Source organism: Scomber scombrus, chromosome 3 (genome assembly GCF_963691925.1).
Source record: "Scomber scombrus chromosome 3, fScoSco1.1, whole genome shotgun sequence".
Classification (NCBI taxonomy): domain Eukaryota; kingdom Metazoa; phylum Chordata; class Actinopteri; order Scombriformes; family Scombridae; genus Scomber; species Scomber scombrus.
Genome location: NC_084972.1, coordinates 27910605 through 28022809, shown reverse-complemented (window position 1 = coordinate 28022809; position 112205 = coordinate 27910605). Strand labels below are relative to the sequence as shown.

The following is a 112205-nucleotide window of genomic DNA, read 5'->3' as shown; positions in this document are numbered from 1 at the left end:
TTTGGTAAGATGACCTTAAACTTACAATATGATACTTTGTGCTACAATACAGTTGGTTTGTTTTGTGACTCCTTTTTTAATTTGCAACAACTTTTTTTTTCTCTTATAGATCTGGGTGTCTTTGGTTAAATGTTGTTTGCAAGTGACACTGTGATTTAGGGAGAGCCTTGTTGTGACAGCACATTCAAATTATGTCAGACGCTTAACCATCAAAGGTGTTCATTTGAATCAATTTTGAACTAGTAAACAGTATAAATTACATAAAAGATCATGGTTATGCAGTGATAAATATACAGTGATCCTGGTATTGTTGATGTTAATGGTGTGGTTTCTTTTCTAAAGCTGCATCTTACAACTATTCATATTAGTTGATTGCTGTATGCGCTCTCAGTCTCGTCACGCGATGTTCAGGTGTCACAACTGTTTGTTCATTTTCCTCCCACACACAGATAATGTGTAGATGCATTTATATTTCTATAATTTAAAGTTTTTTAACTTTCAATGAGTTGATGCACAATCTTTCCAAGTACCTTTTAGCAACTGCTAAAGTACACCGTGTGGCACAAGTACCCCCCCTGGATGGTAATGACTGATTCAGTACAGCCAACTCCACCCATTAGCATTCTCAGTGGAGAAAACCTGGATTGCCAGCAGTTCCTTTGTACCTGAAAGTTTTGAACAAAGTTTGGATTCCAACATGTGTATCACTGACACCGACTCCCATTATGATCTTCAGGAAAGCTTTTTCAGCCTCACAGGAGTTAGCAGAAGCTACAGGGATCCCACTCAAATGCCTTCCTGTACTTTACAGCACTGCTGATATCATGCTCACAGACTTTAAGCATGAAGCAATATGAGGAAATCTCAACTTAAGATGGAAGCCAAAAAAAAAAGAACCCTCCCAAACTGTTTATATGTTTTTGAGTAGGAGGAATACTGAATGAATGGTCAACATGCAAACTAGACTCCTCATAAGTGTTTTATCTAGTTAACAGACAAAAGACACATACATAAACATGCATCAAATACATATAAACCCATAGTGTATGTTTTATATACATTAGAGTCAAAATTGGTCCCTTTACAAAGGAAGATATTTGAGCTCTCAGAACGTATTTTGAATTTCGGTCTGTTATCTTCCTTCAGCAGATTTAGCCCCACTGTGTTACTCTCACACTCCACTAAGTGGCTTGTCAGCATTGTTTGCATTCAAACTAAATAAGAATAAAGCATGTTCATCGGTTTCAATAATGCTAACAAGCTATTTTTCAGGCGGACAGACAAAACAAACTAAAATTCGAAATGTCAACCAATTCCCCCAAGTGATTTATACACAATCATTCTCCAAATATACAGCAGTAAATCTGTCTCCGCACAACAGGCTCACAGTGTAGATTTTGAATTAGTCTTGCTGGCACTCTGCAGTCAACTGACTGTGTAAGATCAAGGATGAACGGAGCATGAAAAATGCAGTTACAGGGATTCACAAAGGATATCCACCATATGAAAAACCAAACTCACTGTTAGTTAGTGAATGTGTTTCTTTGGCTAGATAAGAAGAAAATATAATTGAATGCAGGATCAATTCTTTGTTTTGCATACAATAAGCCACAAAAACCCTTTTACATTTATTATTTATCTTAAAGGGCAAATAATCGATTTAAAATTAGTTGAGGTGTAACATACACTACATGGACAAAAGTATGTGGACACCCATACAGTACACTCATTCCAAAATCATTTGATATAACAGCCTCTAGTCTTCTTTTATCCTTTTCCACCAGATGTTGGAAGCTGGCTGCAGGATTTGCTCCCATTAAGCCACGTGAGAGGTCCAACACTGATGTTGGGAAATAAGGCCAGGCTCGCAGTTGGTGTTCCACTTCTACATAGAGGTGTTGGATTCAGGGTCGTTTAGCTACCAATGAGGACACATATTTCTTAATTTTTGTGAAATGTTTGGTTTCAGCGACCTGGATTTTGTTCCTGATAATGTGAAGAAGGCTTTGAAATATAATTCGAACATTCATATTGTGAACAAAATCTTACAGAACGTAACATTGAGAATATTGAGGGAAAAAAAGAAAAAGAAAATACAAATCCAAGTAATTCAGTGAGTTTGATTTTTGTGGGTGGGTATGGTTCTGGGGGCACTTATGACCTCAGTACAGTGTTTCTAAAATCCTTCCTGAGTTGGATTGGGTTGAAGTCAGGGTGCTGTCCAGTTTAGGCAAAGCCATTTCTCACTTGATAAATTTGATGAAGCATTATAACATTGAAAAAGGAGAGGACCTTCCTCAAATTTTAGTCACACATACACTATTGTCTAAAATACAAGTGTGTACTGAAACCAACAAATACCTAAACCACAAGAGAAAGAGATTAAACCTACCTATAGTAAAAGTGTGTGTACTTTGGAGCCAATTAGGTAGAAATATATTTTAATTTCTATATTAAAATACTGTGGATGTCTGAGATGACATCATGAAGCTGTGAAAAAACATTATGATGGATCACTTATGTAAAATCTTTCTTATCCAGTCTGACTCTCATGGAAATGAGCGAATAAAGTGCCGATAGGAATGCCAATGCTCCTGTCAATACGTTCTCTCTCACTGTCCTTGTCTCACCTGCTGGGACAAGCCCCTTCGAGAGGCAACCAGGCAGCCAGGACTGTCATGGACGCGCACTCGGGAGCGCGCAGCCGGAGCCAGTGACTCTCCTCCTCTTAAGAAGGAGAAGACAGTTCGGATGCTCTGCACATCCCGGGGCGCACGGAGAGCGGACTACAGAGGTGCTGCTGCTGCTGCTGCTGCGCTGTGTTTGGCTCCTGTCCGCTGTCAGCCTGCAGCCATATGACTGAGCTGCTACTCAAACCTTAAACAACATCAGAGGAAAACAACAACCACAAACACAACGCGGGTATGGCTTTCTCTTTATCTAGTAACTGGATTATTCTCACTGTAAATGCTTGTGGCGTTTCATCTTAATCCATAACGGAAAATCTCTGGTTTCGTTTCTCTAAAGGGGTTTTCAGTGTTTCAGTGCTGCACAAATCACTTTACTGTGACTTTATCTTATTTTGCGGTATTAAATATCCCCCGAAGTGCCGTAGGTTATTTGATGCTACCCAGAGGCTAAAGCAGATTATTTGTAGTTCTCAGTTTTGTGGCTGTAATTGTCTAGAATCATTATTAAAAATATAGGTTTACTACAAATAATCTTTGTACTGTAGGCTATTATCTGATTTTCCACCTGTGCGTAAAAACGCACCGATGTTGCATCTTAATAATGTTCCAAAAGTTAATAACTTAATTAATGCAAATGTGTCCTTCCCTATTTCTCTGATAAAAAAAGAAGGCAATTTGACTTTGAGAGAGATACAGATGGATGATAGCAAGGAGGACTGTTTGCAAACAGCAAATTAGATTTGGTTTGATACGGAAAAACAGATTTAACCCGATAATCAATTGAACTTTTGTGGCGTCGTGTCGCCCGCTGTCATGCTCTGAAATCAGATCAACATCACAAAGGAATTTATTGGATGAATGGTGAGGAGAATCAAAAATGATTGCAGCGATTATCTCTTCTTGACAGCTCATTGTTGCTCACTGCACAACAAAGGGGGAGCAAAACTGTGTGTGCGTGTGTGTGTGTGTGTGTGTGAGGGGGAGAGGGAGAGAGAGAGAGAGTTAGAGGTAGGGAGGCAGAGGAGATTAAAGTTGGGATTCTCAGTGTGACACCATGCAATTAAGTGAAACACACTGCAACATAGCAATATTTGTGGACTCACATTAACGAGCTGATGTTAATTAATTGCAAGTCAATCAGCAGGGAAGCATCAGACTTGATCAGAAGGAGTGTGGAGAGACCCCACAGTGAGTTGACCTGGAGCCAAAACAAAACTCAGATTCACTAATAAGTGATTTAAATGAAAATAAAAAGATAGCCTGAGGACACAGGAACATCATTTGATGTTCATGGGTAAATACATTTGAAGTATTCTTGAATTTTCATCATTCATCTCCAAGTTACAGAGGATCCAGCCTAAAAATGCCCCCCCCCCAAAAGGATTTAAACAATCTTGTAAGTGCTGCAATTTGTTTTAATTTTGTCCTTTCAGTCATTACACAAGGAAGTCTCTTTATTTCTTTTATCCAGATTTTTGATTTTCAGCCAAAAGGCCACATTGCTCTTACATCCATCCAGTCTCCTCATCACGGTGTGAAACTCTCCTTGAACGTCACTGCCAAGCATGGCTGCATCTGTTTTTATCAAGTCTCTTTCAACATTGGCAGGCAATCAACGTTCATCCGCTTCCACCAAAGAGGGAGAAACTTTTGGGGTTCATATAATGCGTTTTGCATGCTTCACTTGATCATTTCTAAACAGGAGTGCTTCCCCCTGCTGATCGGTCAAACTGTTCCCAGGCAGAACGTCCACATAGACCCAGGTGTCCAGATTTCACGGGTTATAGCAAAGTACAAGTTTAATTGTTGGGTTTGGAAAGCCAAATGCTTTTCTTGTTTTCTGTGTTAGAGGGGATTCAGCTGCTGTCCTTATCTGCCATTAAATGAAAGATGCCACTGACACTTTGTTCTAATTAAGACAGGATAAATCCTCCCTCTATTTCTCTCTCACTCTCCTGCTTTGATTTCAGTTTCACTCCTCTCCTCTCCTCTCCCTCCCTCATGTCTCACTCCTCTCCTCTCTCACAGAATTACATCTTATTTTCTCCTTTCCTCTCAGTGTCTCCCTCCCTCCCTCCCTCCCTCCCTCCCTCCTCCTCCTCCTCCTCCTCCTCCTCCTCCTTATCCTCCCTTTTGTCTCTCCCATTCTCTCTTCTCTCTGTGGGATGCCTCTCGCTGTGCTTCTGGTGCTGTTTGTGTCTCACAGCATTTTTGGAACATGCCTCTATGTGGGTGTCTGGAGGAGGTTCCCCCTGCTGTGAGTGTGTATTTGTGTGCATGCAGTGATTGTTATAGAGAGAAAGTGTGTGGATGTGTGATTGGGGATGTGTGTTAGCGTGTGTGTGCACTCAAATGGGAGATAAGGGCCACATCGCAGGATGATGCTGATGTTTCTATGCACCAGTGACAGTGCTCTGGTCTCGCCCCACATCTGTTGTACCTGCGACCAAATTACCACTGAATCATTTTGTGTCTCCCTGCTCTCTGCTCCGGCTCACTTGCTGACAGATGGACCTTCCTTATGGCTCTTGTTTTTTTTTATCAAACCTGTGTTGCATCCAGGGGCCTTCACCATCCAATACACACCTAAAAGCTGCAAAAAACCTCCCAGTCAATGTGTGAATCTCACCTATATTGTCTGTGGCGGATTTTGGGAGACAAAGCTTCTTTTTTTTATATTGCTAAAGTCAGTGATATTGGCCCTCAAGGAAATGATGTTTTATGGTGTTAACTGCAGCTTGGCAGAGGTGTTTATTATGCAGAGACATTAACTGAAGCTGTAATTTGGATGCTTGTTATTGAGCTGATTTTTATGATAATTTGGTGGCGTAAATTAGAACTCTTTTGCAAGAGATGAGAGATATAAGTGTTTATGTGTCAAATATTCTGCTTTATCACTTGGCGGCAAAGAGGACTGGCTCTGTTTCAAGCAGAGCTGAATTATTGTATTTGTGCCAGACAAAACACTTTCTCTTTGTGATACATCATATTTAATGATGCATTTTTCTTATTATCTGCTATGCCTGTTTAAGGGAGATACTCTGCTGCTCAGTGAGTCATGACACTAAAAGGAGAGATTTAGCTTGTTCCTGTGTAGCCACACACTACTAAAGTGACCTGTAGGTCCTGTTTGACAGCTTATAATAAATGTACAAATTTAGCACATGCTCATAAGCCTGATTAATAGGTAGCTGATGACTCTCTGATCTGGTAGATAACATCTACAGAGTGATTTTGACAGTAGACTGGGAAGTATTCCTGATTGAATCCTCTGATCTCTGTATGTGGCCAGGAGGAGAAAGAAGTCTTAAAGGTGGCCTCTGCCTGACATGACAGTCCTGCATCAACAGCCTGTTTCTGGAGTCTTTGTTTGCTGGATCCTTATGGCCCCGCTGGTTGCTATGAAAGATAAAACAACAGGAGCAGATGGCTCCTGGAGGTTTGGTGTCACAGCAGGTGAAGCTTAAAGATGCAGCACTTTAATAACAGCGTTTTTCCCGCTCGCCTTCCTTATCTCAGCTACAGATCTGAATCCGCTGGATGTTAAGTATATTTTTATAACAAGTGTGTTGCAGAAGCTCTGCTTTGCTTAAGGGACAGACCAATTGATCACAGACTGGAGAGGTCTCTGATCTCATCAGAGCTTAATCATCCAGCCCTCCAATAGTGCCCCTTTTGTAATTTCTTGCAAGATTACCTATCACTTCATACTTATCTCAGTCTCGTTATGATTCATGTTTCCCTGGTGGCTGTCGCACACTGTACACTGAGGTTATAAAAGCTTCTGGCACACACATTTATTGTGTTTTCAACAAAATGTAAACCATTTCAGCTTCCCTGCTCTGGCTTCCTAAATATACAGAATTGATTAGAGGATTTTACGATATTTTATACTGCAGTACACACTTTCTCTGCTGAGTTTAGACATCCATCAACTTAACATTACAACCTCCAGATCTTCGGTTCAGATCGAAAAATCCAGACTCGGGTCAAAGTGAGATATAAAAGTGTCCAACGGTTTGTCACTCCCCTTTTAAAAAGTTTTCTTTGTTGCTTTTTACACAGTTATACTTTTACACTGTAAATTTCTCCTGACATCACGAGCATCTTCTCCACTTCATAGAGGCTGTCCTGATTCGAGACACATCTAAACAGCCAACTGTAAACCTCAGGGTGAATATGCTCATCTTGGTGGGTTTCAGAGCAGTGACACATACAGACCATGTGGCACACATTTTTATTTAATAGTTTTATTTTTAACTCTGCAAACAAAATGACCACCTTTTTTTGGCAGCTTACTTTCTGTTGTTGCTCTATTTGGCTGTGAATAGCTTTGATTGGCTGTGAAATTATATATTATAAATCATTAGTGTTATTGTAAAGAGTTAAATAATTACATTACATCAAAATATGAAGTGATGAAATCATTTTAAAAACTGAAAAATTAAGATTTGATCAAACAACAACATCTGTTGTTAAGATGGAAACCGTTTTTCATTTTTCAATTTAGCTGCAAGCGTCTAGTTTTTGGAATATTTTCAAACTTGTTTTCAGTATGTGGACTTTAAAGAACTAAAGAAAACGGCTAAATTGAAAATGATCCTCATGGTCTATCACACGAGCCAGTGCTCCAGTCTTTGCAGTTCTAGTAAATTCCTTTTCTTGAAGTCAAACATTTACATTTTAAAAAGGCTCTGTATGGATTTGGACAGGGAAAACGCTGTCTGAACTTTGCATGTCAGCATATTAAATGAAAAAGGATGTGTTGTTCAGTAGGTTGTTTAACATGCAGGGAGCGTTTCTATATGAATTCACCTCAGGTTTTGGAACTGTGACCATATTTTACATAGACATCTGATACCATAACAGTATATAAATGATGTAAAACCAGAAAAAGCATAATTTAAGTTTAAAATTTAAGAGTTTAACACACAAAAAAAGCTAATCTGCTTCTTTAGAACTGCGTGAGTGTGGTTTCATCACAATTGAATGGCAACATAAGTCAAATCACCAAATTTAGTTTCAAAATATTGATAAATCTAAAATCTGTTTGGTGTGTTTATCACATTTTACTAACAGAGCCTCGCCCCTTTTGAACCAATGAAAAAGATTTCAGATTTAAAAAAACAGCACAGACAGAAATATCTTCTTTGTTAGAAAATGCTGCGATCATGTAAGCCACCATCAAAATCTGTTTTCAGGGCCTTCAAACATGTTTTCCTTAAATTAAGAGCTATTCTGACACTTTTGAAGCTTAAGTCCGAACATATGTGTTTCAGCTCCACCGTACAGTTTCAGTCTGTTGAAACGTTGCTGTGCAGTGGTGGATTATCTCATTTGAGAATGAAACCCGTCAGTTTCATTTGGCCTCCCATCGCCTCAGTAGCAGATGCTCACCCTGCTGTGTCCTACCTACAACACACAGCCGTGTATAATACAGGCTCTGGCAGGAGGCTGTGTTGTTTGCTGAGATTGTTTATCACACACAAGAGACTGCGCTTAAAACCCGGAATGCCACCCAGAGTGCTCCATTATCATCCCCCATCCTATGTTCCTCAAAGGACCACCTGTTAGCGGCACATGAAAGTCTGAGAGGGGAAAACAGGGTACTGCTGTGAGGAGATACTCGCTCCCCCTCCGTCACTGCTTGCCTTTTCCTTTCAGATGACAGGTCTATTCAGGCCTGAGGTTTGATGGGGTTGACGCACAGTGCATTCTGTTTCTAAGGAGGCGTCACATCTTTCTTTCATGTCAGGAAAATTAATCTTTTGTAGGGTCATATCACTGTGGGGGGGTTTTTCCGCTTCTGCTATTATCTCCAATTCAGGTGATTCTTTGCTGGTTCTTTTTCTCTAAACGTTTTGAATATCAGTCCTAAATGATATACGCAGGTACAGACAAGGAATGAATACATCAACCTTTTGAATCCTGTCAGTGCAGAAAGAAATCTCCTCAATCTTGGTCTGCGTTTAAGGAGTTGGAAATCTATCTTTTTATCATCTAATATTTGAAAGAGATCCAGTTTATGATATTCAAACGATAGTTTAAAAAGATATGATGGAGTAGTCCTTTAATGGAACTGTTTGACTTTCTGGATACTATAAATATTGTCAAATTTACATATGTACATCAGGCAGTGATTATTTGATCGACCGAAACTTAATCTGCAACTATTTCTAATCAAATAATCTCTTAATTTTTCATTGTAGAAATGATAATCAAGCTGGTTTCAGTTTCTTAAATGTGATTATTATTATTATGTTCTTATTTACTGATTATGTTTTGGGTTTTGGACTGTTGGTCTAGAGTAAAATGTTCCAACTGTTAATGTCATGTTTGACATGTCCAGTCCAAAACTGGGAGATAATAAGAAATATAAAAGGCATTTTTCATTATTTTTGCAATTTCATAGATAAAAGGATCTGTCGAAAAATATCTGCTGATCAATCAACAATGAATCGTTACTTGCAGCTTGAGACAAACTGTAGTTTCAACAATATCCCAGGAAATGACTTTCACGTAACCCCTCTGTAAACTTGTCATTCTCACATTTCTTTTTTTTGTTCAGGGTAAATAAATGATTCATAATGTATTCATTAGTAAAGCTTCAGAGGTGCTGGTTGGCAGATTTGAATACATTTGGACAAATTTCTCCTTGTTTCCAGTCTTTGTGCTAAGCTGAGCTAACAAGCTGCTGTCTGTATTTTAAATTCCTCTGTGTTTTTCCGATTGTTCCATAAATTAGATGTTTGATCATCTTCACTCTGCAGAATGATGTATGTGCAGATTTTGAGACTACAAAGCTGTTTTCACATTCATCAGCTGAAAGTAGAAAGTTTCTGTGCTCACTGAAAATCCAGTTTTAACGTGTGAGCCTACGAGCATTCATTTGTGACATTACAAACAGTTTTGGAGTCGAGCCAAGTGTGATGTGTAAACTCCGTCAGTGCACAAACACTGAGAAAGGACTTAACAGTGAAGTAGGAGTCATCTTGTGTCCAGCAGTTAAACTTTTAAAATGAAATATATTTACATATTCATTGTTTTTTGATAAAGAAGAAGGAGTAGAATTGGCGTATTTCCCGACTTGTCAACTATTCCTGTAATAAATACTGTACAGTATATTGAGGACTCTGGAGACGTGATCTCGCAGACTCCTCCATCTGCCCCGTCACACAGTTATGTTTGAATGTTTTCTTTCTAAATCACCCTTTTGTCTGCACAGTGTCCAGGTCGCTTGACACCAGCAGCACCTCATGTGTCAAACAGACAAAGTGTAATCCTGGCTAAACACTTTGTGCGTGACACGGCCGATTGCCTCCATCACCCCCCCACACCCACCCCTCCCGACACCCTGAAGGCCTGTTTGGAGATAAAGGTCTCACCTCAGCAGCCAGCCTCACACTCTTGTTTGCAAACTGCACAGCTGGTCGAACTCCCAGAGGCCACCCGACGCAGTCTGCCTCTAAATTCTCCTGGGCGCTGCCTGCATTAGCACTGTAAATTTCCCCTGACATCACCAGCATCCTCTTCACTCCACACACACACACACACACACACACACACAGACACGCACACACACACGACCTGCCACCTCTGTCCCATTCTTAGAAACACCTAAATAACCAACTGTGTTCAGCTTGGTTTGTGTCAGTGTGATGAAAGAGCAGAGACCTTATCTACCCCCTCTAACTCCACCTCACAGACATGTACACACACGCACACACACACACACACACACACACACACACACACACACACACACACACACACACACACACACACACACACACACACACACACACACACACACACACCATCACCAGCAGCTCAATACTTCTCCCTCATTGATTTTCTGTACGCCCTGCACCACCGTTTGTCTTTTAACACAAAGGAGTCGCCTGCCACAGCACCATAATGGCTTTGTGTGTCTGTGGCAATGGATTGTCTTAGCCTATTAAAGTAGAGTACAAAACAAACCATATCATATTAAGAAACAACCTCCAACCTGACATCTCACATGACAAGACAGAGTTTTCTGGTGTTTTCAACAAAAAAGGGCAGACAATTGGGTGTGGCAGTAATTAAATAGCCTACTTTCTAACTTTGAGGATGCACACACACAGAGAGAATAGTGCAAACTGCAGTGTAAATCAAGAACATGTCACACAACTCTTCCTCAGTACACTCTGCTTTATTCTCCTCACCAAACATTTTGCAATATAACACCAGTGCCATGCAGCAGAAAAATGAGGCAGTCTATCTCAAACTAGAACACCCAATTCCCATCCCACCTGAACGGAAACAAGAAGGGTCAACCAATATATAAAGTGTTTCGAAATGAAAAGCCAGTAAAAAAAAAAGAGACAATATAACTCTGACAATAAATAAATAAATCCTTCCTCCACACTTTTTTCTAACCCCATCCTTAAAATGAGGCTCTAATATGGTATTTTATTTCAAAAGATGATGATAATACATTTGGTATCTATGGTGCTCTACAGGTCACAGCTGGTGTCTGAGGTGGTTTTTGCAGACTGTGGTCAATAAAGCATGGCGTACTGGAGATGCACTTTGCATTGTGATTACATGAGATAATTACAAATGATTACAAATAATTAATTCAAGCAAATTAGAATAAAAAAAACCCAAATTAGTTATTTAGATTTTTAACATGTGGGGTTTTGTTGATGTAATGCATAACAAGCTTGCTGCATTAACCATCAATTTTAAGCTTTTAAATGTAATATTGATACATATTACATATACATTTGATAAAAAAAGTGTCATACTGTAAATGCTGCAATATTTCAAATAACAGTTGTATCACCCCTGTAAGAAATACAACTTTTTGTGGCTTCCTCATGCCATCATAACTCAAAATAAAAGGAAATGTCACTATGAGAGTAAATAAACTACAATTTAAACAGGACCAGGGCTGCTGTGTGTGACTTGGTACATTGGTTTATTAAACTGAGAATGAAAAGGAATAAAATCCTTCCTATCCAGCACTTTGGTTTTTGGATTCACCGCTATCATTTTATTCACACTTGGAGAAGGCGCCTGGCTTTTAATGCAGATATACAGAACCTCATATTTCAATTCAGGCATACCTCGCAGATATGTTGACTTTTGTAATGAAAGGTACAGCTAGAGGACCCTTGAGACCACTGAATAGGCAGTGATGAAGGATGTGCACAGTGCAGTATCTCATTTTGAGTAAACCCCGAAGGTACGGGAATGACGGCTGGGAAGTCATTTCTAAAAAAGAGGCACAAGTGTTTGTCCATCTCTTATCGCCTCCTCAAACCTACCAAGTGCAGATAAATGGGGCTCGCTCAAGAGGCTGAGAGATGCAATCTGAGTTGGGAGGATGGTGTTGTGGGAGAATGAATAGAGTAAAGAAGAGAAGAGAAAACATCCACAGTACAATACCCGACACTAGTACAACATGTCTGTGGTTTCAGATAGAGCTGCTGCACAAGACAGCTGAGGTTTGAAGCCAACTGAGGGTTGTCTCTCTGAGGGAAATTACATTGATTTATGTGACTGTTATTTTTACATTTTTTTTTACTACTTCCATGTATTTAATACAGGAGAGAGCTAATTTGTAGTTCTAATTTGTTGTCATATACAAAAGCTGTAGTAGAAGAGCTAATGTTCCTAGACTCCTAAATAGCAGCATGAATGGCTCCACAGTCACCAATGCTGCCTTGAAGGAATACTCCTCTAAATAATATATTGTTTGAATATCAAACCTTTGAAAAGTTTGCAGCTTGCTTGGATTCAAGCTAGTAGGTACCATAAAAAGTTTCAAAACATATAAAAATGTCCATAAATTGTTCTCAATATAATCCAAATCTCTACTGTTGGTAAAGATGTTAATTATGTCCCAGAGAATTGCTTTCTTTCTTGTTTTCACCAAGAAATCACAAAACAGCTCATGTTATTCCTGCATGTTACTGCCTCAAGAAAGTAGTGAAAAATAGATTTTTGTATTGTATTCTTTCCTTTTAAGAGAGGAACTGAGGTTTTAAAACACAGATTTTTAATGAAAGTAAATTCCTCTTAAACATGGAAAATTCTTACTGTGGGATTCGTGTGTGTCCAGTGATATGTGAAGCTACTTATACAACACATATGTGCAGTATTAAGATGCATTTTCTCTTCCCAGCAGGTGGCATTGTGCTTTACAGACAATGGCTCTCTCCTGGAGTCTGCTCCTAGTGTTCCTGTGTGCTATCCTGGCACCATCACACAGCACTGAGCCTGGAGCTCCTCACGGCAAGAGGAGACAGGCGCAGACCTCAGCAGGTGGCAGCAATGCCCTACAGCACCCTCTGCAGGGCCTACAGGGCCACAGTTACAGCAGGGGCCGTGGAGGACACGGGAGCCAGGGTGCCCGTGGTGCCCAGGGTGGAGCTGGGCTGCTCTCCCACAGGCCCATGCATCCCCTGGCCAGGCCTGAGGATGATGGGACAGGCCTGGAGGGTCTGAGCCCAGTGAAACTGGAGATGGGCCCAGGAAGAGACAGAGACAGAGTTCGCATGGGTATGAAGACTTCATCACAGGCCCGGGATAACAACCTTCTGGGGACACGCAAGGGGAGGAGGCACGGACATGGGTCTGGGCATGGTCATCACTTTGAGCACAAGAGACAAGGGAGTCAACGTGACAAGGGGCGACATGGGAAAGGTGAGCTGCCAACAGACCCAGACATACAAAAAAGTAGATCCCCTTTCTAACTAATTATCCACAGCTGCTTGTTGGACAAACAAGACGAAGCTTTTTGTCTTTTTTTACTGAGGATGTTCTGACATGTCACAATAGGAAAACCACAGGTGTAAATAATCAGTTTCAGGGTCCAGGTTTTATGCATGCCAGTTTACTGTCACACTGTCATGGCTTACTGGGACACTTGAATGGAATGTTAATGTTATTAGTAACACCTACGCTTTTCCTACTATGACAAGTCTAAACGTCTGCTGTTAAAAAGGCCTATTTTGGTCTGGCTTGTTTATTGTGAGACAACAGGAATGGGCTCAGATTAGATTCAATGACGGGTCTGTTCACCTAAATTGAAAAAGGGGCCTTTTCTAACTCCAACTTAATACAATTGAGGTAAATTGAATTGTGTTTGTGGTGCTTAAACCAATGCAGTAATTACATTAAACAATTTAACAGCGACATCTCTTTCTCTATGGACATTGTTGTGGTTATTCTAGATAGTCCACAGACTCCATTGTGAACAGTTGTTTTGGATCTCCTCTCTACAGAATGTATAGTCCCAATGAAAACTGTAGACGGCAAGGCCATGGATTATCCAGAAAAACAGGGACACTGTTTCATTGCTGCTGATTGTTTTTAATGTAACTTTTCGATTCTGCGAGCACCACAAATGTAATTCTTTTGACCTCCGCTGAATTGTAGTGGTAGTAGAAAAGAGACCAATACCTTAAAACATGGCCAAATACAACCCAAACCTTCAGACTGAAAGTTCACTCTCACAGAAAACAGCAGCTTTAGCTTTTGTCAGCTCAGAAATTGTAAATGTTGAAACTTTCTACAAGCAAACTATACGGACTTTATTGAATCTACAATTCTGTGAAAACTGGGCAAACTCTTTCCGCTGTGGAAGATTGTCTCAAACAATTGAACTGTCCAGAGCAGTTACTAAATGGACCTTGTGTTAGGGAAAAATGAAAATGTGTTGTTAGTAATTTGTGTGAATTGACCCAATAAGACATTTAGGAATGACACATCTTCCATTATTTAGGCTGGACACACAATTTCCTTTATTAACTCTATAAACATTTGTTGACATCTGAGGTTCTAATGAATAAACAATCCAACACAACAAACAAAGAGCTTCAATGTTTCAAATTTTGGTTTAAAAAAAGGCAAATTTTGTGCTCATGAAACTTCATTTTAGATGCAATATTTTCTCTTTTCCTCCGTCCAGGATTTCTTCCGGAGCCTGCGCTCAGCTCCGCGTTGAAGGACAGAGATCTGTTCGACGAGCCTCCCTTCACCTCCTCTGCCGCCTCCCACTCACTCAGCATGACCCCGCCCAGTGATTCCCCCTCCCCCATCGCCGCCGTCTTTGGCTCCGGCTCCTCTATGGTTACCACGGTGATGAACGAGCATCCCCCAACGCTGCCCCCGGCCTCCACCAAACCCCAGGTAACCCCAGCGAAACCCAAGTGCTTATTAAAGGCTGCGTCTGTTGTACCTCAGTGTGGTTCCAGTGTGCAGGGGAAATAGACTGAAAATGGGCCCCATTACTGCCGTTATGCCGCCGCAAGCCTCATAGCTCATCTTGGAAATGACACTCTCTACAGTGAGAACCTGAGAGTGCTCCTTGTGAAAAATATCCTCCAGCAGGCCAAACTCACTGGCTCTTGGTCACAGTGATAGATATGACCGTGTTCTCTATAATAAAACACTGCCTTTAGGATCAAAATCACACAGTTGAGCCCAGCAGCACACTTCATATAACTACCTTCCTGTTCTGTGATGAGAAACCACGGCAGGACCAAATGTATGAGTTGAACACACACAGCTTCGCGTCCTTTTTGTGTCCGACTGTGGGCACATACACAGAAAAAATCTGCATGAGTGCGTGGGGCACCACTCGCCACCTGTCACATTCACCCAGCATGACGCTTCAACAGTGTGCATCAACAGCATTTATGAGGGGGACAAAAAGAAGAAAAAATCACATGTTTGCCTGTGCCTACTTCAATCATATGGCCGTTACAAATGAGACTTTTTAGACAAGAAGGTACCTCATGTCAATAGATATTGAACCAGGGCCCATGTCAGGAAAGCTTTTACATTTGTCACGGCTTCTGTGAAAACCACCCAACAGCTTGTTGGGCGTTCTTAGGGAAAATCTGCCATAGTTAATGAATTGCCAATACTGTTTGATTGACAGTTGTTTTATTTAGGAGTGGCCTTCAAGAAAAACACATTTCTAAAGATGTTTCTGTGAACTGAGATGTTCATCCAGTGGAAATGGCAGTGGAGAGTTTGAAGACAGCTGGACTTGAGATTTGATTGAAGATTGTTTGTTCCTTTTAAATAATTTTTAACTAGCTATTCATTCCCATAAAGTGACTTCAAGTACGATTAGTACAGGTCCACTCACCATTAAAACCAGTACTATATTTTGCAACAGCTAAAGAAACCTTAAAAAATGCAGAAATGTCCTCAACTCTGCCTTTACAGACATACTAGTCATACTTTTCAAGCTGGTGTTTTTCCGTTTAGATCAAACTTGACCCGTATTTATACTTGAGAGCAGCAAAAACCTTTTCCTAAAGTGACCCAGAATATACAAGAAAGGAAATGCACATTTATGTACATAGAAATAAATGTTGTTGCATTCTACACATTCAAAAACATTCATTTATACCACGATGGCTGCCGTGTTCTCCTTTTTTAGATAATAAAGGATAATAATATGGTGTAATTGAGAATGTTCTATTCTGCATAAACAAATAGCATAAAAAACTAAAGAATACACTCTCTTTGTTCTCTGCAAGCTTGATGAAAGATTAATCATCCATTTATTAATGACTGATGAGTTTTGTAGAGAATATTTATGAGAGGAGACTGTGAAGGGTCAGAAAATGAACCGTATGTAATTAATCCCATAGTGCTGTACAATGATGGTGCAGCATGAGTATAGATATGAATTATGATCCTTATGATTCCAGGAGCCCCTCCCACCCTACACTGAAAAACATGTTTAACAACCTTAAAGTCACCTTTATACGTTCTACTTAATGAAGTGTTGGATTTAATGATGTGTGCTAATAGGAGTTGCCTTAAGACTCACAACTACGTCCACCAGTTGTCCAATGAGGGGAACACTTTTTAAAATTTCTTATATTTACTTAATCCTCCTTGTAGGTTTGCTCTTTTGCTGATGTCATATAAAACTGTGTCTTAAACCAGAACTGCATTAAATTAAATGTTAACTAAGTCTGAATGTTGACCTTTAAACCGTGGAGAGTTTTTCATTAAGACAGAACAAACTCAGCTTGTGGCCCTCCATATGTACCCAGAATCACTGCTTTCCTACATTTCTTTCGGGGTTAGAAGCTCATATGTACTCCTACTTGCTGAGCATTACAATCCACCACAAAATAACTTAATATTTTAGCATTCATCAACAAAGTGAATGAGTGACATTTAACATTTAACATCTAAATTTGAAGCTCTTGGTTGAGACTTTACAAACTGAGTCTTAGTAACTCTGTGTGACTTCCCGGGTCAGTCAACATATTTGATGACTCAACTGTTTGGTATTTGGTTTACAAAATATCTGAGATCCCAGGAGACCGTTCACGTTTTAACAGTGAAATAATATTATCGAACTGGTGCAGAAGTCAAAAAGTGATTTCTTCAGCCTCTCCTGAACCCTGGTTCAGTGGCACGAGCTCGCAGCGAGGCTTCTTAATTAATGTTCGATCTTCTGTTGATGGTTTAATGAGCAGCCGAACACGAGCTGGTTGCCCGCTGCAATTAATCTAATTGATATCTCCATACAGGCCCATATCCTAAGGCAGGAAGGAAACAAGTATGGATCTCTTTCTAAGAAGAGATTTTTGATGGATGTCTTTCAGGCACCAAAAATCCCCCAAGAGACTGACTTAATTATACAGTCTAACCTTTCTATTTAGTTTCCTCTCTGTGAGGGAAATGACGGTGTAACTTTTTTATGGCTTGTACTGTCATAGAGTTATAGAGGAGCAATTCACAGAGGAGATTTGTTTTACAGCAGTGCCATCAAACGCTCATATGTATAACAATATTTTACTGAGGTCAAATATTTGAGACTCAGTCTTTATGTGGATTTATGTCTGAGTCCAAACGTGTCCAACTACTGACTTCAGCTTCAGGGAGCAAGCAGAAAAGACAAAATTCAGTATCTTTTTTCCATCCGTGTTGTATTTGAAAACTACACATAGTAAAACTACATCTTGAAACATAAAACACATGTAAATATGTAAAAAGTGTGAGTGATTACACATCAGTGCTAATTATTGAGCTAAGTGTTTGAGTTAGATTATTGTAAAACCTTCTGAAATTTGTTATCAATTTTAATTAATTAAGTTTGTTTTATACATATTTATTTGTGACGTGTTAAAGTCTATAACCTGGACCCTGGATTGGAATTTTTATTATATGAAACAGGATGAAAGTGTTGGAGAGAAATGACGTTGCTGATGGCAGAAAGATATTTGAAGAACACCATCTAGGGAAATCATTACTGTAGGGATTTTGAAAGTAAGTAGGTTAGATTATAATTTGCTATTAATTAAACAGAGCAACTTTCTTACATTAAATTGTAAAGCTATGATCACTGAAACACCTCAAGCATCAGCACGCATGGTATTTTTGGCATGGTATTCTCTGATGCTGGGCTCATTTCAATGAAGCCTCTGACTACTTTCATGACCACAGAGATCAAGTTCAAACTCAAAGAATAGTCCGATGAGATGACCGAAAGACCAAAACCATCTTTTAAAAGAGACTAAAGTAACAAATTAAAGTAAAATCCACTAAAAACACTACAAATACAGAAGCAGGTGCTAGCCAAATGTTAGTGGGAGACTTCATATAAAAGAAATTCAGGAATAAAAAGCTTAATGTCAATGTTTACCTCAGCATTGATCAGCTGCAGGCTCCATTAATTGCCAACTGCCCTCATATACTATGTATATAAATACGAATGCTGTAATGTATTTGATTCATTCCTGCATGTGGGTCACATATCCCATATATTGTCTTATTCTCTGTTACCAATCGATTGGTTTTTAACGCTCTGCAATCTCTGTCGCCTTAGTGAGGGCGTTTTATGAATCGATGAAGCATCACAATAAGATTTGATGTGTTTCACGTGTTTCACACTGAACATGTTTACCTGCAATACAGACAGAAAACACAGTCAGCAAATCAAATCATAGCCACCCACTGCTGCTGTGGTTTAATTGAAGTAAGTGAAGATTCAACTGAGGAGACAGAATTGATCTCTCCAATGAATTCTCTACAGCGGCTCATATGCTGGATCAAATTTAGGATTAATGCATGTTTTTAATGCACATCTTCATATTCTGCTCACAATTGTCTTCATGCAGCATGCTAAAACTAATTGAAGATGGGATTAGGTGTTTACAGGTATGCATATGAGCATGTTTGAGCTGTCCTTTGTGGATTTACTATACAGAACAAGAGCCTCAATGCAAATGTTCTTGAAATGTGGTTGAATAGGAGTTATGAAGTGTATTGTGTTTCCTTTTTTTAGAGGTCTGGACGAGGAAAAGGTCAAGGAGAGGTGATGCCAACGTTGGACATGGCGCTCTTTGATTGGACAGACTATGAGGACATGAAACCTGTGGATGCCTGGCCGTCTTCCAAGAAGAAAGGTCAGTATTTGGCCTGAATTGTGAATTGTGGTTGGTGGAAATAATCCAACTCAAATTATCCTTATTATAACAGATTATTGTATTATATGGAAATAAAATATTAGCCTGCATTGGCAATTAGTTCAATCAAACCCAGATGTCAAGGTTTTGTAATTGCACTTTAAAATCACTTTATGGCATCCAAGGTAGCCAGTAAGCATTAGTGACTACCACTTTCCACTTTCAGATTTTCATTTCACCAATTTCTCAATGCAAATGAAACACTTAATTTTGATCTTGTCCATTATTTCCATGAAGCCAAGCTCATAACTCTCTTATCCTTTAAACCCATATTCAGTGCTCCCCCCTCCCTGGTGCTTGGCGCTTTCAAAATGTTGTAATGCAGGATTAAAAGCTATTTATCCAACTTGCTACACTAGTTTAGTAGACTTATTCTTGCCAGATTTTGAAAGTGTTGTTATTTTGTTTTCTAAACAATGAATACAGAGATAAACTTTCAACACTGAGACATGTATCAAAAGAAAGTTTTCTCACCCCCCTTAAAAAAAAGCCTTGCAACACTTTGGTGATGCCAAATGTGGGTTGGGACCCCCGGGTTGGGAACCAGTGCTGTAGACTAAACTGTGTGACTAGTATCAGTAATGTGAAATTAATTTCTGGCCCCGAAATGTTTAATCCGTACTGTTTTATATGTGAAACATTAATTAAAGATATAAACAAAGATATATGTGATGTGAACTGTGATAAACATGCGATTTCCATAATTATGCAAAAGAAAAAAGCATAAGACCATGACCTAAAAAACTTAACAAGTCCTCCAAATGATGTTATCCACTTAAAACTTTATTTCAGTTTATACCAAAAATAGCAGAATTTTGTCTTTAAGTGACAAGTTAACCAATCTGTATGAAGGAGAAGCCTTTACTATTTAACTTTTTAAAAATGCATTTCTCTTTGTTGCTGCAGACAAGAGGCGGAGTAAGAATCTCAGCAGTGGAAATGTGACTGTAGACCCTGATGCGATCGAGCCATGTGACCACCATCTCGACTGCCTCCCAGGTCAGTCTGCATCACACATGTCGCTCCCAATACCAGAAAAATCTGGTAAAAGAAAACTGTACTTGACACTTGACATGCCGGAGTTTGCCGTCCTCTTTATGTTTTTAAATTATAGGCAGAATTGTTTTTCTGTGTATCATATGAAGTATTTACATGTGAATTTCACGTGTGTTTGGCTGTAACAATTTTATTTGTTGATCTATTGAAGGCTCTTGTTGTGACCTGAGACAACACGAGTGCAAACCTCACAACAGAGGCCTCAACAACAAGTGCTATGATGACTGCATGTGTGAGGAAGGTGAGTGAGGGGAACACAGTCATACTCATGTGATGTTTAAACATCATGCAATACATGCCACTGCTAGTTCCCATTTTGGTAGAAGTTTCAACATTTCTCTTTTAGCAAGAAAAATAATTTATTTCATGTGCAGTGGTGCATTTTAGTCATTCTCTCAAATCTCATCATTAAGATATTAAATAGTAAAAAAGTGATGAGCAGAGATGCCCACAGTGACCAAAATTAGTAGCTGAGTGATGCAGTGGTAAACAGAAAACTTCCCAGTGTAGATGATGTTACTCTGGGGTCAGATTTCATAAATATTTAAAGGTGGTGAAATAGATTTTGCGGTTTATGTGAAATAAAGCAGGAAATATTTTTACTCAAAGAAAGTTTTTGCTCTTCTACATTTAAACAATAATAATGTGTTAAATGACAGTGTGTAATATCAGAGGAGTCATATGTAATGATGAACCTACAGAGAATTATCAGCAACTCTGCAGCTCCCCTTGGCTTTACAGAGCTCTATAATGATATTCACCCCATTGTTTAGCTGTCCAGCTGCAATTTAACTGTTTTTTTCACTCTTAGCACTCTCATAATGTTGGTTTTGGCTTCAGCGGGCAGCTGATTTTAGAGAAAAAGCTCTAAAAACCCACTGTTTACTACCTGCTCATCAACAAACAGTAAACAGACACAATTAGCAACTAACTGGTGAACACAGAGGGGCATTAAGCAGCTAAAGAGCCAGATATTTCCTTTAGGAGTTGGTAGAGAGCAAAAACAGAGATGGTAATGTTGCTCCATAACTGTTGGATGTGTAAATAAGCAGCTGTCTGCTAGCAAGTTGATAATATGTCAGTGGTGCATTTACAGCCCGTATTCACTGCCCCCAAGTGTCCAAAAACTCAGTTAATGCAGGTTTGAAAATGAGCAGTTCATCCACTGTACAGACATGTTAACTTCCACATCTATGCACATCTATGTGTTTAATCTATTCAGGTAACATGTTACTTACGATCTTTCAGGGTTTCGTTGTTACGCTAAATTCCACCGGAAGCGGCGTGTGACCAGGAGGAGGGGTCGCTGTGTGGTGCCAGAGTCAGTCAGCAGTGACCAAGGAGGCTTCATCACTATCTGAGGAGGAAGAGGTGGAGGACAAGAAGGGGAAGCTTCAAGGAGGAGGAACGGGAAAGACGACCCTATGACCACTCTGACACAGAAGACAGAACATGACACTGCTAAAGGACCAAGTACTTAAAGGTGACGGCTTGCTGGTTGTTCAAATCGATCCCACAACGTAAAGCCTCTAAATGCCATAAAATAGAAATGCTGTCTACGTGTTGCATTGTGGGACACGTAGACTCTTCTCAATCCAACAAATCGCCATCTTTAAGCACTTATTTTTTAAATTTAGAATCAGTCTGAATTTGGGTTTGTTCACCCCAGTATCACTAAAAAAGTATTGTTTACATGTGTTGAAGTAAAACAGAAAGAGGGGCTTTTCAAAACTCACTCAATCCATATTAACCATTTAATTTAGTAATTTTGTTTTTTACTTCAAAGTTGGTAGAAAAGATTCACCTGGCTGGCAACAGATCACTTAGTACAATTTGTAAACATCTCCTTGTTAATACTTGTATTAATACTCACCACAATTATGGTTAGTATGGATTTATTTTCATATTGAGCACTCGGTGTGAGGTTTGGAAAGCTTTTCTTTAAATGTTTCTCACAGTCTCTCCTGCATTTAAATGTCTCTGTCTTGCTGATTTGAGTAAAACAATGTTTGCAAATAGTTTTTAGTATTTGTTCAATGTGCTTTGAGTCCAGACAGGCGACTTTTACTGCTTCAGGATCATTTAGATTGAGTGAAGTAAGATGTCACTTACAGAAATTACTCAGAAATACTTTCTGTGATTGTATGAACTTTTCCGCTGCGTTTTGTTTCCTGGCACCTTGTCCATCCAAACAAATGCTAAAAATCATCTGTAAATGCAGTTTGAACCAGACTCTCCTGACTTGTAAATATAAATGTGTTTAAAATTGCCAACAGCTTTTTTTTTTTTTTTAAATTGGTACCACTACTCTTCAAATGTACTTAACTGTAGTATGATAAACAAAGATGCTTGTCTAACCATCCTTTTACATGTCTTAATATATGTTTTATTTATACTGTACTTAAACACATGTTTGTCTATATATGGTGTTTTTCTGCCTTTTTTTGTTTTCATGATTAAACTCTTACTAGGATAATCATTTTGTTGTGTAAACCTGCCTTTATTTTGAAACACTGATCTTCATCTTTGTTAGGCATTAGCATGAATTACTCTTTTTTTGTCCTACGATCTGAATTACAGTCCTTAAAAAGTCGACATTCACAGATGCCATTGTGTCGCAAGACTATATTATATGCCAATATAGTATATTGACAAATGATCACACTATTGTAATGTATAATCATAATGGGGGCATGACCTGATGACTTTATTTTGTCCTGCCATCACTGTGCTGTCTGTGCAGTCATCACAGTGTAGATGCAGTCATGCAGCAGGTCACATTGGACAGATCTTGCCCTGTCTTTATGTTTTATTTGAGCCGTCTGATGGGATTGCAGCCAAACTCAAGACCAAGACCATTTGAGGTTGTGTTGGAAGAGGTATTACGATCCTTTACTTAAGTCAAAATATACCAGTATAACCATGAAAAAATACTCCGTTACATCCAGTGCAGCATTTCAAAGCCTGATTAAGCCTACTTAGGTAAAAGTACTGAAGTATTATCAGCAAAATGAACCAACAGTATTAAAATTCAAAGAAAATTATTGATTGCTTCTGTAGTGAAATATTTATTTGGGTGTAACCAGCTCTTGAAATAAAACTAAGAAGTTTAGAGGGGGAAACACTTTTGATGCAACTACTATCAACTCATAGACATCTAAAACTTTACAAAGGGACCCTGCTAGATCCTGATTTTTTGGTAATGAGTGTGTGGCTGGAGAAGGTAAATGAGCTGCTGTTTTGACGAAGCATAGGAACTTTAATGGCTTATTTCACACATCTGAAATCATGAAACTGGTATTACAAGGATCTACACAACCTTTTCTCAGAATTGATTTTGTCCATGAAACATTTCCAAAAACAGGATCCTTTCTTGAAAAATTCGAATATTTGAGTCAGTAGTATAAGGCGTCATCTATCTCCATGAACTGGACGCTGCAAATTTGAAGCTCATTATATCCCAACCACTCTGAACTGTGCGAGAACCTTTTAATGCAACGCTTACGACACATTAGAGTAAGTGCAAGCAATAACATTCAGCGCGTCTATGAACGAACACACAAGCCTCTGAAAATCTATCCATATCAATATTTGATTAGCTGGAGAAAGTAACACTCATTTTTCTTTCCTAACCAGCAGCTCAGTTGGACTGTGATTGTGCCATCCTGATTTACGGCTGCAGAATAAAAGCAGCAGTGATGTATTTTTAATACTTACCTCTGACAGAGCGCTCTAGTGGAGTACTCTGTTGGCCAACAGCCAGCAGAGTGATAGATTACACACAGCTACATCCCGGCAGAGCTGCAGCTTCACATCAACAGCACCATAAAGGCACTTCTACCTTTCTTGTGGCTTTCTTTAAGTCATTAATTACCAAAGTTGCTATCCTAATCTAACTTTTCAAGATTAGGGCACTCTCTTAAGGATGCAGGTACAACAGTGAGAGCAATTTACATATGAGTAAACAAAGCTGGGAGAAATGCTGCAGTCTCTCTACAGCTTCAGAGACAATAAAAAATAAACACATAAACAATTTGATGAGAAGGAAATTGGGCATTGAAAAAAGATATAATGTTTACAAATGACATGTGGAAGATGGATATTGAAAATAATCTGCGTAGCATTACATTTATGAGTCTGTCAGTCATTTGTGAAGTCTGTCACTGCAGGTTAGGACATAAAAGGGATTGTTTATTTGTAATTACATTAGTTGCTCCTTGAATTGCTTTTCCTCAGATGGTTAAAGACATTACGACTCAAATTAAATAACATGTCCATCTGTCATACCACAATCTAATTTTGACACCCATACATACAAACACAGAATATTACGGCTGCTAAATTAGTCTCTGATGTATTTGAAAGGATAAATACTTCAATCAGGGAGAAAAGTCTTGAATCATGTGCTGCCACGGGGGTCAGAGGCCACCTGGAGGTCAGGGTTCACATCGGCTTTTGAGTGCAGGAGCCATCTGCCATGCTTGAGTCATATACCATGGATCATCTCCTTTAAGAAATAAGTGGACAGAAAGTGAAAAGGGATGTGTCAGAGTGTGTCTGATTGTAGAAAGGGGGGAAAAAATCACCAAGAGTGCATTTCACATTAGCATTTTAAAGACTTGGTTGTTGCCCATTTCCACGGTGACTTACAGTGAGTTCAAGAATTAAATGTGCTTAAATCTCAAGACTGACACCATTTTGAATAAGCAATTGTGAGCCGGGCTGTCACAGTAACCAGAAGTGACTAATATTTCATGATTTTATCCATGTAGAACAGTGAACAGTGGCCCAAAACAAAAGGAAAGTAGAAAAAAGTCGGGTACTTTATATGTTTAGATTCCTATCCATTATTCAGTACCATTATGGAGGCATCTGATTGATATGAAAAGAAATTGTAATGCTGCAGCACGACAAAGACCCCAAAATAAAAGAGTCCTGCAACAGTTGGTATGGCCCCCAAAGACCATGGAGTCAGTCTGTGTTACATGAAGACACAGAAGCAACTGAGAGAGCCTCAATCTACAGAAAAACTGTGGCAACTTCTCCAAAATGCTTAAAACAACCAATTTGCCAAGTAAAAGTACCTTGAAAAACTGTGTGCAAGTGTACTGAGGAGAACTGGTGTTTTAAAGGCAAAGCGTGGTCACAGCAAATATTGATTTTCATTTTTGTTTATTCCAATTTGCATAAACTTAATTGATTAATAAAAACTCTACTTAGGCTACTTTTACTACATTACTTTTGGAAGCATCCTCACTTTACCTTCAGTCCCCAAAACCTTTGCACTGTATTGTATAGGTATATAGATATAGGTATTGTAATGTAGACATATTTGTATCCTATATGTTGATATAAACAGGAGTATGAATGTTAGTTCTACACATTGGAAATAGAAAAATACAATGATTCAAGATCAGCTTACTGCATTTTTCCAGAGCTCTCAAACACATCTCATTGTCCTCATTAGCACATGGAGTTTGTAAAGTTGTCACGGAGACGGCTCAGTTGCCAAAATGTGGCCTAAGGAATAACTTAAATTCTTATTCATTTCATTATATCTTTAATGAAGTGAAGTATTTACTCTCTCCGTACTATTTGACTGGAGTGTATAAATGTGTTAATCTGATGAATGAATTAATGAAATCTGAAAAGTTGCAGATTCCATATGCACCAGTCCTGAGCCTTTTCACACAGAAAAATGGATTACAAGTCTGTGTACACTTTCCATACAGTTCTGATTGAATTAAAACTTGGGTCGTATTTTTACAGTTTTCACCATCATTCCTCTCGATAATGAGGTGCTGAGCTCTGTTTGATTGTCTAGCTGAGTTGTTGCAATGTTGCTGTGTTTCCATTTGACTTGATTGTGGATCAAGACAAAAGGTGAATGGGTCTCTAGAAATCAATAGCAGTCATCCTCTGGGGACCATGAATCCATACCGAATTTCATGGTAATCTGAGCTGTAGTTGTTGAAATACAGTAATTTGCTTGGAACCAACAACGCATTGAAAGTGTAGGAGTCTTTTAGAAACGTTATCTGCCAAAGCCAACAAAATGCACCATCACTGCAGAACATCAGTCTGAAAAGGATTTAGATTTGGTTTGATCTACTGTGATTGAAGTCTAAGTCAATGAATGTCAATCTGTATGTGTAACCAACCAATACGTTTGCTAACCTTAATATAACTACCCTTAATGCTACAATCCGTGTCTGTTGAGGCTGTCATTGGTGGAAAGATTTTTATCTATTTGGTATCTGTTGGTCTTTTGATTGGTGCACCACTTTGGTCCAGACTGAAATATCTCAACAGATTTATTGCCATGAAGTTTTAAAGAATAAAGACATTCATGATCCTCAAAGAATGAATCCTACATACTGTGGTGATCCCGAGTTTCTTTCTAGCATCACCATGAGGTTGACATATCTGGATTTGAGCAAAATGTCAAAATGATAGTTATTGGATACAATGAAATTTAGAAGCAGAGTAGGGGTTTCTGGTACAACTTCACCTACTTCCAAACTGCACAGAGAAGGGAAAATAGTCTAAAGAGGTCAAAACACCAGCAACATTTAGGTATATAGAACAACTTTATTGTTAGACCAACGCGTTTTGGGTCTCTGATGAAGGCCACAACCCACACCCAGGTCTAACAATAATGTTGTTCTATATAGATTACGTTATTAATCCCCAGGGGGATATTAAAAATGTCAAAGTTCATGTTTGTCCAATACTTTCATAATTTATGGTATGACATTCTCAGCCTCAGCTCTACTTTGTCTTAAGAGCTAATTGTTGCAACTGTTAGCATGCTAATATGCTAAACTAGATGGTGAAAATGGCAAATATTATACCTGTTAACATGTTAATGTGAGCATGTTGCGTGCTGAGATTAGGATTTAGTTGAAAGCAACGTTGTGCCTGAGTACAACCTCACAGTGCTGCTAGTCTGTAGTTTTAGGGTTAAAGTTTTCTTTTATGAAGCTGGTTACCAACAGATATTTTGATTAGCAATGGAGATGTAGTGCTGCATGGTCTACATATTATTTTATAAATTTTTCTGACTGAAATTGTTCACAAACTACAGTCTACATCATTAATTTAAACTTGTTGGTGCTTGCATCGCACTTCAAAAGTCCCCGCTGGATAAATTCTTGTCTTCAGTCACATTTTAAATCATCAGACTGCTGATGGCACACATCTGCAGCCTTTACAACCGTCACAAATTGTGTTGCATGCCATGTTATTTTGTTTGAGTGACAAGTAAAACATTTAATGGTAAAATACTAAATTTAAATTACATAAATATATTTTTTACATTTTATATATATATATATTATTTTTTTTCATTATTTTATCTGTAAGCTGAACCGAGCAGAGTTTTTATTATTTTATAATGTTCAAACGGACATGCTACATTCCTGATCATTCATAGCAAACCACTGGAGGGACACTGCACTCACTGAAAGCTGCAAATTAAAAAAAAAAAAAAACACACACACACACACACAACTGTGACCAATGCTGATGCTCATGTGGTTTCCTTTTTTCTGAGGGTTTGAAAGCAGGAGGTGGAGGAGGAGGAGGAGGGGGAGGAGGGGGAAGAGGGTGTGTGGTGAGGGTATGAGTCACATGGGAAACAGTCAGGCTGCTGTCACATGGTTTGTGTTTGCAGGCTGAGCTGAGGGGAGGAGGAGTTTTGCACAGAAGTTTGTGTAAGAGAAAAACCTTCAGTTTTTTTCATGTAGCCCTCAACAAGTTGAAGCACTGAATCGGATCAAGGTAGAGCTGCTTTGTCCCAACAGCCTTATTATGGAAATCCCTGCCATAAATCTAAAGGTGAGGTTTGCTGTTTACTTCATTGTGATATTAGAAGTGTTAATGATAGCCTGCCTTTGTAAAGTGTTCAACAAAGACTGGTGTTAAAGTTTGATGTTGATGTAAACTTTGTTACTCATTGGAAGTTCCTCTGTGAGTAATGCCTACCTCTGCTTGAGACACACATGACATTTGAGCTTGTGATTTTTGTTAAGTGGTAAAAAGATAAAGTTATTTAGCCCTCTAAAAGTTTGTGAAAGTGCACAGTCTGGTTTTCAGTGATGCTCAACAGAACTGTTGACATTACAACATTATGAGAAATATCAGCATATTAATGAATCTGCAATCAAAAATCAAACAAAAGCTGATATAGAGTCTACTTGGAACTAGATGTGGAAAGAAAATGGCTCCATTATTCATCACATTAACCAATACCTTGTTAGTTGTTGATAATTGCGTCACTTGTTATGTACAGGAACTGTGGCAGTAAATGCTCTTAGAGATAGTGGCTTTGCTGTGAGGAACATGAACGGATGTCTTTTGATAAATGATTCTCACTCATGTCATATTATAACCATCAATCAAAGGAAACACCATTTAATTAGGAAATGTCATTTCCCCCTCTATTTCTAAAGATTACAATTGTTCAAAATCACTCACTTTCAAAACTCAGAAACTTAAACTTTTAAAAGCAGAAAATGAAGAAATGTGAATGTACCTCAGACTGTGATTATCTGTGGAAAATTGTGCAATTTCTTGTGCATAATTTGGGTACAAAAATATTCAAACCAGAAATCTGCGGAGCAATGAAATCAGCCATCCTGACGCAACTTTGTATTTTATACCCGATGAAAACTGATTGAACACTTCATGTTTAGTTCTTAGGTGTCTTAGGTGATTTGTCGTTTTGTGATCTCGCACAGATTGACTGAGGCTGCAAATATCAATTATTGTCATTATTTCACAGAATGAGTGACAGCTTCGAATGTCTTGTTTTATCCAACCAACTTAAAACTCAGCAGAGATTCAATTATCAATGGTATAAACAGAGAAATATAACAGAGAAAAGCAGGAAATCTGCACAATGAAGAAGAAGCTGGAAGCAGATAATGTTTGGAGTTTTTGGTCTGCAGATGATTGATCAAATTATTGGTGATTCATTTTCTTTCAATTGAATAATCATCCCATTTTAAGAAGTCTTTAACAATTTCTAAATGTCTTTTGAACACTTGTCTTTTGTTTTCTATCCTAGGCAATAGTACTGGTGCACTGGCTGCTTACAGTATGGTGAGTGAGAGTGCAAGAGTTTTTTTTCTTTTCTTCACAAACCTGAGGAATTTCTCTCCTCTTCTGGCACCTTACACACACACACACACACACACACACACACACACACACACACACACACACACACACACACACATGCTCACAGAGATTGACTCACAGTTTTGATTCAGGCCTTAGGTACTTATAAACATCTATTTCCACATACTTTATGTAATCAAACATTATTAAAATATGTGTTTGCTGCAGGGGATGCATGGCGTGGTTGCCCCCCTCCTTTGCTTGGGGGAACTTCACTGTTTTAGCCATCGGGGTCTGGGCCATTGCACAGAGGGACTCGATCGATGCCGTGCTCTTGGTGAGTCCTCGCCTTGATTCCTTCACGCTTGCTGTAATCGTACCATCATGTGACACGTACAGGAGTCTAAGGCACAGCACTGCGTATCCGTGCTAACCTATTTGTCTGTGGAATCTAGGACAGTCTGTGAGCGTCTCTTTCATAAAGATAGGCTTGTCTTAATTCAGCACGGAGTACAGTAGCTGTGCCTTTCAGAGTGTGTCAGTTTGAAGCAGCAGATCACCACCCTGGCTGTGAAGATGTGTCACATGCCAGACAAATACACGACAGCTGAGGGTTTGGAGTGAGAAGGTAGCCACAGTTTCTTGCTCAATGACACTTTTGACAGTAATAGATTCTGTGAGTGTTGGATTGAAGCTGTGACATCTACTGTCATCAGGAAGCCTTTTGTGCTTTAAAGTCCACTGTTACTTTTTTCTTATAACCACAGTCCCTAAGTGAAGATCCTGGTGGACTGAGCTGGAAACAGAGAGAAAAAAAAAGTTGAAAAAAACCTCAGAATATACATGATTCTTTGTGGTTCATAAAGCATCTATCTTCAAAGTCAAATCAACCACTCTCTCATTCAATCAGTTGTACAGGATCTGGGAGATAGTCCTGCTTGCTCATGTGCTGTGAAGTCTACTGCATGCCTTTTTTTATTTTAACCATTAACGCCAATATCTGTAACGTGTTCAGTGTATCTAGTGTCAACTAGTCACATATTTAAGTCACATTTCTGGCTTTTGAAGAATTATTTCTGATACCAATGACTGTCCTAGATAATCTGATAATGATACACATACAGTACACTTCAAAGAGTTGATCAAGAAGTCAAAGTTGTTTTATATTCCTTCGTTCTTCTTCACTGCCTGCAATTGTCAGTATGACATTCTGGCATCAGTTTTGTACCCAGTGTGTGTACAGTAAGATTTTTCTCTCATTCCCCCTCAGAAAGCTGTGTTCTTCAGCACTTGGTTTACTTTATTTTACACACACAATACCGTATGTTGCAAGGAATGTTTTCCATGCAGCATCATTTTCCATTGCTTATGTTAAAAAGCCTAACATACCATGTGTGTTCATTAAGACAAGCCATCTGTCTCTTTTTTGTCTTTTCTCTTCAGTATCTGATGGGAATGACCGTGACGATATTGACAGACATCATTCATTTTGGGATCTATTACCCGTTGAATGACTATGCAGAGAGGGGACGTGATGTGTTTCGCTTCAGTGCAGGGATGGCCATCCTCAGTCTTCTGCTCAAACCTGCCTCCTGCTTCTTTGTCTACCAAATGTATCGGGAACGAGGAGGAGATTACAACGTCAACTTTGGTAAGTGGCCCCAGATGTTTTTCACTCATTCAAGTACAGTAATATAAGGTGTGTGCCTCTGAAGATGTTGTCATGTGCCACTGAGGATGGTTGTAACGAAGAGTTCACACAGATTTTAGCTTGAGATGCTTCCAAAAATAAGATTTGAACAGTGGAAAATGAGGCTATCTTCCAATAAATTGGAATTAATTCTCAGAAAATTAACTGAGCGTGATCTAATTCCATTTTGAGAAGCAGATGACACAAAAAAATGTACTCAGGGTTTCATCTCGCAAGATCACAGTCTGATTTAATTATGAAGCAGTGAGAGATTTTCTTAAATATCTCAGGTTTCCCACTCCCCACAAAAAATGCATGAGTATGACCAAAGCTAAAGGTACAGTGTGATGCGTGTGTCCAGGGGCGCTTTGAGGTTCCCCTCTGTGTTGTTTTATGCTGTTTGCCATGAAAGGCCTGCCAAGTGCAGCACAAACTGGGAAGACTCTGTGCTAAACCACTGGCAGATGATTCCACAGTCAAACTAATTAGTTACAGTCACAAGACTTTAAATGCAGTGAAATATCTGAGCTGCAGATCGGCTGGGCAGGAAAATCATTTATCCACGAGTTGTTTATAACGTTTGTGTCTCATCTCGGCCACCAATTTGTCTCAGGCTTATTCTGCATGAAGGAACATTATTGATCCATGTGAGCTGAGGAACGTATGTCCTGGCATGATAGAAAAATAGGTCAGGACTGATGTGATAATACACATAGATAGAGTTTGTACTAGAGCAGCATGTTTGTCACCAGAAATAGAGTTTTTTTTATTTATTGACCGTTGTGTGTATAGTTCTCGCCTTGTGGGCAAACAAGTGATAAGTACACTACTTCCATTGACTAGTCAGGAGATACTGAAGATGTGTTATTTGATTAGCGGTGTGTGGTCATTGATTTGTGGGCTTGGACTCGCTCTGCTGAGAGCGGCTCCATCAGAAATCCCACCGAGCTTTGACGTCTGTTGGACTCTTAAATCCCTCAAAATGTTGCTGATCTATCTGGATTAAGTAGAAATGGTCGTATGCATCATTTGTTATGTGTGGTTCGATGGAAACAGTGAGGAGAATGGCTCCACATGGGGAGAGTGAGCTTTTCTTGTCCTCTTGTCCAAACACACCCAGTGGTTGCCTTTGTAAAAAGAACACCAAATACAATGACACAAATAAATATGGCGGTGGGGGTATAATGCTAAAAAAAATGTTCTTTTACCATTAACTGTGATACAGCTTAAATAGTAATGTATACACTGGGAAAAGTAGTACAATCTCTCCTGCACTGTCATGAAGCACTGCAGTTGACAAAATACACGTCCTGATTTGCATGTTTGAGAATAATTGAATATTGATGAATCACCACATACACACAGCAGGTGTGTCCATTAGACTGTGATTGACTGTGTAGCGACTGATGAATGTAGCTAATGCTGGTTTCACACAATGCACATTTTAATTGCTGTCTGATTGCGTAGCTGCATTAACATGGTTCCCTGCTGCACTCAGCACTCTGGGAACCAGAGGCAATCAGGTGCATCTGAGTGAATTGTTGATTCAGGTATCCACGGCTCCCTGTGCTTATAATTGCCGGCCCTCGTCTGTCATTTAAATCATTTCGTGTTTGTGTATTTATTTTAACTCGTACGTTTGCTTTTATACAGTTAAGGCTGCAAGACTGAGAAATCACACATCATATTTTAGCAGTCGGAACTGGGCATGGCAGATACTGTCAGGCATTTGATTTCGCAGCATGCTGAAGCATTAAGCGTGGGGCTGTTGTAAGAGCGATAGTACATAGGCTATATTTTAAAGTCACTTTATCTTTTTTAGGCTTTTAGTGAAAACCACAACAGCAGAACTGTGAGGAATGGATTAAAAACTTCTAAAGCTAAGAGTTAGTTTATCTAGGGCTGCAACTAAATGATTATTTTTATTATCAATTAATCCGTCAATTATTTTCTCGAGTTATCGGTTAATCATTAGGTCTATAAAATGTTAATAGTGGTGATATCTGCTTCCCAATGCCCAAGATGAAACCTCTTGTCTTCAACAACCCAAAGATATTCAGTTTATCATAGAAGACTAAAGAAAACAGAAAGTATTCAGATTTATGAAGCTGAAATCAGATTTTGTTTTTGTATATCTTTCTTTAAAAATTACTCGAAACAAATCAATTATCAAAATAGTAACAAATTAATTTTCTGTCATTTGAATAATCGACTATTTTTTGCAACTCTTAGCTCATCAGTAGCAAACTACCCACAAATGACATTAGAAAAGCTCTGTTCATGACTGTCACATCCACTGTGAGCTGTTAAAATCTGCCAGCGACAGCTCTTTAAAAATGAAAGTCTGATTTGGTCTCTTTCTGTCAGAAATCCTGCACCTCATTGTTTCAAAAATGACCAATCATTTTGAGAAAAATCTTCTATCGTTATCATTATAAACATGACCATGACTTGTGCTACAACAGAAAGCTCGACGTGCATAGCAACAGTAACTAAGAGGGGCATGGTTTAGCAATTGAGCATTCTCAGTCATTGTGAAACCTAAATTTCCCTGTACTTTTTTCTTGCACTTCATTATTTGTAACCTCCCAGTTTTTCCTGCTTTTCATCACACTGCACTGTCATGTTTTTTGTCACATTATTCCTGTCATGATTTCACCATTTGTCTTTTGTCCCTTTTTCCTCTTCTCTTCTCTTCTCTTCTCTTCTCTTCTCTTCTCTTCTCTTCTCTTCTCTTCTCTTCTCTTCTCTTCTCTTCTCTTCTCTTCTCTTCTCTTCTCTTCTCTTCTCTTCTCTTCTCTTCTCTTCTCTTCTCTCCTCTCCTCTCCTCTCCTCTCCTCTCCTCTCCTCTCCTCACATCTCCTCTCCTCTCCTCTCCTCTCCTCTCCTCTCCTCTCCTCTCCTCACATCTCCTCTCCTCTCCTCTCCTCTCCTCTCCTCTTCTCTTTTTCTTCTCCACTGCTGACCTCTCAGACTTTGAGACCTCTGTGGACAGTCGATGCACCACGGATAGTGCTGACAGTGCCTTTATTGGCCGCCGCTATTGATTCCTGCCCTCTTCCTTTTTCACTGTTTCCCTCCTCCAATCATCCTCTTCCATCTCCTTCCATGCAGGAAGTAAGATTACAAATCAGGCTGCAGGACAAAAAAAAGAAAGAGACTTTTTTTCTTGACTTTTCTTTCCTAATTATTAATTTGTTAATGTTTTTTGTCCATCTTCCTCTTTGTGTTTGTGTATGTGCATCTCTCTTCTCATCTCATCAGCTCCATCACTTCTCATGACCTTTCCTATAGCTCTGTTTGCCAGCACAGTATGTTTGTATTCATGTCTGTTGTATTATATGAGTTTATATGTTTCTGCAAGTTTGCATCCATGTATTATTCATAATTTTATCCTCCAGACACCTCATTTGTGTGTGTGTGCCTCCTTTTTTTGCATATATTTAAGGCAGCTCTGCCTGATGGTGCACATCCTCAAATGAGCCTAATTAAATGTTGACTCATAATAGACAATGACTGTGACATGTTTGTATGCTTACGCAGCATTTTATACTTAGAAAAAGGCATGTTTTAAAGTTTGCTGACGTCAACATATCTCAGTCCTTTAGAGTTATTTGTATATTTTTATGCTCTTAAATAAAATGTAATAAATACCACAATTGCATGAGTAAAACTTTTTTTTTTCTTCAAATAATCCAAATTCTCTGCAATGAGAATAACTTATAACTTATAAGTTATATAACTTATAACATATTAATTAACATTAGATGTTTATCACAGTAAAGGGACCCTGGGCCATGCAGAGGTAAGACTGAGGAGGTTTTTGAAATTTCAAAAACGTGTTATTTGTTTTCTAGTCATGATGAGTCGAGGTTGTTTGTTATACGGCATCTTTGAGAGCCCCTTCCGACATTTCAGATGTATTATGTCAGTATACTGCCTTTAAAGAATTAATTATAAAGTATATGTGAGGAATAGTGCATCCAGGAGCTTGTGTGAGCAGGTTGTCAGTGTAAACCGATCTAAAGATTATGGATTACTTGTTTGTTTAGACTCACACTCCAGTCTCAGATTGTGGGTAATGGTTTGTTCCTGTGGCCAAACTGTCCTTAAACTAAAGTTGTGGATGTAAAGTTCACTGTCAGAGTGATGAAATGAGAGGAATTTAAGCACCACTCCGATAGCTGGTTTGCATGTAATTTTCTTTTTTCTCAATCCAGTGTTCATCAGAGGCAGCGTGTGCTTTACTTTATGTTGACAGTTTCCAACAGTATAATCATTATTTATCCAAAGGGGGCCAGATGCTCCAGTCAAGATAACACATCTACCCAATTGTATCATAAATCTTTGTAAGAGAAATCAGTGTGAAAAACCATTTGAGGAAGTTTTTTCTTCTTTGCATGAATATATCAACAATAGGTGGTGCTCCAGAAACAGGGGCCTTGATTAGATATGATCATGAATCATACATTTGCATGACATGGGTAGTGTTTGTTGAAGACTTCTGGCTTGTCTCTGCAGGTTTCCCCTCTATGGCACGAAACAGAGAGGCCTACCAGTCCATTGACCAGCAGGATGAGTCTTCCAGTCCAGCAAACCCCTTCAACCAGGCCCAGGACAGCAAACCAGCCCGCACTTACTGAGAGAGCCAGCCGGTGAACAATGCAGTGTTTTCCTCTGACTTTTTATGGAGCAGTACAGTGCTTAGGGGCAATTTTAAAATCAATTCCACATCGCTCCTTATGTTTTGTACAGTTAGTCTGCTGCAGATTGCAGCACTGAAAACAAATTGAACAATATTATGATGGTAAATCACAAACTCTGTTTGGCTTTTTAGAGTGAAATGTGGTGTAATCAAATCCATTTTAATGCCATATTTGCTCCAAAGGTGGCAACATTTTTTGCTGAGCTGGCACATCACTGCTGAATAAATACAGAGGAAATGCTGTTCTACCACTCCATGCTGTGTTACTGTTGTTGCCACCTACTATTTTTAGTAGAGAGGTGTTGAATGGAACTGTTGTTTCTACGGCAGTTTTGTCAGTTTATGTTTTTCCAAGTTAGTCATTTTACAAATGTGTCACCTACAGACATTAAGAGTTTTGTCCCTTTCTCTTTGTGTTCTGTAAAGCTACTTGCTCCTTGTATGTAATTATTAGTTTCCAATTAGTTTTTGCTTTATGGCACTGTAATGCTTAAAGCACAGGTCAGTTTTTTACACAAGAGAACTGAATGGAATGTCAGTGTCCTGCTGTAGACGCTACTTTGTGTCTTTGTACGTTTTCATCTTATTAGAGCTGTGAAATCTTTTGACGGGGTGAAAACATTATGACCAAAATCAAGCAAGAACTTCATGGTACCTTATAGCTTGATGTTGATCTATGCAAAGTAATTATTAAGATGACTGTTACATCTGGGACTCTTGCATTAAAAATACAAACATAAACATTTCTGGGGAAAAAACAAGATGTTTGTACTGATCCAGTAAAGAGCAATTCATTGTGTAGATAAAATTATTTTCTCTCAATTAAAACCATTTTAAATTTGTCATTTTTATACTTATTGTCAATTTAAGTGAAGGGCCTGTAGGTTGTCATAAATACATAACTTTCCTACTGTAAAACCTGTTTAAATAAACGACAGACCACATGCTGTAGCTGTCGAACTGCTCCTACTGTCTAAAGACAGGAGACATAAAGCATGGCAGTTTTTCACATTAAAAATGTTAAATGAAGGGTTTTAAACCCTGAAATGTTCACTTTTGATATTTGCAGCAGCACATTGTTCATTCAGCACAGAATGAAGTATGAACTCTCAGTTTTAATGTGCAAATTACATAACCGTGATAGTGGTTAGAGTGCAAGGTAAGAGGGCGTTGTGCCTGCAGACTAAAAATTGCATCATTTGGATCTTTTACAGTCAGTTCTCTTTTGAAAATGTTACAAGTTTGAAGTTCCTGTTTTGAAATGACAGATCTGAGATGTGCCAACTATGATGTTCACATGGTGATTATGTAAAATGATCACCAGTGTAGTGCCTTGGTCCTTCGTCATATATATCATATGAGGCAACTTATTTGCTGATATACCTCCTGTAATTGTATCTTCATTCAGTAAATGCACATGAGACACAGTAGCCAGGAAGACGTTACCCTGCTCCCTCCACACCAGGTCAACCTCCAAGAACCCCCCGCTAAATCACTACATTACTATATAATGTCCATTTAATATTTTGTCCATTTAAAGGATAGAAGATCAGAATCCTCAACTGCAGTTTGTTGCACTTTTTATGACATAAAACAATCACCAAGAAAGTGCTGCTTGATGATTGTGGATTGAAAAAATATTTACAAAAAGGTAACACATTGGTTTTTGTCTTTTTTTTTTCTTTTTTTTTGTTAATAGAGAACAATGCTAACACTTTGTTTTACATGTCCTTCAATTTTCTTTTAATTTCCTGGTAATTAATGGTTAAGTTTGACAACATTTTACTGAAAAGGGTGATGCAATTTGGTACAAACTATAAAATGGGGAAAGGTTACTTTGGTTGAGCTGTAGTTTCATGTGTCTTTTTTTTCCCCCCCACAATTTCCTAAAAGTAGTTTTTGTTTTACTGTTCATTTTCATGGGAAATGTGTTCATTAAACCGTTTTTAAGAAAGAATCTAACATAACTGTACTAAAACAAACTTAAGTATTTTTAGACATTTGTCAAGGATGTTTGCAAATTAACAACATGTTTTTTTCTACCAATCTAATGTTTTTTTCTTATAATTTGTACCAAATTGCATCACTATGTTAGTAAAATATTCTACAAATTCTTACCATTAAATATCTGGAAATTACATTTAAAAAATTCAGGAATTTGTTGAAAAATGAATGGACCTTTAAAATAAAGTGTTAACAATATAATTTTAAATAACTAAAATGTTGCACTAAGCATGTTAATAGAAATATGCAATTTGCAGGGGTTTTTAATTAAGCTAACTTACGTCCTGTAAGAGACTACTACAATATATTGTACTGTGAAAAATCATCACATAGAGTTTAAACAAGTCTTATTATCTTGAATTCTGCATTACATATTATGTTTCTTGGAAACTGTTAAAAGAAATCTACTAACACGACAAGAAACTGCATGTTTTTCTCATGCTGTTTGATTTCCTTCAACAATCCTCTTCATAAACTGAGTATATCCTAAAATAACGCAGACATTGTCGCTGTAGTAGCTTTTTTATGCTCTGAGAAAAATAAGATTGAAAGGCACAAGGCTAAATGATTTTTCATGATATTAACAGTTACAACTGCTACTGAAATCCAATCTTCACTGAGTCAAGACTGTAAAAGAAAAAATGACTGAGTGTGGGCTGCATGTTTTTATGCTCTGCCTTTTTGGCCCTGATTTTAAAAATGTTCCCTTTTCAGACTGATCATATTTGACACAATTTGTTTTGGTTGTTATGAGCCTTTTTCTTTTCAAGGTTGCTTCTGATTTGGACATTTGGAGGCAAGTTTTATCAAAATAAAGAAAAATGAAATGAAAGAAAATTAATTGAATGAAACTTTATAATCATGTAAACCACATGCATATCTTTACATAAAAAACTGCATCTGAATGCACAATAATGTGAAGTATTTCGAGACATGACAAGTCTCACTCTTGCTGTCATTCATTATTCATCTCTCTCCATTCTTTGATGTATTTTTCTTCTTTTCTGTCACATATGTTGTTTACTCTCACCCTTCTCATCTTGCTCTGCTTTTATTTGTATAACCAGACACTCTCCTTATTTCCACAGACATACCATCTTCACTTTTAAACCACATTCAATGACTCAAAACTCAGTCTAACCAACAGCACCTGTGCACTTGATTTAAAATAATAATAATATGAAGTCTCATGAAAGTGAAAGATTTATATTCTGTCTGCAGCCTCCCGCATAGCAAATATAACAAGAGTAATTACAGTGATAATAATGTATGCACCTGGAATAAAACACACCTGATTTTCATATTTCATCCATACCCCAGGTGAAAACAAGTGTACTCCAATAAATTATATAAAATATCAAAGTAGTACACACAGCTTCTGAACTTGCATTCAAGGTTTCTGTCCCTGATGGCTTTCAGTATATTTCAAGGCGGTAACTCTAGTTGGTTTGAATGGTTTATTGTCCTCAAGTGTGTTGAGCTGTGGAGCTTTGTCATCTGTTTGTTCAGTATATTGTGCCCCATGGGCCTCTTAAAAAGCATGAATGAAAATTCTATTACTGCAGTAGCAAGAGCGATCTTGTACACATTCGTACATTCCCCTGTACCACAAAGACTGTATATTTAACTATGCAGCAGAAATCCAATCATTTTTACTTATCTAAATTTTAGCAGATTTTGAATTTTAGTTTTGATGTCAGTCCCTTTGGATAAAAGAAAACACAAGTCCACCTTTTCTGTAAGCAACAAGTGTATGCTCATTATCTGGCAAGTTGCAACAAATGTTTAGTATGTAAACTGCTGAGACGTTGAGATAAACTATTTAATTACAAAACTGGAATGCATTTTTTTTTATGGGTCTGTGATTACAGACTAATATCCCGGCTTTACTAGGAAGTTTAAAAGAATAAAGTACTTAGTGGCTAATTATAGGAAAAAACAGAGAGTGTTCCAGTAGTGCACTTGAATTAATTCTGATGGATTGCTAAACTCAGCGGGTCAGCTGAACATGCATAAAATGTGTAAAACATATGAAAGCACACAGTTATGGAGAAAAGGTTTAGTAGCACCAAAACATACATCACAAACACAATTTAAAATAAACTAACTTTTCTTCATTATCCACTTGAGTCCTCTCTTTAAAAGAAACAATTCCAGTAAGGAACAATAGGAAAGATACAGTGACTCTTACATCCATTAACAACTTCACACAACCAAACTTCAGGCCATAAAAAAGAAGAATTCAGAGCATCTAGAGCCAGTTTCCATTGATGTTTGCACATGGACAGTACATTGGTTGCCATACTGTGGGTCAGCCAATAGAAATGTCAGCCAATAAACCTGCAAAGCATTGCACAGATCTGCACAAAAACAAGATGTACAAGGAGAAACATGTGGTTGCAGTAATTTGCCAAGAATCTTAAAGAGGGCCTATTATGCTCATTTCTAGCTCTAGGTTTTTATTTTTGGACTCCACTAGAGTAACTTTGCATGATTCACAGTTACAAGAATCATTATTTATCTTATTCTGACCCTTTATGCAGCAAATTAACTGTCTCTTCATCGCTCCCCTCTCAATGAGCCCACTCTGCTCTGATTATCCAGTTTTTTGGAAACTGGATAATCAGAGCAGCACATATGAGTCGTGTTAGTTACTGATGATGGAAACCCAACATCGCCTGCATTACTGCTCCAAATTAAAAACTTTTAAATGACTAAATGGAGAGAAAAGTGTTCTTTGCTGAATAAGTGGAGCAAAATTGAAACAACATAGTTCCCCTTTCTCATAACTGGAATTTAAATTAATTTGGGTACTCTGGCCAAGCAAGATGTTTCAGGCATTTTCCACATTGCCCCAAAAGCAGTAACAGAATATGTGTTAAAAATGTTCACAATAATCAATGTGTAGTCTTATTTTCTTTTTAAATCCTGCTGTGTTTTGTGTCTTTCTTTATACTTGAAAAAGCATCTCAGAGAGGTCTTAATTAACTAAGAAGGTAACCTGTTAATGATTCATTTGTGCTGAGCTCCTGACCAGCATGGGATACTGTGGCTGTAAAAAAAGTAAAATAAAATAAAGGGAAGAGGATGAGGAGGAGGAGGAGGAGGAGGAGGAGGAGGAGGGGAGTAGAGATGAAGGAAGAGGGTGGTGAGGGTGAAAGTGGATTGGGAAAAGAAAGAAGGAGGTGGGGGAGGAGAGGAACATAAGTGCATGGCCAGCAGCCCAACAAGCTGTTGATTAATAAGGAGCTGCTGCGCTGCCTCTCCAGAGTCTTGCATGCATGCAGGTTTGACACATCCTCATATTCACACCTGTGATTCCTCCGAGTCAAGGACACGCTCACCCGCTGCCATTGTTGTTCGATGCAATAAAAGGAACTCGATTTGTCAGCTCTGTTATTGCATTAGTAACAATCCCTGGAGAGGTTTTGAAAGAATGAATCTGTGCAGCTTCAGGGCTGCAGACTTCCAACGCAATAAGAAATGTTGTATTCACAGCGTCTTCAGGAGACCAATATTTCTTAAATCAAATTGGCCAATAGATCTTTTAAAAAGAATTGATGTTGTCTATTCTTCAGACAGCGAAACTAAGAACTTTTACTTCTTCATAACTGATACAGAAAATCCACTGCACATATGACAAGTGACTTAGGTGCCTGAAATAAATAATTTAGCTGCAGGTCTCTTGTAATATTCTGCCTCTTTATCAAGTCAAACTTTAATAAAAGATCAAAATCAATACCACACTCATATCTTTACAACTTTAAATCCTTATGTTTTATAGTATGGGAGACCGGGGTTGGTTGTCACAGTGCTTATTACAGTCACACTAGAGGGCGCTGTGACACGATGTTGATATCAGATAGTTAGCCTAACATCCTGCTCATTTTACACTGGTCATTTTGTGGAACACACAGAAAACATTGAGGTGAGGAGATATTTTGTATTTTTTAAGGGTGAGTGTAATTTTTCATGTTGGTGTTGTTTTTGTAGTAAAAGTCATTTAAAAATCAAACACGTATTAAAAAGCTAAATTGATTTGATTGATTTGAGTCCATTTTTAGCCAGCGAGCTAAAGCCATGTGGTAGCTAGCTTAAAATGTTTGTCAAGAAGTCAGTCGGGGTTGGTTGTCACATGTGGTCCATACACTGATATGGTATGAAACAATGGTTTTAATAAAGACTAGATTTTTTAAGCACTGTAAATTCCTTTATTTTACTTCTTATATCAGAGGCTAATTCATACAAATAATCACCTGGTTCAAATTCATGGTTTAAACACATGGGGCATTGATGAGTACTATTATAGAGGTGGTGTTCCGTTTCAAAACATTTATTTGGTGTTTCTATCTTAAAAAAATAATAAGTTACACATTTATTAAATCAGCCCCATACCATGTGACAACCAACAAAGTGATGGGGTTGGTTGTCACAATGCGTCAGATTGTCTTTGATGGTTAATTACTTCTTGTCACAATAAGTTGTAAAAGTGAAAAGGATACCCGTTTCAAGCCAAGACCATAAGCTTCCATTTAATGTAGAAATGATTATTGAAAGATGTTTTGATGATCAGCAATTCTCACCAGAGTAAAACGTGTGACAACCAACCCTGGTCTCCCCTACTGGTGGATTTATGTGTACCTTAATACTAATTTTCTCTTATTTTATTCTATTTGTCACAATTTCTCTCTGTTTTGATTCTCTGAAAACAACACCTCGGTGTAAACTAAACTGTCGTACTGAGATCAGACAATATGACAATATATCATATGTAAATGTTTTTTTTAATACATAAATGCAAAGGAAATGCAAATATCTTGTGTTCTCCTTGACACAATTCGCCAAGAGGATGGGAGTAAAAATATGACCCTTGGAGATGTTGGGGTCAAATTGAAACCCTTGGCTATGACTTCTGGGTTAATTATACAGCACAGTAGCAGTGATAAAGAATATTGACATGCTTTGACCTACATGTCTCTAATTGAGTTTGGGCACACAGGAGAAAGAATCAGAGAGATTTTCAGCAGGAATCCCTAGATGGAAATATCTCTGTGGAAAAAGTAATCGTCTCCATATCTTGAACATCTTACTGAACCTTCACCTGCTGTCTGGAGCTGTTCAGTGGCCCGCAGTAAGAAAACTACAGCAGTCATGCTCAAAACACCTCAGAGATTAAACCAGTGTTCACATGTGGAATTGATTCAGGGCTGACATTTTTATGCTTCAAGCATCTTTAGTCTCTTGGGAGGGCTCTCTCAACCCTTGACCTTTTCACACCGCGGCCTTGTGCATCTGTCACCAGCGATAACAGCATCAAAATTGATTCCAATTACCCTCCAGTCCACAGCAGCCAGTAAAGAAGGGAGCCAACAATCCCCCCCACCATTAGGCAAGGAACTGATTTTTTTTTGTTTAAAATGAATCAAAATAACCTCAAAAAAGTGCTTGTTGCTCTCTAGAGAGCATTTCTGAAAGGAGCTTAATAAAAGCTGGACTTTGCTGGAGTTGAAGTCATTCCATAAAACCAATTTAGAGCTCATCAGGCTGATTAAAACAATCAAGGTATCCACATGTGCGTAATTTTAAAGTACAGACTTCGGTGTCAAGCACAGATCACAGCAATTTTCACTGAACAAGATGAATATTTGAAGAGTTTGCTTCAATGCCTGCAGCCAGAGAGCGGTCATTGTATGAAAAAATGAAGATATTGTAAAGGAAACAGCAGAAAGTATCGCCACAAACTAAACCAAAAATAATACCAAAAGTATTATGTTGCAGATGCAACATTGTATTCTAAACTAAACTACTAAAATCAAAATTAATAAGTGGTATCCAATTATCTTTATATTGGTGCTCTTTCATATAAGTCTCGCCATCATCACTGGTTCGAGAGAAAGTCTTAGTAATGGTAGTGATGTTGCTCTATGTGGCAAATGTTGGTCAGTCAGTCTCCTTGAAATAACTTAACTATGAGATAAATTGTCATTAAATGTTATACCGACATTCATAGTTGATAGACAATGTATCTCAGTGACATTAGTGATCCCCTGACTTTTCCTCCAGCATCATTACGAGGTTGACATTTGTGGTTTTGAGTCTCTCAATAACTATTGATGGAATGGATGGATTGCCAGTTTTTTGCACATCGTTCCGGGTAACAAAACATGCTTTATTCCCCATGGGATGAATTGTTATGACTTTGGAGATTCTCTTGACTTTACCTCCAGCGCCACTATCAGGTCAAATTTTACATGGTCCTATATTTAGGTTGATACTTGTAAATACTTGCAAAACATTCCCATCATCCTCAGATTTTGGACGTTTTGTTGAGCATTAACTAGCAAATGTTTGCATGCCAACACACCAAGATGGGTGAATATGCCTCACAGAGCTCTGAGTATTGCTGTAAAGTCTTTGTCATATATATCAAAGGTGATAAAAACAGCACTACAGGTATAAGACTCAAGGCCAAATAATTATTTTCCAGAAACTAGAAAGAAATGTGTCTCAAACATGATTGAGAACTGAAGCCTGAAAACTGTCCAGGGACCATGTTTTAAGATCAAGTTAATGTGCAATATAGCAAGTCTGGACTACTCCCATATGCTCTCATCCAGTTTTAAAGGCACAATCGATAATTCAAATATAAAAATCTATAAAAATATATGAATCTGTAAAACTGTCTTCAGTCATTAAGGATTTTAAGGGCCAATTGGAGTTCTGTATCATTCCTGCTTATAACAAGCGAAGGTCTGTATGTAACATTTTTATCCTCATTATACCATTTTTTTTCATCTCGATCTGCTGTATTTGCTCTAATTGTATTCTTTTAAATGTGATCATCTTTTATTTTTTCAGTGACCCAATTTTTCCATGGAGATCATTAAAGTTTCATTTTATCTTATATTTCTCTTTCTCTTCTATCTTTAATGGTATTTTTCTCAATTATGTGATGAAAAAAAAAAACGTGCCTTGCAGTCAGCGTTCTTCCTTCAGTGTCTATGCTGGCACCTGCTGTAAAGTGAATGGAGGTAAAGGTAAAGGTGTGTCCCGCTTAATTGTTAAACAAATGAGAGCCATCTCTCTGTGAACTTTACCTCCAATTGTGCCATGAATGCCTCTAAAAATGAACTTTTTTTCTCGGACTGAAATAACCTTCGGAGTTTTATTTCCACCCCTCAGGCGATAGGTAAGGGAGCGCGGCAGGGACTGAAAAAGAGAGAGAATAATGAACAGTGGTGGTTCGATGAGCGCAGATGATGAATGACCACGGGGAGGGAGTACAGGACCAGAGCAGAGGCACAGCCATTTGTTACTCTGCTGTCACAAATGTATTTTTAATGAATCTGCACCTCTGACTCCTCTGCAGAGCAGGACTGTTCCTTAAGGCCAGCATGACCCCAATATTTTCTGTGCAGCCGTGGCTCTGAACAAACCCACTTTAGCTCAGTCTATATAATGTAAATAACCTTCTCCTCCTGTTTGCTGGGGCCATCAGTCTGGCTCCTCATTATTATCCAGAGCTGTGCCAAGAATATGGGCCGTCCCTGTCTCCGTGCAGGTAGCAGGTGGGGAGGTTTCACCTTGAATTGCTCCAGTGTATTTCTCAAACATGCTTTTCTCTGCAGAATAAAAAGTCCTTCAAAAAAAATATTTTACTCATAGCACACTACTATCTCCTGAAATCAATTTAAATTCTTTTTTTTTTTTTTGCTGGTGATATATGGCAGCTCCTCCAGATCACCATACCTTTGCAGCGGGAGGGTAAATACAGTACCTCTATGCTCCACTTCCTGTCAGTTTCAACATGGGATCTGTTTAAAATACCAACCAGACTAATTAAGCAGAGTAGGCGTAGAAGAAAGGAGGAGAGGAGAAGTAAGAGAGGAGCACAGTTACCTGCTGATTTCCTGCAGGGCAAACGCCTTAACGCATGCTGCTGACACTGACATGTGATGAATTGCAGGGGCAAACTAAGAGGAATATATTTCATAGAGTAGTACACCGTGCCTTGCTAGACTGGGATATTGAGTAGGAGTGTGGAGTCTAAAAAAACTAGCAGGAGATTGGGGTTAAGGCGAGGCCAGTTGCATTCACACACCTCTGTAATTCCAGCTTTTCCACTTTTTGCATGGAGATGTAGAAACTGCAGGGGGACTGCAGACACCGTCCCCTGGCAAGCCTCATTTTTGAAGGAGACAGATGCTGATACACATGACACACAACATGTGACCTACACTGACACCCAGAATGACACACACATCATTGCACTTGCTATGTTCCATATGTGCTGTCACACCGGTTCAACAATCTTCTAGGGAATCAGGCCTGGGCAGTCATCCATCATAAGCACCCAGCCTCCAAAAAATGTTTTATGCAAAGAATAGATAGTGCAAAAAAGCAATTCCAGTCACACTGTAAAAAAAACGGACAGAACAATAATTCACACTTTCAGCGTATTTTATCATTTAAACAGCCAAAACACAAACAAAACAACAAAAAGACAAATGGGATATTAGTCACTCCACTCCAGATCTCTCATTAAAGCAGTTCATGGCTCTTAAATAATAACAAAGCGGTTCTTTATGGTGTTGTTATCTTGAGCAATGAAACTGTCGTATGTCTTTGACCTCCACATCCACATCTAGTTAGTGCTGGCATAGTCTGTCAAAGTTTTCCACCTTGGAGCTGTTGACAGCTCCCTGCTGCTGAGATGTTATGTACAGTATCTGGACAGCCGAGGAAGCCGCATACCATCCTGGGCTTGTTATAGTTGAATTAAGGCACGTTGCGGCACAGGGGCAGGCAAGGGGCGAGAGGGACAGAAATCAAATGACAGGTGTTTATGAAGGCATCTCATTGACGTTGGATGTCTCTGCGGGGCCCCTCTGCCTGCCTGGCCAATTGGTCTTGACAGAGCTCTCCATTGACTCGAGAATCAGCGGGCGGTTGTTCTTGTCTCTTTCTTGGTCTGTGACACACGTCTGGTTGTCGCTGTCAAACAAAATAAATGAGGGGCTTCACTCCAAAATCCAGCACGTAGACACATACTCAATAAATGTTACTGTTTTGAGTTTTATACTGTTAGTTTTCTGTCATTCCCACAAGAATATTCAGCCCACATGGGTTCATAAGAAACCAAATATACCACCGGTGAGGCAAGTGAAACAAGACTTGTCACTACAGAATATGAATAACTTCAAACTCTTCCTTAGCTCTGCAAATCAAATCAGCCACAAGAAGATTTCCTCTTTAAAATACAACTCAACGCCCGTTTCATCATACAGCCAGATATAAGATTGCAGACAGGCAATGCAATTAAATTGAAATACAAATCTTGCCTCAATCAATCAAATCTTTCCTGCACTGGAGTAGCTTTCAAAGCTTCCTGATTCTGTAGCTGAATGTATAGCTGGCCGTTTCTATAACTGAATGTATTGGAGCTGCGTGTGCAACTAGAAATCTTTTACTTTTTGTTAAATTTAGCATTACATAAGGCTTTACATGTAGAAAAACTACAGTTCATACCTGTCTTGACTTTCTTTGGTCAATGTGCTGTCTTCATAGATTTTCAGCATTGTTTCTGTGCGGTCATCATGGTGCTCTTTAGGCTCCTGAAACCTAGAAAATACATTTTGAAATAATAAAGCTACGGTTATTGTATTTTTCTTACTGTCAAAAAAATCCATTAAACTAACAAGCAACAATGTGTTAATCTCTGTTTAGTAATCTCCTAAAGCAGCTGTCCATTGTAGTTGTTAGCAAATGTTACTCACAAAGGAATTTGTGCACTATTTTCATCTGTGGATTGATGCAAAATTGGAGCTCTAGTGGTTAATATAATAATACATAGTATAGTACCCATCGTCATGGTAAAGGAATAAATGAACATGTAAGGCTCAGAGAAATAGGCTCTATAGAGAAAATGTGTTAGAGCATACAACTCACAGTTGATTTTGATGTTTTTATAGGGTCTAATGGCATTAAAAAACAATATAGAATATCATATATTAATCCTTAACCATAAAACACAACTACCCCTGTTTACAATACATTTTTTTGTTGTCATTTTCTTTATGAATCCCAAATAAATATCCCCTCCCCATGCTGCAAGCAGTGGTAGTTTATCAAAGCCCCTTTGGAGGTAAGAAGAGTTTCCAGTTGCTCCTATTCACTGTCATCAGTCAACTAATATAGCAGCAGATGGAGTATAGCATGAAGGTAATACATCCTCTGGATACAACACCTGGGCTCAAGTCTCTCTTTGACCTTAGCGATGGACAGGATGTAGGGGCTGATCTGTCTGGCGATAGTAGTTAGGTATGAGTTCTCCTGCTTCAGCTGCATCAGATCATGAAGCTGGGCTAGAAGCAATAAACACAGAAAATGTAAGTAAAATGAGGACATCAAAATATATAGAGAGATAAAGGTTTGGGCAATGAATTGAAATCTTTGTTGTCACTGTTGAAGACAAACCCTCATAGATCTCCTGCTCGTTAGTGACCCTCTGAAAAGTCTCATCCCACATCTGTGAAGAAAATGAGATAAATGAGCTGATTCTCCTGAAGTGAAATATGACATTAACTACAATCAGTCGACTCGTGGGATACTTTGACATTTGCTACTTTTCTTTTCCCTCCGTTCTGCATTCCAAGAAGCCTACATTTATAACAATGGTTAACAATGACTTTTTAGTATGCAGCTAGGGGCACTGACTGAGGACAACGGTAGAAACGTTTTTTTCTTCTTCCAGTAAAGCCTGACAAAGAACAGTACATACTAAAGGTCAAACCATCAAGGTATCACTTGGCGCACCTCTTCAAACATGACTCTCATAGTTTCCACTGTGGAGTGCTGCGAAGCTATTTGGCTGTCAATGTGCAGCGATCTGTCAAGGATCTCGCCCATTTTATCTGTGTTGATGATTGAGTGGTGCTTGGTTAGATCTCGGTGCAGCTCCTGGACCTGGTCTTTCAGATTCTGAACCTCTGTCTGGAGAATCTGGACACACACAGATCACAGTATACAGTATAGGACATGACACTTTGTTTCAATGTCTTTAAAGCAGCAGAGATTTGATGGGCGTATAGATGTCAGGTGAAGTTCATCTGAGCGTGAAAACCTTTCTTGGCCACTCGACAGGTCAAGGATGAGCTCTCAGAGGAATTTATGTTGCTGCTTTACTTTGAGGATCAGAGATGTCTCCTCAGGAAGAAGTATTGCTGCAGCTATACTAAATAACCTCAATCCAGATTGATTCATAAACTAGTTATGGACTCATCTTTTAAAACATTCTGGTAAACTATTCCCAAAGTCTCTTCTACTTTTTCCATTTTTTTCACATTAACAAAATGTCCTTATCTTTGACTTTGCTCTGAGATGAAGCTTCTACAGTAACCGGGAAATGCATACTTTACTACACCTGCGATCAATTTGAAATGTTCTGGACAAAAGCATCGGGTAATTGGCAAAAAAAATGTCAATGTATTCCTACAGCACTCACCCTGTAGGAGTTTTCATAGTTGTGGCAGTGCTCGGTGAAGGGTGTCTCCCTCCCCTCAGCCAGGAGGACCTTTGTGCAGATGTTGCGGTGAGATGTGGGCCTTCGCCCGAAAACAGAACCAAGGGGCATCTCACTGAGAGATGGAGAGCGGCAAGACATGGAGACAGGGGACTGGAGCCTGAGGTGAGGTAAAAAAAAAAAAAGTATCATAACTGCCTTTTTTCTCTCTCAATAATAACTGTAATAACATTTATAATTGTGTTTCTAACATTTGATTGCATCATTCTCCATCAACCCTTTATAGCAATAAAACTTTACCTCTATCTGATACCTGTCTCTTAAACTGAGGAGGGTTAATTTGTGTTCAATAAATTGAATCCCGTTATTGATCATATTGGTCAATAAACTGGCTCTGCTCTCATACTTGGCTCTAGTCTCACTGTATAGATATTATATAATTCCTTTACTTACATACACAGTTTTTTTTCTTTTTGCTCTGCTCAAAACACCCAGAACCCAATGAAATGTTCTTATTATTTTGAGTCTACTTTCTTTTTTGGGTCCCAGAGTTTTCTGTCACTGCCATTATTTGGGAATTGTGTCCATACTGTAAGTAAAACACACTGATCCTGAATTGATGTTACTGTGCTACATTATTATTATTTTAAATGATATTGTACTTTTTTAATGACTAATATATATCTTTTAATAATTTGCATAGGTGCAATCTAATCTACAATGATCTAATATTGGTCTAATCTAAGCCTGATCTTTCAATCTTTGTGTTTACTGCTTTTAATATAACACACTTTGTATTGTTTCTTCAGTCAACAAAACTGCTGATATGTCAGTTCTTCCACCTGAGCAGCTCCACTTCAGCTAAGTTCGTCATTCAAGCACACTTGCATGGTAGTTTCCATCTCTCGATGAAAATGTGGGCAAAGAGGTAAAATGTTCACACTTCACACAGTGAAACTTTTCTGTTAATTTAAATAAACATTAAATTATCGTCTTTAAGTTTTGGGCTCCATGTCATAATAAATAAACTGTTCAAAAAGCAGAACAATCAGTCCTGAAGCTGAATAAACACAAAAGAGAGTACTCAGTCCCCACTCTTTCTATTGTGTGCCTGACGTAAATCAAAACACTTGACAGTGAGGAGAGCATGTGCTGTCACTCATAACACTCAAATCTCTTCACCATCACCATGAGCCCCTGGCTTCATGCCTAACACAGCATAAATGCCCTGAAGCCATTCTGTAATAGCCTAGGTGTGAATACATCTCTCTCACGTGTCCGTACAAATATTGTCCTCTGAGCTTCCAGACTGTGTCCCTACACAACCAATTAAAGACTTTGCCAGTATTAAAGCAGAAGCATCAGTTGCATGAAAGAACATGGCTGGACTTGTTCTGTTCTGTGAAATTATGATAAAAAAATAGGGCCAGCTGGCCATGCACCAATGCCTGCTCGGGTTTGCATCCTTCATTATCGGCTGACTATTGGGGGAAAGCGCTTTCAGACTGCAATTTAGGACCTATCAGACACAACAACACAACAGACGTACTGACTAACAGGCTACAGTGCGTGGGCGGCATTCTGAAGTACCATACGGTAAGAAAAAACCCATTTGCTCCTCCGTCTGTGAAGTGAAGTATGGCGCGGACAAGTCAAGCACCTTGTGTAACCACTGCCATCTTCTCACTAACAGAAATTCTCAGAAGAGAGTAGAAAGCCTGGCGGACCTGTGATCTCTTGGCTTATAAATCAAATTCACTTGAATCTCCACTACAGTCATTACTATTCAAAGATGTACTACTGGAAAAAAAGATAAATGCATCAGGGTTTTTACTGCAAGTTAAGACAGACATCACATACTCATGATGTGTTTGAATCAGACACATGCATGTTTCTATTCTAACTTTGCTCTACACAGAAGAACAAAGCTTCAGTAACTTCACTAACTAAAGATTACAAAATATACAGCAATTTACCTTCAGTCTGTATACTGTTACTCCTGACTTCTTCCCTAGTGCGGATGCATCAAAAGATCTGTCTAAAGCATGTATCCTTCTCTCTCTGTCATACACATGTCATCCTCTGCACATCCAGCTTCTGTCCTCCCACCACTGATGCCAATTAAAGACTTTGCCCATGCTAAAGCAGTGACATCAGCGGCCTGGAACAAAGCGAACCGTCCGCTCCTGCGTGCCAACTTCCAGATGAATCCCAGAGAGTTCTGTGAAGTTACGATAAAAATAGTGCCAGTCGGCCGGCCACCAGTCCCTGCCCACTTTGCATCTTGCACTGGCAAGGCACTGAACAAGTTGGAAAGCAGAGTTGTCAGTATGTTGGCATTGGTGGGTGGGCTTAAGGACCTGCGAACAGTTGGGAGACACTGATGTGGAAAAAAATCGGATGGGGTGTTTGTGAGTGTACGTGGAGAGGGAACAAAACTCTTTGTTCTGAGAAGCAGTCATAGAGAGCGGTGATAAATAAAGGTTGCATTTACTGGAGGTTTAATATACTTCTCAAAGGAATCTATGACATAAAAGAGCGCCTTAACTAAAATCTAAGACAATATGGTGTTATATAACCACTCCTCTTGATGCATTCTCTTTTTCAGCTAAATCTATTCTAATTTATTAACTGACCTCCAAGAAAAACAAAGCATCACATATATCACGTGTATTTATATATACAGTGACCACAGAGTACCACACTCATTCATCATTCTCCTGTAATGTTTTCTGCTGTGTTCTCTTGCTTGGCCACAGCAGGACCGGTGCTTTCACACAAGGCTGACTGCAGCCCTCCCAGTACTCATACTACAAGGTGAATTACATAAACATATCAGTGCACAGAGCTTACAGACAGGCAGCATAACTGCCATAGTGGGACTCAGCATGGCGCCTCCTTTCCTCTCACTGCAGTCATTGCCGTCTACCATCTGTACTTGTAAAACCATTCGGGGATTTTGGGTTTGGATTCCTCACAAGTGTGAAATTTTCTGCCCAGACTTTTTGTGTTCTTGGAAGCATCCAAAATATGCCATGGTGATATTCAGACAACAAAGGCACATTGCAAACTAAAACCTTACAGGAAGAGATCATTTGATGATTACATTTAAAAGATATTTGGCAGCAGGGACACTGAGGGAAATGATCTTACCTTGTTCCAACACTTGTGGATCCGGTGACAGAAGGAGGGCAGCGCTGTCCTATCAGCAGTAAGGGTTCTAGACAGCGAGCAAACTCACTGCGGTAGTCTGTGTTGATCTAATGCAACACAGAGAGATTCATGCTGGGAGACAAAGAGTGCGAACAAGACACCTTTTCCCAGGCAAATAAATCTATTCAAGTCCCCCTCCACTCATAAAACATGTTTTTCTTGCACCTAAGGTTGAATGTTTGAGCTTCACTTCACTTGTCTGTGCAGAATGATGTATGTGCAGAGTTTGACATCAGAGGGCTGTTTTCACACTCATCTGCTAAAGGAGGAAAGTTTCTCTGTGCACATAGCTGATTTAAAGGGGCCGGCCTACGAGCATGATCTGTGACATCACAAATAGTTTGGAAGTCAATCCTGGTCCAATATTTAACTTATACAAGCGTGATGTGGAAACTTGAAGCCTCCAGTGCACAAACACTAACATATGAAGTAGGACACATCTTTAGTACAACAGTTAAACTTTAGAAATGATACTGAATGCTTGAATGATTATGAAGATTATGTGAATCATATTCTTTGTATTTCAAAGAATCCAAAGAATATGATCTCAAACTGAACACCAGCAGAATGGGATACTCTGGAGGTAAGTGTTAGAAAACAAAAAAGAGTTTTGCCAATGAGCATTGAGGCTGTTCTGGTGGCTTGTGGTAGTCCAACACCTCAATAACTGACACTTTTTGAGTGTTTTCTCTTTAATTTGTCACCTATCTGCATGTTTCTGCTTCACCACTGTTTATCACTGCCTGGTATACTAATAGTAATAAGTACTGATTTAACCTAAAGTTTTACAGATCATTAAATCTTTTACATTTACTAAATTTGGCGTTAGTATCTGTAGCAGGAATGCTGGTTTGTGTGGAGAAACACTGCAGCAGTTAATGCTTAGCACCTGAAATACATTGCCACATTTTAAAATACAATAATAGTAACTCAAGGCCCAATTATTATCTTTCTCCTGGAGATTTAGTTAGGTAGCCCATGAGCTTAAATTATTCTGTAAAAAGTGAACTATCATACTCAAAAATAATCATTTTCACAACCATTGTGTCATTTTTTATTACATTTTGCTGGTTGTTTTGCAGTTTTTTATCATTACAACTCGCTGCACTCATTTATCTTTGAAGAAAAGCTGAGGCTGGGCTTCAAGGCCATATGAGAAAAACAGGTGAAACTGCATCGTTAGCAGGAGAAACAAACTAAAGAGTGCGCTGCAGTGGATTACATTCTGAACGTAACCTTTTCCAGCTCTGCTATTCATACTCACTTTGCTGCTCTGCACTGGTCTCAGTCGATGAGGGAGCTTTACAATCCTCTTCAGCCTCTCCATGAGTTGCTGTGTAAGCAAGAACATCCGAGTGTGATTCAGTGACCTCTTTCACCTCATTGAGACGTTATGGACAGCCTCCATTTAAAACCCAGTTCAGCCCAGCTAACATTGTAACTTCTTTCTTACCAAGAAAACCTCCTCACAAAATAAACTTTGTACCTTTGTAAGGACTGATAATGAAAGTGCCACCCATAGTTTAAGCGTCAAAGTATACATCATCACTATTTGCTCACATTTTCTGTCCAACTGATAACAGCATGCTTATATTTTATGTTTTATATTTTCCCTTTTCCCTTTCCCTACACTCCTCTGTGACGCTGTATTAATATTTTGTAAAATACAAATGAAATGCAATAATAATGGATTATACTGTACTCACGTAGCCCATATCCAAAAACTCAAATTTGTTGGCTGAGCTGAGGAAGGCAGAACAGGTGACGAGGTGTACCTAAACACATCACAGGTTAAAGGTTGACTGAATGGCATTTAAATTGCATTAAATTGAATCCCACCAATAACTGTAAAAGTATGGAAGTATTGGTGAAAGCGTTACAATGGTTTGTGACAAGAAATATGTTATAATTATTCATTATGAGGTCTTTATTGTGTCCCATAGTACCTGGAGGGTTGGGAGGAGTGCAGAAAGATGTGAAAGTTGTTCCTTTAGTGCTTTCTCCTTCTCCTCATGTTGACTGCAAAAACACACAAACATGTAACATTACACGCTCAAATCTATGCGTGCTGAGATACACGGAGGATTCGGTCCAGGGAGGTGTAACCACAAACAACATACTTCATATTTCCAGAAGCTAATCTATCTGTCTTCTGCTGTAACAACACACAGGCACAGGACACACAAAGCCTGACATAAATAGCCTTTAACACCTTTCCGGGAACCCAGTCACTGGATGGTTTCCAGGCAATGGAGAAAGAGGGAAAGAGAGATGGAGGACATTGGGCACAAAAAATATCATTAAAGATCCCCACAGAGTGCAACCTGATATACTCACTCACATGCACTAAATTGTTCTTCTTCAATTGCACACATGAGCACACACTGAAACAGAAAAGTGCTCGGAAATGATTCTCATTCAGATTTTTTTTTTTTTTGCATCTTGAATTGTTGCTGAGTCTGTTTCTCTTCAAATATACATTTCAGTGATTAGTCATCAATCTTTTGTAAAAATGTAACTGATGTGCAATAATTGTTCTTGAGACTAATTAGTGAGAAAACCGTAGGTGACATTAAATCAAACTTTAATGATTCCTGTAGGGTTGTTGTAAGATTATTAATTATTAATTATTTCATTAATGTAGAGGAAATTATGTACAGGCACGTGGGAATAGCCTACTTGTGCGTTCGTGTTAAATTAGTGGTTTGGGAGTGGTCAACATTAGCCTTTTATTCCAAAGTAATTTGTTAATATGTCATCTCTTTACAGTCATGTGACTGCACACAAACAGCTACATAGTGAGTAACTTAGTGGCAGGTTGCCATAAATGGAAAAAAAAGAAAGTTCAGATCTTATTCTCTGGATGGTATTAAGTGCTGAAAACAGCTTCACACACATTAGTGGGTGCATTAGGCCATGTAGTAGTGCTAAATGTGTGGAGGCAATCAGCTTTCTGCATCCAGGCTTTCCTGCAGCAGTTTATTATGGATTTGAAAAAGTATATCATTTACATACTGTATGTTTGTATACTGATACTTTTCAGTTGGCTTCATTTTCATTGATTGGATCCAGACACAAGCTTCAACCACTGACTGCAATATGTAATCCCACTGAAGTGGATTTAATTTAGTACCATGCCTTTGTTAAAATGAAAATCACCCAAGAAAATGTGTTTGGTGAGGAGGGAGATTATTCCAGAGTAAACAGGGTGCTGCTATTCATCACCCAGAGTACAAAGCAGCATGATACAATGGAAAAAAACATATGAAATAACCTACTGACAGCAGGAGAATAACATTCAATTCGGTAAATAATGTGATGTGAGCTTCACGGTAACACAGCAGCATTTTTATATAATAACAGTAAATCTTTATTTTATTTTACCTTTGAGCTGCTTTCAGCAAAATCTTCTTCCTCTCTGCTAGTTTTTCCTGTTAGATGAGAACAGAGAAAACAGCCCCTTTTATTCCTTATACTTCTGTGAAAATGGCCTTAAGCTCTTTAATACCTAATGAATTTTCAAGATTGTGGAAAGTAATGGTTGTAAATTGGTGGTGTCTGATCTCTTATTACTCATTATGCAAAGGAACCACACTCTTCTCACAATTAGATCAACAGAGACATCCAGTGGCCAGGCAGTGCTAATGGAGTCAGATGGAGGGGATCGTAACTTACTGCGCATACTACTTTAGAGAAATATTTATGAGCATTATATTTAGCCAGAATTAAAAGGGGAATACACTGACATCAAACAAATCTAAATAACTGAAAACTAAAAGTCATTTTTGGCCACTTTAGTTACATTTTCTGCAGGTGACAGTTTAACTGACTCTTTCTAAACAGACTTAATGTGTTTTAATCCACCTGGCATGCAAAGGGACAGTCAGAACATTGTGATAATGTTATTTATCATAATAGTTTTGGGATTGAAGGAAATATATCTTATCAGTATGATTATACAACCTGCAAACTGTTGAACAGGGTACAGATTGCGCTCTCCTCTTCCTCCACATTCAGACACACTTCTCCTATCATTGCTCTCAGCAGAACGATTGCCTCTCGAGTTGAAGTTTGCAGCTCCTTCACCACCTGCAGAGGGAGGAGCAACCTCACTGTCAAGGAAAGGCCACTGTGGGTTACTACACTGACTGTAACATCAAAAGCTTTATCAGAACTACAGCCCAGAGAATGATGAAATATGGTCACAGTTGAGACGACTCTACTGTACAACTATACCAGTTAACATGTTCTGATGCAGTACTGCCTTTTTTTTTTTTGTTAAATGTTTTTGCATGGTCAATCCAAGGACTAAAACTAACACAAGCACTGAATTTTAATCACCATTATTTGCCTACTTAATTTAGAAACGTTCAAAATATTGTTTAGAAAAAGCATTACTTTACATTACAAATTTGGAGCACACCTGCACTACATTTCACAACATCATTACTGCTGCTGAGTGCTTGAATTATTCATAACGTCAATTGATTTTTTGGGGGGGAATGTGTAATAAATATGTAGATGGGCAGACAGGACTCTCTCACCAACACAGCCTGATCCAACATCTCACATCCTTGCACGTAAGCTGTTTCGATATCAATGCAGTGAGTCCGACTCTCCCTGTGGTGAACAAACAACACTTAAATTAAGAGAAGAAGAGAAGAGATAAACTTCTGACAGTCATACATTTTGTGTCGTGGATTCACTCACATTTGCATGTCTCTGAAGCACCTGATGCAAAGCATCGACTTATTCTCTGTTGAGAACAGGATGTAGGGCTCCTCATGGAGAGCTGTGGAGATGGAAACATCTTTTAACTTCAGCCCACAGGAGCATCAGAGGATTCTGTTACTCCATTGAACAGGTTTGTGATTTAAAAACAGGCTTACTCACATTGGTCTACCACAAGTCTACCACCTAGTGCTAACACCATGCCTTTCATATTCATATCACTGCCTTCCATATTTACTTGTAATTTGAGGGTTTGATTAACATGTAGCCCAAGTGGTTCAAGCAGAGCACAGGAGGGAGTACATCTTTCATGTGCAACACACTTTTACTCTGGTGTAATAACACCCTGTTGGCCTGTAACACGTCTGGAGTGAGTGAGGTACAGGTGGCACTCACAGCACTTCCTGTGTTTGGCTTTGGTGCGTTTGGCCAGGGATACGATCTCATGATGGGAAAACATTCTGGCCTTGTGTGTCAGCTCCCTGCAGGCGCTGCACAGTGGCTGGTTACAAGTGTTACAGTAGTACATCACCCCAGTGTCCTATACAAAACAAACAAACAAACAACAAAATAAAAATCTATTTAAAGACAAAGTGGAAAAATAATTTGGCCCTTAAGCATTATTCATTGCTTAAGGCCATATGTGATTATACTTGGTGAAAAATACACCTATGAAAGGTACTATGTGCTTAATTTTAAATGTTCTGACTTTGGCACACCCCACAGGTACTATAAAAAGGTGCACTGAAGTGGCACATAAATTGAACACAGTAATTAATTATGAAACTGCACCATTTTCCACCAGGATATTTCTACTACCAAAAACTTATACCATCAGAATCATTTGAAAGCTGCTATGAGCACTTTAAATTCTACATATAGTGGCTTTAACATCCATCATTTCAACACTGGGTTGCAAAAGCGAATGCTCTTTAAAGTAAAGTCACCATTGCACACTTATCTACCTAAAGTGCAAAAAATGAGAGTCAAAAAGAAAGTCTGTCAACAGTAATAAGGACGCGCTCTGCCCAAACAATACATGGACCTGTTGAATCTTTAATTTCTCTTTTACATCATTTGGCATTAAGCAACTCATGCATCGTGTTTTTTGTAATACTTATATCTGGTTTTCCATGATTTTTGAGGCTTGAAATTTAATATTCTTTATTTGAAGTCATAATATTTTCTGGTGAATCCCTCATATAAGATACAGATTGATGTGAGTGTGTCTGTCACTTTGTACCTTGTTGTTACTTTCCTGATCACAGTTGGCACACTGCACGGTCTCCTCTGCGTCTGCATTGTTGTCCACCAGAAACCTCAGCAGTCTGTCCTCTGGTGGGAGGGCATTATTCCCTTTAAGTATGGATGTGTATCTGTGGGAAACGCAAGTTCAGACAGGCTGAGTGATATGTTAAGTGAAAATTATGACATTTATCTTCAGATTAATAATATCGTAAATGATCTGTTTCATTCTACAAGTTCAGTCTGTCAGGAATAATTCAAATACTTTGATTTGATTAAATGAAATGAAGTGAAAAGGAGAACCGTAATTAGTTTTTGCACACTTGATTTAGTTTAAGTTTATTAGTAGTTTATTAATGAATATATAATTTGTCTTTCTCCATGTGTCAAGAACTGCAAATCCACAACAGATTTAAGCATGTAAAGACACAGACACAAAAAACATTGTACACCATAAAAAAAGAAATGATAATATAAATAAGAAAAAATAAATAAAAGCATAAAACAAAACAACAACTCATCTCTGTCATACATCTAGCCCATTAAAAAAACAGTCCAGACTTGATTTACTTTAATATAACTACTTAGGTCTGGGTACATCAGTGCCAAATGATACATTATTTTGGGGAAGGTAATCATGTTTAGATTTTTTGTAATTTAATAAAATGAAAGTGCTCAATACATCAGTGCTAAATAAAAACCTGATCCTAAGCCAAATCAAATATTGTTCATAGTTTCATGATCTAAATCAGGGAATATCTGATCAAATCATATGTAAAAAGTCCAATGTAAAAAATTCAACCTTGCAGATTTCTTATATTCACCATGGTTAATTTTTTATTAATATTTTTAAATATTGATATGATTTTTTCTTAAGTTTTTAATACCTGTTGCATTTATGTTACCTTTTCACCATGTCGGGGAACTGCTATTTCATTTCATCATAAAAATTTTAACTGAAAAGTATAAATCTAAGAATCCTTGAATCCTTGAAGCAAAAACCAGAAGCCAAATAAACCAGAATCAGATAATAATAATAATAATAATAATAATAATAATAATAATAATAATAATAATAATAATAATAATAATAATAATAATAATAATAATAATCTATATTGGCCAAGTATGTTACCATACAAGAAATCTGACTCTGGTTTAGTTGTTTTCAATGTACTTACACAAAAATAACAACACAACAATCCTCAGGAATAAATGTAACAAAATGAAGTACAACAAAATTCCCTCCACAATTGTACAAGTCCTCACAGCTTAAACACATTCTAAATACATAGGTATACAGCCAAAATGTTTTTAGAAATTACCCTAAAACAGTTTTAAACCTGTGAGATTTCCCTGGAGAAGAAACGTTATTCTTTGTTGAATAGAATATACAATAAAACAAACAAAGAATATAAAAACAACCAGTCAATTCAGTTCATAAAGAAACGATTTTTTTTTAAAAAGTAAAAGTATAAGTGACAGACATCTTCAATTGAAACATTCTGAATAGATTTTGATACACTTCTTACTTTTTATACAGCATAGAGACTTAAAATAATGTTTTATTTCAATTAAAAATAACTTAAATAATGGGGGGTAGTTTTTGATATTTTTTCTTTGTAGATATGAAACTTACCTAACAAAATAAAAAGGTTTACAATGCTATAAATATAGATATATATTTATAAACAGTGTGGTGTAGTACCGGAGTTAACATCTGGGGGCAGCATAGACGTGAGGACGCCGCCGCCGTAGAAGAAGAAGAGGACACGGAAGAAGAAACGGAAGAAGCTGTTGAAACACGCCGATACAAACGTGTGCAGCTTGTCATCTAGAACGTTCCAGTAAAAAGGAGCAACACAGCGAGCAGCGACAGCGTATGTAAACAGACTGAACATAAAGGGAAACATGTCAGTCATCTCAGAGGACAATGTGCGAGGCGGAAGTGTTTTCAAGGATATCAGCGCCGACGACGATGATTGGCAACCTACGGAGATAGAGAGTCTGTGTATGTACTGTTACAAGAACGGTACCACACGTCTGCTCCTCACCAGAATACCTTTCTTCAAGGAAATCATCGTCAGCTCCTTCAGCTGTGACAACTGCAGCTGGTCCAACACTGAGATCCAGTCTGCTGGCCGCATCCAGGAGCAAGGTGTTTGTTACACACTCAGAGTCAAAACAAAACAAGACTTGAACCGGGAGGTGGTGAAAGCAGACAGTGCGACCACCAGGATCCCTGAGCTGGACTTTGAAATCCCTCCCTTCACCCAGAAAGGCTCTCTTTCTACCATCGAGGGCCTTTTAGACCGAGCTGTTGCAGGGTTGGAGCAAGATCAAGCTGTCAGACGAGCTACTAACCCTGAGGTGGCCGAGAAGATCGATGCATTCATCCAGAAGCTGAGAAAGTTAAAAGAGATGGATGATGAGTTCACGCTGGTGATCGAGGACCCGTCTGGTAACAGTTTTGTGGAGAATCCAGACGCCCCTCAGAAAGATGAAGCTCTCACTGTGTCCACGTTCAAGCGGAGCCTTCAGCAGGACATGCAGCTGGGGATAAAGACTGAAGATGACTTGGAGGAGGAGGAGGAAGAGAAACCCAGCAACGACCTGGACGCCATGAGGAATGAGGTTTTGATGTTCGACACCAACTGCCCAGAATGCAACGCTCCAGCCTCGACCAACATGAAGCTCGTCCAGATCCCTCACTTCAAGGAGGTCATCATCATGGCAACGAACTGCGACAGCTGCGGACATCGGACCAACGAGGTGAAATCAGGCGGAGGCACAGAGGAGCTGGGCACCAAGATCACCCTGCACATCACCGACCCATCAGACATGACTCGTGACGTGCTCAAGTCGGAGACGTGTGCCATCCTCATCCCCGAGCTGGAGTTTGAGCTGGGAATGGCAGCTCTGGGGGGAAAGTTCACCACTCTGGAGGGGCTGCTGAAAGACATCAAGGACCTGATCGTCTCCAAAAACCCCTTCATCTGCGGCGACAGCAGCAGCACGGACCGGGTGCAGAAGCTCAAAGAGTTTGGGGAGAAGCTAGAAAAGATAATGGCCGGAGAGATGGACGTCCACGTCATCCTGGATGACCCTGCGGGGAACAGCTACCTGCAGAATGTTTACGCACCAGATCCAGATCCTGAGATGACTGTCGAAAAATACACACGATCGACGGAGCAGAATGAAGATCTCGGTCTGAATGACATGAAGACTGAAGGATATCAGGAGGATGACTGAACCACCTGCACCAGCTTAAAGGACTAAATATATATATATATATAATTATAATTATGTCATAAACCAGTGTAATTATATCGCTGTGTTCTGCCATTTTCATACATTTTGAGTTGAACACTGGCTGAATGTTGGTTTCAATCAGTACATTAATCACAAAATACAATCTAAGTTGTCTAAATTTGCAGTAAAGAAAAAAAACTGAGCATAAAAACACACAAAAATCCTTATTGATTATATTATTTGTATCTCAATGTGCTTCTGCCATTATTAAAGAGAAACCCTTGAACTATGTGTTGACTGCATTATTGTTACATCCCAGGAGATGGCACTCTGTTAAAAGAAATCTCTTCTCTCAGCAGACCACACATAGTGTTACTAATTAATCTGTTTTTATACACCTGTAAGCATGACATCATCTTAAGCCAGATCTAAATTGAATGTTTGGCTCTGCTCTTTTGTTTTGATGTTAAAAGACAGCATGTAATGTTTGCTGTTGTATTGTAGATTCAAATGAATTTTCCGCACCAATTTTCATAATTAGTTTGACGACCAGGCAGGATTTACACTGTAGTATGAGCACGTGTGTGTGATGACTATAATGCATCTAAAGTTGGGTTGCTTTTCAAGGACAGTTTTAGAGGATAATCTTGTCATAATTAAATATCAGAGCTACCACTAACAATTATCTCCAATATCAGTCTGTCAATTATTTTCTTTAATCATTTTGTCAACAAAATGTAAGAACATTGTGATAAATGTCCATTATAAACCAAAGTGGACACTTCATATGTGTTCTGTGTCAGTCCACAACCCAAAGATAATATGCAAATCTTCACATTTGAGGAGCTAGAAGCAGATAACCTTTGGTATTTTTTAACTGAAACTCAGACTGCTTGGCTAAAATAATGAATGAATAATTAAAATATCTGGAGATTCACTTCTGTTTTGCCTCTGTTGAATACTGGATTAGAGAAAAGCTAATTTATTTAGAGAGTTAAACAATCATACAAAAACATTTAATTTCAGGTTGAAAAGTGCTACGTCATACTCGTCCTGTTTTATTTAAACATTATGTCTGTTAGCCTCAATTTGATTCATTTGCTCCGATGCAAATGTTCCTCCCCTTCTGCTGTGCATGTTTTATCTAGTTTTCATAGCAACAGGGCTCTATTGTGTTCCACTAATAGCAGAGTAGTGAATTCCTAGATTACATGGTTCTTGAGTGAGCAGCTGTTAACAGGCTGCTGCTGCTGCTGCTGGAAATAGTAGCTGCCAGGCAGCAGACCCCTGCAGCCTGAACCCAGACAGCAGAGCACAGCAGCTCTGTGCCCACTGGGGGATTTCCATAGATAATGGTTGCTTTTTTTTTTTACTCCCCTCTTATTTAGTACTGTGTACTATGAATAGAATCATGTTGATATTACTCTGAATTATAATGCTGATTAGCATGTATGAATTACAGGTGAAACATCAAATAGCTGTAAGGGAAGATACATGTGGAAGTCTCCTGAGGTCCAGTCATAGTTTGTCTAGGTAATGTTATTATCATATTAAAATCACAATAACTAGGAAAGCTCGCCATATTCTCAGGGACCCATCTCACCCAGGACACTCGCTCTTTGAGCTGCTGCCCTCAGGCAAACGCTACAGGACATTGAGAGTACGCACAAATAGATTACACAACAGCTCCTACGCTAAATGCTAAACTGCATTAAATAATGGTAATTATTTATTTATTTTTGTTTCTGCACTTTAAAGACGGCATCTCAATTTCGTTGTGCTTTATACAATGACAATAAAGACTTTCTATTCTATTCTATTCTAAGTTCTAAAGTCAGAGTTGGGAAAGTTACTTTCGAAATGTAATAGATTACAGATTACTAGTTGCCCCTATCTAAAGTAATGTAACTATTTCAATTAAAGTAATTTTCTAATAAATGTTTTCAGCTGTTAGGGTAAGTGTATCCATTAAGCACCAAAATCTAAATTCAGGTGTATTTCATGGATACTGACATGATTTATAAGGGAGATCATTACATATAAAAACAAGTATCATTAGTTCATGTAGATTTTGGAATATAAAATTAAGATATTTCATGAAAAAAGTCAAAAATGTAACCAGTTACTCCCCAACACTGCTCAAAGTATAGTGTGGACACGTGGAAAGAATCAGGGTCACTGTGATTTCAAATATATTTAAACTTTATCTGAGAAAAGGTGGAGATATCTGTGATTTAGCAGTATCAGAACTGAGAAGCTGCTCTTCTTTTATGAAAGCAGTTCTTAGTTTGAAATGGTATCTAAGGAACATGATAAGAGCAGTTAATAATAATGTAGTCACATCAAAACGCATCACTCATCACATTTTATCTGCTGATCTCTTCACCCTCACACGAGATGAATGAAACATTTGGGTCAAATTATATCTGATGCTGTAGACAGATTCATGTTACTGTATAATCACCATACAGTTCTTTTCTATCCATCCCTTTGTCCTTTAATGAAGTAAATTTTATACCACAGACCTGAAGGTGACTGTAAACCACGAGTCATCCCTTAATAGGGGAGTATTTGGATTGCTATCATGTGACTGCTTTTGATTGCTGTAAGCTGCTGGCCTCGGTGACAAATGCCACTATGCTTTGTTTGCTGTGTGAGTGATCTTAGTGGAACTTGCCGGCCCTGCCGAGTGTTGAGTACAAGGGCTAAATCAGAGACCGGGATGACCCTGCAGCTGCTCCAGCCACTCAGGTCTGCCCTACCCACACCGGGCCAGCAAAGGGTCGTTGAACACACCCCTGAACCAAAACAGAGAGACTGATTCCTGACTCTAAATCCAACAGGATTCTCCTCAATATTCCTGCAGGAACCAAACCAATCTACTAATCGACTTATGTGGAACGAATCCCTTTCAGCAACGCTGCCCGAAACTGGGTCCTGTGGGAGAAATTTGGCTCTTCACACAAAACCCTCTGAGGAGCAACATGATATTTTACTCCAAGCTTAATCATATTTGAGCAGTTTGACATCACCTGCTCATTAAATGGTATTATCGAGCTGTAAAAGGTTGTAATTTAAATTGAGTGTATTTATAATCCACCAAAACAGTCCATGACCTTTGGCCTCATTTGTTCTGTTTGTTTGGGGATTTATGGCACAATAGGTGTGAATATCCTACACAGACAACAAACACTGTGTTCAACATTCATTTCTCGTTTAAATAAAAAAGAACACTTAACATGCTTGAGGGTTTTTTTTTCTATTAATATCAACACACAAGGAAACGTCTCTCTGTACTAGGGCTACATGTATGATAAATCTCATTATCGATTAATCTGACAATTATTTCATCAATCATTGATTCATTGATTATTGTACAATTTGTCTGAAAACAGTAATAAATTCTCACTATAATCTCCCACAGTTCAAAGGAGATGTATTCAAATGTCAGCCCAAAACTCAAAAACATACAGTTGATGGTATGATGTAAAAAAAGAATATGAGCAAATTGTCACATTTGAGAAGCTGGAACCAGTCAGTTTTGGACATTTTGCTTGAAAAATGACTTTAACAATAAATTAATCATCAAAATAGTTGCAGTTAATTGTCTATTGATTGAGTAATTGTTGCAGCTCAATTCTTCAGTTACAGATTACTCTATTTAAAATGTAATAAGTAATGTAAGTATTTAAATTACTTAATCAAAGTGCTTGAACTTATTACATTTGATTACTTTTTTCTTACTTTTTTAACAAATATTTTCAGCAGTTGGTACTGTAACACCATTTAAGCCCACGTCAAGATTTATTTACAAAATAAAAACATATGTATTTAGTAACTAATGAAGAACAAACTATGAGCAAAATCTTAAAGGTCTGACTTCAGATGTAACCCACTTTGTTATCATCAACCTTTTTCATAAGTAACTGTAATTTAACTACACATTTTTTCTACAGTTACATTTATTTTGTAATTAAATTACCTAACACCATTACATGTAACTAGTTACTCCCCAACACTGACTGTAAAGAGTATCCGAGCAGAGTGTCAGTCTGTAATACAATTTGCGTGTGGAAATAAAGATTATAAACTACTTACTTGTTATCAGGCTGTTCAGAAATGACAGACATTTCCAGTGCCAACAGTAAAATGATTAATTGATATGCAGCCTAATTTGATCCAGATCAACCTCACAGTGCTATTTCTTACCCACAGAGGGGGCAGCTGAGACGGCTGTCATTGGTCCGGCCTCGTAAGCAGCGTGCACAGAAGATGTGGTAGCAGTCCAACAAACACGGGGACTGGTATTGCTCGTGGCACAGGTGACACACCAGGGGGTGGACATTACTACAGTCCACATTGCACAGGTTGTCCAAATTGGTGAAGATTACACCTGCCATCTGTAAACAGAGTGCGTGAATAATGGCAGGTATGTGGGTGTATAACTGGAGTAAAAGCTTTTAAAGTGCTACATCATCACATTGTCAGCACACAAACAAAGAAGCTGTGGCATGTGTTATGTTAAATTGGTGTAGAATTACAGTACAACTCTCTATAAGGCTGGCTAAGCTGCGATAGGAATCAATTCATTTAATACTGAATTAAAGTAAACAAGATTAGCTCTCTTCTTTTTCTCTTACCTTGTCAGACATGTGATGACTTCCCGGAGCTTCAGTGACAGCACACAATCCACAGACGGCAATTAAACAACAACCAGGGACACTGTTGACACCAACATTATATTCAGCTAACAAAACCTACTGTAAATGCAGCAGGCCAGTCTACAGAGAGCACAGACAGCCACTGTCTTACCTTTCAGTGCTGCTATCAGCTACCCCCAGCTGGAATGACAACAATGCAGAAACTCTTCAATAGCAGGCCGACGGGGTCCCTCCGCTAGGCAGCTGACAGCACACACCTCATGCCAGCCCCCAAGTGTTGCCAGAGTGCAAAAGGGACATTTGGTATTGCTGCCCTATACCGATTAAAACTACACTTGCCCTGTTTCTAATGTCGTACTGCAATACGTCTTAGACCCCAGGCCAGGGTGAGTGGAAGGAATGGTGTGACAATTACAGCACTGCAAATCTTCCACAACACTTTAAGAGGGACTCTTCCAACTTGTCATACAAAGCATTGCTTTTTAATGCACTCTAAGCCCGTTGTAAACTCTTATATAAACTTTTATTAGAAAAGTGCCACATGTATTAAGCTTGATAATATACATAACAAACATGTGCAATATGATAAAAATAGAGGTGTTACATCACTACCAGTGCAATGAAAGAGTTACGTGTAGTGTTGGTTTCATTCATTTGGTAGGACGATAGTGTATAAAAGTCCACTTACTAGTTCGTTATGAAGAATTCAACCTTATCAGACAGTCTTGTCTAGTTTTATCAATTGCCATGGAGATTGCTCAGTTGTTTCATATACAGTATATTATTGTTTGATGCAGGGTTTATATTCTGACAACAATATTTCTACTCATTATTAACCTTTATTTTACCTCGAAAGACCATTGAAGAGGAATCCTCATTTATATTGGTGTCGAGAAACAACAACAGTAACACAACAACACGCAAAAAGAATTAAAATAAAGAAATAAAATAAAATAAAAAGGCCTTTGAACAGCCGTAGTGGTGCTAAATAATCTTATTTTAAAGCCTTTAGCAGATTGTTCCAAGTGTAAGGTGCTTTATGAGAGAATGAAATGTTTCCTATTTTGTTTCTGACTAATGGAGAATAGAAAAACAACCTATTCTGTGATCGAGTACCAATATCGTGTGACTTCAGGGTTAAAAGTGATTAAATATAGGGTGGCAGTAACTGTAACAAAGCGTTAGGCCTATATATAAATTAAAAAAATTGTTGAAGGATAGGCTCACAGTTTTTTTAAAATTGTCTAATTTCGATGGCTGAAGGTTCATACTTGAGATAATCTTTTAAATACATTTAAAATACATTTTCTCTATTATCAGGTAAATTGTAAGAGCATTATGAAGGGATCTTATAATATCCAGTATGAACAGGAGGAATAATTATGGCCAGAAAAAAAATCAGTGGTCATTAAGGCACCTGGCTGTTTTAAGACAGAGTTGAACTACATTTTTAAACTCATACTAATCTTTTATTTTCAAGTTTAAACTATTTTTGGTTAATCGAGTTCAGACAAATCGATGCGCTCGATGGTGCGGCCGGGTATTATATGTCCTGCGCAGACGTCCCCCTTTCCTTTTTGCTGAGAGTGTCAGCCATGGCCCCGATTGTGAGTACTAAAATCATCAAATAAACTGTATATAGAGGATATATTTTAGCTTATCCTCTTCATTGGCAGGAGTGTATATTATCAGTGTACCGTATTAAATGTACTGTGAATGTTTTTAGCCTTTTTTTTAGCTCAATTTACGATGTTGGCTGAAACCACGTTGGGCTAATCTGTTATTGCTAACATTAGCTAGCAGCAGATGAACGTGACATCGGCAGTAAAGTTTCATGGATGATAAAAAACGAGTATTATTAAACTGAACACGGTCATAAACAGGCATAAAAACGCAGTGGTAGTAGCAGTATAGCTATGGACATCAATATCTAACCACTTCTTTAATTTAGTTGTTTTAGTTTAGTTTGAGTCACCCTTTTTCTATATCTCTGCCCAGAAAAAGCAGGTGGTCAGGAAACAAGGTGGGAAGAGAAAGAAGCAGATCCTGAAGTTCACCCTGGACTGCACTCACCCCGTTGAGGATGGGATCATGGATGCTGCCAACTTTGTGAGTATAACAGTCCCATCTATTTTCTGAATGACATGTGCAGTGTGCAGCAGCTGTCACACAAGAGACCCCTGAGTATCTAACACTGCTGTCATATCAGAGGGATCAATCCTTAGCTATTGGATGTGATGGCTACAGGCAGGCCACTAAAATCCAGTGTGGTTTTAAATGGAGACTAACAAAGATGTCAACCATAATATGTCACCTGTCAGTGCTCGTAAGAAAGTCTTTATCTGTTCATCACTAACTCTGACACGCCAGATGGCTTGTTACAGAGAACCATCCGAAAAATCACCCTTGGAAACTTTGGAAAAAGGGCAGGCACCTTCAAAAACATACTTGGCATGTGATTGGATGAACTATCTGTCATTCATCAGCGACTACTGTCTTACCTTGCGAGGCAGCTGATCCATGAGAGTAGTAATCCTGATTAGGGCTGGGTGTCAGTACTCAATACCTTTTGTAAGGTATCGACCAAAATGAATCGATACCAAGTACTATCAAAATGTCTCTGGTCAAATGATACCTACAATTGATCCTTTTTGCACCCAGAGCTAGAAAATTACTATTTGTATGGACTTGCTCACAACCAATCCACGCAAGCATTGTCCAACAATGCAACAAGGGATTGGCCCACTTTGAAGACATTAAAAATGCATTTGTGTATAAATAAACACATTTAAACTTGGAGTTGTGACATTTTATGAAATGTAATACTTCTGTTCACATGATGGGTATCCAATGAAGTATCTGTATAATTTTAAGGATTGGTACTGGTATTATAATTTTTTACACAATACAAAGCCCTAATGCTGATTGGTCTGAACCACCGCTGGTTCGGATACTAGCACTTAACTTTAAGCCTTACAAGAGGGATTTTCGCATGATCTTATGAATCAAACTGCCTCGCAAGGTAAGTGCATCACACCGTTTGATATAAGATTTCTTATTCCAGCAGCTTGTCTGTTCAGGGTTGTGTGTACTATTCCTTTTGCAGTGTCTGACTTCTTGTATCCTCTCTATTTACAGGAGCAGTTCCTGCAGGAGCGCATCAAGGTGAACGGCAAAGCCGGAAACCTTGGCGGTGGAGTGGTGTCCATTGAGAGGAGCAAGAGCAAGATCGCAGTGAACTCTGAAGTTCCCTTCTCAAAGAGGTAAAACAATTCAGTTCAACTATCACCAGTCATGTTTTATCAATTGACTGGATTTTGTGTTGGGCTTTTTTGCATGTCAGGATTCTCAACAGCTGATCTGAACAGTGCTTGCTACAAGGCAGCAAAGACACTGTGACAGAAGTGTGACATGTCTAATTTGAAAAGGTGTTTATACAACTGTCTCTGAACTTGATAACAGCAGTAATTAGTGTGGAATGTAATATGTAGGGAGGGATTATTCTTCAATATTACTGGCTATAAAATAAGGAGTACTTGACTGCAAATAACTCAAGTCAAACTTTATTTATACAGCACATTTCATACACAGGGCATCATAAAATAAATATACACTTGTAAAAGTGTAAGTGCAGAAGATAAATATGCATCAATAGAATTTAGTGCATTCATATTAGAATCAATGCAGAATATACACAAACACACACACACACACTCAAATGGCCATTGGCTGTTGTGAAAAGTAATGTTTTTAGCCTGTGTTTAAATTGTTGAGTGTGGAGGTCTTTCTCAGGTCTTCAGGCAGGGTTCCCATCTACTTGGAGCATAAATATATAAAGGAACTACAAAAGTGTCTATATTTAAAAACACCAAACAAGTCTAACTTCACTGGTGCTCATTTTAATTGAGGTTAGATCTTGTGGTGATACTCCACCTGTAAATGTGTATTTTGAATGTAGAGCTCATCTCTGTAGAGTAGAAATATAGATATGAAGGGTTTGTAGTTCAACATTTCACAGAGAGTTGAGGCTGCGGTCAGCTGTTTTCTCGATCAACATGCACCACTGGCATGACCTTGTCGAGCTGGTGAGCTAACACATTTTGTTTATTTAGCCAGCAGCATTTTCTTTTTCCTGCTGTATTCAACCAGCAGGTCTCATGCAGGTTTGGGAATCAATTATTTTAAATGATTGGCCTCCCTGGGGTCTTTGCCTTTTGCACTTAGCATGTGATAATTTGACCATTTGTGCCTAAAATGTGTGTTTTAAAAAAAACCCATTTACAACTGAATGTATTATGTTTATGTGTCGACAATGAAATGTGAATATAAAAGAATCTGAGTATAAGTGAGCTTGAAGAGCTTCAAGGTTTAACCATAAATAGAGTAAGCACCAATTATGAACAATTCTGAGCATCATAAAATGATGTAATCACATCCCAAAACTGAAGCACATAGTTGTAAAGAGACTGCTGCGGTCAACAGTATGAACTTAGTTTTGAACAGTTTTCTCATCTTTGTGTTGTGAAAACTGAGATTAAAAATGAGATTACAGGAATTGGTTGGGTGGAAAGCTTTTCAAAAGTTCCAATCTTTTACATTTACCATTTTGGAAAATAGGAAGTTCAAGCTAAGAAAACAATTTTCCCACATAGCCTCACAATTATCTAGCCATGACGTAAGCCATGACAGTGAGCCAGTGTGCAGGAAAACCAGAGCAGCTAAATGAAGAAAAAAAAAGGGACATGGCAAATTATCTTCTGTGTAAAAGTGGCCTATTTGCATCAAGGGCTGTGGATTATTTAGAGTTAACTGGACATTTTGGGTAGAAAGAGCAACTTTTTAAATGTTTGGAGCGCCTCAAACATAATCCTTTTTAAACTCCATCTTCCTGTTTGTTTGTTTGTTTGTGTGTGTGTATACCGCTACAGTTAAGCAGGAAAACAGGACTGCAATTAATTAAATGTTTTATTCACCTTTGGCAACATTTAATAATCATCTCAGTTTCTGCTACTTTGACAGACACTTAAATAACACAATGGATTAATACAGTAGGGTTAGATAAACTCTGGTATGATGGCACTATAGAAAAGTTCAAGAGGTCACCAAAATAACTCAGTTCAAAGAAAGAAAGTAAATACAGTTTCATGCAACAACTGCATGAAGAATTCACACTATGTGGGTCTCAGTTAGGAAGTCCACCAGCAGAGGGTGACTGTCCGTGCATTTTATATTTAACATTGGAAATGATCACTGGCAGATGTTGATATTAACCTTGATCTCTCATTAAATTACTAATATTGTGTGACCTAATATGTTTATCCTGTAGCTCAAAATATTTTTAAAAATTATGTTCTTTGATGTCAAAATTGTTGAACTGGATTAAACTGCTATTTTTGTCATTTACTACACCTGTGTTTATTTAAGCATATTAAAAAGAGTGGTGAGATTGTGCAGGTTGAATAGATTATGAAAATTACATATTTGGGTAAAAAGTTTATGGTGTTCATCCCCTCTTCTCAATTCTTCCAGGTACCTGAAGTATCTCACCAAGAAGTATCTGAAAAAGAACAACCTCAGGGACTGGTTGAGAGTGGTGGCCAACACCAAGGAGAGCTACGAGCTGCGCTACTTCCAGATCAACCAGGACGAAGAGGAGGAAGAGGACGAAGATTAAAGCCAACATCCCTTTTAATAAAATTTCAAAAGAGAGAGGAAAAATAAATCAGCGTTGTTGTTTTTTTAAATTTTATAATTTTCCTCTGGTGTTAACACAGCTGAGCTACACACCACGGCTATGAACACAACACATCCTTTTCTTTGCCATTGTAATTTTTAATTCTTAATATTCAGATGCAGAATTGTAATCTAAATGAGCGGTGCCTTTAAACAAGATATTTTTAGGCACCTTTTTAGTACTTTTTAAAACTTCAATTGAGGTTTCCAATGAGAAAAGTACCCAGCCTTATGGAAAGAAATCTTATCTTTTACATGTACATAATCATTAAAGTTAAAAGTAGATAAGTGAATAATGTAAATCGACTGCTAGGCATTAAAACGTGTACACCTGCAGTTTATAAAACTGAACAATGAAAACTCAGTGTTTGTGCAGCCGGGACAGTTACAGCTTTTGATTTATGTATTTTGATAGATGAAGTGAAGTTGAACTTCATGTGCTCTCTCTGGTGAGCTCTGCGGGGCATCTTGTGTTACAGCTGTGGTAACCTTGACAACAGTTAGACCACTGGCGGTCAGGACTCCTCCTCACAGCATGCAGTCATCAGTCTTCACTTCAGTGCATTGACTTGGTCTGGAGTAACTGCAAGTTGGCAAAAATGTAGAAACTGGAACTAGTTTTTTTTTTTTTTTTGAGTCGTGTCCACCTGAGATTATGGGTGTGATTTTTATTTATTTTTTTACCTGCAAATTAGATAAAAGATAATTATTTTGCATAAACATTTTAGTCTTCAGGAGCTGCTATTGCATTTTTTTTCTCTCCAGAAAAGAGAAGTTTTATGTGTCAATTCTTCCAAATAGGAAATGGGTAGGGGACAGGAGCGAGAGTGTATCCTCCTATTAGTGGCATATGGCGTTGTGGCTGCTGTGTTTCTTTCCCTCTGTCTCTCTCTCTCTCTCTCTCCCTCTTTTATTTTTTTATTTTTATGCACACTACTAGTTGAAGTGGTAACTAGGAGAGCATGACTAACTAGTTGTGGGTGAGATTATGGGATGCATCGTCATGGCAACAGACCAGACGTCACAATCTGGGCATGTGTGTTCCATTTTTGTCTTTCTTATTTTTCAGACTGGAAGACCTGGATAGAGATCAGTGGAAAAAAAATGTAAATGTTTTTTTTATTATTATTATATTTTTTTTACTCTTGGAGAGAAAAACCCTTAGATCCACTGCAAAAAAAAACAAAAAAAATTTAAAAAAGAATTCTAACTGAGCGACGAATAGATTTCTTTTTGGGTGAAGAAAGAAACGGGGCTGCGGCGTCTGGAGGGTTAACTTTCTGTATTCTCAACCTAAAAGGGGGTTTGGGGGCTATGAGATAAAGATGCCGGGGTCGCTGAGTAATGAAGACGAGGGACAAGACGACATGGATTTTGAAGACGATATGCCAGGTGAGGGAAAGAGGGGGGGGAGGCGGGGTGTCCTTCAGATTATTTTGCGCCGCTACGCCTTGAATGCGGGGAAAAGGGCTTGTCCTGCGTTCCTGAGACCAGAGAGGAGGAGGAGGGGTGGGGTGCAATAAGCAGAGTCATGCTATTATTTTTTGCACGACCTAGTGTCTTAAAGGTGGGAACGTGTTTTTTTTTCTTTGCCCGGCTGTCCTCACATCCAGCCTGATTTTGGCGAATGATGAAAACCCTGCTGCATGCTTTCTAAAGGCTGATTTTTTTTTCTTTCACAGGGCTGCATGCGTGTACAAGTGAATGGCTTGCGAGCAAGTCCTTAAAAAACACCCAAGTTTGTTTCAGAAAGCTGTTTTAAAAAAACCAAAACATGGCAGTGTATTTGGGTGCAGTGTCAGTGTGTGTTGCGATGATTGCTGCCATTCTCAATTAATGTGTGCATGTGCTTTTAAGTAGAAATGGGCTACAGTGACAGCATCCGTGTTCATTTTGTTATAGGCTAGAAGATGCGCTGCTGTTTCCACTTGTGATCAGGAGGCTGCTCCAACTTTCATTTTTTTCTTTTCTTTTCTTTTCTTTTCTTTTCTTTTCTTGCACTGCATGGCCGCAGAGGTGTGAAAGCCACGTGTAGGCTACAGTAAACAGTGCTTATCAAATGTGCTCCTCACTGTCAGACCTGTGTCCTGTTGGTGACCATGGTCAGCTTGTTTGTGCACTAACAGGAATTTAACAGTAACCCATAGCTCATTCAGTTTACATGGTGGCTTCGTGACCGGGCAATTTATCTGTCAACCACCCTGGCAATAAACCAGCTGTACTACATACGTCATTTTTTCTCCTTAAATGTGACCTTAACCTGTAGCCTGTAAGAATCCATTTGGCAACTGCTTTGTTTTCTTTTTGTAAGTTTGTCCACCAGCAGCCTTTCTGCTGGTTATCTGTAGGCCTGCTACTTAGATGACACATCCAATCAGTTAATGATGTCCCAGTCACAGTATTGAGTTAAAATGATGCTTCATTGATTGTATTCAATTAAACATTTCCTTTGACTTCTGTGATTAGGTTTACCAGCTGTGGGGTATCTTTGCTGTAGGCTATAGCAGCTATGCCTATTATTTAAAATAATGATGATAATAAACTTTATTTCTACAACGGTCCTCAAAACAATGCTGCAAAGTGCTTTTCAAAAACACATTGTAAAAATAGTCAGGTGAAATCATTTAGAATAATTTATAGTGCAACAAAAGAAGCAAATGCAATTTTAATGTCGATTTATTAAAATCTCTGTCAAACCAGGTCTGTTTCCTGGTCCACAGTGTCAGGAGCTGCTCCACTGTTGCATCCGACTGGACACAGACTGGCAATATTTATGACATGGTGTCAGTTTAACCACCTCAGTCAACAGATCCACAGATGTTCATCTTTTATTCTTCCTCCAGCTTCTTTGAGCATCAGATGATTTGATGGTTTAATGTCAAGGGCACGACATAAAAGATGCTGCTTCACCCTCAGCTTGCCTTTCACATCACAATGTGGAAAAGTTTTCTGCTTGTAATGATAGAGTGAGTTTGAAAGAAAGGTTGGGAATGTAAAAATCTAGTGCAATGTTGTTTCCAATAGTAGGTTTACTTCTTTACAAAATACAGTATAGGCTATACTGTATTTCATAAGTGTTGCTAATAGATACTGGACACATAAGAGAGAAAATGGTCTGGGTTTTACTCAAAATGAGGGTGTGTTTGTGACAAAAAAGATGAGAAATATTTTACTCACATTGGTGTTGTTTCATCATGTGGTGACACACAACTGAGTTGCCATGGTTCAATTTGTGCTAATCTTGCATGTGTTTAACTCTAAAGCTGATATTTTGTACCACTGTCACTAAAAAGGATGAATGTTAATCATAATATAACCTTATGACGAAATTGGTATTTACCCTTTTATAGATTTAGATATAGATATAGATTTCTATCCAGAGACAATTTTTTGAAAATACCTCAGCGTTGCTCTCGACAATGCTTTGTTCTTCTGTGAGGATAATTTATGGGATATTTTTGATAAGCCACATTAATACCAGCAGGTGTGCATGTGGAGGTTTTCAATATGGAGAGAAAAAAAGGCAGACGGAGAAAAGGAAGGTAAGAAACAGAGAAGAGCGTTGAGCAGTTGAGGCATCATCTATGGCTGCCAGCCGTAGCCTGAGGGAGAACACAATCACTGATGCGTGTCCCCAATAACCCAGTAGTTGGCTAAGCATGCATGAGAGAGGAAAGGTGCAATTGACAATGGCAAGAGGCAAGTGAAGATATGTGAGTAATCCAGTTTGAAAAATCAAAACGTTTTCATGTGTGAGTTGAAATTACTTTATGTCTGCCTTGATATGATTTAGCTTCTTTTGTGTTGTTGGCTATAAAGGGACTCCATTACTCTATATTGCTTTATGATGACACCCTGATAACAGAAACATTGTAGAGAAGGGTAAACATGTTGAAAATTAGTTGACCTACCTTTCTGAAGCTACCACAAGGCAATAAAGAGCTGCCATTCTGACATTAGAATAGGTTTTCAGTAACAATGGTCAATATCTTTGCTATCTTCTGTTTTATCTTTCTTCTCATCATGTCATTATCCATATACAAAGCGTTGAAAATCCCTTGTTATGCCGCTGATATGGAAGTTGTTTTTAGATAGTTTTACAGCCTCCGTCAACAGGCATCAAAGTGACAGACAAGGTCAGGAATCCAGGTCAGATTTTTCCCTTCATCAAGATGCTTGCATGCAATTAAAACACAACAATGTCAAAGCACATCCCAGGGGAACTTTAGACCCCCAAAAGCTGTCCTATCACAGCCTTTATTTGTTGTGGCATATAAAGTGTCCTAATTCCCTTTGTTTCACTCTGGGTGCTTACACTGTCACAGATTGTTCCATTGTGTTTTCTGTTTTAATTGTTTTGTTCTTCCCTAAAATTGAAAGATTATCATGGGCTTTTGTGTGCCTACAAATGTTATCCCCAATTGGTAAAGGGTCTATTTATGGATCCCTCACTGTGAAAGTTGACACCATTTTATTCCTGCTGCGCATGCACGTCGCTCGTGCGTGAGCGATGCTTTTTTAATGTGTATTTGCAGTTGAGTTGTGCTGCGTTCCAGAGTGTTTTATATCTGCGTTACATTGCGCATTTAATGATCTTGTGCATAAAATTGTCTGTAACAGATATGATTTTAATGGTGATATTTGGGTTATATTCTTTCATTACTTTGATGATTACATTTTCTAATAATAGTCTATGGATGTCTTTGTCTGAAGGCGTTTGAGCTATAAGCACTTAATCAATGAAGAGGAGAAAACCTTTGGCTCTTTCTTTTTCCTCCTCCTTCATGGCAAGCAATTCAGGGCAACATTAAGTGGGTATTTCCACATAGTGGCCAACAGAGAAACGGCTAATGTGTTTTCCAGTAAACTCAAGCCTCCTCACTTGGGAGTCGCTCATGAATCTCCCTCATAATGGGTCAGTCCAGTGGCCAAGCCCTTGTAGGAAGGTCAGGACTGTGTCTCTGCCATCCGTCTGCACTTTACACAAGGCTTGAGTGCCAAGTGGAGCTTTGGTCCTTTTTCTAACAGAATCTGGTGCCAGACCTCCCTGTGCCACATGACTGGGCGACCTCCCCCCTCTTCTGGCACTGTCTGGTCCACTCACCAGGAAGAAAGATTATCATTCCCCTGATGGCTTTCCCTCTGTGGAATTCACACGCCATTTACTGTAGGAAGGGTTCAGATTATAAGGCAGTGCAGGTGTAAAACAAAGACATCTTTTGTTTATTTTTTAGTTAATTGCATTACATTACATACAAATTAAATTAAATGACAGAGAGACCATTTTTTATTTAGGTATTAACCATAAACCAAAGTATTAGATATATAAAAATGTTTGATTGGATGGTGGTGCTGGAGTAAAAGTCAGGTGACCACCAAAGTCCTTGCAACTGGAGATAATGAATGTCTGTATCAAATTTCATGTCAATCCATCTGCTGATAACTCAATCTCATGATGGCAATAGTGGAAAGTCAGGGGCTCTTCAAAGTGATTAGGATACATCATCTGGGAACCATGAGCTGTACAACATTTTGTGCCAATCCATCTTGTAGATGTTGAGATATTTTCACAAGATAAGTAAAAACTTTGACCACCTGGTGGTGCTAGAAATGTCAACCACCGAAGTCTGTAGGATTAATCCTCTTGGGGATCATGGATGTCAGTACAAAATTTCATGGCAATCCATCAAATAGGTGTTGAAATATTTCAGCGGTGGGAGGATCAACAGATTGACATTGCCATCCCCAGAGCCACAATGTTGGCATGGGACCAAAACGACTTAGTCCACATATCAAAGTTTTAAACCCTACATCAGTAACACTGCAACACCACTGTCAAGTTTGAATGATTTATTGTACAAAAAGCAGAGCAAGGGATACACTCTGGCATCATCTGGTTTATTTAATCAGCGCTGTGTGCTCAACCTGTAAATTATAGTTTGCCAGTGGAAAAAAACGGTGTGAAGTGATGGACTGTGTGCTTTCTCTAATTCAGGCCCATCTCCATCTGCATCTGAGCCATGTCATCATCTGTGTGTCTAAGAGAGATGTGAGGCTTGCTGTGTTCCCATCATGACATAGATACAGCTAACGTACATCTGAGACATAAAAGGGCTTCCTGTTTGATGTAGTGAATACATAATCTGAAGGCTTTATTTAGAAAGAGAGAAATAAAAAGGAGAGAAACATGTGAGTCTGTGCTTGAGGGAAAAAGCACCTGCATTTTAACATAACCATAGTCAAATTTTAAGGTAATTAACATCTGTGAAATAATGTCATCGGTAAGCAGCTTCACTACAAAAATAAAGGGTACATAAGGCACGTTACCCCCAATTAACACTAAAGAAGTGGTGACACAGTTCATCTGGTGGTCAGAAGAAACACAATGAGCCTGTCATTGCCACTGATTAAAGCTTTGAAACCACTGGTGTGTGTGTGTGTGTCTGTGTGTGTGTGTGTGTGTGTGTGTGTGTGTGTGTGGGGTTACCTCCCGCTAGCTTTGCTAAATAGAAGATAAGTGGTTGGTGAGGTTTGTGTGTCTACTACACAGGAATCCCTCCTCCCCAATCTCTCACTCCAGCTACCCAGGGGAGTGGTAGACTGCAGGGCTAGTGTTGGCTGATTGACTCTGATACATGTGCTGCATATTTCATTCCCTCCAGTCTGTCTGTGTGAGACGCAGAGAGCAAGGGAGACACGCAGATGGATAGACTGAAAAAGACAGAAAGACAGTCGGAGACACGGAGGGAGAAAGAGAATGAGATCAACCTTTACAGGCCGGTTGCATTCTGTGTGTATTTTTTTGTGTGTCTCCTTATAGTGATGTATTGTTTGGGATTGTCTCTTTCCCTTACTTACTCCTCTGTGACCCACTATGGCATCAGTGAAGTCTGCTGCGCTCAGCAGTCAGCACGTTTGTACACAGCAGCTCTGAGACAGTACAGCTGACAACCAGCAGCAGGTCGCTTTAGTCCCAGCAAGCATTAAAGGCAGAAGATATGCTCAGTATACCTCAGTGGTCCTCCAGGGAGTTCCCATTTAGCGGCAGAGCAGGCACTCCATCTATTTGCGCTTAACGTTGATCCACACTCAATGATGTGTAATTATGAGGTTTATTTTGTCAAGTGCTCCTGCTGCCCTGACATTGATTGACTTTTCACTTTGTCATATTTTCAGTTTACCAGGCCTGCAACTAATTCTTACTGTAGGTTAATCTCTTTTTATCTTATTGATCAATCATTGTTTATAAAGTATCAGAAAAAAGCCATAGTAAAAAATAAGTAACATCTTCAAATCAACATCTTGTCCAACCAACAGTCCATGAGGTATTTAATTTACACTGTAACAAAGAAACAAACCTCATATTTGATAAGCAGTCACCAGAAAATATTTGGTATTTTTACTCAATCAATAACTAGAATTCTCATCAGTTTATTTAATTAATTTTCTGTTAATTGACTAATGGCTGCAGCACAAGCCAAATACCATTTGCCAATAGAAAAATTCATGCTCCTTACAAGCCAGATTGGCTGCGGACTAAACAAACTCGACAGTAGCCAAACTCTTCAGACTTTTCCAGGACGCTTTGCTGTAAGTGTTAATTTCTCATCTCACTCTGGGTTTCTAAAGCAGGTAATATTTTGTCTCTTTGTTTCTAGATGAGGATGACGAAGGTGAACGCAACACTGTTCCCCTCACGCCGCTCGACAGCTTCTTCTCTGATGATGAGTCACTCAAACAACAAAAGAAGAAGAAGCCCAAAAAGATGAAAGAAGGGAAAATGCCCAAAGTTAAGAAGAGGAAAAAGGAGGTAAGGTGTAATTCACGCTCAATACCATCTGTCATGACCCCGGACACAGCGGCTTGGCAGGCCTTTTTGGCTCAAGCTGTACCCCACGTTCTCTATTTCTCAAGCCATCGCTCTTTTGATGTCTCTGCAATTGGATCAAAGGTGTGTTTTGGCTGCTGGACTCCTTCTCTAATCTAAATGAGAGGCAGTGGACTGTCTCTGGCTTAGGGGAGGTTGGCAGCGGTGTCACCGTTATTGCCTGTGTAAGCTGTGGACACCAAGTGCCAGTTTAGAGTGTAGATTTGTGCTAGTGGTTTTGGTGCTGATAGCAGGGACTGCATGTCAGAAGTACAGTGTCGGTGCCAAGGTAGCAGTGGGAGTCAGAGCTGTGACAGAGTTGTTTTGACAACCTAGCTTTTCTAGCCTTTATTTTCCAACATTTATACAACAGGTTGGAGGTTTGAACTGCTTCCAGCCTTAACAATTATGATTTTTTTAAGCCAGTTTTGTTACTTTTGTTAAAGAGTGATAAATACAGAATGATGGAGATGTTAAGTAGTGAGGAGTAGGCCCAGTAAAATGTTATACTGGAATAGCTATGTAAACTTAGCTAAAATGTGCTAAAATTAGCCAAAAGAAGCTTCCATTGCCAGCAAGTGGCAACCTCTGGGCCTGAAAAATGAAGCCAATGCAAAAATGCCAAAATGCCCAATTTCACAGCAGAAATAAATATGTTTAGAGGCTGTTTTGGTCTCTAGGCTATAGCTAATTTACTAATCCATGACAACTTTATTATGAATTTGTATATATGTCTCACTCGTTTTTTATTAAAAAATTAATTTTATTAAGCCTTAAAGTTATGGATAATTAATGGGGTAGCCAATTTGAGTGACAGGTGGGTGCTGTCACAGGCAAGGCGAGTACAGTCGTAGCTCTAGCCGTTTTTATTTCAGTGTGTTTTCTGGTTGGTTTTCTGTTCATGAAATCTAATTGTAATAGTTGGGTAAAAAGTCTCGTTCAGCAATTGATTATACTAAAAGACACTATAAGGAGTCCCATGTACAGTATTTTCTGTTTTAATGGTTTTAAGCCTGTTTTTGTTAGCGAAAAATAGCATTATCGCATTTAACCATGAACTGTAAATGCACCATGCAACTAGTGGTAGGCCCAGCTCTATCATCTTGATGTTGACAGTTAAAGTGCAAACTCAAGGTTTCAAAATAGGATTCCACAAACCAATGGGTGACGTCACAGTGGCTATGTCCAGTATTTTTTATTTTTTTACAGTCCATGGTTACCAGTCAATGTAGGCTAAGGTGTAGCAGCAAAAACCCCAAAGTGCATTGAATTGTGCAAGGGTGTGTTGTATTACTTCTTAATAATGTTTTTATTTACAAGAGGGAGTTCATGTTATTTCACAACATCTGAAATATTATCACCTTCTAAAGTTGTTATGACAACTGTGTTATCAATTATGCACAAAACAAAATTAGCATGAAGCAAAATAAGCATTCTTTCAGAGTTGTATCTCTGGCCATCTAAGTCTCTTTTTCAGCTAAATGTTGCCCTATGTTCACCAGCCAGTCACTAACTCTGACTACTGTCTACCGTTTGGTGTTGGACACGTAGCACACAGTGGTTTTATCAGAGCTTTTTCACTGAAAACTGTTGACTGCTGCTGGAAATTTCATTGATGAGAGCAACATTTCAGAGTTTCTTGTGTTTAGGTCTTGTCACCGGCTGTTTTTCATCATACCCTCATCTGAACTCAACCCTAACTCTAACCAGACATCGTTAAAAGCCTAATCATAACCTAAATTAAGTTCTCACTCCGAGGGGAACTGGACTTCTACACAAAACATCTCGAAGACTAAGTTTCTTAATTAGGTCACAGAATCTGACAAGTTACAGAATACGATGCAACACCATAAAATATAGAAGATGAAATAAAAGAGCTGAGGTAAACTGCAGTCGGGTGATAATTAGGCTATGTGTGGGTTCGTCATTATGGGCAACACCTTTAACATAACGCAGTCTGGTTGCATCGATTACATAGAATAGAAGCAAACTCTTAAGCCTCATACACTTCTACTTTGTCTGGAAAATTTAACCAAACCTTGAAGCTATAAAGATTTTTTATTCAATGATTACAGGAATGCAATGAACTGTATTCCCAGTGTGATTCCCGCCTGTGTTGGCAGTGACTTTAACAGTGTCAGTGACATAGCCAGGATGTTCCCCTCTGCTGGCTGGAGATGCCAGCAGTGCTGTGAGGAGCTTGGCTGGCCAGGCTGCCACCCGGCCCTTTGGCTGCTTGTGGTAAACACTGAGCTCTGGGTCTCACCGAGCTAATGAGGGGGGGGACTCCCTCTGACACTCTCCTCTTCCCTTCCCTCTCACACACAGACTCTGCTCTGTATTTTCCTCTCCCTTCCCTCTCCCCTCTTGTCTCTTACACGCATCACCTCACTTCGCCTTGATCGTGATGCTGCTCTGCTTTTGTTACTGCCTTTGCGTCATAGCAATTTGCAGTTCTTTCTTTCTTTCTTCCTGTCTTTCTTCCTTTCTATCTTTCTTTCTTTCTTTCTTTCTTTCTTTCTTTCTTTCTTTCTTTCTTTCTTTCTTTCTTTCTTTCTTTCTTTCTTTCTTTCTTTCTTTCTTTCTTTCTTTCTTTCTTTCTTTCTCTCTGCCTTCCACATTTTGTCCTCTCTTGCCCTCCCACCGAGGAACCACTGCTGCTGTAATTCACTTCCAATCGCTCCCCAAGGGTTGGTGTCAAACAAGGGCCAAAAGTCAATTGGGGTCAGAGACTGTCAGTGGCACATCCCAGTCGTAGGTCAGAGTTACTGGTGGGAGGAATGGTAGCCAGGGAGAGACTGCCTTTGTCTTTCTCTCATCAGCAGCAGAAACAAAGGAGCTGCGTAGACATGGAGAGATATTCTGTGCCCTTTTTAAGGAAAAGATCTACTAAATCAATGGAATTTGACTTTATAGAAAGCCTGTTAATTTTATTGGAAAAGGAGATGCTGTGGTTTTGCCACCATAAAACCTCCACGAGGCTGTGAAGAGCTGCTTGTAGCTTTAACATTTTGCTGAAATGAAGTCAGGCTGGGATGAGCCTGTATCTTGTTTTTATAAGTTCAATATCCTCTCTGGGATTGTGAGTCAACAAAGAGCTGTTGCTGATTTCTGGGAAAAAGAAGAGGCAATTGTTCAGAAGCCATAGTGTTTTTACAGCAGTATTTTGGAACTACATTTTATTGAATATCCACTTCTTGGCTCATTTGATATTTTCTGTGGCATGCTCTGCAATCTCCCTAAGGCAATGCCATTATGGGGAAGAATCTAATTTGATTGCATTATCAGCACTTATCTGATTTTCTTCCCTCTGAAAGAAGAGTCACCCTCTTTGTTGCCACCAGTGTCCTCTTTGGTCCTATGATGTGTGTCTATCATTGAACTGTGGGCCACGGTGAGGTTGTTGCACAGTTCTACCTTGTCTTTGCAGTTGCTCTCAAGTCCACAGTGGTTCTGCTTCCTTGCTTCTCCCTCCTCCATCCCCACCCCCACTCCCATCCCCCATCTACAATCTTCAATTTACTCTCTCTCTCCTCTTCTTCTTCTTATGCATAAATGAGATTTGTCTAGACGGGTGCTGGAGCACCGGCTCTGCAACCACAGGCCTCTGCATAACAAGCTCGTTATGCAAACGTGTCTGATTGGATGGCGCCGTTCCATTGGCTGCCACTGTTATAGAGTGTGTGCATGGAGGGGGGGGGGGGGGGGGGGGGGGGGGTGAGTGGCAGGATAGAAAGAAAGAGTGAGAGAGAGAAAAAGAAAGGGGGAGCTGTTAAGAGAGTGAGAGAGAGAAAATAATGTGGGGGGTGGAGGGATTGGGGGGGCTGTGAGTTGTGAAGGAGAGAAAGTGAGAGAAAATGAAGGCGTGCAGGGGGGTGAGCTATGAGAAAGAGAGAGAAAACTAGGAAGAGAGAGTGAGAGAGAGAGCTAGAGCCAGACACTGCACAAATTTGGTCGCCATGGCAACACAGCCAGGCTGCTGGTAGGGTTGGCGGGCGCTGCGGCAACGTGAGCCTTTCCACTGCGCTACAGAGCAAAACGCCTGCAAGTCTCTCCATGGATCCACACAGGCCTGCTGAGCAACAGGCAGCGATCGGAGCACAAAGCCGCTGTGCACTAATTCACTCCATAGAATGTGCACACACATGCACACAAACACACAGATACATACATACTGTATATAAACATACACAAAGACACGCAAATGAACACATGGGAAGAAACACACACACAATATAGAGATTATAAAACAAACAAAACACACACACATACACACACACATGCATGCAACCAAAAAATGCATTTGTAGATTAAAGGAAAAGCACACAGTCAGAAATATACACAGATAAATATGTTCACAAACAAATATATGAACATGCACACTCCCACATACACACAAGCACACAAGTAATTAGGTGAGGGGTGCATAACGAGAGAAACATCAGATACTCCCTTTCTCTCTCTCTCTCTCTCTCTCTCTCTCTCTCTCTCTCTCTCTCTCTCTCTCTCTCTCTCTCTCTCTCTCTCTCTCTCTCTCTCTCTCTCTCTTTCTCTCTCACACACACACACACACATGCAGTCATAAGCACGCAACAGTGAATTTGCTCATATGCAACTCTCTTGATCACACAAACAACACCTGTTAACTGTTAAATCCATATAGCCTTCCAGATGTCTCATATTAAACAGGCAGGATGCAGCTCAGTCTACAGATCAGCTCTGAGCTGTGATTGGCTATGCTGCCTGAGGTGTACTGTTTCTTGGTTTAGTTTGTTGTCAAAGCACATGTAAAAAGGTGAACGTGCGAGTGATTAGACTCCTCATCAACTTGCCACCGACAGCATATAACACAATAATATCTATTTTATCACAGGAAGAAAAATGATATTAGTTAAGCAGTGACACTTTGGAGTGATGTAATTTAATTTATGCAAATGCCATCGAGTAGAAGCTTTTATCCAAAGTGCTTTATAGTACGACAGCATATGTTTTTAGCGTGGGTGGCCTCTGCGGAAGCTCTAATCCCTAACCCTGGCAAAATTAATGCCATGCTTATTTGCCCTATCATTGACTTTCATATTTTAATTATTCCCCCTCTTTTTATCGCTAGATTTGAAATTCTGTCTCAGAAGATAACTCCTAAATGAAGACAGATTTCCTCTGTCGTGCCAATGGTAAAATTCAGATTTGAAATTCAGCTGTGACATAGGAATCTAGCTTTGATGTAAGCTTTTGTCAGTCACAGTCATGTCCTGAGGTTGAGAGTGAAAGCAAGATTCAAAGCCAGATTCTGCCTGTTTACATTTATAAAAATAGCAGTTTGGCCGCAGCTCTCGACTACATCAAAGACAGACTGCTTAGGTGAAGATTTAATTCAACAAAAAATAGTTTGCGAAGATGTAAGTTATGCACATGCCGTATTTATCTGCTCCAGACTGAGAAAGATCAGGGATTATGTATGAACCTAACCCATGCTCATGCCCTACTGCCAATACCAAAGTACCAACAGTGGGCATTTATTTGTACATGTTGTTTCTGTGTTCCTATGCACACGCCTCAGGGAGGAATCCAGGCAAGAGTCGACAGCGACCTGGAGGAGACATCGGAGGTGGAAGAAGAGCGGGAACATCCAGAAATAGGCTCTGAGAGTGAGAGTAGCATGTATGGCCCCACCAAAAAGAAGAAGAAGAAACCGAAGGAAAAGAAAGAGAAAAAACCCCGGAAGAAGAAGAGAGACGAAGAAGATGATGACGACGACGATGATGATGGGAACTTGAAAGTAAGTCTGTGATTTGAAGCGCTTTTCACATAACTCAAGTTCATTTTCCAGGAACACAGCAAGTGACAAAAGAAACAAAATGAATACAAAGCCTAGCCAAACAGATGAAAAGTCTTCAGTGTAGATTTAAATAAAGGTGGACTCTGCATTGCAGATTGAAGCAATGAAGGCGTTTCAGTGGGTAAAGGCAGCAAATGATAATTTATTCCACAATCAGGTTTAGTGAAGTTTTATTAACCTTACCTTTTTCCAATGACTGTCCTGCCAATAGACTCTAATGTCCATGAACAGAAGTATACAACTGAAACCTTAAAATATGGTGTTTCCCTACCTTCTCAGCACTGTGGTAGTCAAACAGTGTAATAAATCCTTAAAACCTTTATGTAGGAATGTATTGCAAGGGTCTAACGATTGCAAATTGTGCATTTGCTTTATTATTTAGTCTGACCATCAGGATTCTAATTTATTTAACATCAATATTTTATTCATGAAGCATTCATAGTTTTACATATGATGGTTGATCTTTCTCATCTGTATTTCCCTAGGAACCTAAATCATCCGGCCAGTTGATGCAAGAGTGGGGTCTCGAAGACGTTCAGTATGGCTTCACTGAAGATGACTATAAAACCATCACCAACTACAAGGCTTTCAGCCAGTTCCTCAGGCAAGCGTCTAATTTCTTGTCTGGATTATCAACTTCTGTTAAATTCCTTTGTTCTGTCTCTGTTTCTGCGGATTGTCAGAGTCCTTCACTGAGAGGCTTCCAACAAAAACTCCACAGTGAGAGTAGAGTGTGGTGTGACGAGCAAACACTGCTCTTTTTGTTTGAGCTAGAAAGCTCGGATGTTGGTATAAAGAGTCTGTCTCACCTGGGGCTGTCTGGCTCGGCTAAGCCTCTGCTCCGACAAAGTGGAGCATGAGCTCCTGCAGTGCCCCCTGTGAGTAGTCAGCTGCTTACTGGATGCCTGTGACAGCCGGGAGGCTCTGGGACTCGGTGCTCTGACCCACTGTCTTTCACAGGCCAATGTGCCAAACCTCAAGCTGTTGGCTGACAAATCACAAACATGACATACACACACCAAAGCAGGGAGAACAAAACTTAAGGGGCAGCGGGGTGTCAGAAAATCAAGACCCAGATCCCTCCAGTGCTGAGGGAAGTAGAAATTACATCAACGGGAATGAAGTGTGAAATAATAAAGCTGCTGTTGTTGTCTCTCCTCTCCCCCTGGTTTTACTCAGGCCTCTTATTGCCAAGAAGAACCCGAAGATTCCCATGTCAAAGATGATGACAGTGTTAGGGGCCAAGTGGCGAGAATTCAGTGCCAACAACCCGTTCAAAGGCGCATCTGCAACCGCTGTGGCCGCCGCTGTGGCTGCCGCTGTGGAAACGGTAACCGTGGCACAGCCAACGTCTGTCAGCAGCAGCCAGCCGAGCTCTCAGCTGGGGCCAATCAAAAAAGCCAAAACCAAAGAGGGAAAGGGTAAGGCCCAGTGAACTGTGACGGTACGCATATTTTTAGAAATAATAGCGAGAATACCTCTCTGTTAACCCAACTGTGGCCTAAATCTGTGTGTCTCAGGACCAGGAGTTAGAAAGAGAAGCAAGAGTGTAAAAGAGGTGAAGAAGAAACCGAAGCCGAAAAAGACCAAATCAAAGTCGGGCCAAAGTGGGAAGAAGAAGAAAGCATCCTCGGTATGTCTTGTTATTTTGTAGCTCATTCTTCCTCTCAGTTTCTCTACTACTGTATACTTTCAATGAATCGTTTTTAGTGTAGCTTTCAGCTCTTTGGTTTGTATGTATGCTTTTCCAGAGTGAGGAGGACTTTCTGGAGGAGTCAGACTTTGATGACATCAGCATCCACAGTGCCTCTGTGCTTTCTGATACCTCGGGGGCCGCCACCAAGAAAAAGGCCCGACGTGGGCGGAAAAAAAGAAAAAGTATGTTTACTCTATACGCTCGCCATGCTCTGTGGTGTTTTTTCCCCCTCCAAAATCCCATTGAAAACCCTCAGAACCACACTGTTTGGTTTGATTATGAGTAACGGAATTAAAAATGATTTTCTTAAGCTTTATTTATTTTGGTAATCTTTTCTGAAGGCATGTTGCCCTCACGCTCTCTTTGTAATGTGTACTTTAACCTATACTATTGGTTATTAAGCGGTTGCATTCAAGTACACTTTTTATGTGGGAACTGCCACTTCCTGTTTGCCTCTTTCGTTTCCTTTCTCCAGAGGAGGATGGGGACGGCTATGAGACAGACCACCAGGACTACTGTGAGGTTTGCCAGCAGGGTGGAGAGATCATCCTATGTGACACCTGTCCCAGAGCGTACCACCTGGTCTGTCTGGACCCTGAGTTGGAGAAGGCCCCTGAGGGCAAATGGAGCTGTCCACACTGTGTGAGTAGATTAATTTGATCAGAAACTGTATATTTATGAAGTTTTGTGGATATCATAAGCGGTGACTCGTGGGACAGTGCAGCTGGTAAACTGAGTGGGTAGAATCTATATGTTGACATTGATTGGCATTAGCATGAACACAGTTATAACATAAATATTTTAGATCCTGTAGTATTCATTTCATAAATGTGTTACTTGTAAATATGCACCTTGGTTCTAGACTGCCATTACACAAGATATCTTCCACTGTATATGTCAGTTTCCTTCCGATCTGTGCGGGTTTGATTTCTGTGATACTACTGAATACACAGCATGTGCACAGGGATATTTTAGAGCGACCTGTAAAGAGTAAGACCTTCTGACAACCTCACATAACATATTATACTGTATGTCTATCAGTTATGAACTGTTGAGCCAAAGAGTGATTTTACTCATCTTGGAGTCTTTAATTTAATACATTTTAAAGGCCTTTAAGGGAGATAAAACGATCCTGTATTTCACAGGGAAAAAAAGCACAGAGATTTCTGCAGAAACATTTATTTTTCTTACAACCCTTTGGATTTATCTTTTGACCCTCTGGGGGTTCCCTAAATCCACACAGGAAACCACTGATCTAGAATATTGTTTGCATAAAGCTGTGGTTAATGCTGTTAGTGGAGTTTGACTCTGTTTGTGCTGTGAGAAAACAACTATAATTATCTGTACAAGAAAGTCACTCATGTATGTTCTTCAAAGTTAGTTGTAAATATCATAAATGTCATACATATGTCTTCAAGGTAAAGTTAGGTCAAACTTAAATGTGGGTGAACCTCATTTAGGAGTATTTTACCCTCTGCTGCACACTGGACCATTTTTATGGTAACTGTGTCTCTCAGGAGAAGGAAGGAATCCAGTGGGAGGCAAAGGATGAGGAGGAGGAGGAGGAGGAAGAGGCACCAGGAGAGGAAGAAGATGACCACATGGAGTTTTGCCGAGTGTGTAAAGATGGAGGAGAGCTACTGTGCTGTGACACCTGCCCATCATCCTACCACATCCACTGTCTCAACCCGCCTCTGCCCGAGATACCCAACGGAGAGTGGTTGTGTCCACGCTGCATGGTGAGCTGACTTTTGGATCCAAATCCTGAATTTGTACTATTGTTATTGTTTTTCGTACTTATTATTTATTGTTCTTTTTGCTTTTTTAATTGATGCCCTTCTATTTTTACTGTCCACTTGCTGCTCTAATATTGCTAATTTCCCCATTGTGGGACTAACAAAGGAATATCTTATCTTATGTTATATCTTATCTTAGCAGAGTAAGCTAAACTTTAACAGATAATCTTCAGGGGTGCGCTGTTAATTACTATACTTTCAAACATTTTCACTGAGATGTGAATTATATCTGTATTTTCACCAATATCTAAGCTTAATGTACAGATGACTGCATGCATTATAATATCACAACACCTTTCCTTTTTCTCTTAGTGCCCTCCTCTAAAAGGAAAGGTACAAAAGATTCTCCACTGGACATGGGGAGAACCGCCGCTGCCAGCTGAGCTGCCTGCAGGCCCTGATGGCAAGCCAACAGACCCACTGACCAAACCCCCACTCAAGGGCCACCCGGAGAGGGAATTCTTTGTTAAGTGGGCCGGCCTTTCGTACTGGCACTGCTCCTGGGTCAGCGAGCTGCAGGTGAGACACCAGAAGTAGGTTCAATCTCAAATTAACATTGCTGCTCTCTTTGGCCACAGGAACCATGTGTTCTCTCAGCAAGATGTGGAACACAAAGAGTGAGCCAAGAGACCGAGGTTTTTAATGAACCATCTTATGCCGTTTAATTTACAATGTTAGCCGTTTTGTTGTCAGTCATTAAACAAGTATACAAGTAAGTTCTCATTGTTTCACTTGTCAAACCGTCCAAACTGCAATCACAATTAGTAGGGAATTCAAAGCACTCAAACCTCAGTGTCATTTAATTTAGAGATGAAAAAAAACAATTTGTTGTTTTCAGACTTGGTCCCGCAGACATCTCGCCTTCTTTCTCAAGAGACAGGATAGCTTCCCTAATTTATTTTGTGGCCGTCCTTCTTTCATTAAATCCATTCTGGAACTTTGAGTAGCTAATCAAATTAGTCTCAATCCCGTGGATACATTATACATTGCATTCTTCACCAGAGGTGATGCTGAGTGTACTAAGCACAATCTATTGTTGGGTTTCTGCGATTGTGCAGTTGGAGCTGTACCACACCGTCATGTATCGGAACTACCAGCGTAAGAACGACATGGACGAACCTCCGCCATATGACTACGGCTCAGGAGAGGAGGAGCTCAACAACGAGAAGAGAAAGAGCAAAGACCCCCAGTACGCTGTGATGGAGGAGCGCTTCTACCGCTACGGCATTAAACCAGAGTGGATGGTTATCCACAGGATACTCAACCACAGGTGGCTGCACTCAGTTACACGCATTCTCCATGTTGAGGTGCCTACACTGCTTCATTTTTAAGATTCTTCTTTTACTTTTTAAATTATTTTTTATAAATTGGCATTTAATGTAATTTTGAGATGGTGACAGGGAATGAGGTCCCGGCTGGATGTGAACAAGGGAAAGTTGCAGGGCATGACCAGCGCCGAGACCTAAAATCCTTGATGTGAAGAAGCAGCTCAGTTTGCTTGTTGTCATATGCAATATCATTTTATAGATGACAGAAGACATTTTCTTCAGCAAATTTCAGAGTATACTAGAGATGATAGGTTATCAAAACCACAGAAAATGCGCATTTGTTTCATATCCGAATGAACCCCGGTATTATCTTCGCAGATTTTTCCAGACATTCCAGTCCTATTGTGGAGCCTGTAACCTCATGATGAGATGTACTGACATGAGTTATATTTGAATTTGTTTTGACTCTAGTAGATTTGCTCTCGAGTTAAATTTTATATCTAAAAGTATTCCTCAACACATCTGCCTCCAGCTGTAAGAACAGGAAATGGCTTTCATGTGATCTTGAATGTGATGGTGTTAAGTGCTGTTAACAGTTAACAATTAATTTAAAAAAAAAAAAAACTTAATTCCCTAATACAGAGCTTTATTATTGATCAGCATAATTAATCTAAATTGATCTATATTGATCTAAAAACCCTGAGCTTGAATTTTTTGTTTATGTTTGTTCTTCCCTGTAGTTTTGATACAGATGGGGATGTGCATTACCTGATCAAGTGGAGAGACCTTCCCTATGACCAGTGCACCTGGGAGGTGGAGGACTTTGATGTCCCGGAATATGACAGCCATAAAGCTTCTTACTGGGACCACAGGTAGGTTAACAATATGTTACGAATTATTTTAATATTTTTCCATACCTATTTGCATAGCTTACAATAAGTCCCAGGCACACAGATATAAACAAAGGAATATACCCACATCTGCTGTTGTTTCTCTTCTGCCCTTCCCTCAATCTGTGATGCCCCCATTTTTTTTAGTTATTGAGCACATCATGCAAATGTATTGCTGCAATTATTTGATTATATTGCCAGGGAGCAAATTCTAGGGGAGGACCAACGCCCCCTGGTGGTGAGGAAAGGAAAGAAACTCAAGGATGACCATCCAAAGAGGGAGGTCCCTCCTGATGCTCCCATCATAGATGTGAGTTGGGATATTTAGATGCACTTTGGTCAAATCACAGGAGAAACAGAGCTCTGGACAACTTATTATTTTATATACAAGTGAAAATTATATTGTGATTTAGCCTGATAAACAATACTGTACCTTTACTCTACCTAAATAGTTGACATTAGCACATGTAGTACCACTACAAAATACCTCTGTGTTCTCTTTTTACCAGCCTACAATCAAGTTTGAGCATCAGCCATGGTATATTAATGCCACTGGAGGAACACTGCACCCATACCAGCTGGAGGGCCTGAACTGGTTGAGGTTCTCCTGGGCTCAGGGCACAGATACCATCCTGGCTGATGAGATGGGTCTGGGGAAGACGGTGCAGACAATAGTGTTTCTCTACTCCCTTTATAAGGAGGTGAGGATGGAAGAATGCCCTCTTTTATTATGTCTATATGACATAGCATAGTAAATATCACAGTGTGGTATAAAAAGCATAGAAATTCTAATAGTACAAAAGGTACTATAGACTTAAGTGATAAAATCGTATAGTGTATTTTCTTCTAGTGATGAAAGAGTCATTCAATTATGTACTTCTTCTCTCTGTCCCTTAGGGTCACTCTAAGGGTCCCTTCTTGGTGAGCGCACCCCTCTCCACTATTATCAACTGGGAGAGGGAATTTGAGATGTGGGCTCCAGATTTTTACGTGGTGACGTATACCGGTGACAAAGACAGCAGAGCAATCAGCAGGGAGAACGAGTTTACCTTTGAAGACAGCGCAGTAAAATCAGGACGAAAAGTGTTCCGCATGAAGGTACTTCACGTTCACACACACCACATCCGGATGTTTTCAGATACTTTGGTTTGTTTGAACTTGTTCAGTTTCCAGATGTTTGGGGTTTGGGTGGTTTACATCCTACGTGACACTAACATCTGAATTTTAAGGTGTAGAGTTCCTATTTTTAACTGAGCATAAAGAATTTGTAAATCTTAGTGCACAATGCAGTAGAGAGTAATAAATCATTTTCCTTCCACCACCCGCATGATTTCACACCAAATTGCTCAACATTAGATATATTTTGTTCAAGTTCTTCCTTCCTCCCCTTGCAGAAGGACACTCCTATCAAGTTCCATGTGTTGCTGACATCCTATGAGCTGATCACAATAGATCAAGCCATTCTGGGCTCCATCACCTGGGCCTGCCTGGTGGTAGATGAGGCCCACAGACTGAAAAACAACCAATCAAAGGTAAAACAGCATTTCTGGCACTGGTAGCGGCCTGTTCCACAAACAGTATGGAAGTTATCAGAAACAGAAAAAAACAGGAAAATAACAGGAAAACATAGAGATAGGAGTAGGAAATGTTTATCCACCAAGAAGTTTTACATGTGTCACACCGCATAAAAATGTGTCCTGTCCAGTTTTTCAGAATTCTCAATGGGTATAAGATCTACTACAAGCTGCTGCTGACTGGGACTCCTCTTCAGAACAACCTGGAGGAGCTGTTCCACCTGCTTAACTTCCTCACCCCAGAGCGTTTCAAGTAAGTTTCCCATCTCTTCTATCTATCTTTTTCATCCCCCTGCTTTTCAATCCCCCTCGATCTTGTCTGTTGGTTGTTTCTGTTAGTTGTTTCATCAGATAGATAGATTGATCCTTTATTAGACAGATGGATGGATGGATGCATAGCTTGCCAATTAGATAATCCCTTAATTATTACTTTATTGTTTATGTGTGATATGTAATCTGTGCAGTAACCTGGAAGGCTTTCTGGAGGAGTTTGCCGACATATCTAAAGAAGACCAGATCAAGAAGCTCCACGACCTGCTCGGGCCACACATGCTCAGGAGGCTGAAAGCTGATGTCTTCAAGAACATGCCTTCAAAGACAGAGCTGATTGTCAGAGTGGAGCTCAGCCCAATGCAGAAGTATGACCTGGGATAAAAGAAATATTAATGGGAAAATTGCTGCAGTAGACATTGACAGCTGGCCATACTAGAGAGACTACAGTTCAGAGCTAACAAGAAAATTGGACAAACAAGCTGATATCAGTAGATGTGACGGCAGGTGTTACTGTCATTTTGGAAAATAATATTTTAAATCTGTTTACGATTGCCCAGTGTGAATGTTAGTAGCTTTGTGATTTAAAATGTGATATGGTGCATAAACAATGAATTTTTAATTTATGCTAAAATAGGTTGTTTATCCACTCTCCTGGATCATGTTTTTTGCCTGAGGGATGATTTGTTTTTGAAAAAGTGGAATTTAATGAATATGAGAATGTGATGTGATTTTGCACTTTGTTTTTTTAACTCCTCATGATTTAGTCCCATCTGTGTCCCCTGACCCTTAGAAAATATTACAAGTTCATCTTGACGCGAAATTTTGAGGCTCTGAACTCAAAGGGAGGAGGGAACCAAGTATCCCTGCTAAACATTATGATGGACCTGAAGAAGTGCTGCAACCACCCCTACCTGTTCCCTGTGGCTGCTGTGGTAAGACAGCAACTCTACTTGTAGATGCATATTGGTTATCAATACTGAGAGTCAAATTTTGGCTAATGATATTGAATGTTGCATGAGAGGAATGCCTGTGCAGAGATGCTATGGTCATTTTGTTACTGAAAGTTGCAACTTTTGTCTGCTGGTTTTGCAGAGGTGGGAAGTAGGAAGTAACAAAGTATTTGTACTATGTGACTGCTTGGAAGAATAAAACAAATTTTTTCCAACTTTTTCTAGTAAATTTGCGACTTTATAATGTCGGAGAATATCCAACTTTTTTTCTAGCAAATTTGCGACTTTATACTGTCGGAGAATGTCTTTTTTTTTTACACAAGTATCTGTACTTCTACTTAAGTATGGAATGTGAGTTCTTTTGCCACCTCTGCTGGTTTGGAAATATGTGTCCTAAATTGCCCTTTATAATAACAGTCTTAAAGCAAGATATTGTTGTTGTTTTTATTATTAGTATTCAGGTACTTCTCCAGTTGATGTCTGGAATTGATTTTTGTATTTGCAGGAGGCTCCTGTTTTGCCCAACGGTTCTTATGACGGCAACCAACTGGTGAAGTCCTCAGGAAAACTGACTCTGCTTCAGAAAATGCTGAAGAATCTCAAAGATGAAGGACACAGGGTTCTTATTTTCTCTCAGGTAACAGTTGAATAAATGTTGTGTCTGGGAAAGTTCTCATTGATCGGTGGCCATGAAATCCTGAAAATCCAACCATCCATATCTTAGCTGTTCCACTAGCAATATCAATTATTTGTGGCAGACTGATATTGTATATATCTTCAAACATAATTCTGAGTGGAGATGCAGTTTTATTAATTTTAATAATCTCTACTCTGATTAGTTGCGTAATCTTGTAATACCATTTTATTTTTTACAGATGACAAAGATGCTGGATCTGCTGGAAGATTTTCTTGAGTACGAGGGTTATAAATATGAGCGTATTGATGGAGGGATTACTGGAGGCCTAAGGCAGGAGGCCATTGACCGTTTCAATGGTGAGTTTGTTAATCTACAATCTATCTGGGTGTGATTGTGTGGACACACACTTGACTTTCACTCATTCACATGCTCTGACACACAAACTGATTCTCTGCTTTCTGTCACAGCACCGGGCGCTCAGCAGTTCTGCTTCTTGCTTTCCACACGTGCTGGAGGTCTTGGCATCAACCTGGCGAGTGCAGACACTGTAATCATCTACGACTCTGACTGGAATCCCCACAATGACATCCAAGTATGGAATATCTCACCTAATCTCTGATAAACACGCTTTTCTCGCTTTTGTCATAGCTTTTAACCAGCAGATCTTTGTATTATATGGCTTTTGAGAATGCTTTAATAATCTTATTATGTTGTTATTTTCAGCTTTTCGCTTCCTTGCCATCCCCTGTAACTATCTCTTTTCTCGCTCCATCGTTTGATTCTCCCAGGCTTTTAGCAGAGCCCACCGCATCGGCCAAAACAGGAAGGTGATGATCTATCGATTTGTGACGCGGGGCTCAGTGGAGGAGCGAATCACTCAGGTTGCAAAGAGGAAGATGATGCTGACCCACTTGGTGGTGCGGCCTGGCCTGGGCTCCAAAACTGGCTCCATGTCCAAACAAGAACTGGATGACATCCTCAAGTTTGGTACAGAGGAGCTTTTCAAGGATGAGATTGAAGCAGCACGAGCCATGGGTATGTCTGCACACCAGGATACAGTACAGATGCTGGTCTGCTTACAGCCCTTGACACATATAAACTGTTATAGCATTATTAAACCTGCTTTTCTCAAAAATGACTTCCCGATCACAATGCCAGTTTCTTGATTGAAGGGCACCTTTATTCTCGCTCAGTGTGTACTGAAATTTGTTAAAAAAGAGTGGCCTTTTGTGTTGTGCTTCTCATCAACAGGTGACAACAAAGATGGTGAGGAGGGCAATGTGATTCACTATGACGACGATGCCATCTCAAAGCTGTTAGACCGCAGCCAGGATGCCACTGAAGACACTGAGATTCAGAACATGAACGAGTACCTGAGCTCCTTCAAGGTGGCTCAGTATATGGTGAAAGAAGAGGACGGAGAGGTGAGAATATACTCAAGCATCTCTGTCTGAGAGTTAGAGTATCTGACACACAACTTCAAATCAGCATTACTGTAAAGATACCCTGTGGTGGACGTGCCAACTGGTGGTGCTAAAGAGTAATGTTTTGATGAGCAGGCCCTGAATTGTTTTTGGCTGATGCATGAAGACACACAGGGGTGACGTGATACATATTTTTGCTGACTGTAGAGGGTCATGACATTGTTAAAGGTTGTTAATGCATTAATAAAAGGATAATCGTTTGGCAAAACTTAAAAAAAAACAAACAACATGTTTGTAAGGCATAATGGATGCACAAATAATGTAAAAAAAACCTCAGAGGGTGCATTTAATTCAAAGTTCAAAAGTGCCATTTTATCAACTACGAGTTTGAGACATACAGAGATGTTTTATGCTTATATACTGAAGGGGAACTGTATTTTGTATCTGCTGTATCTGTATCTGTATGAGGTTGTATTTTAGCATTTAGATCAACTGTTCTTGTTCAGAAGTGTTGCCATTGCTCCGGAGATTACAGAAGTTTTTGTGTGTGTCTATGTGCAGGAGGAGGTGGAGCGGGAGATAATCAAGCAGGAGGAGAACGTGGACCCAGACTACTGGGAAAAACTCCTCCGCCATCACTACGAGCAGCAGCAGGAGGATCTGGCCCGCAACCTGGGCAAAGGCAAACGCATCCGAAAGCAGGTCAACTACAACGATACGACCCAGGAGGACCAAGGTCAGCAAACACACAGACACGCCATATACGCCACATCCATAAATGCCACGCTAATTTTAAAAGTTGGTGCCAGGGTTCAGCATTTAAGGCCATAATTAAATATGAGCAGAAATACACAATACACACAGAATATAGAAAAGGGGTTCCTGGCTGACCACTGGCTTGTAAACAGGTTTCAAAAAAGTCAGTAGCATTTTTTTAAAGTAAGAAGAGGCTATGGTTTTTCTTCTGCTCTGTTATCTTCAAAAGGAAACGCTCAATGTGCCCCGATTTGACATTCATTATACGGATTAGTCTCTTGTCTTTTTCAAATGATTTTCCAGCAGTTTAGTTGCTGCACCGCATATTACCGCCTCCAACAGTCATTACTGAATGTTTTGAATGGCATTCTGGGAGCTGTTTGCCCAATTACCACCAAACAGATCATCTTAAGGATTAACACTTCATTTGTTCTATTTAGGATATTTCTCTGAGCTGAGCATGGAAGTATACCTGCGTAATATTTTCAGTAGCTTGATCCTGGGCTTTAAACTGAGACATTTGTATTGAAGCTTTGGATAATATAACATTATATAGATCGGTGTAACACTCTCTCTCTCTCTGCTGGCTTTAGTGCAAGTTAATAGCTCTTAACCAAACACATTTCAATTGACTATCTAGCTGATGATCCAATAACAGAACAGTCCTACTCCAGCTGCTGCCTGCTTGGCTTCATTAGTGATTTAACAAGGTGACATTATCTGAATAATTTGGATGTATCAGTTCAGGCCAGAACACCACAGAAATTAATCACTATGTTTATTAAATCCTCTTAGGTTGTAAGTCTCGGCAGGAGATTTTGACCTGCATTCAATCAGTTACAGAGTGTGCTATGCTGGTATTGGATCTCATGCATTTATAAAGTCTTCTCAGTTGCATTTTTAAAGCACTTCCTTTTAATAGTGCATAATACAATTTCTGTGTCTACTGCAGTTATACATCATGTAGTTGTACTTTTAAGAGTGGCCTCAAGGTTCCGATGGCCACGGTTCAACAGTAGTTGAATGTTAGAGTGTAAAGATTTCAAAACCCATCACGGCTTAGAGTACCCTCTAAGTTTAAAGTGATTTCCTGCCAGAGTAGTCAACTCTCACCTCACTTCCAGAGGACAGAAGTGGTTGTGTGTGCATGCCCAGCTGTAGTGGTCTGTAGTAATCTGCAGTGCCATGGCGCCCTCAGGTGGCCACCAATGGAAGCGAATGCAATGTACTGTTTCTCTTTGATGTGTGGCTCAGAGTGGCAGGATGATCTTTCAGACAATCAGTCGGAGTACTCTGTGGGGTCCGAGGACGAGGACGAAGATTTCGAGGAGAGGCCTGAAGGTAGAAAGCAAAAATACATCATTATCATCTTTATACAACTATTGAGCTACTCAAACAACACAACATTTAGGGATAGCACTACACCAGATAAACGATTCTATGGAAATTATTGAGGTCATACGTCGTTTTTCACATGGGGAAGACACTGAAGCATGAGTAACATGAGTATTGTTTCATTTTTGGTAGGTGGGCGCAGACAGTCTCGTCGGCAGCTGAAGAGTGAGAAAGACAAACCGCTGCCTCCCTTGCTGGCACGTGTTGGGGGCAGTATTGAGGTATGAATGACAGCAGATTTTGTAGTCTACTTTACAGGATATTCACATGCATGTTAACGTGGATGTTTATACGCTGTTTTCAGCAGTTTGTAGCTTTTTTAACAGCGTGACATACTGTGTGAGTTGTGACCAACCAGGGATGGTTTGGACCACCATATAGGCCAATAACAAACTCAGGGAGTGTATCTTTAAGATCAAAGTGTCTTCAAACAGCTGATTATTTGCCTGTCCTAACTACTCTGTGGGATGAGGTAAGCAAGGAGAGAAATAGAATTGCCATTAAAATAAAAGATGACCATAAACTGAATGTACTATACTATATTACACTGTTTTTATGTATTTATGAATAAGAATAATTTCCCCAAGACATGATTTTCTTCTGCTCAATTCTGACTTTTTGACTAAAGAGTACATTTCTATATTAAATATGTATACACAGTTTTCTATCTCAAGCTGCTTCCTCTCATTACAAGGTCCTGGGCTTCAATGCTCGCCAGAGGAAAGCCTTCCTTAATGCCATCATGCGTTGGGGCATGCCTCCACAGGATGCTTTCAACTCCCATTGGCTGGTGAGGGACCTGAGAGGGAAGAGTGAGCGTGAATTCAGGTAATGCCCCCGTATCTGTTTATACTTTAACGCTGATATACCAAGTTGTGGCATTTGATACTATAATTAACTCTGTTTTCACACAGTCCATTTGCTTTGTCAAACGCTGGCCACCATTCAGTGAAGAGGTAGCTCTGGGCTATTTTATTTGCTCCTCACATGTCATTGGTTCGCCAAGGGCAAAACTGTCTAGTGCTCAGATCAACTTTGCAGTGGTTGGCCTAGCCAATTTCAGGGTTACCCAAACTTTAGAACATTACATAAATATTCAGAATTTAGATTTTGGTTTGTGATTTCTTAACATTTCAAGTAAAGTACCTGCACTCAATTACTGCCACTACTACCACCGCAATTACTACAGCTATTGCTCCTATGATTACTATTAGTGCATTACAAATACAACTGGTGCTGCTTCTACTACCTCTACGACTGCTGTGACCATTGACATAGACAGGATTTTAGAAAGATATTCTACATCTGTTCCTTTTAAATTCATTTTATCCTCCATGTTTTATTTATTCAGTTACATTAAATTAAATTAAATTAAATTCTGGAAAATTACATTTTCAGTCTATTTTAATTCCCAACATGAAGGTCTTCAAACTTTTTACTCCACTGCTGGAGGAAAATATATATATAAATATATATATTATGCTGGATTGAAAGAGCTCAAATTTCAATATATCAAGTTTCAAAATAACCCATCATGTGAAATGACCATTGCTCCTAATACTATACTATTTTTACTTAATATGAAAATTGAATACATCCACTTCTGATATTCCTTCTGCTACTATTACAGCTACTAATACTGTAGTACAGAAATTACTGTCCAGTAGTCCTCATTCTAATACCACTCCTGCCAATAATACCCCTGCAACTCACACTAGTATTACTGTTATTGCTTTTACCAGTATAACTGCCTCTCCAGTCGCCCGCAGCAGTTTTAAATAGTAATAGGAATCCCTTGTCATATGTACTATTGTTTTTTGTTATTGTTGTTTTTTTCCAACAGGGCCTATGTGTCTCTGTTCATGAGACATCTATGCGAGCCGGGGGCAGATGGAGCAGAGACCTTTGCTGATGGAGTCCCACGTGAGGGACTATCTCGTCAGCATGTTCTCACCCGAATCGGAGTCATGTCCCTTGTCAGGAAAAAGGTACAGGTTATTCAAGCAAAGACATCTTCAACACAGAATACCAAATGTTCTACGGGAACGCTGTGAGATTAGTCAAAGTAGGTCACACTATCTAACGGAGGCAAATGCAGACGAGAAGAGAAACGTTCTTCTTTTTATCATTCTAGACATTCTACAAACCGGTTTTTAGATGCTGTGGGTTTTGTCGGCCTCTAAAGACTTTTTAATTATATAATAATTTTACTTAATCTCTTCTTTGTAGGTGCAAGAATTCGAGCATGTAAATGGAAAGCTGAGTTCTCCGGATCTGATTCCCATCGGCATGGAGCTAAAGAAACTGACTGAAAGTGTATCTTCTGATCCCAACACCCCTGTGCCAGCCAGTCCCATCGCTACGCAGCCCGGCACCCCCATCCCTCCAGGTCAGAACAAAGTGTCTGCATATATCAGGATATAATTTCCTACAAGTGCAAAGAAAAGTTCATGCTCAGATAAAAAGTTTTTGAAAAAGTCTGACTTTTTTGTGTTCTGAATTGTAGAGAAGCCAGAGTCTCTCTTGTGCGCCGCTGAGGACAAGGAGACCTCGGAGCATGATAGCAAGAAACTGTCAGAGCAGGAAGTGAGTCCTTTTAATTCTATTCCATCACTTTTATTCTCTTCTTCTTTATTGTCTTGTCCATCTTCTTGTAGACACCTTTTATCTTGTCTCTTTACCCTCTACCAAATTTCCTCCTCCTGTTTCCCTCGGCAGACTTCCAGTGCAGAGGCAGCATCTGTATCAGAGAAGGCAGCTGACAGTGAAGAGAGCAAGGCCAGCTCAGAGGAGAAAACAGGAGATGAGAGAGACAGAACCGAGTCGCCCTCCAAAAAAAACGAGCCATCTGTCAACTCAAAAGAACCCACTTTGAGACAGTCAGAACTATCAGCCAGTCAGACCTCACCGAAAGGTGAGTGGTGAATGACTGATGTTGAAAAATATAACTTTTTTGGCAGTGCTGTACTTTGTTTAACTTAATATTTTTTGTTCCTATTGTTCTCAGTGGAGCTCTGCAAAGAAACAGAGAAATGTTCAGAGAAAGGAGATACTGATTATCCTCTGGCAAAAGCAGAGGACAAGGAAAATAAGCCAGGTACATAAGCTGTGAATCCTTGAATGAAACTATATGAATGGTACAATAATTGTGCTTTTTAAGGTAAAGCAAATAACAATCTTGAGTGGTGGTCCTTTATTACTTTATATATACATTTTAAATGTTAACCCCAATTTAGCCAGGTTTCTTCAAAGATAATTCCTTCAAGACATCTTACTATTGTTGATTCAGCTGTTGCAGATGATTTGAAAAATGAAGATGCATTAGAGGGACGATTAAACGGCGATAAAGACATGCTGGATGAGATGGATGAGAGCAGGAGGGAGGACAGAAATGGATTTAAAGCCAAGTTCATGTTTAATATCGCTGATGGTGGTTTTACAGGTAAGAACAAAGCTACAAAAAACCCTTTCACTTGCAGCAACATAGTGAGTGTGTTTATGGGGCGTCAATAGATCACTTAATGGTATATCAATAGAGGTTGAGTGATATCTAAAATATGCAATCTATACTCCAAAGGCAGGAAACTTCTAAAGTTTTCATAGACAACCTCATTATGAAACCACATTATGTCACTTAAGAGTCAATTAACAAACATTAGAGGGCTACAAAATGTGTATTGTGTTTGTCAGCAGAACACATTTTTAGACTGTCATGACTAATTTCCATATAATTGGTCTGTAATATCTTGCAGTTCAGTTTTAATTATTGAATTTGAAATCTTTTTTTAAAACCGAGCAGCACACAGACAAGACTGTTGTGATGCTATCTAGAGACAATGAATGGACAGTGAATAATGAAAGAGCTGCCAGGACAGTATGACAGCACATGTGATGATTTGACGGGGAAAAAATTGGTATAATTTCATCTTGCAGCTGGAAGCCCTGCGTTTAAATTTAACTCTTTTGAACTTCATAAGTTTGCAGAGTCACATCATAAGTGATAAAGTCAGCAAGTGATTTTTTTTCTCTTGGCTCTGATTTCTCATCTCTGTCTAATGGAGAACACTGCAGAACTCACTTACATCTGCATGCAGTGTATGGCTATTTACTCTCTTTCTTTAATATATGTCTCCAGCCTTTTATCCAACCATACAGGCAACTATAGCACTAGATCTACTAATCCGATTCTTTTGAAGAGGTAATATTATGCCCCTTTCTCAGTTTAATATTTTTATTTTGACAAACATTTGCATGTGTTTATAGTCAAAAAGCACCTAGTTACAGCTGTACAAGCCATGGTTGCTAAGCAATGCCCCCAGTGAAACACAGAGAACATTGGAGAGAAACAAGCACAACAGAGTAAAGACTCTCACACTGAGCTCAAATGAAACAAGTGCACAAAATTAGGTAAATAAATAAAAATGTTGTTTCTTACAGAAGGGGCAGCCGCTCAAAGGTAATGGCAGAGATAAATGTTGAGATTAAGTTGTGACCTCTAACTTTAAAGAAGCGCTAACAGCTCATTTAAAGGACTATTGTTGTAGGATTTTGTGCCATTTAGTGGTGAGATTGCAGATTGATTCCAATGTAATAGTGGCTGCAAAAGTCTGCTTATGCTCCTTCAAAGAAGCAATCCTGCATCTCAATGAGACTTGGCTGGCTGGATGAATAAACAAAAAAACAAACAAATAAATAAATAAATACACACATCCCAACTTTGTGATTATGCATCTCACTAAATGTTCTATTTCAGTCTATTTCAGGTGCCAATGAAATAACTTGGTAATGAATCTTATTTGTGTTTTGTTAATGAACTTTTGTTTATCTTTCCACACCAGAAACCTCTTGAATAATTTTTTGTATTTTTGTAAAAACTGTCTTTATTACTCCGTCAGAGTTGCACACCCTTTGGCAAACCGAAGAGCGAGCGGCGCTGTCTTCTGGAAAGATGCATGACATCTGGCATCGTCGCCATGACTACTGGCTCTTGGCTGGCATTGTAACGTATCCTTTCCCAGATTTAGGAGCGAGTAGCTCAGCATCTGGCAAAGTATTGAATCACTTATGACCGCAGGCAGCTGCAGTCCAAGGACTGATATTTACAAAATGTTCCACAAACCTATCTTCATGGGTTTTTTTTGTTTGTTTCTTGTGAAGAATTTTATGAAGTTCTGTGCACTCACTTGTTATCCTTGACCGGGACTCTAACTCAGACATGGCTATGCTCGCTGGCAGGATATTCAGAATGACCCACGTTATGCTATTCTGAACGAACCCTTCAAGACGGAGATGCATAAGGGCAACTACCTAGAGATGAAGAACAAGTTCCTGGCTCGTCGGTTTAAGGCAATTGTGAAGTTTTTATAATTAAAAGTAACTACTGAAGGCTGAAATAATTCAAGGATTAACGGATTTGTTATATCTGAATGACCTGAAACAAATTGTCTCTGAAAATGTACTTTTCTCTGCATGTCATATCTGTGTTTCATTCTGTTGCTTTCCTTTCCGTCCTGGTTACTTACTCTCTCTGTCTCTCTGTCTCTCTGTCTCTGCAGTTGTTGGAGCAAGCTCTGGTGATTGAGGAGCAGCTTAGGCGGGCGGCTTACCTGAATATGACCCAGGACGCCAGTCACCCAGCCATGGCTCTCAACACACGCTTCGCTGAGGTGGAATGTCTGGCGGAGTCCCACCAGCACCTGTCCAAAGAGTCTCTGGCAGGGAACAAGCCTGCCAATGCAGTGCTGCACAAAGGTCTGCCATCCAGTTTTAAAAATATCCACAGCTGTAATTGTCAGAATACCTGTCTCACCTGACAAAGGATGGTACACAAGAGAAATAAACCTCCTTAAAAGGGCAAAATTACTATTATAAATTATACTTAAGACATTTGTCAGCCCACAGATAATCTATATTGTGTTTTTTTTAATCATTTGTGAATTGAGAGACATATTATTGTAGTCAGATGGGGTTTATTTTAATTTATTTTATTGAATAATTGATCATTTCCCTTTTCACATTGTGTGTCACTGGAAGAAGTTTTTCAGCCAGTAAAATGTCAATATAGTATTACAAAATATGTGTTCTAGTGAAGTGACTCGTTTTTACTCTTAAAAAAAAGCATTATTTTAATTGGAAACAGACTGGTCCATCCATCCAGGCAGCGAATTGAGTGGAAAGCAGATGGAAATGTATACACATCAGTAGTATTTGTAGAGCATCTAACAGGCAGGCAGTAAAGATCCTGTTTGACACAGCAGCTTCATTTTGTGCTAATTTAAATCACAATCAAAACATGCTTACAGTGATTAGTAGGATGAAAGTTTGGGAGGAGGCCAAGACCAATGAAATATTCAACTGAGAAATATTAGCGTTTCAGAATGTTGTTGCCTGTGACCCTTATTGATTTATCTTCCCGTGACAAAATTCATGGCATTTACTTCTTGCCAGTTGTTAATTTCAGGCCCTGGATCACACAATTAATGAGCTTCTTTTTTTTTTTTTTTTAAACGATTTGTGGTTACATTCATTTTTAATAGGATTTTTCAAAACTTCTTCATGCATTTGCCCTGCTTTTTGTTTCACTGATATCTGCCTCACTAATTGATACTTCAGTATCCATGTGGGCTTTAAATGGCAAGTAAAATCCCTCTCTGTGTGTCTGTTTTTCTACCTTCACAGTGCTGAACCAGCTGGAGGAACTTCTGAGTGACATGAAAGCAGATGTGACACGACTGCCCAACATGTTGTCCAGGATCCCGCCGGTGTCAGCCCGCCTGCAGATGTCTGAGAGGAGCATCCTCAGTCGCCTCACCAGCCGAGGCAGCGAACCTCCACCGCAACAGGTGAGAGGAGACGAGGCGCTCAAGGAGGTCAGATGGCGTTAGAAAACCCTCAAGTCGCACACAAGACATGCTTCTCTTTGTGAAAAAATAAAATGATCTTATGTTACACTAGTGCTGAGGGCAATGGTTGGTAGGTGCCACTACAGTGCCACTAATGGTGGTTTCGTTTCGGGGCAGCTTCAGGTTGCACCCAACACAGATAAGTGAGGTTAAACCCATGGGAAGATGATCTGGGGTAAGCTGAAAGAGGCTTATTTCGGTTAATCAAGTCTGGTGGCGAGTCTGTATCTGTTGGGAAAAGGGAGGTTCTGTTATGCTTTTTACAGATTGTGCACACATGGCAAAATACCTTCTGAGCATGGGCGATTCTAGGATCAGACCTTTAGGGGGGCTCAGCTCCTCATGAGAATGTGACATACAATGCCCTGCAAGTGTTCAAACCCTCTGCTAAACTACTCATTTCACTGGATAACGTAAATTACAACAATAAATATTAATACATAGTTGAGCGATCTAAAGTGTATAATAATAATGGTTCAGAATAAACAATCACAGATTTCTACAGAGAGGACCATGAGATAGTTAATGAGGGAAACACAATATTAATGACAGAACTATCCAAACTACATTAAAGCTGTTAAAATAAAACCATTTGAACCTGTAGCATAAATATTTGTCCCGTTTCTAACAGACAGGCTCGCAAAATAATTAAAGTCATAGAAAATATTTTTTAGAGAAAATAATTTTTAGAATATACAATAGTAATTCATTTATTTTTAGGGGTGCTGAGATCAAATTTAAAAACGATCTATGCCACTGCTTCTGATTTTTCGCATATTAATTCTTAAATTACCACCACTGAAGGATGCATTCTATGTATCCTAATTGTACTTTATTTGATCTTAATAGTATTGTTATTCTCCATCTTTATGCACATTTAGATGTTTTTATGGTCAGTTTATGTCTTTTTTGATGTGAAGCACTTGGTGTATGTCATTTATTTTGTTCTGAAGCACTTTGACCTGCATTTTTTGTATGGTAAATAAGGTTATTATTATTATTATTATTATTATTATTATTATTATTATTATTATTGTTATTATTATTATTATTATCAGGACTGTTTTGAACACATTTAAGATGGAGATTTTTGTTTTTGCACTGGTTTCTTGGTAAGAATAACTTGACTTTTTCCTTAATGGTTTGGACTCCGCTGGCTGTTACTAGGCAATGAAGGCTGGTGAGTCATAATAGTGAGGAAACAAAGCTCACTAAAATATGCTAGAGGGCTCAGTAAATTTAAGAAGAAAAAAGCAAAATCCAATAAATGGCCTCAACACTTTGAAGTACTCTGTTGGCTAGTCACGACTCAGGAACCACATTATTCCTTCAAAAGCCTGTGGAGACTTAAAATCACTATCCCCCATGGAAGAGTTTCCCCAGGTGTAAAAAAAGAAAAAAAGAACAACCCTTAAGCTGTTTACTTTTACCACTTAGCTCCACATTTTAGTCTCAAAGGATTTAACAGACTGTATTAATCATTTCTTTCATCTCTGCTGCACCTGTTCATCAGAGTTGAATGTGTGTTTTATTCTCGGTTATACAACAAATCGTGACAGCCAAGCAGTGCGATTGATCACGAGGTCTGACTGTGCTTTTTTGGTTGCTCTGCCAACATCTTGTAACCAGGGAGACAGTTGGCAATCTTGCTTTTGTTAATGTTCTATAAAAGCAACACTGCTGTTAGCATCCATCTCTCTTTCATTAATAGAATAATAATGGATTTGTGTTCTTCAGCCTTTTAGCCAGGGCGGGTTTGGCTGCTCCCAGATGTACAGCAGCAGCTTTGGTGGAGGATATAGAGGGCCAGGTGGACAGCCGATGGTCAACTACAGCCAGATGCCTCTGGGACCATATGTTAGTGGTAAGGATCAACTTTGTCTGTTTAACATTTACATTCGATCATATACGTGGAAAACATATGATAACAAAAGGTTTTTAATATGACTGTAATTGCCTGAAGTTCGAGTTGATGATGCCATTCAGGAAGATTAACTCTTACATACTGCTGATATTCTGACCCTTCATAGTGTGGAGTGGGTCATTTTTGACCTGGCTCAAGTTTTCCCATAATGCAACTCAATTGAATCTTTCATAAGTGCCTCCTTGCCTGTTAAATGCCAGTGTTTTTCAACTCCATGAACTCAGTTTGTAATGCAGTCTTTCTGATAAAAATGTGTAGTCTCTAAACCCAAATAACCCTCATGATGTCCTGATATTATGTATGTTCATATTTTTATTATCTTTTCAGACTTTGGAAGTCTCCCCTCAGAGCTACAGAAGACATTATACAACTAACCTAAACTGACCTTGATGTGTAAAATCAGGAGAGTGCCCCAATAACTATTTTATCAACTAAACTCTGAAGTCGCTTCATTAGCAACCTTCAAGGTTCTGATCACCTAAAGTGTAGACATGTTTAATGTAGTATTAGAGGATAATTCCATGAAATGCATACTCATATTTCTATAATCAGCATTAGTCACTTTATACAGTGGTTCTAGTGACTCCATTAAAGTTAATAATACTTACTGCAGAAGATTTTGTATTGATGCTGTGAAGTTCTGGATAATGTATAAAGAAAATGTTTAGCAGTTGTGTCAGGTATCCTGGTGAATGAAGTAAAGAGTGAGCTGAATAGCAATGAAATGCTGGATTTACTGACCTTGCTCTAGTTCCCACTCTCTTTTGTTAAAATTAACCACATAAGTACTACATCTCTTTCCTCTTTAGTGTCATCTAATGGCCCCCCACCCCCTACAAGCCATTTGGACAAGAAGTCACTTGACTCCTTGAGAGACGTGGCCACGCCTGATCTCAAGTCAGCCAAACCTAGTGATGTCATCTGCATTGAAGACTAGACCAGCTTTGTAACACTGACTTGAGGTCAGCGAGTCCCAGGGATGGAAAGTGCACAGATGACAGCTGCCCATCTCTTCTGCCACACCCCTCCCCCCTCTTTCTCTTGCTCTTTCCTGACTTCAAATCTACAAAATCAAGCTCTCTGTCTACAGGCAAAGCGATTAACTTTTTGATTAATGCAGATGTATCTATCTTAACAATTGCACTTTTATCTTTCAAGGATCCCATAGAAGTATTTCAGTAGATATTTGCTTTTGTTAACCTGTGCTAGAGAGCTGAAGACTAAGAGGAAAAATGGAGCAGCTTTTCTGAAAGAGGATTTTTTTCCCAGCCCTGCACTACAAGGCGAAACTTTGGCAGTACTGAGTTTCTGATGCTCTTGATTGGGGCTCATTCCAAACTTGGAATGTGTGTTTTGTTCGTGCCAGCCTCGACTTTTTTCATTCTGCGTATACCCTGTTGCTTTTATCCATTTGCCTATTCGCTGTACACTGTGACTGTGCCCTACTGGAGCTTGTTCCCTGTGAAGAGGATTTAAGGATGTCTTCAGTCATAGTTTGATCGGAGATTGTTTTTCTGAGGGCCAATATTGTTCCTTTAAATGAAAATGTGTTTTGTCATTCATGTAGTAACCAGTGGATAAAATATTTATTTGAAAGCATCAAAAACTATTATCATGTATGCAGTAGCTGGACACAGTCTGTCTGAATCCTCTAAAGACTGCCACCCGCTGGTACTTTGGAGAAAGTAATCTCTGCTACAACTGCAGATACACATACAGTAACTGCAGTACCACTAACCGGCTGCAAGGGTTGGCTTCTTGTACTGTATATACTCAGAGACTGCTGTTTATTTTACCTCACATAGGTTTAATCATAGTGAAAATATGTATACATACATGAGTGAAATCAGAAACCTGGCTTGGTATCGTACATGAAGATCGCAGAAGAAACTTTGGGAGTGGCAAAAATGATTTTTATTGCATTTCAGAGAAGACTGAGTATTTCTGTGTATGGTACAATATTTGTGATTCTTTCTATATTTGAATGTTAGTAGTGGCTGTAGAGCTGCGCTATAAACAGGAACTCATGTCGTCGACATCCACACACAAGGCCTCAATGTTCAAGCCTAACTGAGAACAGAGTCCTGAGTGGAGAGTTTGGGAGGGCTTTTTTTCCTCTTACATCCCAGGGACTTTCCCAGTTCCCTTTCATTGTTAGAACTGAATAAGAACATATGTGCTTACAGCGCAACGTCACCTCAAGTCTAGTATTTGTTGCAAAATGAGCTTTTGTTTGCTTATCTTTATGTTAAAGTAAAACTAGATGTATTTGGTCATTTGGTGCCATTAAAGGGGCTTTGCCCAACCTGGAGATGATCCAGTATGATTTGTTCTTTGATGCAGTGTATTCCCTCCACAGAGGTAAAGACTGTAATTGGTAATGTCACAGTCTAAACCGACATTTGAAGGAATATTCTCTGTATATCAGCTTTTAAGGACCAATGTTGCACATCTTTGATTATGTCTCCTCTTCTAGCTTCTTCAGTTACATTTTAGTTCTTCTTAGAGTTTTTACTGTTTAATATTGTTTACCCAGAGTGAACACACATTAGCATGGTATAGCTACATACTTTATTCATTCCATCAGCTACTATTGTGTGCTAAAGTGACTGTCCACTCTGTAAAACAATCTTTTATAAATTCAAGCTTATTATATTTCCTGTTCTATGAAGGTAATGCTCGAATGTTTGGACTCAAAGTGCAAATTATTATTGACATATTTGTCTTTTTTTTTTCTTTTCCAAAGACCAGTGGCATTACAGTGTTTGTATTATTATTGCCATTGCCACAGCACTTATATGAAATTGTTGGGATGACAATTGGTCTGATCTAAAGTGGAGAGGTAGTGTTGTACAGAGTTGGTGAGCGTATTTTCTTACTCTCTTTTTGCCAATTCATATGATTGTCCTGAGGTGCTCTCTTCTGACCCCCTTTCACCTACCTAGATTGTGTCACTGCAACCTCTTTGCCTGTTGTTTCTCAGACATGCTTCAAACACAGAAGCAAAGTTCAGTTTCAAAACATAACGGGACTCATTTCTAAACCACCATGAGATGAACCTTGAACAGCATCATATCAATTTCTGCGCTATTCTTTGTTAGTGTTTATCAGTGCTGTTTGGTTCGTTGTGTTTTTGTTCCTGCCAACAATTACTTGACTATGACATTTATTAGGTTGCTTGACAGATAGAACCTCAGAAACATGTAAATACTTGAAAGATTTTTCAGAAATAAGTCCATCTCATATAGATTTATGTATCAAACTGGAAAAAAAAAAGATTTGAATGTCTGCTGGATGGTGTTGCCATAGAACTGCAGTGTGCACCGTATGTGCTCATCAATCAAAATCCTGTCTTTTTCCCTCTGGAGTGATGACCATGAGATGACGTCAAAAACACGATACTCCAATGAAATGCAATCAAACTGAAGTCAGTATGAATGTAATGTCTGTTAGAAAAAAAAGGCTTCAGTCTAATATTATAAATATGTTAACAATGTATGTACATGCTTATTAACATGGCTTCAAAAGCTACCAAAAGACCCTGATAAAAGGCACCTTTGTTGCAGTGAATGCACAGCATGTGAAGCGTTTTATATGACGGTTCACTTTGGGGAGGAGGTAGTGTATCTAGCATTTACAGACAATGAGCTCCAAGCAGTGTATGGTTCTGATATTTGTGCTGTATAGCAATTGAATGAAAAAGTGAATTGTCATCTTTTTATTTGTATTCTGTGTATTTGTTCAATGTGTTTTAATAAATCTTCTGGACAACAGTCACATTGTGATTTTTTCCCCTTCTTCTGCTGGTAGTTGTTCTGCAGAGGAATCAAGATGAGTGTGCATGAATAATTTAGCTGAAATGAGGAGTACTCCAGATTTAATTAAGACAGTTGACTTTCTTGAGTTTACCACACAGGTTACCTTGTGTTTATGGTGAAGTGTTCTCCAGTGCTGCACGTCACAATCTGCATGAGCCTGCAGTACTGTAAATGTGATTAGAGGCAGAAATAGAAGCACTGATGTAGTCATAGAGATAAAAATAGCAGACCATTCACAGTGTGGTATCAGAAAGTAGTTCAAAGACAAAATATATCAAATGGAAAACTAAGAATATGAAATTAAAATTTGACAATATTGCATGAAAATCACTCAAACTTCATTATGACACCACATTGGTATAAATATTTGTTTGAGATATGTATAATTACTGTAACACAAAGGTACAAAGGCACACAGGTACCTACTGTGTATCTGAATTAGTAACTCAAGCAGAAATATAGTAATATTCTGACACTTTTGCTAGTTCACCTGAGGATTTAAGGGTTAAAACAGACCTGTCCCTAACCCTAACCCACTCAGCATCTTTAAGGGAGTAGCGAAAAATTATCTACTCTTTCTGCAAGTTTTGCATCATTATGTTAACAGAATCCAATCATATTTATTTTCAGGATCGGCAACGGTGACAGCATGATTACATATTTGTAGGTTTCATTTAATTATTTTCATTAATTCATTCTTTCATCCCAAATTCTCAGACTTATTTTAAGACTTCTCAATATTTTCATGTTATTTCCTAAATAAAAACATATAAGAAAGTATATCATATAAAACTGTGCTACTTTAATATATAATGACTGAAATTAATCAAATCAGTGGATTAATAAGTGAATTAATGCTGGTATCCTTATTTTGCTGAACATTCAGGTTTTGTGTGCATGTGTGTGTATTAACCACTCTTTTGGCTACTCTTTTTTCCCCACATATCTCTTGATGCATCTCAATAGACTTCCTGGTTAAATAAAGGTTTGATTAAAATTTTTTTTTAAAAACCTTAAAGCTGCTAATCGTTTTCTCAAATGCTGACTAAATACATTTTCATTAAAGCTATACTTAC

The 112205-nt window shown here is 39.1% G+C and overlaps 6 protein-coding genes across 6 annotated transcripts; 5 read left to right on the top strand and 1 right to left on the bottom strand.

Annotated features, from left to right (window-relative positions):
* Window positions 1-12889: 12889 nt before the first annotated feature.
* Window positions 12890-21603, top strand: draxina (dorsal inhibitory axon guidance protein a). Its single transcript, XM_062415750.1, has 6 exons — window positions 12890-13385; window positions 14653-14873; window positions 19006-19126; window positions 20093-20185; window positions 20394-20483; window positions 21491-21603. Exons 1-6 carry the CDS (start codon window positions 12890-12892, stop codon window positions 21601-21603), a joined length of 1134 nt encoding a protein of 377 aa, XP_062271734.1.
* A 6436-nt stretch (window positions 21604-28039) lies between these two features.
* agtrap (angiotensin II receptor-associated protein) lies at window positions 28040-36749 on the top strand. Its single transcript, XM_062416102.1, has 5 exons — window positions 28040-28081; window positions 29313-29347; window positions 29594-29702; window positions 30809-31016; window positions 35577-36749. The coding sequence occupies exons 1-5, from the start codon at window positions 28055-28057 to the stop codon at window positions 35696-35698; spliced, it is 501 nt and encodes a 166-aa protein (XP_062272086.1). The 5' UTR covers window positions 28040-28054; the 3' UTR covers window positions 35699-36749.
* Window positions 36750-46228: 9479 nt separating this feature from the next.
* rnf207a (ring finger protein 207a) lies at window positions 46229-66126 on the bottom strand. The gene is made up of 17 exons (XM_062416229.1): window positions 65936-66126; window positions 58473-58605; window positions 57626-57770; window positions 57209-57290; window positions 57043-57118; window positions 56462-56587; window positions 55883-55929; window positions 54445-54517; window positions 54205-54273; window positions 53763-53831; window positions 52439-52545; window positions 49268-49445; window positions 48580-48765; window positions 48241-48292; window positions 48011-48128; window positions 47293-47385; window positions 46229-46758 (listed from the first exon to the last, which is right to left on the bottom strand). The coding sequence occupies exons 1-17, from the start codon at window positions 66124-66126 to the stop codon at window positions 46608-46610; spliced, it is 1896 nt and encodes a 631-aa protein (XP_062272213.1). The 3' UTR covers window positions 46229-46607.
* Window positions 60280-62001, top strand: zpr1 (ZPR1 zinc finger). The gene has a single exon (XM_062415803.1). The coding sequence runs from the start codon at window positions 60386-60388 to the stop codon at window positions 61724-61726; it is 1341 nt and encodes a 446-aa protein (XP_062271787.1). The 5' UTR covers window positions 60280-60385; the 3' UTR covers window positions 61727-62001.
* A 1822-nt stretch (window positions 66127-67948) lies between the features above and the next one.
* On the top strand, window positions 67949-72109 carry rpl22 (ribosomal protein L22). The gene is made up of 4 exons (XM_062415474.1): window positions 67949-67994; window positions 68386-68496; window positions 69526-69650; window positions 71917-72109. The coding sequence occupies exons 1-4, from the start codon at window positions 67983-67985 to the stop codon at window positions 72059-72061; spliced, it is 393 nt and encodes a 130-aa protein (XP_062271458.1). The 5' UTR covers window positions 67949-67982; the 3' UTR covers window positions 72062-72109.
* A 1336-nt stretch (window positions 72110-73445) lies between these two features.
* chd5 (chromodomain helicase DNA binding protein 5) lies at window positions 73446-108322 on the top strand. Its single transcript, XM_062443353.1, has 40 exons — window positions 73446-73512; window positions 79779-79930; window positions 85548-85766; window positions 86312-86430; window positions 87006-87247; window positions 87347-87459; window positions 87578-87704; window positions 87998-88164; window positions 89040-89261; window positions 89631-89837; window positions 90377-90588; window positions 91327-91458; window positions 91678-91786; window positions 91986-92177; window positions 92374-92574; window positions 92871-93008; window positions 93182-93303; window positions 93515-93688; window positions 94114-94255; window positions 94779-94910; window positions 95149-95266; window positions 95378-95502; window positions 95699-95945; window positions 96162-96334; window positions 96896-97070; window positions 98345-98431; window positions 98618-98706; window positions 99180-99313; window positions 100329-100473; window positions 100715-100874; window positions 100992-101071; window positions 101204-101399; window positions 101493-101582; window positions 101784-101927; window positions 103381-103489; window positions 103699-103831; window positions 104041-104236; window positions 105164-105327; window positions 107125-107251; window positions 108121-108322. The coding sequence occupies exons 1-40, from the start codon at window positions 73446-73448 to the stop codon at window positions 108246-108248; spliced, it is 6009 nt and encodes a 2002-aa protein (XP_062299337.1). The 3' UTR covers window positions 108249-108322.
* The last annotated feature ends 3883 nt before the right edge of the window (window positions 108323-112205 follow it).

What these genes read in the sequence shown, in the direction of transcription:
- draxina (XM_062415750.1), top strand. Translation starts at nt 12,890, where the DNA reads ATGGCTCTCTCCTGGAGTCTGCTCCTAGTGTTCCTGTGTGCTATCCTG. An exon ending in CGGCCTCCACCAAACCCCAG is followed by an intron (nt 14,874 to 19,005) that starts GTAACCCCAGCG and finishes TCCTTTTTTTAG; the next exon opens with AGGTCTGGACGAGGAAAAGG. An exon ending in CCATCTCGACTGCCTCCCAG is followed by an intron (nt 20,186 to 20,393) that starts GTCAGTCTGCAT and finishes GATCTATTGAAG; the next exon opens with GCTCTTGTTGTGACCTGAGA.
- agtrap (XM_062416102.1), top strand. Translation starts at nt 28,055, where the DNA reads ATGGAAATCCCTGCCATAAATCTAAAG. An exon ending in TCCCTGCCATAAATCTAAAG is followed by an intron (nt 28,082 to 29,312) that starts GTGAGGTTTGCT and finishes TTTCTATCCTAG; the next exon opens with GCAATAGTACTGGTGCACTG. An exon ending in CACTGGCTGCTTACAGTATG is followed by an intron (nt 29,348 to 29,593) that starts GTGAGTGAGAGT and finishes TGTTTGCTGCAG; the next exon opens with GGGATGCATGGCGTGGTTGC.
- chd5 (XM_062443353.1), top strand. Translation starts at nt 73,446, where the DNA reads ATGCCGGGGTCGCTGAGTAATGAAGACGAGGGACAAGACGACATGGAT. An exon ending in TGTTCCCTGTGGCTGCTGTG is followed by an intron (nt 94,256 to 94,778) that starts GTAAGACAGCAA and finishes TTGTATTTGCAG; the next exon opens with GAGGCTCCTGTTTTGCCCAA. An exon ending in CTCTTGGCTGGCATTGTAAC is followed by an intron (nt 103,490 to 103,698) that starts GTATCCTTTCCC and finishes ACTCTAACTCAG; the next exon opens with ACATGGCTATGCTCGCTGGC.
- rnf207a (XM_062416229.1), bottom strand. Translation starts at nt 66,126, where the DNA reads ATGGCAGGTGTAATCTTCACCAATTTGGACAACCTGTGCAATGTGGAC. An exon ending in ATCAGGAAAGTAACAACAAG is followed by an intron (nt 57,771 to 58,472) that starts GTACAAAGTGAC and finishes TGTTTTGTATAG; the next exon opens with GACACTGGGGTGATGTACTA. An exon ending in AAAGAGAGACTTGAGCCCAG is followed by an intron (nt 47,386 to 48,010) that starts GTGTTGTATCCA and finishes TGTATTTTCTAG; the next exon opens with GTTTCAGGAGCCTAAAGAGC.
- rpl22 (XM_062415474.1), top strand. An exon ending in TCATGGATGCTGCCAACTTT is followed by an intron (nt 68,497 to 69,525) that starts GTGAGTATAACA and finishes CTCTATTTACAG; the next exon opens with GAGCAGTTCCTGCAGGAGCG. An exon ending in GAAGTTCCCTTCTCAAAGAG is followed by an intron (nt 69,651 to 71,916) that starts GTAAAACAATTC and finishes CAATTCTTCCAG; the next exon opens with GTACCTGAAGTATCTCACCA.
- zpr1 (XM_062415803.1), top strand. Translation starts at nt 60,386, where the DNA reads ATGTCAGTCATCTCAGAGGACAATGTGCGAGGCGGAAGTGTTTTCAAG.